Source organism: Hippocampus zosterae, chromosome 5, assembly GCF_025434085.1.
Source record: "Hippocampus zosterae strain Florida chromosome 5, ASM2543408v3, whole genome shotgun sequence".
Classification (NCBI taxonomy): domain Eukaryota; kingdom Metazoa; phylum Chordata; class Actinopteri; order Syngnathiformes; family Syngnathidae; genus Hippocampus; species Hippocampus zosterae.
Window position 1 is genome coordinate 17,174,642 of NC_067455.1, and position 144,179 is coordinate 17,318,820.

At 43.8% G+C, this 144,179-nt stretch overlaps 4 protein-coding genes and 1 long non-coding RNA gene across 6 annotated transcripts in view; 4 read left to right on the forward strand and 1 right to left on the reverse strand.

Annotated features, from left to right (window-relative positions):
- Positions 1-60,966: 60,966 nt before the first annotated feature.
- Positions 60,967-63,970, reverse strand: LOC127601298 (uncharacterized). Its single transcript, XM_052066443.1, has 2 exons — positions 63,808-63,970; positions 60,967-63,246 (listed from the first exon to the last, which is right to left on the reverse strand). Exons 1-2 carry the CDS (start codon positions 63,827-63,829, stop codon positions 61,781-61,783), a joined length of 1,488 nt encoding a protein of 495 aa, XP_051922403.1. The 5' UTR covers positions 63,830-63,970; the 3' UTR covers positions 60,967-61,780.
- A 1,132-nt stretch (positions 63,971-65,102) lies between these two features.
- Positions 65,103-68,932, forward strand: rrp15 (ribosomal RNA processing 15 homolog). Its single transcript, XM_052066454.1, has 5 exons — positions 65,103-65,240; positions 65,620-65,918; positions 66,703-66,800; positions 66,877-67,069; positions 68,378-68,932. The coding sequence occupies exons 1-5, from the start codon at positions 65,195-65,197 to the stop codon at positions 68,504-68,506; spliced, it is 765 nt and encodes a 254-aa protein (XP_051922414.1). The 5' UTR covers positions 65,103-65,194; the 3' UTR covers positions 68,507-68,932.
- A 2,717-nt stretch (positions 68,933-71,649) lies between these two features.
- tgfb2 (transforming growth factor, beta 2) lies at positions 71,650-113,169 on the forward strand. Its single transcript, XM_052066446.1, has 8 exons — positions 71,650-72,713; positions 102,577-102,740; positions 105,512-105,644; positions 105,727-105,837; positions 105,966-106,140; positions 107,635-107,788; positions 107,916-108,983; positions 109,588-113,169. Exons 1-7 carry the CDS (start codon positions 72,368-72,370, stop codon positions 108,072-108,074), a joined length of 1,242 nt encoding a protein of 413 aa, XP_051922406.1. The 5' UTR covers positions 71,650-72,367; the 3' UTR covers positions 108,075-108,983; positions 109,588-113,169.
- Positions 113,170-133,485: 20,316 nt separating this feature from the next.
- LOC127601516 (uncharacterized) lies at positions 133,486-138,338 on the forward strand. Its single transcript, XR_007962581.1, has 2 exons — positions 133,486-133,578; positions 137,693-138,338. It is a non-coding gene; the product is annotated as an uncharacterized LOC127601516 (long non-coding RNA).
- Positions 138,339-139,858: 1,520 nt separating this feature from the next.
- Positions 139,859-144,179, forward strand: part of lyplal1 (lysophospholipase like 1) — a 15,638-nt gene continuing 11,317 nt past the window's right edge. The window contains exons 1-3 of one of the 2 annotated variants that reach the window (XM_052066601.1): positions 139,859-139,989; positions 140,396-140,495; positions 141,332-141,501. In XM_052066601.1, the coding sequence (XP_051922561.1) occupies positions 139,905-139,989; positions 140,396-140,495; positions 141,332-141,501 (355 nt within the window). In that variant the 5' untranslated portion in view covers positions 139,859-139,904. The remainder of the gene's footprint in view (positions 139,990-140,395; positions 140,496-141,331; positions 141,502-144,179) is intronic. The other variant, XR_007962546.1, reaches the window with a different exon arrangement.

The following is a 144,179-nucleotide window of genomic DNA, read 5'->3' on the forward strand; positions in this document are numbered from 1 at the left end:
GCGTTTGAGGGTAGTGTTGGTGAGGCGAGTGTGTTGTTTTGGTCTGTTTGTGCTCTGCTGCCTGTTGGTGTCCTACGAGGTGTTGTTGTTCGTGGTGGTGTTTTGGGATGTAGTCTGCATTTCCATGTTATGTTGTATTGTCTAGTGTTTATGTTTGTGCAATGTTTGTGTACCCAGTGTGGTGTGTGGTGGTTGCATCTGAAGGATGTCTGTCTTCTTGTAATCTGTTGTGTGCAAATGTCGCATGTCCAGGTAGTTTGTTGTGTGTGTGTTTGTTGCGTGCGTGAGAGTGTCTGTGTGGGCCCCGGATTTGTCTCTATGTCCCAGGCCTGGAGCAAAAGGTCCGCCCGCCACCCTGCCAGGTTCAGGGGGCGGTTAGCCGAAAAAAAAAAAACGGCCGTAAGGGCACCCCGTTCGGGGTGCAGGGATTGGTTCCTTGATTTGTCCCCCCGTTCGGGGGGAACCCTCCAACTGCGAGTAAGCCAAGGAGTTTGGAGGTACAGCAGGTTGACAGCAGTGTGATCGAGCAGATTAGATAGAGTAGAATTTGAATGGGGCTTCACTGATTTATTTCATACAATTCATATCTAAAACACAGTTGAAAAATATTTGATTGTTAAAATATTTAAATACAAGAACTATATCAAGAAATTAACAAAACATAGTTTTTTTAGTTAGGAGAAAAGTCTAAAAACATATCACAAATGACAAACGTTGTGCCTCTCCTCCTCCTGTTCTTCAATGAAGCTGATCACCCTCCAGCTCCCGTTAGAAACATTGTGCTGCTGAAGGTGTGCCGGCAGAATGGTTGTGATACAGGAGGTGCTGTGGACTCTCCCAGAAACGAGGACCTAGTTTAGTTGTAGATCCAGTAAAACATAGTGCAAATGTGACATTATTTATAATGCACAGTTACAGTCTTGTGAATATTAAAAAATGTACTTCATGTAATGCAGGAAGCGAATATTTCAAACGAACTAAGGCAGCAAACAGTAAGAGCAAAATCGTGTTCCAAACATTAACTCTTTTTTTAAATGTCAATTAGCTTGTGAGTAATAAGACAAAATGTGACTGTCAGACAGAGAACTGTCAGAGCAAACGGCAGATTTTAGAAAGTCCTGCCGAAATAAATCTGCACCCGACTGCGACTGTCAGCGTTGAACTGCCGCCATTGCTGTCAAAGTCAGACACATCTCCAAAATTGTTGGAGCAAATTTTTAAGCAGGCTTCATCTTGATAAATTGACCACGTATTTGACATTTACACCATAACGTTACCGCCTAAAATAATCGTAAAACAAAATTTTGTGTAACAACAAGAGTAATATGTACCCCAAAAGCTTTCAAAGCGTCTGAAAGTTTTCTCCTCCGTTTTTGTTGGGGCTTGGCTCGAAATGCATCATGATTGGCCGCCCAAAGTCCACGTGTCTGTCGGACGTGCTCTCATTGGTCTACAATACCATCACGGATGAATAAATACTCAAAGGGCTTGCCAGGCAAGCCCTTTGAACCCTTTAAATACTCAATGGGCTTGCCTGGCAAGCCCTTTGAGTATTTATTCCATATTGCCCACTAGTTCACTAGTAAGGTCATTTTGACGCTTACTAGTGAACATGTAAGGCCATAAATGTGCCCACTAGTTCACTAGTAAGATCATTTTGAGGCTTACTAGTTGACATGTAAGCCACAAAACGCCCGCTAGTTCACTAGTAAGATAATTTTGAGGCTTCTAGTGAACATGTAAGCCACAGAACGCCCACTAGTTCACTAGTAAGATCATTTTGACGCTTACTAGTGAACATGTAAGCCACAAAACGCTCACTAGTTCACTAGTAAGGTCATTTTGACGCTTACTAGTGAACATGTAAGCCACAAAACGCTCACTGGTTCACTAGTAAGGTAATTTTGACGCTTACTAGTGAACATGTAAGCCACAAAACGCCCACTAGTTCCCTAGTAAGATCATTTTGACGCTTATTTATGAACATGTCAGCCACAAAACGCTCACTCGTTCACTAGTAAGATCATTTTGACGCTTACTAGTGAACATGTAAGCCACAAAACGCCCACTAGTTCACTAGTAAGGTCATTTTGACGCTTACTAGTGAACATGTAAGCCACAAAACGCCCAGTAGTTCACTAGTAAGATGATTTTGACGCTTACTAGTGAACATGTAAGGCCATAAATGTGCCCACTTGTAGTGCTAGTGACATTACACTGTACTTGCATTAAATGCAAATAAGGATGATTACGAAAACATGTAACGGTATCCTATTGGCTGTACGTTTCAAAATAGTGTCATCCCACCAGTCAGGGCTCATGATTTTGGAAATTCTGTGCCCACTTAGTTTTTTAAAACAACAATGGCGGACAGTGTCCTGAGACGTATTCGGCGAAGGTGCAGGGCAATAGAGAGTGCCTGTCATCAAGGGTCTGCCGGTGAAAGTGAAGCACGCGCGATAAACATTTCAATTGCTAATTTAAGAAGAGTTAGTGACCAGTTTAGCGCTGATACTATTCAAAGTTTGATTCAAAGTCCAATAGATCTCCGATCTGTCATCATTGCGGGACCCACTCCTAATGGTGGACGTGTTTGTTCCCATGTGGCACATCGTTTGCACACAGGTAAAATGGCTACCATTTTTTGTCATTGGTTTTTCGTGTGTATTTTTATTCGAACTACACACGGGTTTTACTGACGACTTGCTGTGACTTACCTTCTATCACCCTGTCAAACGTCGTTTTATACCAGTGGTTTTCCTGCAAATCAGTAGACTATTAAGTAACGCGATGGGTGTACACTTTTAAGCAATAACTAGTGATCTTTTAGTTATTCAATTATAAGTTTGAATTATTTTTTTCTTGAGTAAAATGGTTAGAGAAAATAGCTGCTCGTGGTTTTGAAGCTGCATATACTTTTATGTACATCTGCGTCTATATGCCTGTACTGTATACAGTATATAAAAAACACGTAGTGATTCGTTTGCTTGAATTCCTTAATCCTTTTATTTCCATACTTTAGGTAGACGAGGAAGACCAGCACTTGACATTACAAGTGATCAAATTGAACTGCTCCCCACTCAGGGCTTTACAGTGAGAGCCATCACTGAGATGTTGTGTTGTTCCTCTTCATACCTGCATAAAAAAATGAAGTTTTTTCAGATTTCAGCCAGAAATAGATTTACTCCCATTCATGATGTTGACCTGGAAGAGCATGTCAGAAGATTGCACAGCCAATTTCCCAGATCAGGCTCGGAAGCAAGTGTTCTGCTACATACTCTTGTCCCTTCATGTATATATCATTATATTCATTGTGAAAGTGTACTTTCTTTATTGTGTTGTTTTATGAACCTGTTGCAGATGATGAGGGCATACCTGCGTGCTGATGGTATTGTAGTACAAAGAAAAAGAGTTCGAGAAATCCTCAACCGTATTGAGCCAGCTGCTGCAGCCCAGAGATGGAGCCAGACTGTGGCTAGAAGAACATACTATGTGCCATTCCCCAATAGTTTATGGCACATAGATGGGCATATGCGTCTCATTCGGTAATAAGGGATCATCTTATATTTGTACTCGTGGGAGCATTAGAAAGCCATATTGTATGGACAGCACAGATTAAATTGAATTTTATCATTTGTATATCCAAGTTACACAAACTCCAAATTGCCTCCATGTAGTCTTAAGTGCACAGCAATACCTTCTCTACCGAGATGATATTTCAAACAAGATATGAAACTTGATTGTTTTCTTGTATTTAATCATTATTCTTTTCATGTTTGTTTTACAGGTGGGTGTTTGTGACACATGCCGGCATTGATGGGAATTCCAGGCTAATAACGTACCTTCAACTGGAGCACAGACAACACAGCTTTGACAGTGTTGAAATATTTTGTCCAAGCCACCTGCCTGTATGGGTTACCCTCCAGAGTAAGATCCGACCATGGTGGTGAAAACACTGGTTGCTCTTTTAATGAACCTACTGCAGGGACAAGACACCAAAATTATTTCTAGCTCCAGCCAACACCCCCTCACAATTTACTCACACCTCCCATGGCCTGATTATCCACCAACAGGGGCCCTTTTTGGATTATCATTTTGGCATAGGAACTTTCCTTTCCTATCCTAACCGAGTGAGATGAGCCGGTAGCACCTGGAGCAAAGATCGTCTAAATTTTAATAATGCTTAGGAAAGGTTCTGACCATCCTTTACGAAAGGAAAGGAGATATATTATGCAGCAGGAATATTTAAAGGGGAAGTCTTTTTTTATGTTGTTGTTGTTGTTGTTGTCGACCCCACCCGTGCCCCGACATTGGGGGACCGGGCCCTCACTCCGTCTCCCGGATCCCCAGACCCCCCTCCGCCGCCCAGCGGGCGAGCAGGGCCGCCACTCCGCTTGGGTTTCGCCAGAGGTCCTCCGGAGTCAGTGTGGTGGGTATGTTTGTGCAGGTGAACAGGTGTTGTGTGTCGTGCACTTGCGTGCCGCATAGCGCACAGAGTGGTGTTGGGTGTGTGTCCGGTGTAATGTTGTGTAGGGAGGAGTGGAGGGCTGGTGATTTGTTGGTTCGGAGTTGTGCTAGGAGTTGTCTGGTTCTGTGTGGTAGGTCTTGCTCTGATGGGTCTATTTCTGGTGCTGGTGCATGTATTACTTTGTTGTGTTGTCTGGTGTCCAAGTGTGTTTGTACAAAGTGGGTGTGTATGTCTTTCATGTTCTGTTTTATGGTGTCGTTGTTGGTGTCCTGTGGTGCTGTGTCTTTGTTGTGTGTGTAGTTGTTGTTGTGGAAGATTGTTTGTTTCTTTTGTCTGGGTGGTGGTGGTTGTTGAGTGAGTGGGTGTAGTGGGTGGGTTGGGTGTTGGGCTTTTTGTCTGATTTGCGATGCGTGTAGTTATAGATGGGTGTTCAGTGGGAGAGTTTTTGTTTCCTCATGCAAGTGTTGTATGTTTGTGTCTTGTGTGCATCCTGTTGCTATTCTGAGTGCTGTGTTCTGTGTGGTCTGGAGTTTTGTCTTGTTTGTGTCCGATAGTGTTGGTGACCATATAGTGTTTGCGTATTCGAGGCCTGTGAGTGTGGTTGCTTTGTATGTGGTGAGTATAGTTTCTTTGGATTTTCCCCAGTGAGTGGTTGTTAAGGCTTTAAGTATTTTGTTTGATTGCTTGGCGCGGGTTAGAGTGTGTTGTGTGTGTTTTGAGAAGGTGAGTTTGGGGTCCCATGTTAATCCCAGTATTTTGGGTTCGCGGACTGTGGGTAGGGTGGTGTTATCTATTTGTAAAGTGAGCCTGTTGCTGTATTCTGCCGGATCCGGTGTGAACAGAGTGGTGGTGGTTTTGTCTGCGTTGAGTGTGAGTTGGTTCTGTTTTGTCCAGTTGTATATGTCGTGGAGATATTTTTGTACTTGTTGTTGTGCCTGTTGTGGTTTGACATGTGTGGATAGAATGGTGATGTCGTCTGCATATGTAACTGTGTGTACATTTGGAGGTGGTTGTGGTAAGTCTGCCATGTATATGTTGAATAGTGTTGGTGAAAGTACTCCCCCCTGTGGTACCCCCGTTTTCGTGTTTCTATGTTCTGATGTTTCCCCCCGGTATTGAGTGTATTGTCTGCGTCCCCTTATGTAGTTGAAGATGTATTTGATGATGATGTTTGGGGTGTTAGTGTTGTTGAGTTTGTTTGTGAGTGTGTGTAGGTTTACCGTGTCAAAGGCTTTGGACATGTCTAGGGCTATGGCAACTGTTCGTTGTGGTGGTTTTTGTTGATTGAAACCTGTGGCTATGATGTTGTGTATGTGGTGTAGTGCTGTGGTTGTGGAGTGTTGTTTTCGGAAGCCGTGTTGGTGAGAGGGTAGTTGAGTGTTGTTGGTAATGAAGGGTAGTATTACCTTTTCCATTGTTTTGGCTATTGGGCTGAGTAGTGCTATTGGTCTGTAAGATGGGCCGAGTGCGTGGTTTTTGTTGGGTTTTGGTATTGGGATTATTTTTGCAGTCTTCCATATTGCGGGGATGGTGTTGGTGTTGAGTGATGTGTTGTAAGTGTGTGTGAGTAGTGTTATTGCTTTGGGGCCTAGGTGTTTCAGATGTCTGATGTTTATGTTGTCTGGGCCTGTGGAGTTGTTGCTTTTGGAGCGTTGTAGTGCTTGTTTGACTTGTTGTTCTGTGATGGTTATGGGCGTGGTGTTGAGTTTTCGTATTTTGCGTTGTAGTTGTCTGTATGTTCTGTTGGTTTTGTGTTGTATTATGTTGGTGAATTGTTTGTTGAATGCTCGTGCTTTCTGTTTGTTGGATATTGCCGTGTGTTGTCCGAACTGTATTGTGGTGTTTTCTGGTGCTTTTTGTTCTTTGTTTGATAGTCTTGTTACTGTGTTCCAGAGTATGTGTTGTTTGTGTCTGTGGTTCCATGCATCCGTTAAGTGTTCTTTCCATAGCTCTTGTTTGTGTTTTTGGATTTGTGTGTCTATTTCTTTGTTTAGGTCTGTGATGCGTGGGTCTTGGTGGTTTTGTTGTCTGATGTCGTTTCTTTGGCTGATGAGTGTTCTGATGTGTTGTGGTAGGAGAAGTGATTTGCTTTTTATTTTTCCGTGGGGTATGTGGTGTTTGTCTGCTGTAAGTATGAGGTTTGTGAGCATGGTGTTGGCTGTGTGGATGTTGTCAGGTATGGTTATGTTCTCCAGTGCTGATTCTATTTCAGAGGTGTATCCTTCCCAGTCTGCTTTCCTGTAATTTGTGTAAGTTTGAAGGTGTTGTTGTAGGCGGAAAGGAGCACGCGTGTTGTGTGTGATTTTGATAGGAAGGTGGTCTGAACTGAGTGCGTGTATTGTGGTCCATGTTGTTCTGTTTGTGATGCTGTTGCTGGCTGTTGTGATGTCCGGTGATGTTGGTTGTTGGTTGATGTTTGTAGGTTTTCTGGTGGGTGTGTTTGCGTTTAGAGTGATTTGTTGGGAGTTTTGTAGTATGTCTGCAATGTGGGTGCCTCTGTGGTCGTCGTAGGGAGAGTGCCATTGTGTTGAGTGAGCGTTGATGTCTGCGGTTAGAATGGTGTTGTTCAGCGAGTTTATGTATTGGAAGGTGTTGGTGATGTCTGTGTCTTCTGTGGCGTGGTCTGGTCGGGTGGTATCTCTGGGGGGTATATACATGTTGCATATGTGTAGTCTTTTGTGGTTGGTTATGTGAATCTTTACGGTTTGAATTTCTGTAGTGTTGGTGTTAATGTTGTTGGGGATGTTCATGGGAGTGAATGTGTATCTACTGTATATCTATAAAAAAAATCCTCGTCTCACCCCTCAGGTGGTGTCCATCCCTCATTCAGCTGGGGTCCTCTACCAGAGGCCAAGAAGCTTGAGGGTTCTGCGCAGTATCCTTGCCGTTCCCAGCACTGCACATTTCTGGACTGAGATGTCCGATGTTGTTCTCGGGATCTGTTGCAACCACTCATCATCTAGTTTGGGGGTCACTGCCCCGAGTGCTCCGACCACCACAGGCACGACTGTCCCCTTTACCTTCCAGGCTCTCTCCAGCTCCTCTCTGAGCCCTTGGGATTTCTCGAGTTTCTCGTGTTCCTTCTTTCTGATGTTTCCAGCACTTGGGACCGCTACATCCACTACAGCGGCTTTCCTCTGCCCTTTATCTATCATCAGGATATCTGGTTGGTTCGCCATTACCATCTTGTCAGTCTGGATCTGGAAGTCCCATAGGATCTTCGCTCTGTCATTCTCCACCACCTTCGGAGGTGTTTCCCATTTTGACCTTGGGGTTTCCAGTCCGTACTCCGCACAGATGTTTCGGTAGACTATGCCAGCCACCTGGTTATGGCGTTCCATATAGGCTTTCCCTGCCAGCACCTTACACCCTGCAGTTATGTGTTAGATCGTCTCAGGTGCCTCTTTGCACAACCTACACCTTGGGTCTTGTCTGGTGTGGTATATCTGGGCCTCAATGGCTCTAGTGCTCAGGGCCTGCTCCTGAGCAGCCAGGATGAGTGCCTCTGTACTGTCCTTCAGGCCAGCCCTCTCTAGCCACTGATGGGAATTCTTGAGATCGGCCACTTCAGTTATGGTCCGGTGGTACATCCCGTGTAGGGGCTTGTCCTCCGATGATGGTCCCTCTTCCAGCGCCTCATCCTCTGTTGCCCATTGTCTGAGACATTCTCTGAGTACGTCATCCGTTGGAGCCTTCTCCTTGATGTATTCATGGAGCTTGGATGTTTCATCCTGGACAGTGACTCTCACACTCACTAGTCCCCAGCCGCTTTCCTTGTTGCCAGTTCAAGGTTGCCATTGGCTTGTGGTACACCGAGGTACTTGTAGCTGTCCTCAATGTCTGCTATTGTTCCTTCGGGGAGTGAGACCCCTTCAGTCCGGACTACCGTTCCTCTCTTAGTCACCATCCGACTATCACATCCCGATGTCGCTGCTGTAGATCCTGGTTGTGTGGATCAGGGAGTCTATGTCCCTTTCACTCTTAGCATACAGCTTTATGTCATCCATGTAGAGGAGGTGACTGATCGTAGCTTCATTTCTGAGGCTGTATCCATAGCCTGTCTTGGTGATTACTTGGCTTAGGGAGTTCAGTCCTATGCAGAACAGCAATGGGGAGAGTGCATCACCTTGGTATATGCCACATTTGATGGACACTTGGGTAAGTGGCTTGCCATTGGCTTCAAGTGTGGTTTTCCACATCCTCATCAAGTTCGCAACGAAGGCTCTTAGGGTCCTGTTCACCTTATACACATCCAAGCATTCAGTGATCCATGTATGTGGCATCGAGTCATAGGCTTTCTTTTAATCAATCCAGGCTGTGCACAGGTTGGTACATCGGGACCTGCAGTCTTGTGCGACTGTTCTGTCAACCAGGAGCTGATGTTTGGCTCCCCTGGTATCTCTACCAATGCCCTTCCGTGCTTCGCTCATGTATTGATCCATGTGTGCACTTATCTTAGCCGCAACATGAGCTTCCAAAATTGTGGAGGGACAGGTTATTGGCCGATAGTTGTTTGCGACTGCACCCTTTGAGGGATCTTTCATGATAAGGATCGTTCGCCCTTCGGTTAGCCATCCTGGGTGAGTCCCATCCCTAGGCAGCTGGTTCATTTGTGCTGCTGGGCGCTCATGGAGTGCTGTGAGTCTCTTTAGCCAGTAAGTGTGGACCATGTCCGGGCCTGGTGCTGTCCAGTTCTTCATATTTGAGACTATTTCCTTTATGTCTGCCACTGTTATGGTAATTGGGTTCTGTTCAGGGAGGTGTCTGTGCTCCTCTCTTTGGGTGACCAGCCATTGTGCACTGCTGTTATGTGCAACCTCCTTCTCCCATCTGCCTCTCCAGTACCTTTCAGTTTCCAGTCTTGGTGGATCAGCTCTGTTGTTAGGACCCTGCCACTGAGCGTACACTTTCGCAGGTTGTGTTGCAAACAGCCTGTTTATTCGTCTGGCCTCATTCTCTTTCGTGTACCGCTTTAGGCGGCTGGACAAGGCTTGGAGCCTTTGTTTCGAGTGCTTCATATATGGTCATCTGGATGTACCTCTCAGGATCGGCCTTTTCATCACACCTCTCTGGACCTCAGTCAATTGACTCACATCTTTCCGAGCCGCCTTGATCTTAGCCTCCAACCGTCTTTTCCATGGTCGGTAATGTATCTCATGGCTTCCATGGTTGCTCTTATAGCCAAGCATCTCAAGGATCACTGATGCTGAAGCGTATATCAGTTCATTTCCGTGATCGTTACGGTAAGGATCGCCCTCAGTGCTGAATTCACACTTTCCAAGAGACTTTCAGGTGGTACTTCACATAGCCGTTGTAATCGGATTCTAGGTTTCCCAGCTTTCATTCTTGCCATGATCTTAGCTTTCAGGTCAGTTGCTGCCTCGCTCAGCATTTCATTCATTGGGGCTGGCCTCCCAATCTCATCATCTGCATTCACTCTGGTATGAACTCCTCCTCTGATCTGGCAGCCTGGGGCCCCTCACCATGGAACCTGCGTTGTACCTCATCAATCTCAAGTTGTGACAGCAGTTGCCGTTTGTGGATGTTGGAACACTGAGTTACGAGTTGTTTCGTGGCCACCCGTGACTGTGGGTTTCGAAGTAACCATTTAGCCCACATTCTCTCCATGTAACCTCTCTGACTAGGCTTGCTTGAGTAGTAGCATTCCAACAGAGCCATGTTATTGCATCTTGCCCATCTCTGCTCCATTTTTCATCAAGGTGCTCTGGTTCCCCAGCACCTGACGCAGACCTTGTTTGGCCGGGCGACGTCTGAGCTGGCATGTCATTCATTTTATTGTCTCTCATCATTGTATGAGGTACGCATTAGCGTGAAGGCTCTTGCCCAAGGACCCACACTGGATGGTGTTATGTGCTCATTTTTTGCCCCAAGTGGGGAGCGGAGGGACGGGCGCTGGGGGGGGGACCATCGTGGTGGGGCGGGCCCCTACGCGGGATGTGCCACCGGACCGTGGCTGAGGTGGCTGATCTCAAGAAGTCCTATCGGTGGCTGGAGGGGACTGGCCTGGGGGACAGCGCAGGGGCGCTCATCCTGGCTGCTCAGGAGCGGGCCTTGGGCGCCGGAGCCGTCGAGGCCCGGATGTGCCGCGCCGGGCAGGACCCGGGGTGTGGGTTGTGCGGGGAGGCGCCTGGGACGATCCGGCACGTGGCTGCGGGGTGTGGGATGCTGGCAGGGGGGGCCTGCGTGGAGCGCCATGGCCAGGTGGCTGGCGTGGTCTGCCGAGGCATCTGTGCGGAGTGTGGACTGGGGGGCCCCGGGGTCGGAGTGGGGGGCACCTCCGAGGGTGGTGGAGGGTGGCGGAGCGGGGATCCTGTGGGACTTCCGGATCCAGACTGGCGGGATGGTGGTGGCGAGCCAGCCAGATGTCGTGGTCGTGGATGGGGGGCGGAGGAGGGCCGTTGTGGTGGATGTGGCGGTCCCAGGTGGTGGAGGCGTCGGGAGGGGGGAGCATGGGGGGCTCGGGGGGTACCAGGGGCTCGGGGAGGGGCTGGGGAGGGCCTGGGGGGTGGGGGTGGCGGTCGTGCCTGTGGTGGTCGGGGCGCTCGGGGCAGTGACCCCCGGACTGGATGGGTGGTTGCGACAGATCCCGGGACCAGCGTCGGACATCTCGGTCCGGAGGTGTGCGGTGCTGGGAGCGGCGGGGGTACTGCGCGGGGCCCTCGGGCTTCCTGGCCTCTGGTGGAGGACCCGAGCTGAATGAGGGACGGACACCACCCGAGGACACCTCCTATTGGCTCCATGATAAGAGCTCCACCCAGCAAAGAATTAACCCTTTAAAACCTGATTCTGAGCTTTCACAATTATTTACCGCCATTTGCGTAATATCTACAGTATACAGAAGGAATCAAGCAATTTTTACCAATGTATCTGTAGGTGATGTTTATTTATTATGTACACAGAGATAAAGAGTAATGGCACAGCTCTGCAGTATCTTTCCACTTTTATATATGTATGCTATACTAAATAAAATGAATAGGGCACCATATAATGCAACAGTTATGCAACTCCCTAAATAATGATGTGAATTTTCAGTTGTTGCTAAATCAGTTAGGATGTTATAATTTGTGGTGTAGATGCGAATTTAGGAGAGCAGGACAATATATCGCATTGCAATTGGAGCAGCAGCTTGGTTGATGATGTCCCCAAACCGGCTCATCTATTATATTTGTCGTGCAATACAATGAAAATGAGCACAATTGCAAAACATAGGCTTCTTATATTTTAAAATAAAATAATCACATGTTTACCGTTCTGGGGTTTCTACAATCATGAATGGAGGCATTATTTACAGCAGGTTGATGTTGTTGTTGTCGACCCCACCCGTGCCCCGACATTGGGGGACCGGGCCCTCACTCCGTCTCCCGGATCCCCAGACCCCCCTCCTCCGCCCAGCGGGCGAGCAGGGCCGCCACTCCGCTTGGGTTTCGCCAGAGGTCCTCCGGAGTCAGTGTGGTGGGTATGTTTGTGCAGGTGAACAGGTGTTGTGTGTCGTGCACTTGCGTGCCGCATAGCGCACAGAGTGGTGTTGGGTGTGTGTCCGGTGTAATGTTGTGTAGGTAGGAGTGGAGGGCTGGTGATTTGTTGGTTCGGAGTTGTGCTAGGAGTTGTCTGGTTCTGTGTGGTAGGTCTTGCTCTGATGGGTCTATTTCTGGTGCTGGTGCATGTATTACTTTGTTGTGTTGTCTGGTGTCCAAGTGTGTTTGTACAAAGTGGGTGTGTATGTCTTTCATGTTCTGTTTTATGGTGTCGTTGTTGGTGTCCTGTGGTGCTGTGTCTTTGTTGTGTGTGTAGTTGTTGTTGTGGAAGATTGTTTGTTTCTTTTGTCTGGGTGGTGGTGGTTGTTGAGTGAGTGGGTGTAGTGGGTGGGTTGGGTGTTGGGCTTTTTGTCTGATTTGCGATGCGTGTAGTTTTAGATGGGTGTTCAGTGGGAGAGTTTTTGTTTCCTCATGCAAGTGTTGTATGTTTGTGTCTTGTGTGCATCCTGTTGCTATTCTGAGTGCTGTGTTCTGTGTGGTCTGGAGTTTTGTCTTGTTTGTGTCCGATAGTGTTGGTGACCATATAGTGTTTGCGTATTCGAGGCGTGTGAGTGTGGTTGCTTTGTATGTGGTGAGTATAGTTTCTTTGGATTTTCCCCAGTGAGTGGTTGTTAAGGCTTTAAGTATTTTGTTTGATTGCTTGGCGCGGGTTAGAGTGTGTTGTGTGTGTTTTGAGAAGGTGAGTTTGGGGTCCCATGTTAATCCCAGTATTTTGGGTTCGCGGACTGTGGGTAGGGTGGTGTTATCTATTTGTGAAGTGAGCCTGTTGCTGTATTCTGCCGGATCCGGTGTGAACAGAGTGGTGGTGGTTTTGTCTGCGTTGAGTGTGAGTTGGTTCTGTTTTGTCCAGTTGTATATGTCGTGGAGATATTTTTGTACTTGTTGTTGTGCCTGTTGTGGTTTGACATGTGTGGATAGAATGGTGATGTCGTCTGCATATGTAACTGTGTGTACATTTGGAGGTTTTCCATTGTTTTGGCTATTGGGCTGAGTAGTGCTATTGGTCTGTAAGATGGGCCGAGTGCGTGGTTTTTGTTGGGTTTTGGTATTGGGATTATTTTTGCAGTCTTCCATATTGCGGGGATGGTGTTGGTGTTGAGTGATGTGTTGTAAGTGTGTGTGAGTAGTGTTATTGCTTTGGGGCCTAGGTGTTTCAGATGTCTGATGTTTATGTTGTCTGGGCCTGTGGAGTTGTTGCTTTTGGAGCGTTGTAGTGCTTGTTTGACTTGTTGTTCTGTGATGGTTATGGGCGTGGTGTTGAGTTTTCGTATTTTGCGTTGTAGTTGTCTGTATGTTCTGTTGGTTTTGTGTTGTATTATGTTGGTGAATTGTTTGTTGAATGCTCGTGCTTTCTGTTTGTTGGATATTGCCGTGTGTTGTCCGAACTGTATTGTGGTGTTTTCTGGTGCTTTTTGTTCTTTGTTTGATAGTCTTGTTACTGTGTTCCAGAGTATGTGTTGTTTGTGTCTGTGGTTCCATGCATCCGTTAAGTGTTCTTTCCATAGCTCTTGTTTGTGTTTTTGGATTTGTGTGTCTATTTCTTTGTTTAGGTCTGTGATGCGTGGGTCTTGGTGGTTTTGTTGTCTGATGTCGTTTCTTTGGCTGATGAGTGTTCTGATGTGTTGTGGTAGGAGAAGTGATTTGCTTTTTATTTTTCCGTGGGGTATGTGGTGTTTGTCTGCTGTAAGTATGAGGTTTGTGAGCATGGTGTTGGCTGTGTGGATGTTGTCAGGTATGGTTATGTTCTCCAGTGCTGATTCTATTTCAGAGGTGTATCCTTCCCAGTCTGCTTTCCTGTAATTTGTGTAAGTTTGAAGGTGTTGTTGTAGGCGGAAAGGAGCACGCGTGTTGTGTGTGATTTTGATAGGAAGGTGGTCTGAACTGAGTGCGTGTATTGTGGTCCATGTTGTTCTGTTTGTGATGCTGTTGCTGGCTGTTGTGATGTCCGGTGATGTTGGTTGTTGGTTGATGTTTGTAGGTTTTCTGGTGGGTGTGTTTGCGTTTAGAGTGATTTGTTGGGAGTTTTGTAGTATGTCTGCAATGTGGGTGCCTCTGTGGTCGTCGTAGGGAGAGTGCCATTGTGTTGAGTGAGCGTTGATGTCTGCGGTTAGAATGGTGTTGTTCAGCGAGTTTATGTATTGGAAGGTGTTGGTGATGTCTGTGTCTTCTGTGGCGTGGTCTGGTCGGGTGGTATCTCTGGGGGGTATATACATGTTGCATATGTGTAGTCTTTTGTGGTTGGTTATGTGAATCTTTACGGTTTGAATTTCTGTAGTGTTGGTGTTAATGTTGTTGGGGATGTTCATGGGAGTGAATGTGTATCTACTGTATATCTATAAAAAAAATCCTCGTCTCACCCCTCAGGTGGTGTCCATCCCTCATTCAGCTGGGGTCCTCTACCAGAGGCCAAGAAGCTTGAGGGTTCTGCGCAGTATCCTTGCCGTTCCCAGCACTGCACATTTCTGGACTGAGATGTCCGATGTTGTTCTCGGGATCTGTTGCAACCACTCATCATCTAGTTTGGGGGTCACTGCCCCGAGTGCTCCGACCACCACAGGCACGACTGTCCCCTTTACCTTCCAGGCTCTCTCCAGCTCCTCTCTGAGCCCTTGGGATTTCTCGAGTTTCTCGTGTTCCTTCTTTCTGATGTTTCCAGCACTTGGGACCGCTACATCCACTACAGCGGCTTTCCTCTGCCCTTTATCTATCATCAGGATATCTGGTTGGTTCGCCATTACCATCTTGTCAGTCTGGATCTGGAAGTCCCATAGGATCTTCGCTCTGTCATTCTCCACCACCTTCGGAGGTGTTTCCCATTTTGACCTTGGGGTTTCCAGTCCGTACTCCGCACAGATGTTTCGGTAGACTATGCCAGCCACCTGGTTATGGCGTTCCATATAGGCTTTCCCTGCCAGCACCTTACACCCTGCAGTTATGTGTTAGATCGTCTCAGGTGCCTCTTTGCACAACCTACACCTTGGGTCTTGTCTGGTGTGGTATATCTGGGCCTCAATGGCTCTAGTGCTCAGGGCCTGCTCCTGAGCAGCCAGGATGAGTGCCTCTGTACTGTCCTTCAGGCCAGCCCTCTCTAGCCACTGATGGGAATTCTTGAGATCGGCCACTTCAGTTATGGTCCGGTGGTACATCCCGTGTAGGGGCTTGTCCTCCGATGATGGTCCCTCTTCCAGCGCCTCATCCTCTGTTGCCCATTGTCTGAGACATTCTCTGAGTACGTCATCCGTTGGAGCCTTCTCCTTGATGTATTCATGGAGCTTGGATGTTTCATCCTGGACAGTGACTCTCACACTCACTAGTCCCCAGCCGCTTTCCTTGTTGCCAGTTCAAGGTTGCCATTGGCTTGTGGTACACCGAGGTACTTGTAGCTGTCCTCAATGTCTGCTATTGTTCCTTCGGGGAGTGAGACCCCTTCAGTCCGGACTACCGTTCCTCTCTTAGTCACCATCCGACTATCACATCCCGATGTCGCTGCTGTAGATCCTGGTTGTGTGGATCAGGGAGTCTATGTCCCTTTCACTCTTAGCATACAGCTTTATGTCATCCATGTAGAGGAGGTGACTGATCGTAGCTTCATTTCTGAGGCTGTATCCATAGCCTGTCTTGGTGATTACTTGGCTTAGGGAGTTCAGTCCTATGCAGAACAGCAATGGGGAGAGTGCATCACCTTGGTATATGCCACATTTGATGGACACTTGGGTAAGTGGCTTGCCATTGGCTTCAAGTGTGGTTTTCCACATCCTCATCAAGTTCGCAACGAAGGCTCTTAGGGTCCTGTTCACCTTATACACATCCAAGCATTCAGTGATCCATGTATGTGGCATCGAGTCATAGGCTTTCTTTTAATCAATCCAGGCTGTGCACAGGTTGGTACATCGGGACCTGCAGTCTTGTGCGACTGTTCTGTCAACCAGGAGCTGATGTTTGGCTCCCCTGGTATCTCTACCAATGCCCTTCCGTGCTTCGCTCATGTATTGATCCATGTGTGCACTTATCTTAGCCGCAACATGAGCTTCCAAAATTGTGGAGGGACAGGTTATTGGCCGATAGTTGGATGCGACTGCACCCTTTGAGGGATCTTTCATGATAAGGATCGTTCGCCCTTCGGTTAGCCATCCTGGGTGAGTCCCATCAATAGGCAGCTGGTTCATTTGTGCTGCTGGGCGCTCATGGAGTGCTGTGAGTCTCTTTAGCCAGTAAGTGTGGACCATGTCCGGGCCTGGTGCTGTCCAGTTCTTCATATTTGAGACTATTTCCTTTATGTCTGCCACTGTTATGGTAATTGGGTTCTGTTCAGGGAGGTGTCTGTGCTCCTCTCTTTGGGTGACCAGCCATTGTGCACTGCTGTTATGTGCAACCTCCTTCTCCCATCTGCCTCTCCAGTACCTTTCAGTTTCCAGTCTTGGTGGATCAGCTCTGTTGTTAGGACCCTGCCACTGAGCGTACACTTTCGCAGGTTGTGTTGCAAACAGCCTGTTTATTCGTCTGGCCTCATTCTCTTTCGTGTACCGCTTTAGGCGGCTGGACAAGGCTTGGAGCCTTTGTTTCGAGTGCTTCATATATGGTCATCTGGATGTACCTCTCAGGATCGGCCTTTTCATCACACCTCTCTGGACCTCAGTCAATTGACTCACATCTTTCCGAGCCGCCTTGATCTTAGCCTCCAACCGTCTTTTCCATGGTCGGTAATGTATCTCATGGCTTCCATGGTTGCTCTTATAGCCAAGCATCTCAAGGATCACTGATGCTGAAGCGTATATCAGTTCATTTCCGTGATCGTTACGGTAAGGATCGCCCTCAGTGCTGAATTCACACTTTCCAAGAGACTTTCAGGTGGTACTTCACATAGCCGTTGTAATCGGATTCTAGGTTTCCCAGCTTTCATTCTTGCCATGATCTTAGCTTTCAGGTCAGTTGCTGCCTCGCTCAGCATTTCATTCATTGGGGCTGGCCTCCCAATCTCATCATCTGCATTCACTCTGGTATGAACTCCTCCTCTGATCTGGCAGCCTGGGGCCCCTCACCATGGAACCTGCGTTGTACCTCATCAATCTCAAGTTGTGACAGCAGTTGCCGTTTGTGGATGTTGGAACACTGAGTTACGAGTTGTTTCGTGGCCACCCGTGACTGTGGGTTTCGAAGTAACCATTTAGCCCACATTCTCTCCATGTAACCTCTCTGACTAGGCTTGCTTGAGTAGTAGCATTCCAACAGAGCCATGTTATTGCATCTTGCCCATCTCTGCTCCATTTTTCATCAAGGTGCTCTGGTTCCCCAGCACCTGACGCAGACCTTGTTTGGCCGGGCGACGTCTGAGCTGGCATGTCATTCATTTTATTGTCTCTCATCATTGTATGAGGTACGCATTAGCGTGAAGGCTCTTGCCCAAGGACCCACACTGGATGGTGTTATGTGCTCATTTTTTGCCCCAAGTGGGGAGCGGAGGGACGGGCGCTGGGGGGGGGACCATCGTGGTGGGGCGGGCCCCTACGCGGGATGTGCCACCGGACCGTGGCTGAGGTGGCTGATCTCAAGAAGTCCTATCGGTGGCTGGAGGGGACTGGCCTGGGGGACAGCGCAGGGGCGCTCATCCTGGCTGCTCAGGAGCGGGCCTTGGGCGCCGGAGCCGTCGAGGCCCGGATGTGCCGCGCCGGACAGGACCCGGGGTGTGGGTTGTGCGGGGAGGCGCCTGGGACGATCCGGCACGTGGCTGCGGGGTGTGGGATGCTGGCAGGGGGGGCCTGCGTGGAGCGCCATGGCCAGGTGGCTGGCGTGGTCTGCCGAGGCATCTGTGCGGAGTGTGGACTGGGGGGCCCCGGGGTCGGAGTGGGGGGCACCTCCGAGGGTGGTGGAGGGTGGCGGAGCGGGGATCCTGTGGGACTTCCGGATCCAGACTGGCGGGATGGTGGTGGCGAGCCAGCCAGATGTCGTGGTCGTGGATGGGGGGCGGAGGAGGGCCGTTGTGGTGGATGTGGCGGTCCCAGGTGGTGGAGGCATCGGGAGGGGGGAGCATGGGGGGCTCGGGGGGTACCAGGGGCTCGGGGAGGGGCTGGGGAGGGCCTGGGGGGTGGGGGTGGCGGTCGTGCCTGTGGTGGTCGGGGCGCTCGGGGCAGTGACCCCCGGACTGGATGGGTGGTTGCGACAGATCCCGGGACCAGCGTCGGACATCTCGGTCCGGAGGTGTGCGGTGCTGGGAGCGGCGGGGGTACTGCGCGGGGCCCTCGGGCTTCCTGGCCTCTGGTGGAGGACCCGAGCTGAATGAGGGACGGACACCACCCGAGGACACCTCCTATTGGCTCCATGATAAGAGCTCCACCCAGCAAAGAATTAACCCTTTAAAACCTGATTCTGAGCTTTCACAATTATTTACCGCCATTTGCGTAATATCTACAGTATACAGAAGGAATCAAGCAATTTTTACCAATGTATCTGTAGGTGATGTTTATTTATTATGTACACAGAGATAAAGAGTAATGGCACAGCTCTGCAGTATCTTTCCACTTTTATATATGTATGCTATACTAAATAAAATGAATAGGGCACCATATAATGCAACAGTTATGCAACTCCCTAAATAATGATGTGAATTTTCAGTTGTTGCTAAATCAGTTAGGATGTTATAATTTGTGGTGTAGATGCGAATTTAGGAGAGCAGGACAATATATCGCATTGCAATTGGAGCAGCAGCTTGGTTGATGATGTCCCCAAACCGGCTCATCTATTATATTTGTCGTGCAATACAATGAAAATGAGCACAATTGCAAAACATAGGCTTCTTATATTTTAAAATAAAATAATCACATGTTTACCGTTCTGGGGTTTCTACAATCATGAATGGAGGCATTATTTACAGCAGGTTGATGTTGTTGTCGACCCCACCCGTGCCCCGACATTGGGGGACCGGGCCCTCACTCCGTCTCCCGGATCCCCAGACCCCCCTCCTCCGCCCAGCGGGCGAGCAGGGCCGCCACTCCGCTTGGGTTTCGCCAGAGGTCCTCCGGAGTCAGTGTGGTGGGTATGTTTGTGCAGGTGAACAGGTGTTGTGTGTCGTGCACTTGCGTGCCGCATAGCGCACAGAGTGGTGTTGGGTGTGTGTCCGGTGTAATGTTGTGTAGGTAGGAGTGGAGGGCTGGTGATTTGTTGGTTCGGAGTTGTGCTAGGAGTTGTCTGGTTCTGTGTGGTAGGTCTTGCTCTGATGGGTCTATTTCTGGTGCTGGTGCATGTATTACTTTGTTGTGTTGTCTGGTGTCCAAGTGTGTTTGTACAAAGTGGGTGTGTATGTCTTTCATGTTCTGTTTTATGGTGTCGTTGTTGGTGTCCTGTGGTGCTGTGTCTTTGTTGTGTGTGTAGTTGTTGTTGTGGAAGATTGTTTGTTTCTTTTGTCTGGGTGGTGGTGGTTGTTGAGTGAGTGGGTGTAGTGGGTGGGTTGGGTGTTGGGCTTTTTGTCTGATTTGCGATGCGTGTAGTTTTAGATGGGTGTTCAGTGGGAGAGTTTTTGTTTCCTCATGCAAGTGTTGTATGTTTGTGTCTTGTGTGCATCCTGTTGCTATTCTGAGTGCGGTGTTCTGTGTGGTCTGGAGTTTTGTCTTGTTTGTGTCCGATAGTGTTGGTGACCATATAGTGTTTGCGTATTCGAGGCGTGTGAGTGTGGTTGCTTTGTATGTGGTGAGTATAGTTTCTTTGGATTTTCCCCAGTGAGTGGTTGTTAAGGCTTTAAGTATTTTGTTTGATTGCTTGGCGCGGGTTAGAGTGTGTTGTGTGTGTTTTGAGAAGGTGAGTTTGGGGTCCCATGTTAATCCCAGTATTTTGCGTTCGCGGACTGTGGGTAGGGTGGTGTTATCTATTTGTAAAGTGAGTCTGTTGCTGTATTCTGCCGGATCCGGTGTGAACAGAGTGGTGGTGGTTTTGTCTGCGTTGAGTGTGAGTTGGTTCTGTTTTGTCCAGTTGTATATGTCGTGGAGATATTTTTGTACTTGTTGTTGTGCCTGTTGTGGTTTGACATGTGTGGATAGAATGGTGATGTCGTCTGCATATGTAACTGTGTGTACATTTGGAGGTGGTTGTGGTAAGTCTGCCATGTATATGTTGAATAGTGTTGGTGAAAGTACTCCCCCCTGTGGTACCCCCGTTTTCGTGTTTCTATGTTCTGATGTTTCCCCCCGGTATTGAGTGTATTGTCTGCGTCCCCTTATGTAGTTGAAGATGTATTTGATGATGATGTTTGGGGTGTTAGTGTTGTTGAGTTTGTTTGTGAGTGTGTGTAGGTTTACCGTGTCAAAGGCTTTGGACATGTCTAGGGCTATGGCAACTGTTCGTTGTGGTGGTTTTTGTTGATTGAAACCTGTGGCTATGATGTTGTGTATGTGGTGTAGTGCTGTGGTTGTGGAGTGTTGTTTTCGGAAGCCGTGTTGGTGAGAGGGTAGTTGAGTGTTGTTGGTAATGAAGGGTAGTATTACCTTTTCCATTGTTTTGGCTATTGGGCTGAGTAGTGCTATTGGTCTGTAAGATGGGCCGAGTGCGTGGTTTTTGTTGGGTTTTGGTATTGGGATTATTTTTGCAGTCTTCCATATTGCGGGGATGGTGTTGGTGTTGAGTGATGTGTTGTAAGTGTGTGTGAGTAGTGTTATTGCTTTGGGGCCTAGGTGTTTCAGATGTCTGATGTTTATGTTGTCTGGGCCTGTGGAGTTGTTGCTTTTGGAGCGTTGTAGTGCTTGTTTGACTTGTTGTTCTGTGATGGTTATGGGCGTGGTGTTGAGTTTTCGTATTTTGCGTTGTAGTTGTCTGTATGTTCTGTTGGTTTTGTGTTGTATTATGTTGGTGAATTGTTTGTTGAATGCTCGTGCTTTCTGTTTGTTGGATATTGCCGTGTGTTGTCCGAACTGTATTGTGGTGTTTTCTGGTGCTTTTTGTTCTTTGTTTGATAGTCTTGTTACTGTGTTCCAGAGTATGTGTTGTTTGTGTCTGTGGTTCCATGCATCCGTTAAGTGTTCTTTCCATAGCTCTTGTTTGTGTTTTTGGATTTGTGTGTCTATTTCTTTGTTTAGGTCTGTGATGCGTGGGTCTTGGTGGTTTTGTTGTCTGATGTCGTTTCTTTGGCTGATGAGTGTTCTGATGTGTTGTGGTAGGAGAAGTGATTTGCTTTTTATTTTTCCGTGGGGTATGTGGTGTTTGTCTGCTGTAAGTATGAGGTTTGTGAGCATGGTGTTGGCTGTGTGGATGTTGTCAGGTATGGTTATGTTCTCCAGTGCTGATTCTATTTCAGAGGTGTATCCTTCCCAGTCTGCTTTCCTGTAATTTGTGTAAGTTTGAAGGTGTTGTTGTAGGCGGAAAGGAGCACGCGTGTTGTGTGTGATTTTGATAGGAAGGTGGTCTGAACTGAGTGCGTGTATTGTGGTCCATGTTGTTCTGTTTGTGATGCTGTTGCTGGCTGTTGTGATGTCCGGTGATGTTGGTTGTTGGTTGATGTTTGTAGGTTTTCTGGTGGGTGTGTTTGCGTTTAGAGTGATTTGTTGGGAGTTTTGTAGTATGTCTGCAATGTGGGTGCCTCTGTGGTCGTCGTAGGGAGAGTGCCATTGTGTTGAGTGAGCGTTGATGTCTGCGGTTAGAATGGTGTTGTTCAGCGAGTTTATGTATTGGAAGGTGTTGGTGATGTCTGTGTCTTCTGTGGCGTGGTCTGGTCGGGTGGTATCTCTGGGGGGTATATACATGTTGCATATGTGTAGTCTTTTGTGGTTGGTTATGTGAATCTTTACGGTTTGAATTTCTGTAGTGTTGGTGTTAATGTTGTTGGGGATGTTCATGGGAGTGAATGTGTATCTACTGTATATCTATAAAAAAAATCCTCGTCTCACCCCTCAGGTGGTGTCCATCCCTCATTCAGCTGGGGTCCTCTACCAGAGGCCAAGAAGCTTGAGGGTTCTGCGCAGTATCCTTGCCGTTCCCAGCACTGCACATTTCTGGACTGAGATGTCCGATGTTGTTCTCGGGATCTGTTGCAACCACTCATCATCTAGTTTGGGGGTCACTGCCCCGAGTGCTCCGACCACCACAGGCACGACTGTCCCCTTTACCTTCCAGGCTCTCTCCAGCTCCTCTCTGAGCCCTTGGGATTTCTCGAGTTTCTCGTGTTCCTTCTTTCTGATGTTTCCAGCACTTGGGACCGCTACATCCACTACAGCGGCTTTCCTCTGCCCTTTATCTATCATCAGGATATCTGGTTGGTTCGCCATTACCATCTTGTCAGTCTGGATCTGGAAGTCCCATAGGATCTTCGCTCTGTCATTCTCCACCACCTTCGGAGGTGTTTCCCATTTTGACCTTGGGGTTTCCAGTCCGTACTCCGCACAGATGTTTCGGTAGACTATGCCAGCCACCTGGTTATGGCGTTCCATATAGGCTTTCCCTGCCAGCACCTTACACCCTGCAGTTATGTGTTAGATCGTCTCAGGTGCCTCTTTGCACAACCTACACCTTGGGTCTTGTCTGGTGTGGTATATCTGGGCCTCAATGGCTCTAGTGCTCAGGGCCTGCTCCTGAGCAGCCAGGATGAGTGCCTCTGTACTGTCCTTCAGGCCAGCCCTCTCTAGCCACTGATGGGAATTCTTGAGATCGGCCACTTCAGTTATGGTCCGGTGGTACATCCCGTGTAGGGGCTTGTCCTCCGATGATGGTCCCTCTTCCAGCGCCTCATCCTCTGTTGCCCATTGTCTGAGACATTCTCTGAGTACGTCATCCGTTGGAGCCTTCTCCTTGATGTATTCATGGAGCTTGGATGTTTCATCCTGGACAGTGACTCTCACACTCACTAGTCCCCAGCCGCTTTCCTTGTTGCCAGTTCAAGGTTGCCATTGGCTTGTGGTACACCGAGGTACTTGTAGCTGTCCTCAATGTCTGCTATTGTTCCTTCGGGGAGTGAGACCCCTTCAGTCCGGACTACCGTTCCTCTCTTAGTCACCATCCGACTATCACATCCCGATGTCGCTGCTGTAGATCCTGGTTGTGTGGATCAGGGAGTCTATGTCCCTTTCACTCTTAGCATACAGCTTTATGTCATCCATGTAGAGGAGGTGACTGATCGTAGCTTCATTTCTGAGGCTGTATCCATAGCCTGTCTTGGTGATTACTTGGCTTAGGGAGTTCAGTCCTATGCAGAACAGCAATGGGGAGAGTGCATCACCTTGGTATATGCCACATTTGATGGACACTTGGGTAAGTGGCTTGCCATTGGCTTCAAGTGTGGTTTTCCACATCCTCATCAAGTTCGCAACGAAGGCTCTTAGGGTCCTGTTCACCTTATACACATCCAAGCATTCAGTGATCCATGTATGTGGCATCGAGTCATAGGCTTTCTTTTAATCAATCCAGGCTGTGCACAGGTTGGTACATCGGGACCTGCAGTCTTGTGCGACTGTTCTGTCAACCAGGAGCTGATGTTTGGCTCCCCTGGTATCTCTACCAATGCCCTTCCGTGCTTCGCTCATGTATTGATCCATGTGTGCACTTATCTTAGCCGCAACATGAGCTTCCAAAATTGTGGAGGGACAGGTTATTGGCCGATAGTTGGATGCGACTGCACCCTTTGAGGGATCTTTCATGATAAGGATCGTTCGCCCTTCGGTTAGCCATCCTGGGTGAGTCCCATCCCTAGGCAGCTGGTTCATTTGTGCTGCTGGGCGCTCATGGAGTGCTGTGAGTCTCTTTAGCCAGTAAGTGTGGACCATGTCCGGGCCTGGTGCTGTCCAGTTCTTCATATTTGAGACTATTTCCTTTATGTCTGCCACTGTTATGGTAATTGGGTTCTGTTCAGGGAGGTGTCTGTGCTCCTCTCTTTGGGTGACCAGCCATTGTGCACTGCTGTTATGTGCAACCTCCTTCTCCCATCTGCCTCTCCAGTACCTTTCAGTTTCCAGTCTTGGTGGATCAGCTCTGTTGTTAGGACCCTGCCACTGAGCGTACACTTTCGCAGGTTGTGTTGCAAACAGCCTGTTTATTCGTCTGGCCTCATTCTCTTTCGTGTACCGCTTTAGGCGGCTGGACAAGGCTTGGAGCCTTTGTTTCGAGTGCTTCATATATGGTCATCTGGATGTACCTCTCAGGATCGGCCTTTTCATCACACCTCTCTGGACCTCAGTCAATTGACTCACATCTTTCCGAGCCGCCTTGATCTTAGCCTCCAACCGTCTTTTCCATGGTCGGTAATGTATCTCATGGCTTCCATGGTTGCTCTTATAGCCAAGCATCTCAAGGATCACTGATGCTGAAGCGTATATCAGTTCATTTCCGTGATCGTTACGGTAAGGATCGCCCTCAGTGCTGAATTCACACTTTCCAAGAGACTTTCAGGTGGTACTTCACATAGCCGTTGTAATCGGATTCTAGGTTTCCCAGCTTTCATTCTTGCCATGATCTTAGCTTTCAGGTCAGTTGCTGCCTCGCTCAGCATTTCATTCATTGGGGCTGGCCTCCCAATCTCATCATCTGCATTCACTCTGGTATGAACTCCTCCTCTGATCTGGCAGCCTGGGGCCCCTCACCATGGAACCTGCGTTGTACCTCATCAATCTCAAGTTGTGACAGCAGTTGCCGTTTGTGGATGTTGGAACACTGAGTTACGAGTTGTTTCGTGGCCACCCGTGACTGTGGGTTTCGAAGTAACCATTTAGCCCACATTCTCTCCATGTAACCTCTCTGACTAGGCTTGCTTGAGTAGTAGCATTCCAACAGAGCCATGTTATTGCATCTTGCCCATCTCTGCTCCATTTTTCATCAAGGTGCTCTGGTTCCCCAGCACCTGACGCAGACCTTGTTTGGCCGGGCGACGTCTGAGCTGGCATGTCATTCATTTTATTGTCTCTCATCATTGTATGAGGTACGCATTAGCGTGAAGGCTCTTGCCCAAGGACCCACACTGGATGGTGTTATGTGCTCATTTTTTGCCCCAAGTGGGGAGCGGAGGGACGGGCGCTGGGGGGGGGACCATCGTGGTGGGGCGGGCCCCTACGCGGGATGTGCCACCGGACCGTGGCTGAGGTGGCTGATCTCAAGAAGTCCTATCGGTGGCTGGAGGTGACTGGCCTGGGGGACAGCGCAGGGGCGCTCATCCTGGCTGCTCAGGAGCGGGCCTTGGGCGCCGGAGCCGTCGAGGCCCGGATGTGCCGCGCCGGACAGGACCCGGGGTGTGGGTTGTGCGGGGAGGCGCCTGGGACGATCCGGCACGTGGCTGCGGGGTGTGGGATGCTGGCAGGGGGGGCCTGCGTGGAGCGCCATGGCCAGGTGGCTGGCGTGGTCTGCCGAGGCATCTGTGCGGAGTGTGGACTGGGGGGCCCCGGGGTCGGAGTGGGGGGCACCTCCGAGGGTGGTGGAGGGTGGCGGAGCGGGGATCCTGTGGGACTTCCGGATCCAGACTGGCGGGATGGTGGTGGCGAGCCAGCCAGATGTCGTGGTCGTGGATGGGGGGCGGAGGAGGGCCGTTGTGGTGGATGTGGCGGTCCCAGGTGGTGGAGGCATCGGGAGGGGGGAGCATGGGGGGCTCGGGGGGTACCAGGGGCTCGGGGAGGGGCTGGGGAGGGCCTGGGGGGTGGGGGTGGCGGTCGTGCCTGTGGTGGTCGGGGCGCTCGGGGCAGTGACCCCCGGACTGGATGGGTGGTTGCGACAGATCCCGGGACCAGCGTCGGACATCTCGGTCCGGAGGTGTGCGGTGCTGGGAGCGGCGGGGGTACTGCGCGGGGCCCTCGGGCTTCCTGGCCTCTGGTGGAGGACCCGAGCTGAATGAGGGACGGACACCACCCGAGGACACCTCCTATTGGCTCCATGATAAGAGCTCCACCCAGCAAAGAATTAACCCTTTAAAACCTGATTCTGAGCTTTCACAATTATTTACCGCCATTTGCGTAATATCTACAGTATACAGAAGGAATCAAGCAATTTTTACCAATGTATCTGTAGGTGATGTTTATTTATTATGTACACAGAGATAAAGAGTAATGGCACAGCTCTGCAGTATCTTTCCACTTTTATATATGTATGCTATACTAAATAAAATGAATAGGGCACCATATAATGCAACAGTTATGCAACTCCCTAAATAATGATGTGAATTTTCAGTTGTTGCTAAATCAGTTAGGATGTTATAATTTGTGGTGTAGATGCGAATTTAGGAGAGCAGGACAATATATCGCATTGCAATTGGAGCAGCAGCTTGGTTGATGATGTCCCCAAACCGGCTCATCTATTATATTTGTCGTGCAATACAATGAAAATGAGCACAATTGCAAAACATAGGCTTCTTATATTTTAAAATAAAATAATCACATGTTTACCGTTCTGGGGTTTCTACAATCATGAATGGAGGCATTATTTACAGCAGGTTGATGTTGTTGTTGTTGTTGTCGACCCCACCCGTGCCCCGACATTGGGGGACCGGGCCCTCACTCCGTCTCCCGGATCCCCAGACCCCCCTCCTCCGCCCAGCGGGCGAGCAGGGCCGCCACTCCGCTTGGGTTTCGCCAGAGGTCCTCCGGAGTCAGTGTGGTGGGTATGTTTGTGCAGGTGAACAGGTGTTGTGTGTCGTGCACTTGCGTGCCGCATAGCGCACAGAGTGGTGTTGGGTGTGTGTCCGGTGTAATGTTGTGTAGGTAGGAGTGGAGGGCTGGTGATTTGTTGGTTCGGAGTTGTGCTAGGAGTTGTCTGGTTCTGTGTGGTAGGTCTTGCTCTGATGGGTCTATTTCTGGTGCTGGTGCATGTATTACTTTGTTGTGTTGTCTGGTGTCCAAGTGTGTTTGTACAAAGTGGGTGTGTATGTCTTTCATGTTCTGTTTTATGGTGTCGTTGTTGGTGTCCTGTGGTGCTGTGTCTTTGTTGTGTGTGTAGTTGTTGTTGTGGAAGATTGTTTGTTTCTTTTGTCTGGGTGGTGGTGGTTGTTGAGTGAGTGGGTGTAGTGGGTGGGTTGGGTGTTGGGCTTTTTGTCTGATTTGCGATGCGTGTAGTTTTAGATGGGTGTTCAGTGGGAGAGTTTTTGTTTCCTCATGCAAGTGTTGTATGTTTGTGTCTTGTGTGCATCCTGTTGCTATTCTGAGTGCGGTGTTCTGTGTGGTCTGGAGTTTTGTCTTGTTTGTGTCCGATAGTGTTGGTGACCATATAGTGTTTGCGTATTCGAGGCGTGTGAGTGTGGTTGCTTTGTATGTGGTGAGTATAGTTTCTTTGGATTTTCCCCAGTGAGTGGTTGTTAAGGCTTTAAGTATTTTGTTTGATTGCTTGGCGCGGGTTAGAGTGTGTTGTGTGTGTTTTGAGAAGGTGAGTTTGGGGTCCCATGTTAATCCCAGTATTTTGCGTTCGCGGACTGTGGGTAGGGTGGTGTTATCTATTTGTAAAGTGAGTCTGTTGCTGTATTCTGCCGGATCCGGTGTGAACAGAGTGGTGGTGGTTTTGTCTGCGTTGAGTGTGAGTTGGTTCTGTTTTGTCCAGTTGTATATGTCGTGGAGATATTTTTGTACTTGTTGTTGTGCCTGTTGTGGTTTGACATGTGTGGATAGAATGGTGATGTCGTCTGCATATGTAACTGTGTGTACATTTGGAGGTGGTTGTGGTAAGTCTGCCATGTATATGTTGAATAGTGTTGGTGAAAGTACTCCCCCCTGTGGTACCCCCGTTTTCGTGTTTCTGTGTTCTGATGTTTCCCCCCGGTATTGAGTGTATTGTCTGCGTCCCCTTATGTAGTTGAAGATGTATTTGATGATGATGTTTGGGGTGTTAGTGTTGTTGAGTTTGTTTGTGAGTGTGTGTAGGTTTACCGTGTCAAAGGCTTTGGACATGTCTAGGGCTATGGCAACTGTTCGTTGTGGTGGTTTTTGTTGATTGAAACCTGTGGCTATGATGTTGTGTATGTGGTGTAGTGCTGTGGTTGTGGAGTGTTGTTTTCGGAAGCCGTGTTGGTGAGAGGGTAGTTGAGTGTTGTTGGTAATGAAGGTTAGTATTACCTTTTCCATTGTTTTGGCTATTGGGCTGAGTAGTGCTATTGGTCTGTAGGATGGGCCGAGTGCGTGGTTTTTGTTGGGTTTTGGTATTGGGATTATTTTTGCAGTCTTCCATATTGCGGGGATGGTGTTGGTGTTGAGTGATGTGTTGTAAGTGTGTGTGAGTAGTGTTATTGCTTTGGGGCCTAGGTGTTTCAGATGTCTGATGTTTATGTTGTCTGGGCCTGTGGAGTTGTTGCTTTTGGAGCGTTGTAGTGCTTGTTTGACTTGTTGTTCTGTGATGGTTATGGGCGTGGTGTTGAGTTTTCGTATTTTGCGTTGTAGTTGTCTGTATGTTCTGTTGGTTTTGTGTTGTATTATGTTGGTGAATTGTTTGTTGAATGCTCGTGCTTTCTGTTTGTTGGATATTGCCGTGTGTTGTCCGAACTGTATTGTGGTGTTTTCTGGTGCTTTTTGTTCTTTGTTAGATAGTCTTGTTACTGTGTTCCAGAGTATGTATTGTTTGTGTCTGTGGTTCCATGCATCCGTTAAGTGTTCTTTCCATAGCTCTTGTTTGTGTTTTTGGATTTGTGTGTCTATTTCTTTGTTTAGGTCTGTGATGCGTGGGTCTTGGTGGTTTTGTTGTCTGATGTCGTTTCTTTGGCTGATGAGTGTTCTGATGTGTTGTGGTAGGAGAAGTGATTTGCTTTTTATTTTTCCGTGGGGTATGTGGTGTTTGTCTGCTGTAAGTATGAGGTTTGTGAGCATGGTGTTGGCTGTGTGGATGTTGTCAGGTATGGTTAAGTTCTCCAGTGCTGATTCTATTTCAGAGGTGTATCCTTCCCAGTCTGCTTTCCTGTAATTTGTGTAAGTTTGAAGGTGTTGTTGTAGGCGGAAAGGAGCACGCGTGTTGTGTGTGATTTTGATAGGAAGGTGGTCTGAACTGAGTGCGTGTATTGTGGTCCATGTTGTTCTGTTTGTGATGCTGTTGCTGGCTGTTGTGATGTCCGGTGATGTTGGTTGTTGGTTGATGTTTGTAGGTTTTCTGGTAGGTGTGTTTGCGTTTAGAGTGATTTGTTGGGAGTTCTGTAGTATGTCTGCAATGAGGGTGCCTCTGTGGTCGTCGTAGGGAGAGTGCCATTGTGTTGAGTGAGCGTTGATGTCTGCGGTTAGAATGGTGTTGTTCAGCGAGTTTATGTATTGGAAGGTGTTGGTGATGTCTGTGTCTTCTGTGGCGTGGTCTGGTCGGGTGGTATCTCTGGGGGGTATATACATGTTGCATATGTGTAGTCTTTTGTGGTTGGTTATGTGAATCTTTACGGTTTGAATTTCTGTAGTGTTGGTGTTAATGTTGTTGGGGATGTTCATGGGAGTGAATGTGACTGATTTGTGAATGTATGTGAGCAGTCCTCCTCCTCCCTTGTGTTCTCTGTCTTTCCTAATGCTGGTGTAGTTGGTGAGACGAGGTGTGTTGTGTTGTTTTTCTAGTTTGGTTTCTTGTATGGTGATGATGTCTGCGTGCTGTTGTGAGGCGAGTTCTTCTAGTTCTGTTTTCTTGTTTTGGATGCCGTTGATGTTTATTTGTAGTATGGTCAGTGTGTGTTTGTTGTTTTTGTTGGTGGGTGTTGTTCTTTGTGGGTTGTTCGGGGGTTGTGGTGTTGGGGTGTTTGTTGTTTGCGTGTGTGTTCTGCATGTCCACGTGTTTGTGTATTGGCGGGTGGTGATGCCGGAGCAATGTCTGTGTATCCAGTGTGGGTGTGTTGAGTTGCATCTGAGTGAGGTTTGTCTGCGTGTGATGATTCTATTGCAGCTATTGCAGGTCCAGGTTTGGGGGGGTGGTCTTGTGTTTGTTGTATCTCTGTTGGAGTTGTCTGTCCGTGTTGCGTTTGAGGGTAGTGTTGGTGAGGCGAGTGTGTTGTTTTGGTCTGTTTGTGCTCTGCTGCCTGTTGGTGTCCTACGAGGTGTTGTTGTTCGTGGTGGTGTTTTGGGATGTAGTCTGCATTTCCATGTTATGTTGTATTGTCTAGTGTTTATGTTTGTGCAATGTTTGTGTACCCAGTGTGGTGTGTGGTGGTTGCATCTGAAGGATGTCTGTCTTCTTGTAATCTGTTGTGTGCAAATGTCGCATGTCCAGGTAGTTTGTTGTGTGTGTGTTTGTTGCGTGCGTGAGAGTGTCTGTGTGGGCCCCGGATTTGTCTCTATGTCCCCCGCCTGGAGCAAAAGGTCCGCCCGCCACCCTGCCAGGTTTAGGGGGCGGTTAGCCGAAAAAAAAAAAAACGGCCGTAAGGGCACCCCGTTCGGGGTGCAGGGATTGGTTCCTTGATTTGTCCCCCCGTTCTGGGGGAACCCTCCAACTGCGAGTAAGCCAAGGAGTTTGGAGGTACAGCAGGTTGACAGCAGTGTGATCGAGCAGATTAGATAGAGTAGAATTTGAATGGGGCTTCACTGATTTATTTCATACAATTCATATCTAAAACACAGTTGAAAAATATTTGATTGTTAAAATATTTAAATACAAGAACTATATCAAGAAATTAACAAAACATAGTTTTTTTAGTTAGGAGAAAAGTCTAAAAACATATCACAAATGACAAACGTTGTGCCTCTCCTCCTCCTGTTCTTCAATGAAGCTGATCACCCTCCAGCTCCCGTTAGAAACATCGTGCTGCTGAAGGTGTGCCGGCAGAATGGTTGTGATACAGGAGGTGCTGTGGACTCTCCCAGAAACGAGGACCTAGTTTAGTTGTAGATCCAGTAAAACATAGTGCAAATGTGACATTATTTATAATGCACAGTTACAGTCTTGTGAATATTAAAAAATGTACTTCATGTAATGCAGGAAGCGAATATTTCAAACGAACTAAGGCAGCAAACAGTAAGAGCAAAATCGTGTTCCAAACATTAACTCTTTTTTTAAATGTCAATTAGCTTGTGAGTAATAAGACAAAATGTGACTGTCAGACAGAGAACTGTCAGAGCAAACGGCAGATTTTAGAAAGTCCTGCCGAAATAAATCTGCACCCGACTGCGACTGTCAGCGTTGAACTGCCGCCATTGCTGTCAAAGTCAGACACATCTCCAAAATTGTTGGAGCAAATTTTTAAGCAGGCTTCATCTTGATAAATTGACCACGTATTTGACATTTACACCATAACGTTACCGCCTAAAATAATCGTAAAACAAAATTTTGTGTAACAACAAGAGTAATATGTACCCCAAAAGCTTTCAAAGCGTCTGAAAGTTTTCTCCTCCGTTTTTGTTGGGGCTTGGCTCGAAATGCATCATGATTGGCCGCCCAAAGTCCACGTGTCTGTCGGACGTGCTCTCATTGGTCTACAATACCATCACGGATGAATAAATACTCAAAGGGCTTGCCTGGCAAGCCCTTTGAACCCTTTAAATACTCAATGGGCTTGCCTGGCAAGCCCTTTGAGTATTTATTCCATATTGCCCACTAGTTCACGAGTAAGGTCATTTTGACGCTTACTAGTGAACATGTAAGGCCATAAATGTGCCCACTACTTCACTAGTAAGATCATTTTGAGGCTTACTAGTTGACATGTAAGCCACAAAACGCCCGCTAGTTCACTAGTAAGATAATTTTGAGGCTTCTAGTGAACATGTAAGCCACAGAACGCCCACTAGTTCACTAGTAAGATCATTTTGACGCTTACTAGTGAACATGTAAGGCCATAAATGTGCCCACTAGTTCACTAGTAAGTTCATTTTGAGGCTTACTAGTTGACATGTAAGCCACACATCGCCTACTAGTTCACTAGTAAGATCATTTTGAGGCTTACTAGTGAACATGTAAGCCACAAAACGCCCAATAGTTCACTAGTAAGATAATTTTGACGCTTACTAGTGAACATGTAAGCCACAAAACGCTCACTAGTTTACTAGTAAGGTCATTTTGACGCTTACTAGTGAACATGTAAGCCACAAAACGCTCACTAGTTCACTAGTAAGGTCATTTTGACGCTTACTAGTGAACATGTAAGCCACAAAACGCCCAATAGTTCACTAGTAAGATCATTTTGACGCTTACTAGTGAACATGTAAGCCACAAAACGCCCACTAGTTCACTAATAAGATTATTTTGACGCTTACTAGTGAACATGTAAGCCACAAAACGCTCACTAGTTCACTAGTAAGGTCATTTTGACGCTTACTAGTGAACATGTAAGCCACAAAACGCCCAATAGTTCACTAGTAAGATCATTTTGACGCTTACTAGTGAACATGTAAGCCACAAAACGCCCACTAGTTCACTAATAAGATTATTTTGACGCTTACTACTGAACATTTAAGGCCATAAATGTGCCCACTAGTTCACTAGTAAGGTCATTTTGACGCTTACTAGTGAACATGTAAGCCACAAAACGCCCAATAGTTCACTAGTAAGATCATTTTGACGCTTACTAGTGAACATGTAAGCCACAAAACGCTCACTAGTTTACTAGTAAGGTCATTTTGACGCTTACTAGTGAACATGTAAGCCACAAAACGCTCACTAGTTCACTAGTAAGGTCATTTTGACGCTTACTAGTGAACATGTAAGCCACAAAACGCCCAATAGTTCACTAGTAAGATCATTTTGACGCTTACTAGTGAACATGTAAGCCACAAAACGCCCACTAGTTCACTAATAAGATTATTTTGACGCTTACTACTGAACATTTAAGGCCATAAATGTGCCCACTAGTTCACTGGTAAGATGATTTTGACGCTTACTAGTGAACATGTAAGGCCATAAATGTGCCCACTTGTAGTGCTAGTGACATTACACTGTACTTGCATTAAATGCAAATAAGGATGATTACGAAAACATGTAACGGTATCCTATTGGCTGTACGTTTCAAAATAGTGTCATCCCACCAGTCAGGGCTCATGATTTTGGAAATTCTGTGCCCACTTAGTTTTTTAAAACAACAATGGCGGACAGTGTCCTGAGACGTATTCGGCGAAGGTGCAGGGCAATAGAGAGTGCCTGTCATCAAGGGTCTGCCGGTGAAAGTGAAGCACGCGCGATAAACATTTCAATTGCTAATTTAAGAAGAGTTAGTGACCAGTTTAGCGCTGATACTATTCAAAGTTTGATTCAAAGTCCAATAGATCTCCGATCTGTCATCATTGCGGGACCCACTCCTAATGGTGGACGTGTTTGTTCCCATGTGGCACATCGTTTGCACACAGGTAAAATGGCTACCATTTTTTGTCATTGGTTTTTCGTATGTATTTTTATTCGAACTACACACGGGTTTTACTGACGACTTGCTGTGACTTACCTTCTATCACCCTGTCAAACGTCGTTTTATACCAGTGGTTTTCCTGCAAATCAGTAGACTATTAAGTAACGCGATGGCTGTACACTTTTAAGCAATAACTAGTGATCTTTTAGTTATTCAATTATAAGTTTGAATTATTTTTTTCTTGAGTAAAATGGTTAGAGAAAATAGCTGCTCGTGGTTTTGAAGCTGCATATACTTTTATGTACATCTGTGTCTATATGCCTGTACTGTATACAGTATATAAAAAACACGTAGTGATTCGTTTGCTTGAATTCCTTAATCCTTTTATTTCCATACTTTAGGTAGACGAGGAAGACCAGCACTTGACATTACAAGTGATCAAATTGAACTGCTCCCCACTCAGGGCTTTACAGTGAGAGCCATCACTGAGATGTTGTGTTGTTCCTCTTCATACCTGCATAAAAAAATGAAGTTTTTTCAGATTTCAGCCAGAAATAGATTTACTCCCATTCATGATGTTGACCTGGAAGAGCATGTCAGAAGATTGCACAGCCAATTTCCCAGATCAGGCTCGGAAGCAAGTGTTCTGCTACATACTCTTGTCCCTTCATGTATATATCATTATATTCATTGTGAAAGTGTACTTTCTTTATTGTGTTGTTTTATGAACCTGTTGCAGATGATGAGGGCATACCTGCGTGCTGATGGTATTGTAGTACAAAGAAAAAGAGTTCGAGAAATCCTCAACCGTATTGAGCCAGCTGCTGCAGCCCAGAGATGGAGCCAGACTGTGGCTAGAAGAACATACTATGTGCCATTCCCCAATAGTTTATGGCACATAGATGGGCATATGCGTCTCATTCGGTAATAAGGGATCATCTTATATTTGTACTCGTGGGAGCATTAGAAAGCCATATTGTATGGACAGCACAGATTAAATTGAATTTTATCATTTGTATATCCAAGTTACACGAACTCCAAATTGCCTCCATGTAGTCTTAAGTGCACAGCAATACCTTCTCTACCGAGATGATATTTCAAACAAGATATGAAACTTGATTGTTTTCTTGTATTTAATCATTATTCTTTTCATGTTTGTTTTACAGGTGGGTGTTTGTGACACATGCCGGCATTGATGGGAATTCCAGGCTAATAACGTACCTTCAACTGGAGCACAGACAACACAGCTTTGACAGTGTTGAAATATTTTGTCCAAGCCACCTGCCTGTATGGGTTACCCTCCAAAGTAAGATCCGACCATGGTGGTGAAAACACTGGTTGCTCTTTTAATGAACCTACTGCAGGGACAAGACACCAAAATTATTTCTAGCTCCAGCCAACACCCCCTCACAATTTACTCACACCTCCCATGGCCTGATTATCCACCAACAGGGGCCCTTTTTGGATTATCATTTTGGCATAGGAACTTTCCTTTCCTATCCTAACCGAGTGAGATGAGCCGGTAGCACCTGGAGCAAAGATCGTCTAAATTTTAATAATGCTTAGGAAAGGTTCTGACCATCCTTTACGAAAGGAAAGGAGATATATTATGCAGCAGGAATATTTAAAGGGGAAGTCTTTTTTTATGTTGTTGTTGTTGTTGTTGTCGACCCCACCCGTGCCCCGACATTGGGGGACCGGGCCCTCACTCCGTCTCCCGGATCCCCAGACCCCCCTCCGCCGCCCAGCGGGCGAGCAGGGCCGCCACTCCGCTTGGGTTTCGCCAGAGGTCCTCCGGAGTCAGTGTGGTGGGTATGTTTGTGCAGGTGAACAGGTGTTGTGTGTCGTGCACTTGCGTGCCGCATAGCGCACAGAGTGGTGTTGGGTGTGTGTCCGGTGTAATGTTGTGTAGGTAGGAGTGGAGGGCTGGTGATTTGTTGGTTCGGAGTTGTGCTAGGAGTTGTCTGGTTCTGTGTGGTAGGTCTTGCTCTGATGGGTCTATTTCTGGTGCTGGTGCATGTATTACTTTGTTGTGTTGTCTGGTGTCCAAGTGTGTTTGTACAAAGTGGGTGTGTATGTCTTTCATGTTCTGTTTTATGGTGTCGTTGTTGGTGTCCTGTGGTGCTGTGTCTTTGTTGTGTGTGTAGTTGTTGTTGTGGAAGATTGTTTGTTTCTTTTGTCTGGGTGGTGGTGGTTGTTGAGTGAGTGGGTGTAGTGGGTGGGTTGGGTGTTGGGCTTTTTGTCTGATTTGCGATGCGTGTAGTTTTAGATGGATGTTCAGTGGGAGAGTTTTTGTTTCCTCATGCAAGTGTTGTATGTTTGTGTCTTGTGTGCATCCTGTTGCTATTCTAAGTGCTGTGTTCTGTGTGGTCTGGAGTTTTGTCTTGTTTGTGTCCGATAGTGTTGGTGACCATATAGTGTTTGCGTATTCGAGGCGTGTGAGTGTGGTTGCTTTGTATGTGGTGAGTATAGTTTCTTTGGATTTTCCCCAGTGAGTGGTTGTTAAGGCTTTAAGTATTTTGTTTGATTGCTTGGCGCGGGTTAGAGTGTGTTGTGTGTGTTTTGAGAAGGTGAGTTTGGGGTCCCATGTTAATCCCAGTATTTTGGGTTCGCGGCCTGTGGGTAGGGTGGTGTTATCTATTTGTAAAGTGAGCCTGTTGCTGTATTCTGCCGGATCCGGTGTGAACAGAGTGGTGGTGGTTTTGTCTGCGTTGAGTGTGAGTTGGTTCTGTTTTGTCCAGTTGTATATGTCGTGGAGATATTTTTGTACTTGTTGTTGTGCCTGTTGTGGTTTGACATGTGTGGATAGAATGGTGATGTCGTCTGCATATGTAACTGTGTGTACATTTGGAGGTGGTTGTGGTAAGTCTGCCATGTATATGTTGAATAGTGTTGGTGAAAGTACTCCCCCCTGTGGTACCCCCGTTTTCGTGTTTCTATGTTCTGATGTTTCCCCCCGGTATTGAGTGTATTGTCTGCGTCCCCTTATGTAGTTGAAGATGTATTTGATGATGATGTTTGGGGTGTTAGTGTTGTTGAGTTTGTTTGTGAGTGTGTGTAGGTTTACCGTGTCAAAGGCTTTGGACATGTCTAGGGCTATGGCAACTGTTCGTTGTGGTGGTTTTTGTTGATTGAAACCTGTGGCTATGATGTTGTGTATGTGGTGTAGTGCTGTGGTTGTGGAGTGTTGTTTTCGGAAGCCGTGTTGGTGAGAAGGTAGTTGAGTGTTGTTGGTAATGAAGGGTAGTATTACCTTTTCCATTGTTTTGGCTATTGGGCTGAGTAGTGCTATTGGTCTGTAAGATGGGCCGAGTGCGTGATTTTTGTTGGGTTTTGGTATTGGGATTATTTTTGCAGTCTTCCATATTGCGGGGATGGTGTTGGTGTTGAGTGATGTGTTGTAAGTGTGTGTGAGTAGTGTTATTGCTTTGGGGCCTAGGTGTTTCAGATGTCTGATGTTTATGTTGTCTGGGCCTGTGGAGTTGTTGCTTTTGGAGCGTTGTAGTGCTTGTTTGACTTGTTGTTCTGTGATGGTTATGGGCGTGGTGTTGAGTTTTCGTATTTTGCGTTGTAGTTGTCTGTATGTTCTGTTGGTTTTGTGTTGTATTATGTTGGTGAATTGTTTGTTGAATGCTCGTGCTTTCTGTTTGTTGGATATTGCCGTGTGTTGTCTGAACTGTATTGTGGTGTTTTCTGGTGCTTTTTGTTCTTTGTTAGATAGTCTTGTTACTGTGTTCCAGAGTATGTATTGTTTGTGTCTGTGGTTCCATGCATCCGTTAAGTGTTCTTTCCATAGCTCTTGTTTGTGTTTTTGGATTTGTGTGTCTATTTCTTTGTTTAGGTCTGTGATGCGTGGGTCTTGGTGGTTTTGTTGTCAGATGTCGTTTCTTTGGCTGATGAGTGTTCTGATGTGTTGTGGTAGGAGAAGTGATTTGCTTTTTATTTTTCCGTGGGGTATGTGGTGTTTGTCTGCTGTAAGTATGAGGTTTGTGAGCATGGTGTTGGCTGTGTGGATGTTGTCAGGTATGGTTATGTTCTCCAGTGCTGATTCTATTTCAGAGGTGTATCCTTCCCAGTCTGCTTTCCTGTAATTTGTGTAAGTTTGAAGGTGTTGTTGTAGGCGGAAAGGAGCACGCGTGTTGTGTGTGATTTTGATAGGAAGGTGGTCTGAACTGAGTGCGTGTATTGTGGTCCATGTTGTTCTGTTTGTGATGCTGTTGCTGGCTGTTGTGATGTCCGGTGATGTTGGTTGTTGGTTGATGTTTGTAGGTTTTCTGGTAGGTGTGTTTGCGTTTAGAGTGATTTGTTGGGAGTTCTGTAGTATGTCTGCAATGAGGGTGCCTCTGTGGTCGTCGTAGGGAGAGTGCCATTGTGTTGAGTGAGCGTTGATGTCTGCGGTTAGAATGGTGTTGTTCAGCGAGTTTATGTATTGGAAGGTGTTGGTGATGTCTGTGTCTTCTGTGGCGTGGTCTGGTCGGGTGGTATCTCTGGGGGGTATATACATGTTGCATATGTGTAGTCTTTTGTGGTTGGTTATGTGAATCTTTACGGTTTGAATTTCTGTAGTGTTGGTGTTAATGTTGTTGGGGATGTTCATGGGAGTGAATGTGACTGATTTGTGAATGTATGTGAGCAGTCCTCCTCCTCCCTTGTGTTCTCTGTCTTTCCTAATGCTGGTGTAGTTGGTGAGACGAGGTGTGTTGTGTTGTTTTTCTAGTTTGGTTTCTTGTATGGTGATGATGTCTGCGTGCTGTTGTGAGGCGAGTTCTTCTAGTTCTGTTTTCTTGTTTTGGATGCCGTTGATGTTTATTTGTAGTATGGTCAGTGTGTGTTTGTTGTTTTTGTTGGTGGGTGTGGTTCTTTGTGGGTTGTTCGGGGGTTGTGGTGTTGGGGTGTTGTTTGCGTGTGTGTTCTGCATGTCCACGTGTTTGTGTATTGGCGGGTGGTGATGCCGGAGCAATGTCTGTGTATCCAGTGTGGGTGTGTTGAGTTGCATCTGAGTGAGGTTTGTCTGCGTGGGATGATTCTATTGCAGCTATTGCAGGTCCAGGTTTGGGGGGGTGGTCTTGTGTTTGTTGTATCTCTGTTGGAGTTGTCTGTCCGTGTTGCGTTTGAGGGTAGTGTTGGTGAGGCGAGTGTGTTGTTTTGGTCTGTTTGTGCTCTGCTGCCTGTTGGTGTCCTACGAGGTGTTGTTGTTCGTGGTGGTGTTTTGGGATGTAGTCTGCATTTCCATGTTATGTTGTATTGTCTAGTGTTTATGTTTGTGCAATGTTTGTGTACCCAGTGTGGTGTGTGGTGGTTGCATCTGAAGGATGTCTGTCTTCTTGTAATCTGTTGTGTGCAAATGTCGCATGTCCAGGTAGTTTGTTGTGTGTGTGTTTGTTGCGTGCGTGAGAGTGTCTGTGTGGGCCCCGGATTTGTCTCTATGTCCCAGGCCTGGAGCAAAAGGTCCGCCCGCCACCCTGCCAGGTTCAGGGGGCGGTTAGCCGAAAAAAAAAAAAAAAACGGCCGTAAGGGCACCCCGTTCGGGGTGGAGGGATTGGTTCCTTGATTTGTCCCCCCGTTCGGGGGGAACCCTCCAACTGCGAGTAAGCCAAGGAGTTTGGAGGTACAGCAGGTTGACAGCAGTGTGATCGAGCAGATTAGATAGAGTAGAATTTGAATGGGGCTTCACTGATTTATTTCATACAATTCATATCTAAAACACAGTTGAAAAATATTTGATTGTTAAAATATTTAAATACAAGAACTATATCAAGAAATTAACAAAACATAGTTTTTTTAGTTAGGAGAAAAGTCTAAAAACATATCACAAATGACAAACGTTGTGCCTCTCCTCCTCCTGTTCTTCAATGAAGCTGATCACCCTCCAGCTCCCGTTAGAAACATTGTGCTGCTGAAGGTGTGCCGGCAGAATGGTTGTGATACAGGAGGTGCTGTGGACTCTCCCAGAAACGAGGACCTAGTTTAGTTGTAGATCCAGTAAAACATAGTGCAAATGTGACATTATTTATAATGCACAGTTACAGTCTTGTGAATATTAAAAAATGTACTTCATGTAATGCAGGAAGCGAATATTTCAAACGAACTAAGGCAGCAAACAGTAAGAGCAAAATCGTGTTCCAAACATTAACTCTTTTTTTAAATGTCAATTAGCTTGTGAGTAATAAGACAAAATGTGACTGTCAGACAGAGAACTGTCAGAGCAAACGGCAGATTTTAGAAAGTCCTGCCGAAATAAATCTGCACCCGACTGCGACTGTCAGCGTTGAACTGCCGCCATTGCTGTCAAAGTCAGACACATCTCCAAAATTGTTGGAGCAAATTTTTAAGCAGGCTTCATCTTGATAAATTGACCACGTATTTGACATTTACACCATAACGTTACCGCCTAAAATAATCGTAAAACAAAATTTTGTGTAACAACAAGAGTAATATGTACCCCAAAAGCTTTCAAAGCGTCTGAAAGTTTTCTCCTCCGTTTTTGTTGGGGCTTGGCTCGAAATGCATCATGATTGGCCGCCCGAAGTCCACGTGTCTGTCGGACGTGCTCTCATTGGTCTACAATACCATCACGGATGAATAAATACTCAAAGGGCTTGCCAGGCAAGCCCTTTGAACCCTTTAAATACTCAATGGGCTTGCCTGGCAAGCCCTTTGAGTATTTATTCCATATTGCCCACTAGTTCACTAGTAAGGTCATTTTGACGCTTACTAGTGAACATGTAAGGCCATAAATGTGCCCACTAGTTCACTAGTAAGATCATTTTGAGGCTTACTAGTTGACATGTAAGCCACAAAACGCCCGCTAGTTCACTAGTAAGATAATTTTGAGGCTTCTAGTGAACATGTAAGCCACAGAACGCCCACTAGTTCACTAGTAAGATCATTTTGACGCTTACTAGTGAACATGTAAGCCACAAAACGCTCACTAGTTCACTAGTAAGGTCATTTTGACACTTACTAGTGAACATGTAAGCCACAAAACGCTCACTGGTTCACTAGTAAGGTAATTTTGACGCTTACTAGTGAACATGTAAGCCACAAAACGCCCACTAGTTCCCTAGTAAGATCATTTTGACGCTTATTTATGAACATGTCAGCCACAAAACGCTCACTCGTTCACTAGTAAGATCATTTTGACGCTTACTAGTGAACATGTAAGCCACAAAACGCCCACTAGTTCACTAGTAAGGTCATTTTGACGCTTACTAGTGAACATGTAAGCCACAAAACGCCCACTAGTTCACTAGTAAGATCATTTTGACGCTTACTAGTGAACATGTAAGGCCATAAATGTGCCCACTAGTTCACTAGTAAGTTCATTTTGAGGCTTACTAGTTGACATGTAAGCCACACATCGCCTACTAGTTCACTAGTAAGATCATTTTGAGGCTTACTAGTGAACATGTAAGCCACAAAACGCCCAATAGTTCACTAGTAAGATCATTTTGACGCTTACTAGTGAACATGTAAGCCACAAAACGCTCACTAGTTTACTAGTAAGGTCATTTTGACGCTTACTAGTGAACATGTAAGCCACAAAACGCTCACTAGTTCACTAGTAAGGTCATTTTGACGCTTACTAGTGAACATGTAAGCCGCAAAACGCCCACTAGTTCACTAATAAGATTATTTTGACGCTTACTACTGAACATTTAAGGCCATAAATGTGCCCACTAGTTCACTGGTAAGATGATTTTGACGCTTACTAGTGAACATGTAAGGCCATAAATGTGCCCACTTGTAGTGCTAGTGACATTACACTGTACTTGCATTAAATGCAAATAAGGATGATTACGAAAACATGTAACGGTATCCTATTGGCTGTACGTTTCAAAATAGTGTCATCCCACCAGTCAGGGCTCATGATTTTGGAAATTCTGTGCCCACTTAGTTTTTTAAAACAACAATGGCGGACAGTGTCCTGAGACGTATTCGGCGAAGGTGCAGGGCAATAGAGAGTGCCTGTCATCAAGGGTCTGCCGGTGAAAGTGAAGCACGCGCGATAAACATTTCAATTGCTAATTTAAGAAGAGTTAGTGACCAGTTTAGCGCTGATACTATTCAAAGTTTGATTCAAAGTCCAATAGATCTCCGATCTGTCATCATTGCGGGACCCACTCCTAATGGTGGACGTGTTTGTTCCCATGTGGCACATCGTTTGCACACAGGTAAAATGGCTACCATTTTTTGTCATTGGTTTTTCGTATGTATTTTTATTCGAACTACACACGGGTTTTACTGACGACTTGCTGTGACTTACCTTCTATCACCCTGTCAAACGTCGTTTTATACCAGTGGTTTTCCTGCAAATCAGTAGACTATTAAGTAACGCGATGGCTGTACACTTTTAAGCAATAACTAGTGATCTTTTAGTTATTCAATTATAAGTTTGAATTATTTTTTTCTTGAGTAAAATGGTTAGAGAAAATAGCTGCTCGTGGTTTTGAAGCTGAATATACTTTTATGTACATCTGTGTCTATATGCCTGTACTGTATACAGTATATAAAAAACACGTAGTGATTCGTTTGCTTGAATTCCTTAATCCTTTTATTTCCATACTTTAGGTAGACGAGGAAGACCAGCACTTGACATTACAAGTGATCAAATTGAACTGCTCCCCACTCAGGGCTTTACAGTGAGAGCCATCACTGAGATGTTGTGTTGTTCCTCTTCATACCTGCATAAAAAAAATGAAGTTTTTTCAGATTTCAGCCAGAAATAGATTTACTCCCATTCATGATGTTGACCTGGAAGAGCATGTCAGAAGATTGCACAGCCAATTTCCCAGATCAGGCTCGGAAGCAAGTGTTCTGCTACATACTCTTGTCCCTTCATGTATATATCATTATATTCATTGTGAAAGTGTACTTTCTTTATTGTGTTGTTTTATGAACCTGTTGCAGATGATGAGGGCATACCTGCGTGCTGATGGTATTGTAGTACAAAGAAAAAGAGTTCGAGAAATCCTCAACCGTATTGAGCCAGCTGCTGCAGCCCAGAGATGGAGCCAGACTGTGGCTAGAAGAACATACTATGTGCCATTCCCCAATAGTTTATGGCACATAGATGGGCATATGCGTCTCATTCGGTAATAAGGGATCATCTTATATTTGTACTCGTGGGAGCATTAGAAAGCCATATTGTATGGACAGCACAGATTAAATTGAATTTTATCATTTGTATATCCAAGTTACACAAACTCCAAATTGCCTCCATGTAGTCTTAAGTGCACAGCAATACCTTCTCTACCGAGATGATATTTCAAACAAGATATGAAACTTGATTGTTTTCTTGTATTTAATCATTATTCTTTTCATGTTTGTTTTACAGGTGGGTGTTTGTGACACATGCCGGCATTGATGGGAATTCCAGGCTAATAACGTACCTTCAACTGGAGCACAGACAACACAGCTTTGACAGTGTTGAAATATTTTGTCCAAGCCACCTGCCTGTATGGGTTACCCTCCAGAGTAAGATCCGACCATGGTGGTGAAAACACTGGTTGCTCTTTTAATGAACCTACTGCAGGGACAAGACACCAAAATTATTTCTAGCTCCAGCCAACACCCCCTCACAATTTACTCACACCTCCCATGGCCTGATTATCCACCAACAGGGGCCCTTTTTGGATTATCATTTTGGCATAGGAACTTTCCTTTCCTATCCTAACCGAGTGAGATGAGCCGGTAGCACCTGGAGCAAAGATCGTCTAAATTTTAATAATGCTTAGGAAAGGTTCTGACCATCCTTTACGAAAGGAAAGGAGATATATTATGCAGCAGGAATATTTAAAGGGGAAGTCTTTTTTTATGGTGTTGTTGTTGTTGTTGTTGTCGACCCCACCCGTGCCCCGACATTGGGGGACCGGGCCCTCACTCCGTCTCCCGGATCCCCAGACCCCCCTCCTCCGCCCAGCGGGCGAGCAGGGCCGCCACTCCGCTTGGGTTTCGCCAGAGGTCCTCCGGAGTCAGTGTGGTGGGTATGTTTGTGCAGGTGAACAGGTGTTGTGTGTCGTGCACTTGCGTGCCGCATAGCGCACAGAGTGGTGTTGGGTGTGTGTCCGGTGTAATGTTGTGTAGGTAGGAGTGGAGGGCTGGTGATTTGTTGGTTCGGAGTTGTGCTAGGAGTTGTCTGGTTCTGTGTGGTAGGTCTTGCTCTGATGGGTCTATTTCTGGTGCTGGTGCATGTATTACTTTGTTGTGTTGTCTGGTGTCCAAGTGTGTTTGTACAAAGTGGGTGTGTGTGTCTTTCATGTTCTGTTTTATGGTGTCGTTGTTGGTGTCCTGTGGTGCTGTGTCTTTGTTGTGTGTGTAGTTGTTGTTGTGGAAGATTGTTTGTTTCTTTTGTCTGGGTGGTGGTGGTTGTTGAGTGAGTGGGTGTAGTGGGTGGGTTGGGTGTTGGGCTTTTTGTCTGATTTGCGATGCGTGTAGTTTTAGATGGGTGTTCAGTGGGAGAGTTTTTGTTTCCTCATGCAAGTGTTGTATGTTTGTGTCTTGTGTGCATCCTGTTGCTATTCTGAGTGCTGTGTTCTGTGTGGTCTGGAGTTTTGTCTTGTTTGTGTCCGATAGTGTTGGTGACCATATAGTGTTTGCGTATTCGAGGCGTGTGAGTGTGGTTGCTTTGTATGTGGTGAGTATAGTTTCTTTGGATTTTCCCCAGTGAGTGGTTGTTAAGGCTTTAAGTATTTTGTTTGATTGCTTGGCGCGGGTTAGAGTGTGTTGTGTGTGTTTTGAGAAGGTGAGTTTGGGGTCCCATGTTAATCCCAGTATTTTGGGTTCGCGGCCTGTGGGTAGGGTGGTGTTATCTATTTGTAAAGTGAGCCTGTTGCTGTATTCTGCCGGATCCGGTGTGAACAGAGTGGTGGTGGTTTTGTCTGCGTTGAGTGTGAGTTGGTTCTGTTTTGTCCAGTTGTATATGTCGTGGAGATATTTTTGTACTTGTTGTTGTGCCTGTTGTGGTTTGACATGTGTGGATAGAATGGTGATGTCGTCTGCATATGTAACTGTGTGTACATTTGGAGGTGGTTGTGGTAAGTCTGCCATGTATATGTTGAATAGTGTTGGTGAAAGTACTCCCCCCTGTGGTACCCCCGTTTTCGTGTTTCTATGTTCTGATGTTTCCCCCCGGTATTGAGTGTATTGTCTGCGTCCCCTTATGTAGTTGAAGATGTATTTGATGATGATGTTTGGGGTGTTAGTGTTGTTGAGTTTGTTTGTGAGTGTGTGTAGGTTTACCGTGTCAAAGGCTTTGGACATGTCTAGGGCTATGGCAACTGTTCGTTGTGGTGGTTTTTGTTGATTGAAACCTGTGGCTATGATGTTGTGTATGTGGTGTAGTGCTGTGGTTGTGGAGTGTTGTTTTCGGAAGCCGTGTTGGTGAGAGGGTAGTTGAGTGTTGTTGGTAATGAAGGGTAGTATTACCTTTTCCATTGTTTTGGCTATTGGGCTGAGTAGTGCTATTGGTCTGTAAGATGGGCCGAGTGCGTGGTTTTTGTTGGGTTTTGGTATTGGGATTATTTTTGCAGTCTTCCATATTGCGGGGATGGTGTTGGTGTTGAGTGATGTGTTGTAAGTGTGTGTGAGTAGTGTTATTGCTTTGGGGCCTAGGTGTTTCAGATGTCTGATGTTTATGTTGTCTGGGCCTGTGGAGTTGTTGCTTTTGGAGTGTTGTAGTGCTTGTTTGACTTGTTGTTCTGTGATGGTTATGGGTGTGGTGTTGAGTTTTCGTATTTTGCGTTGTAGTTGTCTGTATGTTCTGTTGGTTTTGTGTTGTATTATGTTGGTGAATTGTTTGTTGAATGCTCGTGCTTTCTGTTTGTTGGATATTGCCGTGTGTTGTCCGAACTGTATTGTGGTGTTTTCTGGTGCTTTTTGTTCTTTGTTTGATAGTCTTGTTACTGTGTTCCAGAGTATGTGTTGTTTGTGTCTGTGGTTCCATGCATCCGTTAAGTGTTCTTTCCATAGCTCTTGTTTGTGTTTTTGGATTTGTGTGTCTATTTCTTTGTTTAGGTCTGTGATGCGTGGGTCTTGGTGGTTTTGTTGTCTGATGTCGTTTCTTTGGCTGATGAGTGTTCTGATGTGTTGTGGTAGGAGAAGTGATTTGCTTTTTATTTTTCCGTGGGGTATGTGGTGTTTGTCTGCTGTAAGTATGAGGTTTGTGAGCATGGTGTTGGCTGTGTGGATGTTGTCAGGTATGGTTATGTTCTCCAGTGCTGATTCTATTTCAGAGGTGTATCCTTCCCAGTCTGCTTTCCTGTAATTTGTGTAAGTTTGAAGGTGTTGTTGTAGGCGGAAAGGAGCACGCGTGTTGTGTGTGATTTTGATAGGAAGGTGGTCTGAACTGAGTGCGTGTATTGTGGTCCATGTTGTTCTGTTTGTGATGCTGTTGCTGGCTGTTGTGATGTCCGGTGATGTTGGTTGTTGGTTGATGTTTGTAGGTTTTCTGGTGGGTGTGTTTGCGTTTAGAGTGATTTGTTGGGAGTTTTGTAGTATGTCTGCAATGTGGGTGCCTCTGTGGTCGTCGTAGGGAGAGTGCCATTGTGTTGAGTGAGCGTTGATGTCTGCGGTTAGAATGGTGTTGTTCAGCGAGTTTATGTATTGGAAGGTGTTGGTGATGTCTGTGTCTTCTGTGGCGTGGTCTGGTCGGGTGGTATCTCTGGGGGGTATATACATGTTGCATATGTGTAGTCTTTTGTGGTTGGTTATGTGAATCTTTACGGTTTGAATTTCTGTAGTGTTGGTGTTAATGTTGTTGGGGATGTTCATGGGAGTGAATGTGTATCTACTGTATATCTATAAAAAAAATCCTCGTCTCACCCCTCAGGTGGTGTCCATCCCTCATTCAGCTGGGGTCCTCTACCAGAGGCCAGGAAGCTTGAGGGTTCTGCGCAGTATCCTTGCCGTTCCCAGCACTGCACATTTCTGGACTGAGATGTCCGATGTTGTTCTCGGGATCTGTTGCAACCACTCATCATCTAGTTTGGGGGTCACTGCCCCGAGTGCTCCGACCACCACAGGCACGACTGTCCCCTTTACCTTCCAGGCTCTCTCCAGCTCCTCTCTGAGCCCTTGGGATTTCTCGAGTTTCTCGTGTTCCTTCTTTCTGATGTTTCCAGCACTTGGGACCGCTACATCCACTACAACGGCTTTCCTCTGCCCTTTATCTATCATCAGGATATCTGGTTGGTTCGCCATTACCATCTTGTCAGTCTGGATCTGGAAGTCCCATAGGATCTTCGCTCTGTCATTCTCCACCACCTTCGGAGGTGTTTCCCATTTTGACCTTGGGGTTTCCAGTCCGTACTCCGCACAGATGTTTCGGTAGACTATGCCAGCCACCTGGTTATGGCGTTCCATATAGGCTTTCCCTGCCAGCACCTTACACCCTGCAGTTATGTGTTAGATCGTCTCAGGTGCCTCTTTGCACAACCTACACCTTGGGTCTTGTCTGGTGTGGTATATCTGGGCCTCAATGGCTCTAGTGCTCAGGGCCTGCTCCTGAGCAGCCAGGATGAGTGCCTCTGTACTGTCCTTCAGGCCAGCCCTCTCTAGCCACTGATGGGAATTCTTGAGATCGGCCACTTCAGTTATGGTCCGGTGGTACATCCCGTGTAGGGGCTTGTCCTCCGATGATGGTCCCTCTTCCAGCGCCTCATCCTCTCTTGCCCATTGTCTGAGACATTCTCTGAGTACGTCATCCGTTGGAGCCTTCTCCTTGATGTATTCATGGAGCTTGGATGTTTCATCCTGGACAGTGACTCTCACACTCACTAGTCCCCAGCCGCTTTCCTTGTTGCCAGTTCAAGGTTGCCATTGGCTTGTGGTACACCGAGGTACTTGTAGCTGTCCTCAATGTCTGCTATTGTTCCTTCGGGGAGTGAGACCCCTTCAGTCCGGACTACCGTTCCTCTCTTAGTCACCATCCGACTATCACATCCCGATGTCGCTGCTGTAGATCCTGGTTGTGTGGATCAGGGAGTCTATGTCCCTTTCACTCTTAGCATACAGCTTTATGTCATCCATGTAGAGGAGGTGACTGATCGTAGCTTCATTTCTGAGGCTGTATCCATAGCCTGTCTTGGTGATTACTTGGCTTAGGGAGTTCAGTCCTATGCAGAACAGCAATGGGGAGAGTGCATCACCTTGGTATATGCCACATTTGATGGACACTTGGGTAAGTGGCTTGCCATTGGCTTCAAGTGTGGTTTTCCACATCCTCATCAAGTTCGCAACGAAGGCTCTTAGGGTCCTGTTCACCTTATACACATCCAAGCATTCAGTGATCCATGTATGTGGCATCGAGTCATAGGCTTTCTTTTAATCAATCCAGGCTGTGCACAGGTTGGTACATCGGGACCTGCAGTCTTGTGCGACTGTTCTGTCAACCAGGAGCTGATGTTTGGCTCCCCTGGTATCTCTACCAATGCCCTTCCGTGCTTCGCTCATGTATTGATCCATGTGTGCACTTATCTTAGCCGCAACATGAGCTTCCAAAATTGTGGAGGGACAGGTTATTGGCCGATAGTTGGATGCGACTGCACCCTTTGAGGGATCTTTCATGATAAGGATCGTTCGCCCTTCGGTTAGCCATCCTGGGTGAGTCCCATCCCTAGGCAGCTGGTTCATTTGTGCTGCTGGGCGCTCATGGAGTGCTGTGAGTCTCTTTAGCCAGTAAGTGTGGACCATGTCCGGGCCTGGTGCTGTCCAGTTCTTCATATTTGAGACTATTTCCTTTATGTCTGCCACTGTTATGGTAATTGGGTTCTGTTCAGGGAGGTGTCTGTGCTCCTCTCTTTGGGTGACCAGCCATTGTGCACTGCTGTTATGTGCAACCTCCTTCTCCCATCTGCCTCTCCAGTACCTTTCAGTTTCCAGTCTTGGTGGATCAGCTCTGTTGTTAGGACCCTGCCACTGAGCGTACACTTTCGCAGGTTGTGTTGCAAACAGCCTGTTTATTCGTCTGGCCTCATTCTCTTTCGTGTACCGCTTTAGGCGGCTGGACAAGGCTTGGAGCCTTTGTTTCGAGTGCTTCATATATGGTCATCTGGATGTACCTCTCAGGATCGGCCTTTTCATCACACCTCTCTGGACCTCAGTCAATTGACTCACATCTTTCCGAGCCGCCTTGATCTTAGCCTCCAACCGTCTTTTCCATGGTCGGTAATGTATCTCATGGCTTCCATGGTTGCTCTTATAGCCAAGCATCTCAAGGATCACTGATGCTGAAGCGTATATCAGTTCATTTCCGTGATCGTTACGGTAAGGATCGCCCTCAGTGCTGAATTCACACTTTCCAAGAGACTTTCAGGTGGTACTTCACATAGCCGTTGTAATCGGATTCTAGGTTTCCCAGCTTTCATTCTTGCCATGATCTTAGCTTTCAGGTCAGTTGCTGCCTCGCTCAGCATTTCATTCATTGGGGCTGGCCTCCCAATCTCATCATCTGCATTCACTCTGGTATGAACTCCTCCTCTGATCTGGCAGCCTGGGGCCCCTCACCATGGAACCTGCGTTGTACCTCATCAATCTCAAGTTGTGACAGCAGTTGCCGTTTGTGGATGTTGGAACACTGAGTTACGAGTTGTTTCGTGGCCACCCGTGACTGTGGGTTTCGAAGTAACCATTTAGCCCACATTCTCTCCATGTAACCTCTCTGACTAGGCTTGCTTGAGTAGTAGCATTCCAACAGAGCCATGTTATTGCATCTTGCCCATCTCTGCTCCATTTTTCATCAAGGTGCTCTGGTTCCCCAGCACCTGACGCAGACCTTGTTTGGCCGGGCGACGTCTGAGCTGGCATGTCATTCATTTTATTGTCTCTCATCATTGTATGAGGTACGCATTAGCGTGAAGGCTCTTGCCCAAGGACCCACACTGGATGGTGTTATGTGCTCATTTTTTGCCCCAAGTGGGGAGCGGAGGGACGGGCGCTGGGGGGGGGACCATCGTGGTGGGGCGGGCCCCTACGCGGGATGTGCCACCGGACCGTGGCTGAGGTGGCTGATCTCAAGAAGTCCTATCGGTGGCTGGAGGGGACTGGCCTGGGGGACAGCGCAGGGGCGCTCATCCTGGCTGCTCACGAGCGGGCCTTGGGCGCCGGAGCCGTCGAGGCCCGGATGTGCCGCGCCGGACAGGACCCGGGGTGTGGGTTGTGCGGGGAGGCGCCTGGGACGATCCGGCACGTGGCTGCGGGGTGTGGGATGCTGGCAGGGGGGGCCTGCGTGGAGCGCCATGGCCAGGTGGCTGGCGTGGTCTGCCGAGGCATCTGTGCGGAGTGTGGACTGGGGGGCCCCGGGGTCGGAGTGGGGGGCACCTCCGAGGGTGGTGGAGGGTGGCGGAGCGGGGATCCTGTGGGACTTCCGGATCCAGACTGGCGGGATGGTGGTGGCGAGCCAGCCAGATGTCGTGGTCGTGGATGGGGGGCGGAGGAGGGCCGTTGTGGTGGATGTGGCGGTCCCAGGTGGTGGAGGCATCGGGAGGGGGGAGCATGGGGGGCTCGGGGGGTACCAGGGGCTCGGGGAGGGGCTGGGGAGGGCCTGGGGGGTGGGGGTGGCGGTCGTGCCTGTGGTGGTCGGGGCGCTCGGGGCAGTGACCCCCGGACTGGATGGGTGGTTGCGACAGATCCCGGGACCAGCGTCGGACATCTCGGTCCGGAGGTGTGCGGTGCTGGGAGCGGCGGGGGTACTGCGCGGGGCCCTCGGGCTTCCTGGCCTCTGGTGGAGGACCCGAGCTGAATGAGGGACGGACACCACCCGAGGACACCTCCTATTGGCTCCATGATAAGAGCTCCACCCAGCAAAGAATTAACCCTTTAAAACCTGATTCTGAGCTTTCACAATTATTTACCGCCATTTGCGTAATATCTACAGTATACAGAAGGAATCAAGCAATTTTTACCAATGTATCTGTAGGTGATGTTTATTTATTATGTACACAGAGATAAAGAGTAATGGCACAGCTCTGCAGTATCTTTCCACTTTTATATATGTATGCTATACTAAATAAAATGAATAGGGCACCATATAATGCAACAGTTATGCAACTCCCTAAATAATGATGTGAATTTTCAGTTGTTGCTAAATCAGTTAGGATGTTATAATTTGTGGTGTAGATGCGAATTTAGGAGAGCAGGACAATATATCGCATTGCAATTGGAGCAGCAGCTTGGTTGATGATGTCCCCAAACCGGCTCATCTATTATATTTGTCGTGCAATACAATGAAAATGAGCACAATTGCAAAACATAGGCTTCTTATATTTTAAAATAAAATAATCACATGTTTACCGTTCTGGGGTTTCTACAATCATGAATGGAGGCATTATTTACAGCAGGTTGATGTTGTTGTTGTTGTTGTCGACCCCACCCGTGCCCCGACATTGGGGGACCGGGCCCTCACTCCGTCTCCCGGATCCCCAGACCCCCCTCCTCCGCCCAGCGGGCGAGCAGGGCCGCCACTCCGCTTGGGTTTCGCCAGAGGTCCTCCGGAGTCAGTGTGGTGGGTATGTTTGTGCAGGTGAACAGGTGTTGTGTGTCGTGCACTTGCGTGCCGCATAGCGCACAGAGTGGTGTTGGGTGTGTGTCCGGTGTAATGTTGTGTAGGTAGGAGTGGAGGGCTGGTGATTTGTTGGTTCGGAGTTGTGCTAGGAGTTGTCTGGTTCTGTGTGGTAGGTCTTGCTCTGATGGGTCTATTTCTGGTGCTGGTGCATGTATTACTTTGTTGTGTTGTCTGGTGTCCAAGTGTGTTTGTACAAAGTGGGTGTGTATGTCTTTCATGTTCTGTTTTATGGTGTCGTTGTTGGTGTCCTGTGGTGCTGTGTCTTTGTTGTGTGTGTAGTTGTTGTTGTGGAAGATTGTTTCTTTTGTCTGGGTGGTGGTGGTTGTTGAGTGAGTGGGTGTAGTGGGTGGGTTGGGTGTTGGGCTTTTTGTCTGATTTGCGATGCGTGTAGTTTTAGATGGGTGTTCAGTGGGAGAGTTTTTGTTTCCTCATGCAAGTGTTGTATGTTTGTGTCTTGTGTGCATCCTGTTGCTATTCTGAGTGCGGTGTTCTGTGTGGCCTGGAGTTTTGTCTTGTTTGTGTCCGATAGTGTTGGTGACCATATAGTGTTTGCGTATTCGAGGCGTGTGAGTGTGGTTGCTTTGTATGTGGTGAGTATAGTTTCTTTGGATTTTCCCCAGTGAGTGGTTGTTAAGGCTTTAAGTATTTTGTTTGATTGCTTGGCGCGGGTTAGAGTGTGTTGTGTGTGTTTTGAGAAGGTGAGTTTGGGGTCCCATGTTAATCCCAGTATTTTGCGTTCGCGGACTGTGGGTAGGGTGGTGTTATCTATTTGTAAAGTGAGTCTGTTGCTGTATTCTGCCGGATCCGGTGTGAACAGAGTGGTGGTGGTTTTGTCTGCGTTGAGTGTGAGTTGGTTCTGTTTTGTCCAGTTGTATATGTCGTGGAGATATTTTTGTACTTGTTGTTGTGCCTGTTGTGGTTTGACATGTGTGGATAGAATGGTGATGTCGTCTGCATATGTAACTGTGTGTACATTTGGAGGTGGTTGTGGTAAGTCTGCCATGTATATGTTGAATAGTGTTGGTGAAAGTACTCCCCCCTGTGGTACCCCCGTTTTCGTGTTTCTGTGTTCTGATGTTTCCCCCCGGTATTGAGTGTATTGTCTGCGTCCCCTTATGTAGTTGAAGATGTATTTGATGATGATGTTTGGGGTGTTAGTGTTGTTGAGTTTGTTTGTGAGTGTGTGTAGGTTTACCGTGTCAAAGGCTTTGGACATGTCTAGGGCTATGGCAACTGTTCGTTGTGGTGGTTTTTGTTGATTGAAACCTGTGGCTATGATGTTGTGTATGTGGTGTAGTGCTGTGGTTGTGGAGTGTTGTTTTCGGAAGCCGTGTTGGTGAGAGGGTAGTTGAGTGTTGTTGGTAATGAAGGGTAGTATTACCTTTTCCATTGTTTTGGCTATTGGGCTGAGTAGTGCTATTGGTCTGTAGGATGGGCCGAGTGCGTGGTTTTTGTTGGGTTTTGGTATTGGGATTATTTTTGCAGTCTTCCATATTGCGGGGATGGTGTTGGTGTTGAGTGATGTGTTGTAAGTGTGTGTGAGTAGTGTTATTGCTTTGGGGCCTAGGTGTTTCAGATGTCTGATGTTTATGTTGTCTGGGCCTGTGGAGTTGTTGCTTTTGGAGCGTTGTAGTGCTTGTTTGACTTGTTGTTCTGTGATGGTTATGGGCGTGGTGTTGAGTTTTCGTATTTTGCGTTGTAGTTGTCTGTATGTTCTGTTGGTTTTGTGTTGTATTATGTTGGTGAATTGTTTGTTGAATGCTCGTGCTTTCTGTTTGTTGGATATTGCCGTGTGTTGTCCGAACTGTATTGTGGTGTTTTCTGGTGCTTTTTGTTCTTTGTTAGATAGTCTTGTTACTGTGTTCCAGAGTATGTATTGTTTGTGTCTGTGGTTCCATGCATCCGTTAAGTGTTCTTTCCATAGCTCTTGTTTGTGTTTTTGGATTTGTTTGTCTATTTCTTTGTTTAGGTCTGTGATGCGTGGGTCTTGGTGGTTTTGTTGTCTGATGTCGTTTCTTTGGCTGATGAGTGTTCTGATGTGTTGTGGTAGGAGAAGTGATTTGCTTTTTATTTTTCCGTGGGGTATGTGGTGTTTGTCTGCTGTAAGTATGAGGTTTGTGAGCATGGTGTTGGCTGTGTGGATGTTGTCAGGTATGGTTAAGTTCTCCAGTGCTGATTCTATTTCAGAGGTGTATCCTTCCCAGTCTGCTTTCCTGTAATTTGTGTAAGTTTGAAGGTGTTGTTGTAGGCGGAAAGGAGCACGCGTGTTGTGTGTGATTTTGATAGGAAGGTGGTCTGAACTGAGTGCGTGTATTGTGGTCCATGTTGTTCTGTTTGTGATGCTGTTGCTGGCTGTTGTGATGTCCGGTGATGTTGGTTGTTGGTTGATGTTTGTAGGTTTTCTGGTAGGTGTGTTTGCGTTTAGAGTGATTTGTTGGGAGTTCTGTAGTATGTCTGCAATGAGGGTGCCTCTGTGGTCGTCGTAGGGAGAGTGCCATTGTGTTGAGTGAGCGTTGATGTCTGCGGTTAGAATGGTGGTGTTCAGCGAGTTTATGTATTGGAAGGTGTTGGTGATGTCTGTGTCTTCTGTGGCGTGGTCTGGTCGGGTGGTATCTCTGGGGGGTATATACATGTTGCATATGTGTAGTCTTTTGTGGTTGGTTATGTGAATCTTTACGGTTTGAATTTCTGTAGTGTTGGTGTTAATGTTGTTGGGGATGTTCATGGGAGTGAATGTGACTGATTTGTGAATGTATGTGAGCAGTCCTCCTCCTCCCTTGTGTTCTCTGTCTTTCCTAATGCTGGTGTAGTTGGTGAGACGAGGTGTGTTGTGTTGTTTTTCTAGTTTGGTTTCTTGTATGGTGATGATGTCTGCGTGCTGTTGTGAGACGAGTTCTTCTAGTTCTGTTTTCTTGTTTTGGATGCCGTTGATGTTTATTTGTAGTATGGTCAGTGTGTGTTTGTTGTTTTTGTTGGTGGGTGTTGTTCTTTGTGGGTTGTTCGGGGGTTGTGGTGTTGGGGTGTTTGTTGTTTGCGTGTGTGTTCTGCATGTCCACGTGTTTGTGTATTGGCGGGTGGTGATGCCGGAGCAATGTCTGTGTATCCAGTGTGGGTGTGTTGAGTTGCATCTGAGTGAGGTTTGTCTGCGTGTGATGATTCTATTGCAGCTATTGCAGGTCCAGGTTTGGGGGGGTGGTCTTGTGTTTGTTGTATCTCTGTTGGAGTTGTCTGTCCGTGTTGCGTTTGAGGGTAGTGTTGGTGAGGCGAGTGTGTTGTTTTGGTCTGTTTGTGCTCTGCTGCCTGTTGGTGTCCTACGAGGTGTTGTTGTTCGTGGTGGTGTTTTGGGATGTCGTCTGCATTTCCATGTTATGTTGTATTGTCTAGTGTTTATGTTTGTGCAATGTTTGTGTACCCAGTGTGGTGTGTGGTGGTTGCATCTGAAGGATGTCTGTCTTCTTGTAATCTGTTGTGTGCAAATGTCGCATGTCCAGGTAGTTTGTTGTGTGTGTGTTTGTTGCGTGCGTGAGAGTGTCTGTGTGGGCCCCGGATTTGTCTCTATGTCCCCCGCCTGGAGCAAAAGGTCCGCCCGCCACCCTGCCAGGTTCAGGGGGCGGTTAGCCGAAAAAAAAAAAAAACGGCCGTAAGGGCACCCCGTTCGGGGTGCAGGGATTGGTTCCTTGATTTGTCCGCCCGTTCGGGGGGAACCCTCCAACTGCGAGTAAGCCAAGGAGTTTGGAGGTACAGCAGGTTGACAGCAGTGTGATCGAGCAGATTAGATAGAGTAGAATTTGAATGGGGCTTCACTGATTTATTTCATACAATTCATATCTAAAACACAGTTGAAAAATATTTGATTGTTAAAATATTTAAATACAAGAACTATATCAAGAAATTAACAAAACATAGTTTTTTTAGTTAGGAGAAAAGTCTAAAAACATATCACAAATGACAAACGTTGTGCCTCTCCTCCTCCTGTTCTTCAATGAAGCTGATCACCCTCCAGCTCCCGTTAGAAACATCGTGCTGCTGAAGGTGTGCCGGCAGAATGGTTGTGATACAGGAGGTGCTGTGGACTCTCCCAGAAACGAGGACCTAGTTTAGTTGTAGATCCAGTAAAACATAGTGCAAATGTGACATTATTTATAATGCACAGTTACAGTCTTGTGAATATTAAAAAATGTACTTCATGTAATGCAGGAAGCGAATATTTCAAACGAACTAAGGCAGCAAACAGTAAGAGCAAAATCGTGTTCCAAACATTAACTCTTTTTTTAAATGTCAATTAGCTTGTGAGTAATAAGACAAAATGTGACTGTCAGACAGAGAACTGTCAGAGCAAACGGCAGATTTTAGAAAGTCCTGCCGAAATAAATCTGCACCCGACTGCGACTGTCAGCGTTGAACTGCCGCCATTGCTGTCAAAGTCAGACACATCTCCAAAATTGTTGGAGCAAATTTTTAAGCAGGCTTCATCTTGATAAATTGACCACGTATTTGACATTTACACCATAACGTTACCGCCTAAAATAATCGTAAAACAAAATTTTGTGTAACAACAAGAGTAATATGTACCCCAAAAGCTTTCAAAGCGTCTGAAAGTTTTCTCCTCCGTTTTTGTTGGGGCTTGGCTCGAAATGCATCATGATTGGCCGCCCGAAGTCCACGTGTCTGTCGGACGTGCTCTCATTGGTCTACAATACCATCACGGATGAATAAATACTCAAAGGGCTTGCCAGGCAAGCCCTTTGAACCCTTTAAATACTCAATGGGCTTGCCTGGCAAGCCCTTTGAGTATTTATTCCATATTGCCCACTAGTTCACTAGTAAGGTCATTTTGACGCTTACTAGTAAACATGTAAGGCCATAAATGTGCCCACTAGTTCACTAGTAAGTTCATTTTGAGGCTTACTAGTTGACATGTAAGCCACACATCGCCTACTAGTTCACTAGTAAGATCATTTTGAGGCTTACTAGTGAACATGTAAGCCACAAAACGCCCAATAGTTCACTAGTAAGATCATTTTGACGCTTACTAGTGAACATGTAAGCCACAAAACGCTCACTAGTTTACTAGTAAGGTCATTTTGACGCTTACTAGTGAACATGTAAGCCACAAAACGCTCACTAGTTCACTAGTAAGGTCATTTTGACGCTTACTAGTGAACATGTAAGCCGCAAAACGCCCACTAGTTCACTAATAAGATTATTTTGACGCTTACTACTGAACATTTAAGGCCATAAATGTGCCCACTAGTTCACTGGTAAGATGATTTTGACGCTTACTAGTGAACATGTAAGGCCATAAATGTGCCCACTTGTAGTGCTAGTGACATTACACTGTACTTGCATTAAATGCAAATAAGGATGATTACGAAAACATGTAACGGTATCCTATTGGCTGTACGTTTCAAAATAGTGTCATCCCACCAGTCAGGGCTCATGATTTTGGAAATTCTGTGCCCACTTAGTTTTTTAAAACAACAATGGCGGACAGTGTCCTGAGACGTATTCGGCGAAGGTGCAGGGCAATAGAGAGTGCCTGTCATCAAGGGTCTGTCGGTGAAAGTGAAGCACGCGCGATAAACATTTCAATTGCTAATTTAAGAAGAGTTAGTGACCAGTTTAGCGCTGATACTATTCAAAGTTTGATTCAAAGTCCAATAGATCTCCGATCTGTCATCATTGCGGGACCCACTCCTAATGGTGGACGTGTTTGTTCCCATGTGGCACATCGTTTGCACACAGGTAAAATGGCTACCATTTTTTGTCATTGGTTTTTCGTATGTATTTTTATTCGAACTACACACGGGTTTTACTGACGACTTGCTGTGACTTACCTTCTATCACCCTGTCAAACGTCGTTTTATACCAGTGGTTTTCCTGCAAATCAGTAGACTATTAAGTAACGCGATGGCTGTACACTTTTAAGCAATAACTAGTGATCTTTTAGTTATTCAATTATAAGTTTGAATTATTTTTTTCTTGAGTAAAATGGTTAGAGAAAATAGCTGCTCGTGGTTTTGAAGCTGCATATACTTTTATGTACATCTGTGTCTATATGCCTGTACTGTATACAGTATATAAAAAACACGTAGTGATTCGTTTGCTTGAATTCCTTAATCCTTTTATTTCCATACTTTAGGTAGACGAGGAAGACCAGCACTTGACATTACAAGTGATCAAATTGAACTGCTCCCCACTCAGGGCTTTACAGTGAGAGCCATCACTGAGATGTTGTGTTGTTCCTCTTCATACCTGCATAAAAAAATGAAGTTTTTTCAGATTTCAGCCAGAAATAGATTTACTCCCATTCATGATGTTGACCTGGAAGAGCATGTCAGAAGATTGCACAGCCAATTTCCCAGATCAGGCTCGGAAGCAAGTGTTCTGCTACATACTCTTGTCCCTTCATGTATATATCATTATATTCATTGTGAAAGTGTACTTTCTTTATTGTGTTGTTTTATGAACCTGTTGCAGATGATGAGGGCATACCTGCGTGCTGATGGTATTGTAGTACAAAGAAAAAGAGTTCGAGAAATCCTCAACCGTATTGAGCCAGCTGCTGCAGCCCAGAGATGGAGCCAGACTGTGGCTAGAAGAACATACTATGTGCCATTCCCCAATAGTTTATGGCACATAGATGGGCATATGCGTCTCATTCGGTAATAAGGGATCATCTTATATTTGTACTCGTGGGAGCATTAGAAAGCCATATTGTATGGACAGCACAGATTAAATTGAATTTTATCATTTGTATATCCAAGTTACACAAACTCCAAATTGCCTCCATGTAGTCTTAAGTGCACAGCAATACCTTCTCTACCGAGATGATATTTCAAACAAGATATGAAACTTGATTGTTTTCTTGTATTTAATCATTATTCTTTTCATGTTTGTTTTACAGGTGGGTGTTTGTGACACATGCCGGCATTGATGGGAATTCCAGGCTAATAACGTACCTTCAACTGGAGCACAGACAACACAGCTTTGACAGTGTTGAAATATTTTGTCCAAGCCACCTGCCTGTATGGGTTACCCTCCAGAGTAAGATCCGACCATGGTGGTGAAAACACTGGTTGCTCTTTTAATGAACCTACTGCAGGGACAAGACACCAAAATTATTTCTAGCTCCAGCCAACACCCCCTCACAATTTACTCACACCTCCCATGGCCTGATTATCCACCAACAGGGGCCCTTTTTGGATTATCATTTTGGCATAGGAACTTTCCTTTCCTATCCTAACCGAGTGAGATGAGCCGGTAGCACCTGGAGCAAAGATCGTCTAAATTTTAATAATGCTTAGGAAAGGTTCTGACCATCCTTTACGAAAGGAAAGGAGATATATTATGCAGCAGGAATATTTAAAGGGGAAGTCTTTTTTATGTTGTTGTTGTTGTTGTTGTCGACCCCACCCGTGCCCCGACATTGGGGGACCGGGCCCTCACTCCGTCTCCCGGATCCCCAGACCCCCCTCCGCCGCCCAGCGGGCGAGCAGGGCCGCCACTCCGCTTGGGTTTCGCCAGAGGTCCTCCGGAGTCAGTGTGGTGGGTATGTTTGTGCAGGTGAACAGGTGTTGTGTGTCGTGCACTTGCGTGCCGCATAGCGCACAGAGTGGTGTTGGGTGTGTGTCCGGTGTAATGTTGTGTAGGTAGGAGTGGAGGACTGGTGATTTGTTGGTTCGGATTGTTGGCTCGGCGGCGGAGAGGCATCTTGGTCCTGCCCAGCCGCACTCGGCCGCCGAGCCGGCCCGCTCTCCGCCGCCGGGCCAGCCCGCTCTCACCGCCGAGCCGGCCTGCTCCCCGCCATTGAGACTGAACGGGGGCTATTTTTTTAAATCTCTCAATCTGTCCAAGAGGCCTCCTGCCCGGCCACACTCGGCCGCCGAGCCGGCCCGCTCTCCGCCGCCAGGCCGGCCCGCTCTCCGGCGCCGAGCCGCCCCGCTCCCCGCCATTGAGACTGAACGGGGGCTATTTTTTGTCTCTCAATCTGTCTAAGAGGCCTCCTGCCCAGCCGCACTCCGCCGCCTGGCCGGCCCGCTCTCCGCCGCCGGGCTGGCCCGCTCTCCGCCGCCGAGCCGGCCCGCTCCCCGCCATTGATACTGAACGGGGGCTATTTTTTATCTCTCAATCTGCCCAAGAGGCCTCCTGCCCGGCCGCCGAGCCGGCCTGCTCTCCGCCGCCGAGACAGCCCGCTCTCTGCCGCCGAGCCGGCCCGCTCTCCGCCATTGAGACTGAAGAGGGGCTTTTTTTTCTCTCTCAATCTGTCCAAGAGGCCACCTGCCCGGCCGCACTCGGCTGCCTAGCCGGCCCGCTCTCCGCCGCCGGGCCGGCCCGCTCTCCGCCGCCGAGCCGGCCCGCTCCCCGCCATTGAGACTGAACAGGGGCTTTTTTTTTTCTCTCTCAATCTGTCCAAGAGGCCTCCTGCCCGGCCACACTCGGCCGCCGAGCCGGCCCGCTCTCCGCCGCCGAGCCGGCCCGCTCCCCGCCATTGAGACTGAACGGGGGCTATTTTTTTTTTATTTCTCAATCTGTCCAAGAGGCCTTCTGCCCGGCCGCCGAGCCGGCCCGCTCTCCGCCGCCGGGCTGGCCCGCTCTCCGGCGCCGAGCCGGCCCGCTCTCCGCCATTGAGACTAAACGGGGGCTTTTTTTATATCTCAATCTGTCCAAGAGGCCTCCTACCCGGCCGCAATCGGCCGCCGAGCCAGCCCGCTCTCCGCCGCCGAGCCGGCCCGCTCTCCGCCATTGAGTCTGAACGGGGGCTTTTTTTATATCTCAATCTGTCCTAGAGACCTCCTGCCCGGCCGCACTCGGCCGCCTAGCCGGCCCGCTCTCCGCCATTGAGACTGAACGGGGGCTTTTTAAAAATCTCTCAATCTGTCCAAGCGGCCTCCTGCCCAGCCGCACTCGGCCGCCGAGCCGGCCCGCTCTCCGCCGCCGGGCCGGCCCGCTCTCTGCCGCCGAGCCGGCCTGCTCCCTGCCATTGAGACTGAACGGGGGCTATTTTTTAATCTCTCAATCTGTCCAAGAGGCCTCCTGCCCGGCCGCCGAGCCGGCCCGCTCTCCGCCGCCGGGCCGGCCCGTTCTCCGCCGCCGAGCCGGCCCGCTCCCCGCCATTGAGACTGAACGGGGGCTATTTTTTGTCTCTCAATCTGTCCAAGATGCCTCCTGCCCGGCCGCAATCGGCCGTCGTGCCGGCCCGCTCTCCTCCGCCTAGCCGGCCCGCTCCCCGCCATTGCGACTGAACCGGGGCTTTTTTAAAATCTCTCACTCCTTCCAAGAGGCCTCCCCCTCGGCCGCACTTGGCAACCAAGCCGGTCCGCTCTCCGCCGCTGAGCCGTCCCGCTCTCCGCCGCCGGCCCGCTCTCTGCCACCTAGCCGGCCCGCTGTCCGCCATTGAGACTGAACGGGGGCTTTTTTTTATTTATTTATTTTTATTTTTTTCAGTTGAAAGAGAACAGAGTCTCCGCTCTCTCTCGCTAACACATGCACACAAGCTCGCTCTCACGCACACGCACGCACACACACACACACACGGACCGGTTTATGTGTTTTGTGGGGACCACTTTTTTGTTCCTCACTTTCGGGGACCACCCTTTCCAAATGACATACAGCTCTGCAAAAAATCAGGGATACACAAGGTGGCGGTGTTAGCTCATAAACACCTTTAAATATCAGAATTTATGTAGTCACAGTTGGACCGTGTCATATGGGGACTTCAGAAAAGTCCAGTTTACATGTGTTTTGGGGACTTAATTTAAATATATTTAAATATTTTTACATCATTCACACAGGATCCATACCAAGTACATGTGATTATTGGGGACCTCACACAAAGTGCATTACTCATCAAAAATGGCAAGCATCTGAACCTAACTGTCAAATTAAAGTCAATTCATGTGAAAAATAATCATTGAAATAATCTATTTTGATATGTTTTGTTTGTTAAATGTCGTGTGACTCAAATATTTCTGCTTCAGAGAACGGAAGACATCTCCGGCTTGTTCTTCAAAGAACTGGTCAATATCAGACCAATGTGATGAGTTTTTACACACACACACACACACACACAAACACACAGAAAACCTCAGAGATGCACTTTGAAAAAGCTTTGAAACAACTGTTGCACACCAACACTTATGTCTTCATTGTGGCCTGCACACATTATTTTCAGTAAAGTTGTGATAGGCGGTTGCGGATCAATTAAAAATAAGAAAAATCACTCTTTTTTTTTTCTTGATATTTTATTCCAGTGATGAAAAAAATCAACATGAATATTCCACAACATAAAAATACGTTTCTATGATAAAAATGGTCAAAAGGTTTGTTTTTTTTAATTTTAGAGATCCGTGCTTCAGGAGGGGGATACAAGCTTCTTGGTGGATGGGCATGGCCCCCTGTGGCCTGCCTGTGGGGACGAGTGTGCTGTCCTGTCGCCTCAGCCACAGACTGAATGATGTGAAAATTTGCAAGACATTTATATTCACTTCACAGGGACTTTAAGGAGGTGGCTACTTGCGTCATTGAACGGATACTCTAGTTCAGGGGTAGGGAACTCCAGTTCCTCAAGAGCCATATCCTGCGTGTTTTCGGTCCCTCTTTACTCCAACACACCTGATTCAAATGATCAGCTCATCAGCAAGCTCTGTCGAGGCCTGAACAATTGAATCATGTGTGTTTGTTTTAGTGAGGGACCTAAAACAGGCAAGATATGTCTTTCGAGGAACTGGAATTCCCTACCCATGCTCTAGTTCAACTAATTGTAGTAAAATCTGTGCTTGGACTGCATTAAATTATAATTGTTACAATTTATTAGTCTAACGCAAATGTCCAAATCATCAGAACAAGACCTGGGAAGTGGAATGAAGCTTCTCATCATTTCTATTAAAAAGAAAATAAAATAAAAATTCTTTATACAACAAGTGTATTTGTATTCTTTGTGGCAGAGTGAATTCAAATGGATTATACCATTGAAGAATGCAAATTTACGTGTCCATATTGTATTTGACTCCGCTGCAATTTACTGTACATCCCATGTTTCAGAAAGCATTAGTCATAGCAAAGGTATAAGCAACAAATAGTTGTACTCCAAGCATGACAAAATGAAAGTTACCCATGACCAATGCGCCAATAATCACGCCCGCTACAGCTCCCGAAGTACGTGGCCATGAAGAACTCTGCCCTGCCATGGCTGCCACTGCACCCACAGACACCCCAGATGTACCTACCACCCCCAGCAGTGCCCCAGCTTTGCCTCCCTTCCCCAGAACTGGGGATAAAATCTCCACACCACCCAGTAAAACGACGGAAATGACGGCAGCCCCGACGATGACCTTGCTCCCTCCAGCTGCATGCCTTACAAGGGGGCCCCCAACTGTGGCTCCCAGACTCAGTTGGCAAAGTTTTGCTGCAATAATTGCTGTTTTCAGAGCTTCTCGAGAGGAACGGTCACTCATGCGATCGCTGATGCTGTCACCATTTACATCTTGCGGTTGCCCTTTCTGATTCCTGATCTCGTCCCCAGCTTGTACGGTGAGCATGGCAATCACGAATGTTGAAAGCATTCCCATGCATCCGACCAACATCCAGAACTTAAAATCAGATGACTTCAGAATCAAATAGCCAATGATTGCTACTAAAGCTACAAGTACAATGAACACAGAATGGTGGCCCCCATATCCAAATAAACCAAAAAGTGAAGTTACGACAGCAACCACCGTCATTGGAATTCCTGAAAAAGCCAAGAAGTCCACATATTTAATCATCACAGTTTTGATCCAGTCTTGGAGGGTCCTTTGTTTGACTTGTGCCTCTTCAGCCTCCGTCTTCTTCCTCTCTAGTCCTTCTCGCAGCTTCCGCTCAGTGGCCCATGTTGACATGTCATTTGTGTCAGGAGAGTTCATCCCATTATTTATTGTCAGGATCCTCTCTTCTATTTGCACAGCCACCCTTTCTCTCTGCTCTAAATCTGAAATCTCGATCTGTGTCCTTTCTGTGTTCCAAATCATAGACCCTTGAGTGCAACATGCCTCTCCTTGTTCCCAGAGGATGTTAAATACAAAGCGCAGGGGTGGTTTGAGGACACTGAAAATGGTCAGTGCACACAGAAGACCAATCATGCCAAAATTATTCACAATCATTTCAATGAGAAAACCAAGCGTGGCACCGCTGAGTGTGGTCCCAAAGGCACCGGCGAGTCCTGCATTTGCCCACAAGTTTGCATAGTTGGTCGAAGTTGTCCCACAATTCCTTGTGGTGACGAACACTGAAGCTACCACTGCTGCCATGACAACGCCAGCTACAACCGAGGTCATGGCGATGGTCAGAGCAGAAGCTCCCATGAGAGTCCCCAGACCGAGAGCACCCACTGTCCTGATGTCTTCGATCAGTGGTTTCAGTTGACTCGCCGAGGTCATTGCAGCCAGCGTCCTGTCAACGGGGTCTTCTGTGGCTCCCATAATGGAGCCTCCCACTGCTCCGAGTGCAAAACCTATAGCTGCTTCCTCTAAAAGGAAAAGAACACAGATTTTTTTTTCACTGACAAAGTACTAAAAAAAAATATGAAAAGTTCACATTATACTTAAGGAGTGTGAGCAGAGATATGCTCTACACTTTTACTATGGAGTCCCGGTAAAAATAACAAACAACTGATCAAGATTGTTGACTCATACTATCTTTCTCATGTATGATGATTTTCCAGTGCAAATCCAGATGAATCAATATTTTCTTAAACCATGCTAACACCAGAGAAAAAAGCTGAGACTTATTTTGATTTTGCCAACAGTCATACAGGACTGGTTGATCAGGTTTAACCAGCAAACAACCCGCTTTGTTTTAAGTCACATCCTCCGCCACACTAAGTTAATAATGGTGGACATGATGTCGGATTTTCAAAGGTATTCTGTGACAACTTCATTTGGGCTTTTAAGACATTAACAAGCTTCAAAGCAGAATCAGCCAGCAGCCAATTTTACACAGCTTATTTGATAACACAGAGAAGAAAAACACCCATATATTTATCAAAGTTTGATAGCCTATACATTTCGTCAATGAAAGATGTACTTACTCATTTTTTTCTTTATCATCATGTTTGTTGTGCAGAAGTCGAAAGAGAGAATCCTCCACCTTTATTTCTGGACCGGTCCCTGACTAGTCACTAGAGACAGCTTGTCTCCTGTTAATAAAGCAACTATAGGACACACCCATGCACAGTCCCACATGTGCTAATCACCAGAATCGCTATGCAATACCGGTTTAGTTTCTTTTGTGCACATGTAGTAGCATCTTGCTATGTGGATGTTTGTCACATTTTGACTGTCACTTTCTTAAAAAATAATTTCTGACAAATATAACACAACTGACCATGACAAAGCGCAAACCCTCCAATCTGAAAAATGTAGTGTTATTTTTTTGTGTGAGAAAACTCAAACAAATTGGCTGTTTCCTTGCAGAATGCGGTCTGTCAAGGTGATATCTGCCAATCTGAAAATCCTGCAGATAGGAGGATTTGCGTTCCGGCCATTGATAAGTAATTTCTCCCTTGTCATGGTCCTGAGGTATTTGAATTTATTTCAGGAATGTTTGTGTGCATGTGATTTAATTGTCTTATGTATAGAGTAGATAACTCGTAGAAATGATATGGCTGTGCCCACGGGGACATTAAAGCTCGGAATGGCAAAATGTTGTTTTGTTTTTGTTGTGTTGTTTTGTGTTGAGAGGGAAGAAATTTCATCTGTGCTGTATGTCACACATACAGTCACACGTACAGCACATTTGACAATAAAGTTGTATTCAATTCAATGTTGCTGATGCTGTTACTGTTGAGCAACCTCCAACAGGGTCCGATAGTTGCTTTGAAAGCCGCTGCGTCCCGGGTACCTGCGACCCAATAGTCGGTTGTTGATTGGGAACTGTTCGTGGCCCAAAGGCACACCCAGCACCGATTGGAAGTTGTTCCCGTACTGGGCAAGTGTTGCTGCTTGCTATGTTCCTGAATGTCACAAAACAAATAATAAATTAAACAATGTAACAAACAAAAACAACAACAACAAATCCAGGACGTATTTTCTGTATTGATAGCACAGACTAAAAGTAAGTTTTATGAAAATTGTTTGTGAAATGAGTTTGAACAGTACTTGAAATGTTTTTGTCTATATAATGATGTCCATTTTTTAGACTGGCTGATCGACAGTCCATTCACGGCCAGTAATCTGATTGCTCGTTGCCAACCATTCAACTCAAACGAGGTGAAAACGAAGAGGAACCGTTGACAATTGACTCGTGTACAGACTGTGAAATTCGGGACATGAGTGATACACACTCTTGTACAGTAGGTGGCGATATGCACATGTAAATTGCTTGCAATCCGCCAGTGAATGAAAGAAGATGAAGAAGTGTAGGAACCAATCCGCTGTTGCTACTTGTACTCGGAATCCTTTCGTTGTTACTCTCCAATGGCCGCTTTAGTTGGTACTCGTGTGCGGATCTTGGAAGATAGCGGTAACGATTTGAATCTACTGTGTACTTTTTATTTTATGAGTTTTAGCGTCACACCGCGTTCGAGTACACGTGAAATGTTGCCCTCATCAACTTTTTAACGGCGTAATGTTAGAACGTTAGACATAATGCTATTTTCACGTGTTGCTGTAATTTACCAATTAACGTGCTTTTCCGAGTATTATGACATCACCTTTATGTTTGGGCAAATTTGATGCATTGATGATATTGGCAATCTTGATATTGGGTTTTTTTTTTGGTATTGCCTCTCATTTTAATTTTACTGTAGTCACGTGTCAAACGTTAACTATTGATACGCTATATGAGCATTAAACTGGCTATTTTTGGACAAATGAGTTAAAATTAATTTCTTATTCACCAGATGACGCCGAGTCTCCTGTGGAGGACACAAATGATCTGAATAGCTCAGGTGAGGAGAGTCATGATCATATGTCATCTGATGGAGAATCTGACCAAAATGTGGACGGTGAGAATAATGGAAACAATGAAGATGGAGGTCAGGAGGAGGAGGATGGCAATCCCAATGCTGGCTGGGCACAGGCAATGGCCAAGGTTTTGGGGAAGCAAACCGTCAAGAACAAAACCATCTTGGTGAAAAACAAAGAACTGGACAAGGTGAAGGCAAAAGAAAAACAGGAGCAGTTGGAGAGGAAGGAACAGGTAATTATCTAATGTTTTTTTGTTTGTTTTTTAAAGCAGTAAGCCTGATCATCCCCTCGCAATATTGAGTTACCTATTACCTAAAACCAACTGCCTATTGTTAAATGTCAACTCTCAGCACTTTGCTGAATTGTTTTCTGAACGACACTCACTCCCATCACATTCAATCATCAAAAGAAAATCACTCCCCGAAAACTGTAAATACACTTAATTTATCCAATGTATCAATTTTTTTGCTCAGCTTGTTTTGGACAATTAATCATTACATAAACACCAAAACAGAGGTGGAACTGGAACAACCCTCTTGTTGTCATTTATTATTATTATTACTGTACAATGTTATATTGGTACATATTTACATAGCACATTAAGTTAAGGCGTATGGGAGTTCACAGATCCAAGACTAAAAACTGAGCTGGCATAAGAGAAAATGTGTAACTTGTTTTGCTTTCTTTGTATATTTTGTATAATTAATGTTATCTATCCATCATAATGTAGCTGAGAAGAGCTACATTACAGTGAAATTGTGTCAATTGTTACAGGAAAAAGAAAATAAGAGCAACTGACCACTCCATACTGATGGAACCTTATATATATATATTTTTTTTAAGTACATGCAAGTCAATGTTTGATAAACAGTTGAACATGTTGATCTGTAAATATAAAATTTAACTTTAAAACCGTACTTATTGCCTTTCCTGATCCCTGGAACTGGTGTAATGGCACAGGTTTTGGACAGACATTGCAAATCTTATTTTTGTGCTTGCTTTTTTTTGTCCATCAGACTGATAAGAAACAAGCATGGGAGATGATGTGCAGAGTGAAACCTGACTTGGTAAAGGACCGAGAGGTTGAAAAAGCTCTGCAAAGAACTGCAACTAGGTGTGTTATCGTGTATTTTTGTATCGTGATAAGGAAGTGAGCATAAAGGCTGATTGTGTTTATTTTTTCCACCAAGAGGAGTTGTGCAGCTGTTCAATGCGGTGAGGAAGCACCAGAAGAACATTGATAACAAGATGATGGAGGCTGGTGGCTCAGAGAGGAAAAAGGCAAAAATACTTTCCTCCGTTTCCAAAAGAGACTTTATTGATGTACTAAGGAAAACTGAAGGTGGCGCCAGAGTCACAGTCAAGACAGAAAAAGACACAGGCGTAAGTGATTCTTTTTTTTATCTTCCGTAACTCCTCCAAAAACAAAATTTAAGTTTCTCATATTGTTTTCAAACAAAAGAAAAAGATCATCTTGAATCACTGTATGATGTCTGTGTGACTACTTACCCCTCTAAAGACAGTTTTTGTGAAGATTTGTACAGCCATGATTTAAATTAATTACGGATATGTTATCTTTTACGAAAGGCAAAGGTGAGAGTCAGGCGGTTTCTGTGCATTCAAATTACTGGCAAAAAACAACCTCCCATCAATTCATCCATGCGCTCAGTGATTTAACGTCACTGTCTTCCGTATTGCTGGAGAAACATCCATTTGGAGATATGGCATATTTTCTAGTTGAGGTGGTTTGGCATTCATTATTTATTCATTGTGCTCGTGAGCAGAGGAGAAGCTGCTCGCATCACTGTGTCTGTGTACCCAGACATGAGCGAGTGATTTATAATAAGAATAAGATATCCATTATTTGTCCCACACTGGGGAAATTTACAGCCTCCAGCAGCAAGAATGTGGGTAGAAAGAAGAAAAAACAAACAAACGCCGTTCAATTAAGTGCAATATAAATACAAAATGGATAAATCGCAGTGCTATTTACAATTGTTTTTCACATCATTTATTATTATTATTATTATTGTTGTTATTTTTATTCAGCAGCCTGACAGCAGTCGGTAGGAGCGAGCGTCGGTATCTCTCCTTCTTACAGCGCGGGTGTAACAGTCTATGGCTGAAGGAGCTACCTAGTGCTGTCAGGACGGGCTGGAGAGGGTGCGAGGGACTGTCCATCATAGCTTTTAGCTTAGTTAGCATCATTCTGTTGCTGTTATCTATCCATTCATCCTATTTATGTGATGTGGGTAATTGATAAATGGCAAACTGCTACTCGGTGGGGATACACTTTGTGCTAGTATTCATGGTGAAATAATTTTTCGTGTTTGTGTGTGTGTGTGTGCGCTCAACGTGTACCTCTATTCGATTTAGGAATACATCACTGATTGTGCTTGCTGAACCTCATTACTGCAAAATGTGGTTGTCGACCACACTGCACATATTACACAAACAAATGAGTGTGCTTCAGCCACGCCCCCTCTGATGTACACACCTTTGGCCCATCGTACACCTTGCGCCGTCACGAAACGCCAGAGAATTGTTGGGCAGCCTGCAGGGTTCTGCCACGAGTATTTCTGCAATTTTAAAATTTGAATCGCGGGTACAGATGTAACAGCTAATCAAAAATTCAATCTTGTGTCACATCAACTTTCACAGCAAATATCTGTTGTACTTGTGTAAATATAGGTGGAGAAACCAGCGTGGAGTGTCCTCACTGACGACTTTATGATGGGAGCGTCTATGAAAGACTGGGATAAAGAAGAGGAGGCCAAGGAACACACAGGAAGCGGTACAGATGGATGTGATTCCAATTGACCCCATTTTAAGCAAGAGACTTTGGAGTTCATCGTGAATGGTTTGAGCCTGTTCACTCAGCCAAGCGAGTGAAATCAACAGGGAGCAGCGTTGTATTCACCGAGTTACAGGACCGTGCTTGGTTCTGTGAATGAAAAATAATGGGAAATTCTTCATCGGATTGGCGCCTGCTCAGAAAGGGTTGAGAAATGTCAGTTGTTGATATGAGGCAGCGCATATACATGAAAAAAATTAACATGCAACAGAGGAAAAATACACTTTTTTATGATGGATGATGGACCAGTTAACCACTGAACTGCTTTGCTCAGCACCACCATCCAGATTGTTTATGCCATGTTGTGTGCTGAAGATTTTTATGTTGTGTAACCTGTGTCAAAACCACGCTTTTGTACAGGGCCACCAAAATAAAGAGCTGTTTTGCAGACACAGAGTGCAATGTAGCGATGTGGCTTATTTTCCGTACTAGGCTCATGATTTATTCCCTGAGAAGCAGCAAGTCAGCATTTCTTCTGGCTCACTGCGTCCTTTGTGTTTACTGTCCTTTGTTTCAGGAAGAACTTTTGTTCATTGAATGTCAAATCCACTCGTGTTAAAAGAAAGTGACAAATCTATGAACAGAATAACAAAAACGGTAAGAACGTTACTGAACTTTGAATATCTTTTCATTTAAACTGTGTAAAATGTACTTCATTTTGAAATTTGATTTAGTCCCCCACAAAAAAAATACATGAAAAAGGTCTTAACTGAGTGTTTTAGTCCATCCCTAAATTGTGATTTTGTTTTTTATGGCTTTGGATTTTTGTTGAACACCTGCAGGTTTTAGGGGATTAGGATCCTACATACAGTAAATTCTGGTGGTTTTCTCATTTCTAATGGAAAAGAAAACAGTGCTGATGGAAGTTGAGAAATGTAAAATGAAGGCCGCAGACGTATTTTTGAATGCAGTACTTTATTAAATTCATAAGCTTTGCACATTTGTAATGGCAACTGGTCATTTGTGAATTTGTTTCTGAGGATCAATATTGGTAGACTAGGTGAAGTACAATGACAGAACAACTGTGTGTGGCAGCAATCAATTCAACAACAAAAGGACTCAATGTATCATCATGCGAGTAATTAGTTAACTAATGGAACAAGCCACGGTAAAATACAGCTTTTTGTTGTAGTCATGAGTTGAATTATCATTTCTTAAGTGCCTCGGGTAGCATTTATGGTGAATTGTATTTCGTTAACATGCAATGTGGAAATAGATGACAAACGGATACGCCCATCGCACGATGAACTACAGCAGGCTGCCATTAGTGACCTGATGTGGTGATGTGGCACCAGCACTTTTGCTGTCTCCTGTTTTACTCTCCAGGTTCCTGTGTGTCTGGCCTATGCTGTTGTCACATCCTGGGGAAATATTTGCACTTGGGGTTATCAACAGAGGAGGAAAGCGGCGAGTCGGGCTGTCTACACTGTGCTGGATTGGCATCTGTCATGGCAACACCGTGGCCTGTCGCTCTGGTATGCCACCTTATATCCTGACACGTTGACACAATCTGGGATGCAGGACCTTATGACACGTCAGTTACCATGCCCATATGTCCCAATCTGCGTTCTCTGTGACTTAATGGCAAAGCTAGAGATTCTCAGGAACAGTCTAAATGAAGTTCGTTCAGCAAATATCCTGGAATTTAGACTTTTTTTGGAGGAATATGAACCACTGTCCACCCTGCCCATTCTTTCAATTAATGTGCGAATCCATGCATGTGGTGCATGCAGCAGACACATGGCCAAATTCAAATTCCTCTTTCTTGCGCACCGTTATGATTCTGTACTGGTTTTCAGAAGCTAATGCTGATAACGCTGTTAGCTAGGATGATAGTCTGTGCTTGCTTATAGCTGCAGCTTTGCTTACCTATTCACTTTGACATCAAGCAACTTTGTGTGGAGCTTTCATTTTACCTCAATTTAGTCATTACACTGTTGCATCACAATCTGGAACGTGAAAGTCATAACAACTTGTTTTTATTTTATTGTTTACCTAAATTTAGAAATCAGCAGATCACAAATGAGTTACGCAGTTGCTTAATTTCACACTTGGTGACACTGCTGAAGCCCAGCTGGTAGTTTACAAGCAATTTAAAAAAGCACATTTTCCAGAATATGTTTCTCTTTTGTTCTATGCAGGATTTGCATACAAATGTGGATGGAGCCAATTATGTGTATTGTGCATTGTTTTTGTGCACATTTTGTCCCTTGTGAAAGTTTACGACCACCAATCAGATGCAGCAACAACACCAGAAACGGTGGCAGCAAAATTGAGGTTCAAAATGAATCCTTTCCAGAAATTTAAGATACCAAGGGAAATAAATCAAAACCAAGATGCCCTGATGTGTTGTCTTGGGCTAGTGCTTTTAGGGCGAATCACCCTTTTCCCTCCAATGCCGTAATCCAACACACACACAGAACCCAGCTGCTCTTTCCTCTGGGAATTTAGCTGTATTTTAGCAGTTCATACTGATGGTACTACCCACAAGTACTACCCCTGGCACCGCACAGTGCAGGACACCCTTATAAATTACGCCTGCTATCGATTTAACAATGCGTAAACTTAAGGTTCGTCCAAAAACGTAAATCATCAGATTTTGATGAATTGAGATTCAGGGCGGCGCCCTCTGGCGGTTGTAATTGAGACGTGATTGCACCACGCAGTGGGACGCAAAATTAACTTCAAGATGGCACTACTTTATTGCTTAAGTAAATACAATACATGCTGATTTATATAGTGCTTTCACAAGCATAAGTGAGTTACAAAGCATCTTCACAAACAAGGGCAACCCGTAAAAAAGAATTTAAAAACTTTTACTGCAAGAAGACCATGGCCCCTTTTGTGATTCCAGTAGCTGAAATCGCTGATTTAAAGCTTTTCGGGCCAACGAAGCATTCGAACCTTGCAGAAACGTCACCGTTGGTGCACGGAACACTCTTATTCAAAATAAATTGCCTCTGCTCCCCCTCTCATGACCACAACGTTGGACAGGAGCGCGTGTGCGCGGGGAGGTGGTGGTGATGGGGTGGGGTGAGGGGCGCAGGGGGGCACGTGGTATTATGGGTCCCTTATAAATATCATTGAAGTGGCCACAGAGGTCCGCTGCCTGGCACGCGTTAGAGACGAGCTGTCGTCGGGGTGAAGAGACACAGAAGGAAGATTATCAGCTGCTTTCTGGAAGGTGTAACGGTTTCGTCGTCAACGAGTGTCGGTGTGGATTTTATTGAGGAGATCACCAGAACGCACGACTGAACTGTGATACACGGCGACTTCATTTTCAGCAAAACAATTTGGGATTACACATGAAGGAATTGGTCATTTATTTTGACGTTGAAACAGATAGACGTCTCTGGCTCGTGGCTCCAGAATTGCGTCCGGTGCCGTTTTTGGAAGCTGTGATGAACCGAGCCCTCTGATGCGGTGAGAGTGTGCGTGAGTCCTGCGGGTAAACAACTCAGTCCACCAACTATAACTGTTGCTTTTTTTTTCGGTTCCAGACTTTTGCCCCGTTTCATGGCTCCTAACACTGATACAGGCAACACTTGGCTGTACTTTTACGCACAATAGATGCGACAGCCCCGTTAAATGAGCGTGGACCTGTTGCTTCCGAACCTTTGAATGAATTCTCGGCTAAAGCAGACAACCAGCCCACTTTTATTCATGAAACCTTTTTAAAATATTTGAGAAGCTGATTGACTCCTGCGCGCAAACGCGATCAGAAACTTTAGATTTTTGTCCTTAAAATGTGTATTCTTGATGTCTTTTAAGTCACTATTGTGAATGCTCTTTTCTTATTAGTGTAACTTTCAGCCCTAGAGGACAAGATGAACCTGTGCTTTGTCAGCCTTCTCCTCATTTTGGATTTAGTTTCCGTGGCGTTCAGTTTGTCGACATGCAGCATATTGGACATGGAGCAGTTCAAGAAGAAGCGCATCGAGGCTGTCCGAGGGCAGATCTTAAGCAAACTTAAACTCGCCAATCCTCCAGAGGACTTCCCCGAGCCCGAGGACGTGTCCAGGGACATCGTGGCCATTTATAACAGTACACGGGACCTACTGCAAGAGAAGGCCAATGAACGGGCGGCGACATGCGAGCGGCAGCGGAGTGAGGAGGAGTATTACGCCAAGGAGGTGCACAAGATAGAAATGCAGCCCATCTATCCTTCTGAGAGTAAGTGTCTTTTATATGAACTTTTTAAACACGGGCGTTGAAAGACACAATGCAATTTGGAGAAATGAATCAATCAGGTTTGAGTTACACCCCAAAATGCCTTCTAAATGGAGAAACAATTTGAGGAAACGGGCGTGTGGGTGGACGTCTGGTGTGCACAAACTTGGTTTGCTCACACAGTCCTGACCTCAATCCCATCAAGCAGCTTTGATGGTGGAAAATACAAGAGTAGGGATTTTTAAAGCACCCCCCCCCCCCACACACACACACACACTCCCACGGTCCTTGATGAAAGCCCGGATGTTTCATTTTACTTTTGTCTGCATAATGAACATTGGGCATGAAGTTAAAAACACCAAAATGTGTGCTCACATTTATTATCTTAATTTGTTTTAATTTCATCCGCTGGGCCAGCCACAAATGATAGTATAAATTGAACAGCTGACAACATGACTGCAATATGTTGTGCAGTCATCAACAATGTCAGAAACCTTTTTTTAATGGTTATGGAGCTGTCCACAATTACGTCAAGAATTCAATCTCTCCTCTCAATGTGGAGCCAGGCTATAATGTTGGTATTAATGTCAGGACCATGTCTGTAAATTGTCAGGAAACCTTGAAAGAAAAAAAGCATGTGGCTGTGCTTCAGCAACCCCCCCGCCCCCCACACACACACACTAACACTTCAGCATGGGTCCTTGGGGTGACTACTTCAAACTTTAGTTGCCTGTTAAAAGATGCAAATCAAAAAAGTATTTTGCCCCCGCCCCTTTGTTTTAGTGCTAACATAAAGTATTTCCAACATATACAGGTATATATATTTTATCCATACAGTACATTTAGAGCCATTTCAGATTGTTTTTGTTTGCTTCAGCACTTTTTCTTTGTACTTTGACATCGGTGGGCAAATGTAGTCAGTGTTGGTCTACATACTGATCTATGATTTCATTGGATCTTCAAAACATCTTTTCATTCAGAAAGTAGAAATAATCTGTCAACCTGTGATGATCATGATGCAATAATTAACTAAGCTGGCAATATACAGTATATTTAAGCATCTTACCTGCTGAACTGAAGTTGTCTTGAGTGTCTGAGGTACGCTGAGGTCACAGGTGGTTTACTGATGTGTTACTTCATGGCTCACCTGATTAGTGTTCAAAAATCTTTGTGTGATATTATATATTGTACATATGTTGTATAAATAGAATGCTGTAGAAATAGAATTGCATGACTATGCTCAGCTGCAGGTTTTCCCCATGAAGAATATATTTATACTAGTTAGACATGTAACCAACATGAAAACCAGTGAGCTCTCTATGGGTGAATAACAAGCAACCGTGACATGCAGAAATATTGGAAAATCAGTTAGATCATTAACCTTAGCTAGCACAGAGAACCCCTTCATCGCAATTGTGAAAACCCATGATATAGTCCATATTAAAAAAATAATCATAAACGGTTTCACCCTCACACACTTAAAACACATTTAAACAGATTTAAAACAGATTAGCAGCTGTTCTCAGTCTGAAAAGGCTGTTATCGAAGAAGAAAATCGAATTCATTGTCTCTGACACGTCTTCAAGTCAAGTCAAGTCAACCGTATTTATAGAGCACTTTCAAACAGCCATCGCTGCATACAAAGTGCTGTACATTGAGCAATTTAACATGCACAATAAACAGTAAGACAAATCGGCAATAAAGGCGGTAGAAAGCACCAAACAGTAAAATCAAGAACAAATCTAAGTCATGCTGAGTCAAACGCCAAAGAATACAAGTGAGTTTTGAGGAGGGCTTTAAAGATGGGCAGCGAGGAGGCTTGCCGAATGTTCAGTGGGAGGTCATTCCAGAGAGAGGGACCAGCAACAGAAAAGGCTCGATCCCCTCTGAGCCTCAGTTTAGTTCTTGGTACTTCTAATAATGTCTGGTCCACAGACCTGAGGTGCCGGGTAGGTGTGTAGGGGCGGATGAGCTCAGAGAGGTAAGGTGGCGCGAGGCTGTGACAAAGGCATGAATTACTGTCTCAAAGTGTTCATGTAAGAGGAGAGGTTTTATTTTGGCCAGCTGTCTAAGGTGAAAGAAGCTGGATTTAACAACGGCACCATTTTGCCGATCGAGTTTGAAATCACTGTCCAGTTTAAGGCCCAAGTTTGAGACCGTTGATTTCAGATAAGGAAACAGGGGGCCCAAGTCTGCAGGATGGAATGTACAAGGGCCACTGGGACCAAACAATATCACCTTTGTTTTTCTTTCGTTGAATTTCAAGACATTTTGTGCCATCCAGGTTTTTATTTCTTCCAGACAGGATAGGAGTGGCCTTAATGAGAAGGCGTCTTTCTTGCTCAGTGGGACATAGATCTGGCAGTCATCTGCATAGCAGTGGAAGGGAATACCACTTTTCCTTAAGATGGAACACAATGTACTTCAGAAAGTAAATGTGCCTGCGTGTCACTCCCAGTTGTATGTAATCAACTGCATCTTAAACAAATACAAAAAACTATTTTGCCCCTTCCTCAACTCTTGAATTCAGATTCAGATTCAGAAAAGTTTATTTATCCCCATGGGGCAATTAGAGTAAGACCACCAATAACAATTTTCCGGTTCTCCGAACCCCAAAAATATCAATTGAAAAATATTTAGAAAATATTGGGAGGAATATGTGGGCTTCCACTGCACATACAGTACAGAACCTATTCAAAGGCTATATTTGAACACCGCCTGTACATTTTCTTTACTGTTCTGCACTCATGTAAAAGACGGTTGTGACGTATACGAGGGGTGTTGCAAGGAATGACGGTCGGCTGGGCCACTGCCCCCCCCCCCACCCCCTACTACAGTGGTCTCCCAACCACTGGCCTACAGACCAGTAATGGTTTATGGGCCATACAAATATATTTTAACACCATAAATAGAATATTATATAGTGGAACATAAAAGCCTCAAATGGACGTTATCACCATGGCAGGAATGTAATGCACAGTTGCCATTCAACAAAATATTAGTCTCATTTTGAACCAGACCGTGGCGGGAAGAAGGTTGGCGATCACTGTCCATCCCCCTCGACCCGCTTAACCTCACATATACACTGCCTCAACTCCACTGCTGCACCCGGGCAAAAACTAGCACTTGACATGTTCATGAAGGTAACATATTCGTCATTATGCAATTATTTGAAATTTGAACACTACACCGAAGGCATACCAGACCTGAAAGTGCATCACACGCTCAGTGTTCTGCACCCCACAGAAAGCTGTGCATGGATGACGCCACGTATGTGTACAAACATAAGAAAGCCCGACGTTGATTTGAAGAGAGTTTCTGTTGTCCCCAAAACAATAGCACCTTGAAGAAGAGTGTAACATCTCAGTGACTTGACTTAGATGAATGGATTACATTTTATTACAAAGTTATGTAGCAACCCAGGTATTTCCAAAGGTTTTATATACTTTTTCTTGTAACTACAGAGAGTAAATAAATAAAGATGCAATAGTTCACTAACCGCAATGGAAATGGGAGCACAAAACCTGAAGCAAAAATAAACTAGCATGACATTCGGAATGCCTTTTTGCTTTTAATGTTCTGCTTAGCTCGTTCTGCTGTGTAAATACCTTGAATATGAGGCAATTGGGCCTGCATCCAAGTGCGGTCAGGAAAGCATTAACAGGTATAAATAATACCAAAGGGAGGGAAAGAGCCCAAATTGATTGCCATTCATGTGAACTGGTGACACTGGCCAGGTCTTCACATCCAGAGACAGATGTTTTCTGCAGAAAGATCATGTAGCTGCTCTTTCAATTCTGTTTATTTGGTCTCCTTTATTTGATGTGTGTTTTTAGTGTTGCGAAAGTGCTTATAATCACATGCTTATAAGGGGCATCAGCCTTATTTGGTTGGTAAGTTGGTTGGTTGCCAGATAAGTCTTTGGAGGCCATAACGTTTGGCTCAGCAACAGCTTTTTCAGAACTATTGAACAAAGAGGCTGTGCCGGCTGTGCTCAGGGCAGTTTGAAGTGCTGGCTACAGTGTCTCTAGTATTCAAACCCAGCAGGCTGTGTGTATAAGTCCTGTCCCCCAGTGTGCTGCAACTCACTTAATGGAAAATCAACCCCACACATTCATATAGATTTATAGCCTACAGTGTATATGTACACAATTTCTGACTCTCTCTCTCTCTTTGTCCATTCAAAGGGCCCAGTGTCTTGCTGGCAACCAATATTGCTCAAGGTCTGTGATGCTGAAATCACAACCAAAAGGGGAATTTTACATGCAAATGTTAACTTGTCAGTGGGAATTGTTCCAGTTACACAAGGTCTTAGTGGCTCTGCAGCTGCTTTGTTAACCGTGACAAAATAAACACTATGATGTCACAGTGATGTCACTACTTTGTTTTTCTTTAAAAAAACAGGAATCATATTTGTGAAGGGTTGGGGAGACAGTTTCCCATTGTTTTTCAAGTCTTAACTCTTGGCTTCTTTATAGAAAATGTTGATTCTGGCCTATTTGCAACATTTATAACAATGTAGAAAACCATTAGACCCGCTAAATTTATGGATGAAAAATACTTCACTCTTTCAATGCCGGGGAATTGTTCCCATCAACGGCAATGGATCAACACTGAAAATAAGTCACAACTTGCTCATTTCTAAAATAAATTTCATGAGGTTTAATCATTCATTCATTCTCTTCCACATTTCCGAGGTCGGGTCACAAAAACAACAGCTTAAGTAGCGAAGCTCAAACTTCCCTCTCCCTAGCTACTTTGTCCTCTTGGGGAATCGAGAGATGTTCCTACTCCACCCCAGACCAATAGTATCTCCTGCTTGCCCTGTGTTGGCTTGGACTTACTCCCAGTGTGACATGACCTGAGCGCCTCACCACGGCGGCATCCAGGTGGCATCCTGACAAGATGGCTGAGCCACCTCATCTGGCTCCTGTCAATACGAGGAGCATTGGCTCAACTCTGAGCACCTCCCGGATAGCCGATATTCTTACCTTATCTCTCAGGGAGAGTCTGGAGAGTTTGTCACAGAGATTTTATTTTTTCGTTTACAACCCGCAGTTCATGACCATACGTGAGGGTAGGAATGTAGATTAACTGGTGAATCGAGAGCTTTGCCTTCCGGCTCAGCTTATTCTTCATCACGATGGACTGCTACAGAGTCTGCATCAATGCAGATGCTGCACCAATCCACCTGTCGATCTCCCGCTCCAACCTGCCATCACTCGTGAACAAGAACCCGAGATACTTGAAGTCCACCACTTGAGGCAGGGCTCAACCCCAACCTGGAAGGGGACACCACCCTTTTCCGACTGAAGACCACGGTCTCAGATTTGGAGGTGCTGATTTTCATCCCAGCCGCTTCACACTTGGCTGCCAACCGCTGCAGTGAAAGTTGAAGATGTGCTTGAAGAAGCCAACAGTACCACATCATCTGCAAAAAGCAGAGATGTAATACTGAGACCATTAAATTGGACAACCTCAACACTTTGGTTGCGCCGAGAAATTCTGTCCAGAAAGGTTCTGAACAGAATTGGTGTCAAAGAGGAGCATTGGCGGAGTCCAACCCTCACTGGAAATGAATCCGACTTACTGCCGGTAATGCGAACCCAACTCAGATATTGCAATATTCAACAGCCATATCTCATGTTTTTACAATATTGTACACCCCTACTTGAAACGCAATATAAGGGTTGAATGATATTGTTCCCTTGTGAAATACACAAACACTTTTGTCCCTCAAATGCTCCATAACAGTAAGTGGCCGAGCAAGTGTGTCTCATGATCAGGATTTTTTTTTACCAGTGTGCAAATAAACAAGTAAAATAAGACATCAGGCAACAAAAAGGTTTTCTGTAATAAATTTTCCTGGCATTTGGCGTACTTAAGTTGTTGTTGCCACACTTTTTGTTCATATAAAACACAACATATAATTATTTATTACAGCTTAAACCAAGTTCTTGTCCAGCAGTAAATATGTTCACTCTTTTGTAACAATCTTGGCTGGTTGACACAGTGTCTTTCTATAAGTGTGAACGTACGCAGAAAGGCCGTTTGTTATGGCCTGTGTGTTCCCAAGTGTGCTAAATGTCCCTTGGGTGTTATCTAGTTGCATGAACACTAAAGTCTGTTATAAAAAAGGTTTTGTTGCCCCAACGCCCCAAAACAAAAAAAACAGACAGCTGGTAGGCTCGAGCCTTCAGGACCCAAGCACTGATGCGATCAGGTTCTGAACACTTGATTTGATTAATTTTCCTCCAGTTGTTCTCACCTTGTCAACTATCTCTCTCAAGTGAGGAGTTGGGACTATTCATCGGTGGATGGTTTGAAGCGTTGTGGTTGTTGTGGGACTGAAGCGGGGTGGGGAGGGAGGGGTGATGGTCATCTCAGTTTAACTGAAATTTATTTCTAGAGCATTGGTTCTCAAACCACCAAGTACCCCCTAAAAAAAATTATTGGCTCTCCGAGTACTAACATAATCACCACCGTTAAAACGGTCAAAAAACAAGATGGAAAATTTGAAAAATAAATAATTACTGAAAACAAGTATTCAATTCAAATATATTACACATAAAAGTTGAAATAAATAATGTACCTAAATGCATTTGATCATGGATTAAATGCAAATGTATTGTCCCGAGAAGGTATAATATTGCATACTATTGTGTCAGACAATCCATTAGTCAGCCTGACTCTTGACCCCACAGATCTCAACGAAGTGGAAAACATACCGTTCTTGATAACTGCAAGTGGACGTAAAAGTAAAGCATAAATGTGCTTGTTATTCAACAAGTGTAGAGATAAAAAGTTGGCAGCATACTATCGCACCTTTTTACCTTGGGGGTAAAAAAAGAAAGCTTTCACACCTCTATTCTTTTATGCAGCCTTGCAAAGTCACAGACTTATGACGAATCAGGAGCAACAGGGGCTTCAGTATTTTGCCCCAAACTAGACAGTACTAAAGAGGGAAACTCGGAATCACACCAGAAAGCTTTTTATTCATTTATTGTTGGACAGCACCACAGAAATGAGGAGTATATCTCTGTGGGACACTGCGATAAAACTTGATCGGTCCTTACAGGCCAACAGACTTCTCTTCATGGCTGAACTAACTGTCTCCTTTCAAAACCACATTTTCCGCAGTTAGTAACGCTACGAGTCGTCTGATTTATTCTTTTGTGTGCTTTGGAAGTGGCGTGGAAATAACACTACACCCTTCATCAGTGCTTCAGTCACTGAAACAGTTTGCCCGCAACTACAAATCTTCTTTCAAAACTCTGGAAAAAAAAAAGAAGAAATCTGGGCCAACATGTCAAACAGTCAACAGAAATCCTGTTTGTAAGACACAGTGACCGTAGTGAGCCAAAGCTGTATGCTTATTTACAAAGCAAATGCGGACCACATGTTGCTGTCTGCTATTATTTAGTGAGCTGGATTGAAAAGCAGTAATTAGCTCCCCATTAGCTCTTCATTCACGGCATTGGAAAACGTTTATATAGCTTTAATAGGCATTATTTGCGATGGCTAAATAATTCATAAACATCATTGCGGTTCTGTCTGCAGCATGAACCATTGCATAAAACTTGAGCAATTGTGTGGTGATGAAATACATCTGCTAACCTTTCAACACCGCAGAGCTTTTCTAATCATCGAGCATCATTCAGTTATCATAATAGTGCTTTGGGGTTTATTGTTTTCCATAAGGCGACCCGGTAGTCCAGTGGTTAGCACGTCGGCTTCACAGTGCAGAGGTACCGCGTTCGATTCCAGCTCCGGCCTCCCTGTGTGGAGTTTGCATGTTCTCCCCGTGCCTGCGTGGGTTTTCTCCGGGTGCTCCGGTTTCCTCCCACATTCCAAAAACATGCGTGGCAGGCTGAGTGAACACTCCAAATTGTCCCTAGGTGTGAGTGTGAGTGGTTGTTCGTTTCTGTGTGCCCTGCGATTGGCTGGCAACCGATTCAGGGTGTCCCCCGCCTACTGCCCGGAGACAGCTGGGATAGGCTCCAGCACCCCCCGCGACCCTAGTGAGGATCAAGCGGCTCGGAAGATGAATGAATGAATGAATGTTTTCCATAAGGTTGCTTTAACCGGCGTCAACATTTTTGAAAAGGTCAAACTTGATATTTAGAGCCAGCGGAGCTCTGTGTTGGAAAAAATATAGAATATACATCTACTTAACAAATGTATCTGTATCCAGATGATTTTACTTTGTCCAACTACTTGACGAAATAGAAAAGAAATTCCCCAAAAACTTTTTTTAGTGTGCAATGGAAAATGTGCAGTACATCCTAATCTTCATCTTGGGTTGGATTCCCTTTCGACTCAATCATGCAGACTCTCTAAACTCACCAGGAAGGTGTCTTGGAGACATCCATAGACGCTCAGAAGTTGAGCCCAGACACCAATCGCGGTCTACCTCGTCAAAAAGATACGCTCTGCCAGAAACTTCGAAAACCAGGTGTGCAGTACACTCTGAAAAGAAGGGAAGCACTTTGATTTTTTGTAGTGTTGTATTTGATGTGGCAGACTCGCCTAATTTTTCACATGCACAACTTTAAATCAGAAATATTATTAACTATTTAGAAGAGATATAAATCTTAAATAAATAAATGAATTAAAGCAGTGGTGCTCTGCGGTTGTCTTGTTGGAACCCACATTTTCATATTGTTATTGAGCCATGACCAATTTTTGTCGAAGTTGAGATCAGTATATAAAAAAAAGAAAGGATCGTTCAAAAAATACATATTTTATTTGAAAGCATAACTGCATGTACTTGCGTGGTCAAAGCACATATCAGAGCTCCCTGTTAAGAATCTGAGAATGAACGCCCAAACTGCATGTAAACAAGTAAATGTAATCAAATTATATATCACAATTGCTCAAAATACGGCCACCCAATTTCACAGGCCCGGATCTCCTCTTTTTGCTTTTAGAATGCAGCATCAATCATCTTCTTTTTGGGAAATGAACGTTGCAAACATGTACAATCAAAATAGTCTGTGATAGGCTATGAAAGGATGATTGCCAGTTAATACGTGTGAGACTGTTTAAACGCAGCTGGAAGTTGCATGTGCCTGATATTGAAATCAGTTTGACGTAGCGCCATAAGCATGTCGCAAGCCAAGGCATCCAGAGCCTGAGCTGCACTATTTGTTTACAGAGTAGCTGTGTGACTAGAGCACGTAGCACAAACACTTCCTGTCCCTTCCTATTACTCTGTGGGAATTCGGTATGGTACAGAGAGGTACCAAATACAAACACAACGTATCGTTTCACCTCAAGAAATCACATTTGTGTCACATGTTCTTTAAAACAATGTCATTTTATAAATGAAAGGAAAGGCCGTCCTGGGATGCTTGTTAAATATATCACTGTACAATTTACTAGGGAGCTCCGCAATCACTCTTTTAAAGCATAGCGTGGATCTGCAAAAAACATCAATGTAGTGCATAGTGTAATACACACCATAATGGTGCCTCGAAGTTGCAATGCTGCAAAGTTGTCAACCTGAGCCTTTTTTATCTGGTTTGCTTTTCTTGCTTCGTTTGTGTGTGGGTTATCATCACAGTCCCAAAACATGTACAGTGGCTGTCAAACACACTGGGGTTCAAATGCCAGGTCTTTGTGGTCTGAAAAAAATGTGACCAAGATAAATCGTTTCAAAAAATTTTCCACAACGACTGTGAACTATAACATACATTCATTCATTCATTCATCTTTCGATCCGCTTTATCCTCGCGAGGGTCACGGAGGATGCTGGAGCCTATCCCAGCCGTCTTCGGGCAGTAGGCGGGGGACACCCTGAACTGGTTGCCAGCCAATCGCAGGGCAACAGAGACGAACAACCACCCGCGTTCACACTCACACCTTGGGACAATTTAAGTGTTCAATCAGCATGCCATGCATGTTTTTTTTTGAATGTGGGAGGAAACCGGAGTACCCGGAAAAAACCCAGGCAGGCCCGGGGAGAACATGTACACTCCACACAGGGAGGCCGGAGCTAGGATTGAACCAGTGTATAATATATACATCCCAACCGGAAAAAAAAAATTGAAAGTGAAAATAAAAATAAACAATTGATATCATGTGGTTGCAGAAATGCGCACACCTTAAAATATTTTTGTTCCCCAAATCTTGTTCGAAGCTACTTGTTATATCTTGACCGTACTTTGAAATGTCTTAAATTCTTTGGTTTGTTAACAACTCAGCCACCATTGTCATGCTTTATAACCGATCTTCAAGATGTGTCCAAGCATATTTTTACGACATGTTTGATTAACCGAAGACTCTAAATTGCCCGTCAGAATGTAATGTGTGTGTCAGCCCTTTGACTGACTACTGAACTCAAGTCAGTTGTGATTGACTCCAAAAATGGTTGGAAAATAGATCGCTGGATTTCGGATAGATATTTTCCTAACATGCAAAATTTCAACCGAAGTAGAATAAATTGCAGAGGGAATGCCAGAACGTTTATTGAACCAATCAATTATGGCTTGTTGGCGGCTCGCTGAATTCATATGCCTTTTTTTTGGACACATAATTGGAACTTTGTTTTATATATACACCATTCACGCTTTGGCCATCAATCAAATTTTATCCCTGAAATGTTGATATGTTGTAGACCAATGACGTTAGGCTAACATTAGGCTTTTCCAGTTACTTGTATGGTCCGCGCAGTCTTGACACAATGACAACATTGAATGGCAAAATGATGTTGTGTAAAGTGTGCTGAGGGTGCGCATGATGGATCGTGTTTAGTTAGTTGGAGTTAAAACTCTGGTTTGTCTCACCTGCACTCTAAATAAACCCGATCGTGTGGCAGCTGTTGATTTGTAAAGGGAGGCTTGTAAAAACAACCACACACATGAAAGAACACAAACAGTCTCAGGTAGGTTTCAGGGCTGGAGGGATAGCCATCGCCGAAATGTGTTTTCTACACCGAATGGTGCAAATGGAGCAGCGTATAAGACAAAACGTTCACAAGATATTTGAAGATTGAAAATGTCACTTGCGTGATCTGACTGATCATTCTGCATTTCTTTATTTGCACTGAATCTATTAAGAGTACTTGTTATAGTGCAGAAATTCAATGAGCCTAAACAGCTGCATTTTGCAATTTCTGGAGAATTTTTGTTATGTCTCCCATGTTGTTATTGTGATGATAAATAATAAATTAATCCATTGTTCAGGATTTGCAGGAATGCTAAATGAATTCTTCCTTGAAAACAAGACCACAAATGTGTAAACCAAGGGTCCTATTCTAACTGTGCACATGGGTGGATTTTTTTTGTTTTGCTATTTTCCTTGACTTTAAATAGGTAGAGTTGGGCGTAACGGTGCATTTGCATCTTTGTGTGCCATTGTGGGATGGATGAGCCGACTCTTGGCCAATCGAAGTGTGCTCCCCTCATTCCCATTAAAAACGGGGCTGTGAAAGTGCACCGAACATTGCGGAAGCAGAAATTGCTGTGGTCCAAAAGATGAAATTGGTGTGTGCAAAGTGCATTTACACAGTAAAAGGTGCAAGGTTTCCCTTGCGGATGATGCAGTTGGCCACGTGCACATATACTATGTGGGCCTTGCACCACCAATTGTGCACATATTTGTGGCAGCCCATGCACCCCAGTGAAAATAGTTTGAAGATGAGAATGCTTATAATGAATGAATTGATTTCTACAGTGATTCATCAGGAGTTCATGAGTGAAATCTAATGATATCCACCACACATGTGGGTGGAGTGCCGAACCTGTCGGCCTGCGCCTCATTCAAAAACACCCAAATCGCCGAGTGAGGCTTCGCGCATCTACCAAATTCACACACTTCATGGATCGGCTTGCGAACTTGAACCATGATTGCTTGTTACCCGAGCTCCAAGCACGTGATGTCATTTTCAGTCAACAAAAGGGCCAAAATGCATTTTTAAATGTATTAATAGTACATGAAAAATAGCAAAGCAGTCAAATTGAATACTGTATAGACAAAATATTAACTTTTTACTTCTGAAAATAGCAAAATTAGAAAAGTATCGCTTCAATCTATTATTGTGTACCATTATTTGTTGAGGTAGCAAATGATGCCGACTGAAGATTCTGTTTGTTCTCTAATAGAGCAGTCAAATTTCTATATGGTAATGCCATGCATTTTTTTGTTTGTTTTGTTAGCCAACATGTTTGAGCTCCCATAAATCTGTTTCATGAAACCACAAACATGAATCAGCCACAATTTTGGATTTAGCTTTTGTTGTCCTGGAAATAATGACGATGATGTTTTAAACTGGAAGTGGTCGCGACGTAAGTCATAGTCATAGCACTCACTCACTTTCTCGTTAAATTAATTTGCACGTCTGCAAGTATAAAATGAATAATAGTAGAACGTTTTTTTTTGTTGTCAAAGATTCTGTACTGCACATTCACTCTTTATTTAGAGTGTTCCAACTGAGAAACCAGCTGTAAGAAAAGTTCTACATTTTTAAGACCTTGCCTGAGTGAGGGATTTCACTAAAGGTTTGTAGTGGAGAGCTTTCTTTCTTTCCCCTTATGCAAGACCTGGACACTGCTGCCATTTGAACTACTTCACTACTGTGTCCAAGGATCATTGCATAATAGAGCATTAGAAAGTGAGCGATTGAATGAGTAAAATGAAAACCACGTTTTCCCTCCTTCCTTTCGTTCATTATTTACAGCAGTGGCAAAGTCTGGTGTAAGATGAGAATCTTAACAGGAGTGAAGGTGCAAGCGGAGCAGGGTGCATGTTGCACATGCTCAGCTGTGTGGTGGCTCACATGCACGGACAGAAACACTTGTGCGTTTCTGACTGTGCCAGCACTCCACTCATCCTCGGATTATGCAACAGTCTGTTTGAGAAGAGCCGGCTGATTCTGCGATCACAATGGTGTGTGCCACTCACAATTTAATGATTTAACAGTGAGTGAGTGAGTGAGTGAGTGAGTGAGTGAGTGAGTGAGTGAGTGAGTGAGTGAGTGAGTGAGTGAGTGAGTGAGTGAGTGAGTGAGTGCACAATGAAGTGAAAGTGGAGCTGTACCATTTCATTGTTTAAGTGTTATGTTCCCATTCAGCCAGTCATGCCTATTTGACTGTTTTGTATGGAAGTTTTGACCTTCCAATGTGGAATAAACATCATTTGACAAGAAAATACATTCAAACATATTTGCGACTACCTTTGACTGTAACCAATACCTTCAAGTTAAAGTAAACGTTTCTTAACTTTCAAACATCTTGGTATAGTGTAGGTCAAATGCTAAAACAACAATACCATTTTACTTGAACATGTGCAAGTCAATGCCTCGTGGCATTATGGGAAAATGCCAGGTGAAAATCATGCATTGCAGAGACAAATACAACCTTAAAATGACAAATAGTTAATTTTTGAAAATATTAGTATTATGAAGACCAAATGCCCCCCCAAAAATATTTTTTTCAAGTTAGAACTGGTTCTTGCGGGTTGTCCAGTAACTGAAGATTTGGCTGTTCAAATCCCGCTTGGTCCAAGTCATGTGGCCATGTGGTAAAACGCTTCAGCTACCTTGCCTTCAGTGTTGCTCCCACTGTTTTACAAATGGGTGTGAATGTTTGATGATGGTCAAAGAGGCTGTAGGCACATACTGACAGACACATTTCTGTCAGCCCGCCCGGAGGCAGCTCTGGCAAACAAAACCGGTAAGTTTACCACCACCAATGTGCAGATGTGCGAGTGTCCATTGTGAAACGTCTTTGAGTGAAAAAGGGCTATATAAAACTGATGTAGTATTATTTTGGAGTCAATACCCCGTGGCATTGCAGACATAGTGATAATGACCATAAAAAGTACGAATAAACAAATTGTTTCGGATGCTTTGACATTCAAACATATTTTCCAGTGAAAAAGTGTGTTTTTGAGTGTATCAAAAGAATATATTTCCTGATTTTAAAAAATAAATACATACACAGTACACAGCAGTATTTTCAGGCAATTGCAAAGGTTTCCGTTTAATTCGCTTACTGTTTCACTGAATTGTTCTGATTGTCCAGTTTGAACAATGAGTTATGCTTGCTTTTCTGGGAACTGTCAAGGCGAATAAAAAAAACTCAGCAAAACTAGCAAACAGAAACACAGAAAAAAGACCTCAAGCAACTGAGATGTTTTGGAGGTGATGTGGGATTAGCAAAATTACTGGTGGGCAGGTACATTTAGCATGCTATCGATGTAGCAGCCATGGGTAACATTGGCTTGTTTGCAGTGCTAATGCTAGCTTTGTACAGTCTTGCTACGCTAATATTTTACTGAAGCTAGATGGTGATCTCTGTGACTTTTTATCATTACCATGCACTTTCTGTGATTTCTTGCGATTACGAATGGCCATGTTTGGGAATCGTGCAGCTTAAGTCATACTTGGTGGGGCGGGAGTTGGAGGAGGATTAGTCATGAGAGGCTATATTGAGCTCTCACGAGCAGTTTTAAGACCGCAAACTCCAATTTTAACGTTTCATTTCAACAATACGCTTTAGTGAATTCTACACTTTTAAATCCAAGGGAACAATTTTTGTGTCTCCAAGCGCACAAAGCTATGTCTATAAATACATGGCTGGAGGAGTTAGGTGAAGAACAACTCAACTGGCCCACAGTCCTCACATCACATCTGCCAAACACCTTTTGGGATCATGAGTGCCTCGTATCTAAAATGTTCTCCTGACTTGAATTTCTCACTGCAACACCCCAAAATCTTGCAGAAAGCCTTTAAAGAAGACAACGGAATTGAATTTGTGAATCAAATTAATCGCTATACTTCAAATCGGAGCTGATCAAAATGTTTATACTTGCAAGGTTCCCCAATACTTTTATTCAAACAGCGCGTCAGCTGAAATGCATCCACTTTACCTAAACAGCATCCATCTAATTTTGTGAGGAGATTTATTTTGGAGTACATGTCCATATGTTATATTTCAGTAAAAGGATATATTGTTGGGTTACTTTCGATTCACTTATATTATTCATGTTTTGGGGACCATTAAAATATGTTTAGCTTTCATACTTTTTGATGCTACACTTTGACATATGAGAGTCTTGTATTATGGTTTTATGCTTGCAAGGAGAAAATACCAAGAAAAATCAAGGAATCTGGTTGGAACATATATGCAAGCTAATGATTTCCATGGAAATAATGTACATTACCAGTGGGTGGATCTTGACATCACAGAGAAGAGAGCTAACCTAAATATGATATGACTTTTTTTTCTATTTTAGAACCAACCATTTGTTTTCCTTGCTCCTCGTTCAGCATGCCAGGTGTTCCTCTCATGTGGTGGAGATGGCCTAATAGGATTCCATGGCTTGCTTCCAGTCACGGAAGCTTTTGTGGTGAAGCCTGACTTGAAATGGCTCCCCTGACCCAAATGAAACATTCAGCTGTTAAAACTGTAGCAAGGATAGCAGAGTAAAAATGATATTCGGTCACAAAGGATGTTGCCCAGTCCTTCAACTTGCACCAAACAGAAGAAGAATCTTACACTGCCAGTTGCCCCCATAGCCTAAAATGATTTGGTAGCAATTACTATTTGATTCACAATATTCAATACTTTCCATTTAATCGTATAGAAAACCAATACATGATTTCACTCTGACCACGCTTGCACTGATACTTGCCTCTGTCTGGGTAGCAAAGAGTGCTGAGTCTGCACACCAAAAGGAGAATGAGGAAAATAATTTGCAAGAAGGATTGTAATTAATTACTTATGTAATGATTATTTGGGCGGTATATTTTTAACTTATGTATCCACTTTCTGTCAATTGTTTTGCTAAGTCGTGTTCCGTGAATTTTTCTCCAATGTGAAATATGTGCCTTGGCTGAATAAAGGTTGGGAAACACCGCTCGAAAGTAAGGGAGAGCCGTTGTCATGGCTTGTTATCCGGTTCCAATCCATTCCACTTCAACGTCCTTCTGACTCCGATTCCATTTCATATATTCCATACAACCACCATTGCTCCTGAACCTGAGGCGATTAGCATTTATTGTACATTTGATGCATGTCTTGCAAGCAGATGGGAAAAAAAATCTATTTGTGATGCAGACTAGAACTCATATATGGAATTAATATTATGAATATGAAACACGTCTGTCAAGGGTGCCATCGTTTAACACTTATTTAACTAAAAAAACTGAGAGTAATGAACAGGAAGTGGAGATATTTAAGACTACTTCAAAGCAGCTTTATTCCATGTTTCGTACACAAGATAAGGCAATGTACTTTGTAAAACTAAAAGTGCAATATTTAAAAGCAAAAAAAAAACCCTCTCGTGACACCCCTGGCCCTTGTTACTGAATCATGTTGTGTGGTGTACATGTACTAATTGTAAGTGCCTTAAACACTACCTTGTTCGACCATAATTTACATCTTACCAGACAAGTAATTGCTATTATAATGCATGCGGCATGCTGGATTTGTATTTACTTATGTGTGTGTAGATGTTTTGGCGATCATGGTAGCATCTGGTTCACACAAGAGCATATCAAGAAGTGAAGTGAAATGAGTCGACTAAAATATAGCAGGCAAATGACAGACTGAAAGAAAAAAAAGGCCACACGCAGAAAATGGCTGTCAAGTGACCTCAGTCTGCTGCTGCGCTAATAATTGACATCATGTAGCTACCGTGGATCGTTATGTGGTATGTTTACAATTCTATTCAAATCAAAACGGCTTCACATAATGTGGCCACAACTTGAACTTGAACACGGCATCATTTCGAGATAGACTGAGTTCGGGTTTCAATAGAGATTTGCTCATGTCTGTCTAGCGTGTACTTATTGTACGTATTGCTGAGTGACAGTTAAGCAACACGTACACAAAGAACCTGGGATGAAGTGTGGGGTTGTTTTCAATTTGTTATTCACAGGTGAATGGAGCTATCTGAAAAACTCCAGCCCAGTGTGACCCCTCCCCCCCCCCCCGCCCCCACCCCTCGACTCCTTGTATCCTTATTCTCAGACTTCACCTGTGCTAAGGACCTCGACTCCGCCCGTTCCCTACATCGCTCAAGTCCTGCTATCCCATCGTCGGTCGATCCGCCTTCATTTCCTCTTGGCTTCTACGCATTTCAAGCTGTCTGCTCCTGTCATTTCCACTCTCATTCTTTCATTCCTTGCCCCGTTGCTTATCAGAATCACTTTTGTTTTTTGGTCTTCTGAGTTCTTTGAGACCTTTGATAACTCCTTTCTGGTTTTAGTTTTTTTTTTTCTCACTGGAACGGGTTTCAGTTTATCTGATCAGCAATACAATTCGGATTTCCCATATTTTTCTTACTCTGCTTGTTCTTAGCAGCTTATTTATACCTCATTCACACATATCATTGTGTGAGTATATTGTACTATGCCCTATGGAAGCCGTCACCTTAGGAGCTAAATTGTCTGGGGCTTTAGCCCCTCGTAGGGTCACCCATGGCTGTTCTAGGTGAGGAACCAGACAAAGCACGGATCGTATGTCCCCTTATGGTGAATGAAAGTTTTCCATTTTAAAAATATCTTTTAAAAAAAAGGACCCAAAAAAAGTGTCCAACACTAAACTGAAACATTAGGCATGTTGCCAATTCACATTGGAGCATGACGATTATTGGAGCTAATTGGAACAAACAGCTTTAAAATAAATTGAATCGGAATTAAAATAGGTTTGAATCCTTTGCTTGCAATTACTGACCTCACTTAAGTGACATCTCAAACCCTTTGCATTCCTGTTTTGTGAGGCTTTTCTAGGCTTTGACCGCAGCTTCCATTAATCGTTGTTTGTTTTGGAATGTGACTCATCGGCCTTCTATTCAGAAGGTAAAATGCATGTTCTGTAGGTTTAAGTTTGCATTAGTACTTACCTAGCTGCCTTTTGTTTGTTTCAAATAGTTGTATTAACTATGGATGTGTTTGTACTACGCTTGACTTCAAGATGGCGCCACGAGAGTGGCTCCCTTTAGAGCAGCTCCTATACTTTTTGTTCTTCTACTTTCTTCCTCTCATAACTTTGCTGCTGTCAATTGGGAATTTCTCCATTGTGAGACGAATAAGGGTTTTTTTAATTCTTATTCTGATTGAGTTTCCGTCTCAGTCTCACATTTTCTCAAGAGAGTGCTGCTTTTCACTCACAGCTTCTTGTTTTTCATGTTGGCAGCGCATCTAACCAGTACAAGTGGAGTCTTCATCCAAATTCCCCAAAGTTAAGTTTGAAGCTGTGCATAGACATTTAATGCTCTTTATTGTTGGTTGCTATATGAGACATCTTTGCGACAAAACACGTTTGTCATAACTGATGGGTTAAACAGAAGATGCTATCATCTGAAATATGAATCCCTCCCAGTTGTAAATAACTAGAATTTCAAAAAGCTGAAATGTTGATCTCTTGTAATTTTTTATCTTTTGTTGTGAAACCTAAACATTCAGCAAAAACAAAGTACCGTGACTGGTCTCTCTGTTCCAATACTTTTGGAGGGGAAGGCACACTGTATTTATTGCATCCTATCTTATTTACGTACAGATTGACAGTGCACTTAAAATGATTAACATTTCACTCTGAATAAACCCACCGTCTTCACTCATTCGCCATTAGCCTCCTTAGCTCTGCTAGCTCTCTCTCCATGTCTTACTGCAGTGAGAAATATTGAAAAGTAGGTCAAATAGTTTTGCTCAAGTCATTCCCAGAACTTCGGTCTTGCAGACAAGTAGGCAGTCTGTTTCCATTCTAAAATTCTGAGGTTGTAGACAGTTGCATCCGGTAGTAAATCACAAAATCCATGCATACCGTCCAGCCTGAGGGAGAAAAAAAAAACAACAGATAATCTTCCCAAAAAGTTAAGTTATGCGTATTTCAATACTGTATGTTCTACTTCAGGGCTCTTCACACAAACTGCATTGATCAACTGATAAGAAAATGCACCCAACAAAATGACCATATGTAAGAAAAGAAAGATGATAACGATCGGGACGTCGAGGCCAGAAGCCACTAACAGCACCGAGGAGTCAAAGAGCACATGTGGATTTCTTCAAGCCAGTCCTTCTGAAGCATCTGCAAAAGCAGTCACAGCTCAGTTCCTAACAGCTCGGGATGACAGCGCAATTATTTCACTGCAAATGTTTTCATTTATGTATTCCCACACTTTCAATCTGTTTTTGTTAAGCTCGGGGTTTGGGCGGAATCGTATGGTTGTCACCTGTTCAGGTCATTGAGGCGAGCTGAGGTTTGGAAAATGAAACTGGAAATGGGACAAAAATGCTTCCGTGGCCTCGTGTCAGCAAGAAAAACGCCGAAGGGGGCAGCATAGTGGCTGCCTAAATCCTCATATCAAGATTCCAAATGAAAGAGCTTACCGCAAATTGTACTTCCTGTCTTCGAGATCAGATGTTTGCCCACTGCAGGTGTCCTATATCCAAGGTTATAATGACGCTTTCATGTCATAAACTCCAGCTCCCTGACAATACTTAAAATGTCCCGTTAAGTCGGGGCCAGATGGTCCATAACACTGTTCCGCAGACACCAAAGAAGTTAGAAAAGATCAGAGATTGGTCAGATGCAAAATGTAACACTTCAACAACTCTGGAAGTGTGACCAGTACGTAGTAGGTTCGAGGGCTACTGCGTTACCAAGCTTGCATACCTTGTGTCACTGTAGATATGATGTGGTATTGATCAATCGATCAGTCTTTTAATATCAATATAACGTTATACTTAAAACTGTTGGGTTTTAAAAAAACGGTTGATTTGGGAATCAATCCAGCCAGTCGTGATTTTGAATCAAGTAAGTTGCCTCAAGGGCGTTACCAGGCGTGTCGGATTGAGATTGTTTATCCCAAAATGGGCTGAATGTGACTTCACTGCTCGGTCAAATTTGGCTTTGCTGTTGGGTCGACTCTGACTTTGCTGCTGAGTCAAAAACGACTTTGCTCTACGGTTAATCTAATGTGAGCCAAAAAGTGGTTTGAAATATTAATTCCAATTATTAAAATAATAATGAATTCCACTTTTCTGTGGCCTCCGTGGTCTAAATGGCATATATAACAAGCCCACAGTGTCATTTCTGTAGAAATCATTTGGAGTTTGTATTTATACTTGTAATAGACATCAAATACTGTATGTGGGATGTCCCAATCACGCTTTTTGGCACCTGAGTCTGAATCTTTGTTTTATGGTATCTGCCGATACCAACTCAATACCTCGGCAACGCATTAAGAAAAAAAAAGATCTTTCAACCGATTTTTCTCAAATTAATATTGAACTATACATACATCAATGTGTAAATATCGTATACATTTATATTATATAGACCATTCCACCAAATGTTTATTTGTAATAGTGTCAAAATAAACTCAAAGTTCAATATTTTTTTCCTCTGAGACGCTTATTGAACATTTCAATGTGTTTTGGTTCATCTCTGAAATTTGTTTTATCATCTCAATTTTATGTACAAAACTCTTGGTGAATTTTTTTTTGCATAATTAAAGCAAATATGGGGACTTTCGCCATGATATTTATTTTTGAAAGTTAACTTCAAACACAATACATAGCAATGTGCAGGAGGCTTTATAATAATGTATTTTCATGTAATTGCCCGGGGACGCAAATTGCAACAATTTGATTGAATGTCCCATATAAGCATGACCATAGGACACGGGTTTCAAATTCAAGGCCTGGGAACCAGATCTGGCCCGCCACATCATTTTTATGTGGCCCGCGAAAGCAATTCAAACATGGCAACTTCTATGATGTTTTCTAAAATTTGGACCAACATTTCACATTCTCAAATGAAATAAGTCCATCCATCCATCCATCCATCCATCATCTACCGCTTATCCGGGGCCGGGTCGCGGGGGCAACAGCTTTAGCAGGGAAGACCAGACTTCCCTCTCCCTAGCTACTTCTTCCAGCTCTCCCAGGGGGATCCCGAGTCGTTCCCAGGCAAGCTGGGTGACATAGTCTCTCCAGCGTGTCCTGGGTCTTCCTCTGGGTCTCCTCCCGGTGGTACATGACCGGAACACCTCACCGGGGAGGCGCTCAGGAGGCATCCGAATCAGATGCCCAAGCCACCTCATCTGGCTCCTCTCGATGTGGAGGAGAAGCGGCTCGACTCTAAGCCCCTCCCGGATGACTGAGCTTCTCACCTTATCTCTAAGGGAGAGCCCGGACACCCTGCGGAGAAAACTCATTTCAGCCGCTTGTATCCGGGATCTCGTTCTTTCGGTCACGACCCATAGCTCGTGACCATAGGTGAGGGTTGGGACGTAGATCGACTGGTAAATTGAGAGCTTCGCCCTTTGGCTCAGCTCCTTCTTCACCACGACAGACCGATAGAACGTCCGCATCACAGCAGACGCTGCACCGATCCGCCTGTCGATCTACCGCTCCCTCCTACCCCCACTCGTGAACAAGACCCCAAGATCGTGGCAAGCGCTTGGTGGCCGGGCCTACACCCATGGGGCCCGGCCGGGCACAGCCCGAAGAGGCAACGTGGGTCCCCCTTCCCATGGGCTCACCACCCATGAGAGGGGCCAAAGGGGTCGGGTGCAATATGAGCTGGGCGGCAGCCAAAGGCGGGGACCCTGGCGGTCCGATCCTCGGCTGCAGAAGCTAGCTCTTGGGACATGGAATGAAATAAGTAAGAGAGACATTGTAAGCATTTTCTTGTTGCCAAACAACTCATTAGAGTAACTTAAACTATAGTTGAATAAACTGTTATTCCTGACTTCTTCATATGATTTCAGTCATAATGGCCCTCCACGGGAAATGGTAACTAAAACGTGGGCTGCGGCGAAAATGAATTTGATGCCCCTGCCATAGGATGAGGGATTACTCTGTGTCATATATTTGATTTATCAAATGCTAAACAATACATTTACATCGTTATTTATAGGCTTGTGCGGGCTAAAATGAAGAGCAGCTCCGTAGTCGTTGGTTATGTGCGTGATTTGATTTCCCTCATCTAAAAATGAGACGTTGATTCATTGTCTTGTTAAATGTAACCAGTGGGAAACGAGCTTTCTTGTCACGAAATAATTTACACTCATTAAACTTCGATTTGAAGTTATGTCTTTTGGACGTGGTAAGGCAGACTTATTTAGGAGTATATTTCAGCTTGCTTCTCCAACCAAACAAGCTATGAAGACAAACCCACCGCTTTGTCTCTACCTGCGTGCAACAAAGGAGGTGTGTCTGTGGGTGTGTGCGTGTCAACCTCAACTCAAGTGTATTTATAGAGCACCGCTGTTTACAAAGTGCTGTAAATGGAGCAAAAACAGTACAAAAACAACCAAACAAAACATTTATAACAAAGACAGAGTAAAAATGAGTTTTAAGACAGGTTTAAAAGATGGGCAGCGAGCGGCGTCATTCCAAAGAGAGGGACCAACAACGGAAAAGCCTCGATCCCCTCTGAGGCTCCGCCTAGTCTTCAGTACCTCTAATAGTGTCTGAGTCGCAAACCTGAGGCACTGGGCAGGTGCGTAGGGGCGGAAGAGCTCAGAGAGGTAACATGGCATGCATCATGCTCTCTCCGAAGAACAGTAACTAATTGAGGTAGCCAAAATGTTAGACACAACATTGCACGGGGTGTGTTCAAGTTTACATTCCTTCATTCAAGGTGCTTTATGAGCTCACATATGTCAGGTTTTAAATGACAACAGATACCGTCAAACAAAACCATAATGTTGAAATGCAAATTTGCTCATCGTTCTCTACAGTTGTGTATTTGTTCTTGATTGTACTGTATTTGCTGCTGACTTCCTGGCAGTGATTTGTAACTCTGCTTTATTTGACGTTCTCGGTCAGTGAGGTTTCCCTGGCTCTCGTGAGGGCTGTTTCTTTCCCTCATCTTTGAAGACATGTTCAAGTGCTGTAATCATACCGATTCGTACCAATTTCTGTCCAAAAGTAACAGTGAAATTATATTTGGCTGGTAAATATGACTTAACTTAAAACAAATTCTTAATTAGCACAGTTTCCTCCATGTGGGCTCACCCAAGAATAATATTATTTAATCGAATACACCAAATACCCTTTGATCGTGGAGTTGTATATTTGTGTTGTAGAATCCCTTCAAAAGCGTCAAACTAAAGCTGCTGCTCCTGTCACAAGAACCAGTGTGGCGTGGAAAGAATTTCTTTGCTGCTGCTCCTGTCACACGAACCAGTGTGGCGTGGAAAGAATTTCTTTTCAAAAAGAAAAAGGCAATAAAAATACAAAATTAACAAAAACAAGTTCAAAAGTAGCAAAGAAACACAGGGAATAAATTGACAACCAAAAGACCTGACACGACAGCAACAGCAACAATTAAACGGCAAAGCGTGAAATAGGGCCAGCCAGGTTTACATCCCAGACAACAGACATTGAGTGCTCGACTGGGTCGGTCGGACCAGACACATGGTGTTCATGGTTGTTCAGGCGGATGCGGTGACATCATAGTAGGAGCCACTCATGATGCGTCACTGGTGGCTCCGGGACGTGCACCTCTCAAGCTGGGTCAGGTGGCGGCTAAAGAACGTGTGCAACCCTCAAAACAGGTGACTGGACCGACCGCCCGGTCGTGACAGCACAAGGTCTGATTAGGGCCGCAGAGCAGGAACAGGAGCCTGGAGCTGCTGCAGCGCAGGTATAGTAGAGTAGGTGTTATTGTCAGACAGGCGACAAAACAAAGTTGACTGTTAATGTGCAGAGTGACGCCATGTGCCGTCGGTTCATTCTGTCTGAAGCATTGGGTTTGTGTGATGGTTTGTGGAGGCAAGAGGTGGTGATCCTCTTAAAATTATAATAAATCGGATCCGATTGGCTTAATTTGAGGATGTCGGTGATTAGCCGATCTCTTCAAATAAAATGGATCTTGTCCACCGATCACATCTCAGAATTCTTCAAACTTAAATAAATGTCCATCACATACTTAAACACTTTCACAATTTTTACAAAATTAGAATTTCTGTTTGTCACCCATGAAGAGATGAATAACTCTTGATGTTGTGCTAAACTACTCGATCGTATTGTGTCACACCAAAAAGCTATTTATTGCCAACGCCATTACACAAATAGATGAACTTTCTATGCTCCTTTAGTGTTTAGCCGCATAACAGATGCTTTAGTACTTTACCATTGGTATGTGAGGTAATGGGAGTGATGAGTAATGAAGTGAAGGATTACAGGAGTCAAGGGGCCTTGTGTTGGCAGTGTGACAGCTCCGAAGTGACATCAGTCCAAAGGGAGGAACTAACGGAGGCGTAGCAATGCCGTCAGTCATGTGATGTCACCTGCCTGAATTCTTGCTTTGACCTGTAAACATGATGTAGCAATTCACACATGCAGTCAGACCAAATGTTAACATTTGCTGTAGATTATATTCAGCAAGTTTTTATGTCACTGGTAAAAATATTCTACTGGAGCACTGCCTGAAGACGGTGATGCAATGACCTGCTTAAAGCCCACCACTTCTACAAATGCTCACCGTTTGTCTGTGAATATCATTGGTGTACTTTTTGTTTCTCATGTATCCCAACTGATATTCTTCCCAGCTTTAAAATTTGTAATATACGCAATATGTGAAGAAATCCAAAACAATAGAACAATATTCTTTCATGACAATGAGCAAAGGTGAAGGCGTACATGGTTAGGTGCGGAAAATAATATGGCTTTGCGGACACTGCAATAACATGATTATTCCTGCATGCATTTGTTTACGCAGCCACAATGGAGCGTAGCGATATAACTAACGCCTATACGGCAACATTCCATCCGAGTGAATTTCCATCGCATTTTGATGGAAAGGACATCATGGGATACATGCGCAAGCTACACAGGATATTGGATATTACTTGTCAATCAAGCACCAAGAGTGGGGTTTTTTTTCCAACTATGGCGATGGCTGAAAATGCCCCAGCCGGATCGGCAGTCCGCAGATACCTACAATTTTCTTCTTAATGCGTGCTTGCTGGGTTTTATGGTCCTTCACACACATCTCACTTCGTGTTCCTAAAGTGTCGGTGTGCTGCTGGAGGGGGGTAGTAGTGCTGAGACTGAGCCTGCTCTGTCACTTTTAAAGCGGACAAAGAAGCGGTTTAGCTCCCCTGTCAATGACGCATCTGCATTCACAAACACTCCATTATTGTCATTGTAGATGGTGAAGTGCTGTTGACATTACCACATCCTCCGCGGGTAATTAGTCATGAAATGCTCCTCAATCTTCCATTTGTAGGCCTGTTTGCCTTTCTTTGCTGCCACGCTTCGGGTCAGCTCTGACAGTGCAGTACAGGGACGGTTCACCGGTTCTGAAGGCAGCATTACTGGATTTGAGGCGCATCCGGGTTTCACTGTCCCAATGAGTGCGGGAAAACAAGTTCCTAGGATCATATGGTCATGCAAAGCGCTCCACTACAATATCGTGACAGCTTGAGGAGGGAAACTTGCAAACAGAAATGTATGATTTGCTGCATGGAATTATTTTTATTTTTTTAGAGAGGGCAGAAACAAACAAAAAAATGCTGACCCAACTTCATGTATGTTAGATAAATCCAATATGTGCCCAGGCTCGTCTAAACATGGCATTTTGAGTAATATCACATTTGTGAAATCTACAATTCAGCGGATTAATCTACCCTTTTTCATCCATCTCAGGGGCTGACATTTTATCCTGCATCGCCCCTTCTGTGAACTGAAATTGACATCAAAGTGCCCTCGGGCTTGCATTTTGAGTGTCACGGCTCACCGGGTTTCTGGGTTTGCTCACGTGAGGTTGGCAATACGAGCCTGAGGGCACTTTGTTGAATTGGACAATCTCCCCCATAAAATGCAGGTTACCGTGACATTACTTCACTGGCCACCATTCAATGTCGTTTTTATTTACTATTCTGCATTTCGTGTGCGCTACATTATTTGCACATACATAAAGTACCACGTGTCTATGATCCTCATATTCAAGTGACGCCAGGCTCGTAGTGACAAAGCACTGTACTATATACAGTGCACTCCGCTTAATAGAACACCGGTTAATAGAGTAATCCGCTTAATAGAGCAAAAGGCTCTGGAACGGATTTGCCTAATGCAATTTCCTATAAAGATACTCCGCTTAGTAGAACAGATCTCCGCTTAATAGAACAGGCCGTTAGCAATGAAAATTGTAAACTAGTGGTTTTCGAAGTGTAGCTATCGCGATACTGTACCACTATCGCGAGAAAACGCGGTAGTTCTAGCCGTATACAGTAACAGGTAGCACGCGTCACTCCACACATAGACACACGCACGTCACAATGGCTTCAACTTCACTCAAGAGACGAGGGCTATCATCTGCGGATAAGAAGGACATACTCAGACGATACGATGCATTGCCGGATTCTCAGAAGGTACGCCCGCGGTTTCCAGGACTTCCCTCTTATCCAGCGCATTGAGAGGGAAGTCAACCGCAAAATTACGGACTCCTGTTTCCAGACAAAAGTAACGACATTTTTCTCGTGATTTGAGATGTTTGACTGAAGTTGATTAAAGTTGTTGTTTGATTAAAGATATGGACGCCCACAGTCGAAATATCTCTTCTAACTCGTCAGCAGGGGTTTTTCTGCGTGCATAACTTGGTCGTCGACGTGTCTGAAGGTGTACCTAATAAAGTGTCTCCGGTTAATAGAAACTCCGCTTAGTAGAACAGAAGCGCTTCGGCCCAATGGTGTTCTATTAAGCGGAGTGCACTGTACTGTATATTTGACCCGTCCACTTACTTTGCATTCACTATGGCAGTTTCATATCGAGATTTTTCTCCATATTTGGAAGAGACATGATTCCAATCTGAGGACATTTGACTTTGCAACCAAGATTTATTCACACATGCTCTGACCTATCAAGAAATTGGGTTACTTGCGTCACTTTAACCATTTATGAATCCATCTTAACTATCATAGGCCTCAGCTTCCTCATGACCCTGCACACAATAAGCAGCTCGTCAAAAAACAAAACAAAACAATAGAACAATAAAATAAGAGAAAAAAAAATAACAAAGATACTTATGGACCTGCATGAAGGCAGCAAGGTGTGCATGCAGCAGAAGTACAAATGCAAGAGCCTTGAACAGTACATGATATTGACAAGGTCTTTGTACTTCGAAAAAGAAGAGCGCGTTCAATTTAAGACACATTTTTTGAGGAATGGGGGGAGGTGATATTGGGGTTACAGAGCACTCACTCCGCTATAATGAGTGAGTTTGTACTGAATGTAAACATTTTTCTGCTACCACATTGTGGATCAGTGTGAGTGAAACCTTGTTGTGAACCTCTGCTCAATGCAGCCAGTGTTGTGTCAAAGCACAGCACATTCATTCACAAGAGTCTGAAGCAGTTTGTGTAAACGCTTTTCATTCACGTCCCTTCGGAGCTGGAAGTTTAACTTTCTCTGTTGACAGATTGGAAGGAAACGAACAAGAGCATCATTAGTCTTGGCTACTGCTGCACACTCGATAATAGTGAAGGATGTCAACTGATCAGCACCAGAGGGTTTATGGTATTGAGGGTGTGAATAGAAATGCTTTACACATTTTCACGTTGGTAGTTGAGGTTGTGTACAGGGTGAGTGAAGGTCAAGATCCCGATTTTCAATGTTCTGCTCTGTGTAATACATTGCGCTGTTGTCATGTTGTCGGTTCTTGTTCATTGCAATTATACTGCTCAGATATGGACATTATTTTAAGTTGGAGTGAACAACTTAGCTTTCTCTCCAGTTGAAATTAAAAATCATTTAATTTTCACGTGATTTTTAAAGTTTTATTTATAAGCTCTCTCTCTCTCTCTCTCTCTCTCTCTCTCTCTCTCTCTCTCTCTCTCTCTCTCTCTCTCTCTCTCTCTCTCTCTCTCTCTCTCTCTCTCTCTCTCTCTCTCTCTCTCTCTCTATATATATATATATATATATATATATATATATTATATATTATCGTGCAGATAAAGGTGCTCACCCGACCTTCCGACATAGAGTGCAGTCATCGCTGCACCAGCAGCTCTCACCGGGAATGAAACTCAGTGCAGAGTGAAAAACTCGTTTTGACAAGTGGTGCGCTGGATAGATGTGACAATACATGAAGTTATTTTCACTTTTTGGGTCACTACCTACCAGAATCATAGTAGCACCACCCACAGCAGGAAGAGAGGTCTGATGGACAAACAAACCATTGCTGTTGTCACTGATTAAACAGCAAAGCTCCGCCCTAAAACTACAACTGTAACATACAACTGTAGACCAAAATTTTGGGCATGAGTCTGTGTATGTGTGTGTGTGCGTGTGTGTGTGTGTGTGTGTGCGTGCGTGCATGCGGCTTTCTAAGTAGTCCTGGTCAGTGGAAATATTGAACAACGGTTCAAAAATGTTATCATTGAGTGACTGCCGGATTTGTGCGTTGCGGTAGAAACTGTAAGGATAGAGAGATGGACGCTGTGGCAGCAGAGATATTTCACAGGTGGCTGTAAGAAACCCAAGACTTGGCTGGACAAACACTGCAGAGCTGAAACAGTAAATCTGACACAGTAAATCCTTCTTTTGCCCTGTTTTTGTCTTCCAGTCTTCCACATGGAAACCTCAATTCCAGTTGATGAGTAATGATTCTTATTGGGTCGTTGGGATCCAAGACAAATGTATGACAAATTCAGATGATGAAATATATAAATATTATATTGGTTTTGCAGCAAGCCCCAACTGTGCAATTTGGCCGTTCCGTTTAGTGTATTGTACACAGAATAAAATGAGAGTTCGGGTACACTCACACTGGGCCAGTACAATCGTACATGAATCACCTCCTCTGTCACTCGTTGGTCCGCTCCCACACTGCGCTTTCCTGATCCGTGCTTCACATATACATGTAAAAACACGACATGTCAGACGGTATTACAACTTTACTGGTGTTGCAATTTTCCTGACATTGTGTCTGGGTTGCAATCGTTATGTTTGTTTATAAGTTGCATATTGATATTACCCTTAATGATTGGTAAATTATCTTTCCAGAATGGAAATGCAAATGAGACATTTCAGGCGGCCAGAGTGACAAAACACCTCACTGAGAGATAGCGATGATTGTGTACACTCGCATGGCTGTTCACCACCTCTGTAACTGAGAAGTCATTGTTTTTCAAAACATCCACAGTCAGGGTTTCATGACATAAAATGCATATCCAGAACTTGGCCTGACACACGCATAATCAAGCATGAACAAGTCTAAATAAAGAGTGATTATTTGCTGGGCTTCAAGGGGAAATCAACTCCAAAATGTTTGTTACAATAATACTGGATCTTTGATGCAGAACCACTCATCAAAATAATGGTATTCTGATTAATGTTGTGTTTTTGAAATATCCGCCTGCTTTTATTCATCTCAGGGGGCAGGCATTTTGCCACTTTCTGTCGATCGAAAATGACATCACAGTTGTTCATAGGTTCAGTTAACGATCGATCATGGCTCAGCTTGTGAATGTCATATGACCAAACGGTTTTACATGCTGCATGCCTGTCAGTGCCACCCAATGTGAAATTCGTGCCACGGCTTCCTTGATGGTCTTTTATGACAGATAAAATAAATAGAAGCTTACATTTGTGAAGCATTGTACCTACAAATTTGCTGTGGATATACGATAGCTTAAAGTCTACCACTGTGATCATGGCTATATAGCCTACTGTACTCGTGGATGTCAAGTTTTTATTTTAAACCAGGTAACCAATGAGACAGTGAAAGAAATTGGAGAAATTTTACTCGTAAAAATATCAATGCGTGATTGATTGGATTGCGTCTAGTACAAGCGATAACAGCACATGGGAATTGAAAATACTTAAGTTATAAATAAAAGTTGTGTGATCAAATTCCTTCTATTCATTATTTTCATCACCAAAAATCCGTTTGTGTTTCAGATGTGATTTCTCCCACTCTCTTCAACCCTTACTTCAGACGGCTAATGTTTGACGTGTCCTCCAAGGAGAAGAACGCCTCCAACCTGGTGAGAGCCGAGCTGAGAATCTTTCGTCTTCAAAATCCTACGGCAAGAGTAGCTGAGCAGCGCATTGAGCTCTACCAGGTAAGACGGTCACAATCAATCATTATTCTGCTTCTGATTGATGGAGTTATAGTGAACAAAATGGCTTAAAGCTTCTCAAAGTAGAAGTTCCAAACTGCGTATTACAACGAGCACTCATCTGTTCGTTTGATGTGATGGCTTGAGATCTAAACCATCAGGGGAAGCAGAAGTGAATTACTTATTTGCAATTGTTGATCAATGTGCTATCAAAGTAATGCATTGAGATCTCATGCACAAATCGAGAGCATACGCTCTTGAGCCTTCTTTTCAACAAGTAGTTCAGTTGGGTTCAGTTGGCCGTTTATTCTTTGAATAAACAGCCACACGGAATTTGACAGAAGCAAAAGCCTGAAGGTTCTTTATTGCTTTTTCTTTCCTGGCTTGTGTTGCTCATGTTGCTGTTCACTCAAAACATGCCCGCATGAGAGTAGATGGGCTCTTTGTATGTAACCCATCTAACATGCATTCAATGTTGTATTTATTCTAATGAATTAATATGATGTGAAAAGGCAGTTCACATGAAAAAAAAGGAAGTGACTGCATCACCAAAGAAAAAGGCTTGGAACCAGAATAAAACAGAATAAATTGCTATTATATACAACATATAAATTGTTTAAACGTCTGCATTCTTTTTATACAAAGCTAAAGGGTGGGCCTACTTCATTAAAGAATTTAGATAAGTGATTTGGTTCTGCAGTCACCCAGAACTGGCTGTCGGTCAGCCTGTCGGCACCAGCCGGTTTCCATGCTATGTTTACATCCAGACAAGGGAATGACAGCTGGGCTAAACACAGCTCCAAACTGGAAGAGTCTCACGAAAACACAGCGCCTGTGAGGGAGGAAGGGACAGGCCGGTACAACGAGGGAAACCTGATAACATCCACCTTATGCACATTTATCACACACAAACACACACTCGCACACGCGATCACTTACTCAGATCCGTGGAGACACAGCTATACACAACACTTAATTTAGACGCGTTTGAAAATATATGAGCCCCTGAAATGCTTTTAAAGACTTTGCCTGTATGTCGAGGGTGTTTTTAAGATAGAGAGATAGAGCAGACAAAAAGGCACGTGCCTAGCACAAGTTTAAGACAAGGTATGGTCTGTGCACATGGGTGGAGTTTTCTTTTATTTTCATCGACGCACGTGGTTAGAAATGGGCATTTGCGCCATTGAGGGTATGAACACAACCAATTTGTAAGCGGATCCTCTCATTCCCTGTGAACTCACCACAGGAGAGGTGTACAGTCTACATGGCGGAAACATAAAGTGAACTACTGGACTTCATGAAGGAAATTGACACACGCACACTGTGTTTATAAGCGACTGCAAGAAGATCTCCACTTATGGTTGATAGGAAGTTGGCAGGGGATTTTGCAGATCAGATGACAGCCTTCGACCCTGATCGTTCGTGTGCATGTGTGACACCTCTGTGTACATGTAAACTCGATTGCAACCTTGAGATCCACCCTGGTTGTAAATAAACAGACACAAAAACCGGCACACCTGATATTTGGTCTATCAGGTAGACATTCCGCCTACTGGAACCTGGTCTAAGTTGTGGTGCAGGTGGTGTAACGTGATTTTGGTGGATTTGATCGAGGTGCAGGCAGACAGATTCTGAGCGATAAGTGTGACGGTTGTCATCGTATTTCGTTCAACTAAATATGACAACAGTGCATATTGAACCTTTATTGAATGCATAAGAGTTGACCCTTGCATAATGGCGATTTGGCACAGGCAGATTCACATAACTTCACACAACGATTCTAACTTCCTTTTTGTTAGTAATATAAATCTCTAATACTTTTTTGATTGATAAAAAGAAAAAGAAATGGGATAAAAATGTATTACAACTAACCTAGCAGTACCGGCAAATAAGAAATCTGAGTTGGAGCTACAGGAGTTGTGTTTTACCCATTAGTTTGCGATGAGCCAAAATAAACATTCAGTTCTGAAGGACAGGACAGCAGAGTAATAATCGAGGCTCATCTGCCATCTGGTTCCGTTCTCGCTCCTGGGCAATCAATCAAAGAAGAGAGATCAAGTTAGGTAGAGCTGAATTAATTCTTTGGCAATTATGCATTATGCAGTTTAGTTTGTGTGTGTTCCTGGACTGGGTATCGGATGTTGACCAATGAGAGATATTTGATTGTGTATTGATACATTATGTTGCACAAAGAAACAAGTCACATACCACATGCATTCTATTACAGCATCTCTCAAGTTGCAACGAGGTGCACTTCCCCTTTTTGGGGAGAGGCTGCAGAGAGATTCAAATCCGCAACCTTCTAGTCCGATGTTCTGAACAAAATCGCCTACTTACATTCTTTACTATGCAATATGTGGCACAGCCATAACTGATGTGGTGTTCAAGCCAAATAACAGAGGGCTGGCCATAAATAAGTCAACTCATTCACTGCCATAGATAGCTATGTATGTTAAAAAAAAGGAATTTTAACTGGCCTGGCATTTTAATTTAATTCACTGCATCTTTTCAACAAAATAATTTTGCATTTAGTCAAGAGACCGCAAAGGAACTAGCAGCCAAAATAATCACAACCGGTTTGTTGTATCTTTGAGACTTTTCAGAAGACATTTGAATTTCTGGCTTTTGCTGTAGTAGCTCACAGCTCCACAGCAAGAGTCCCCGAAAAAGTTTGGAAATTAGATCGAATGTAAAATTTTCCAGAGATTGTACTCGTTTGTATTTTCTGTCTTCGATTTGAAGTCTCATGCCTCATGCCTCTCTACTGTGCTCAGATTTTAGCACACAAAGACCTGACGTCGCCAACTCAACGATACATTGACAGCCGAGTGGTACGAACGCAAACAGAGGGCGAGTGGCTGACCTTTGATGTGACAGAGGCAGTGAGCGAATGGATGAATCACAGAGGTGAGTGCAGTCCAACACTCCTTCCCTACTGGATGTAGAACATGGATGACATTAGCCTGATGTGATATTTTTCTTTCCTCAGACAGAAACAGTGGATTCAAGCTCAGCCTACATTGTCCATGCTGTACTTTTGTTCCATCAAATAACTACATTATTCCCAACAAGAGTGAGGAGCTGGAAGCACGGTTTGCAGGTTATTTGATCTGAAAGTTTCATCAGCAATGTTCGGGTCAAATTTGTGGACTATTCATGATAAATGCTTTTACATTCTAATCTGTTGAGTCCGCTGAAATCGATTATTATTATGTATGTCTTCTCTAGGTATTGATGACAGCTTCGTCAGCAGTGGTGATCTAAAAGTACTCAAGAGGCTGCGCCACAATACTCGGACACCACACCTTCTCATCATGCTGCTGCCCTCATACCGATTGGAGTCTCCGTTCCACCACAAAGCACATCGAACAAAGAGAGCCCTGGATGCAGCTTACTGCTCCAGGTACTTAGCTACTGTAGCTCATCCATCACCAATATGAATGAATTTGCTATTCTGACAAATTACCAGATTAGGAAAGCGTTATAGCCAAGCGCAATATGTATTGTTTGAATATTGTTTCATTTACCATTTAAGTTTTGTGTCGAGGTTTTGCCTGCATCATCATAGTCTACTTCTAAATTTGATTATTTCTGCTCTGCCACTTGTAAATATTGGTTTGACCAATTGACATTCTAAACTGATCTTCAATTTTTAAGGGCCACATATTATGGAAATTGGATATTGGGTGTTTGGTGTTGTGTCTTCTGCATGCAGGGATGGAGTTCCGTGGTTTTTAGAATTGATGAATTTGCTGTCATTATAAGGACTCACCTGTACATTGGAATTTGAACTTGCTTTTTGGGGCTTTTCGAGACTTAAGTAAATACCCCCCTAGCTAATCTCCTAGTCGTTTGTATGTCAATTTCCTCTATCTCAGTACCCTGCTAATTCTTGGAGGAATATCAGTCTATGTCCGACAATACTTAATTTACAGGTAAGTCAAAGATTTTTAACCACATCTTCACCAAGCTGTACATTTAATTTGATCTTGCCTTGGTACATTAAATGTGTTTGATGGGAAAGGAGGTTTAACGTTGCATACGAGCAGGACTATGGTCTGTTTGGTCCCTATACCACCAATGTCAGAGTTCGGTTCGCATTGCAGGAAGTCGGGTTTGTTTCCACTGAGGTTTAGACTCCGCCAAGGCTGCCCTTTGTCACCGATTCTGTTCTTAACCTTTATGGACATAATTTCTAGGTGCGGCCGAGGTGTTGAGGGGGCCCGGTTTGGTGGCCTCAGTATTACATCTGATGTGGTGCTGGTGGCATCTCCAACTCTCACTGGAGCAGTTCGCATCTCAGTGTGAAACAGTTGGGATGAAAATCAGCACCTCCAGATATGAAACAATGGTCCTCAGTGGGAAAAAGGTGGAATGCCCTTTCCAGGTCGTGATGAGTTTAAGTATCTTGGGATCTTGTACATGAGTGTGAGTAGGACGGAACGGGAGATCTGCTGTGATGCGGACTGTCGTGGTGAAGAAGGAGCTGAGCCAAAAGGCGAAGCTCTCGATTTACTGATCGATCTAGTTCCTACCCTCACCTGTTGTCACGAGCTGTAGGTCGTGACTGAAAGAACGATATCCCGGATACAAGTGGCCAAAATGAATTTCCTCTGCAGGGAGTCTGTACTCTCCCTTAGAGACAAGGTGCCACGCTTGGTCATCTGATTAGGATGCCTCCCTGGTGAGGTCCCAGGACACGCTGGCCTGGGAACGTGTTGGGATCCCACGGGGAAGTGCTGAAAGAAGTGGCTCGGGTGAGGGAAATCTGGGTTTCCTGCGAAAGCTTTTGTCCCCGTGACCTGACCCTGGATAAGTGGTAGAGGATGGATGGATGGACGAACAGAACTCTGTGAAAAACTTCACCTCTCATCTTCTTCTCCCTTGTGAATTATAGAAATGTTCAAGACAACTGCTGCTTGAGAACACTCTACATTGACTTCAAGAAAGACCTTGGCTGGAGTTGGATTCATGAGCCAAAGGGCTACGATGCCAACTTTTGCGCTGGAGCCTGTCCTTATCTCTGGAGTGCTGACACGCAACATGCCAAGGTACTATCAGGTTTACAGAGGCTTATAGTTCAAATAATCTATGAATTGTAAGTTTAGGAATGTTAGCAATAAAGTCACATAAAAAACTATAATCACGATCAATTGACTGTTATTTTTGTGTTTCCAGGTGTTAGGCCTTTATAACAGCATTAACCCTGATGCATCAGCGTCACCCTGCTGTGTATCTCAGGACCTGGAACCCCTCACCATCCTCTACTATATCGGCAAGACGCCGATAATAGAACACCTCTCCAATATGAAGGTCAAGTCTTGCAAGTGCAGCTAGAAAACTAAGCCAGCACAAGCCACACCCAACTTCCTTTCCACAAGAACGCACACACACCAATTGCAACCATGCTATCGCTTCTATTTTCACTCACACGGTCCAGTGTCATGTGTTCAAGATTAGCGGTACTGAACAAATAAACTTCATTCCAAAATGGCACTGCTTACACTCTTACAAATACACTACACAGACCTTGATTCCACAAAGACTTTGACACCATGTGCCTTGTATTTGTTTTTTGTTTTTTCCATGGTCTTTAGCAGACATCAAATCTGGCTGGTGAGCAAATATTTTGATGCTGAACATTAGTCCAAGTTGAAGTGCGCCTTCAGTGTGCGGTGCCCTGCTCGGCTTTCCAAGCATCGGCCCCACTCAGCTATCCAATTTCAAGATTCAACCTGTCATATCCAATCATGCCTCTTTCTCCTGTATGGGTAACAGTGCAGTTATTTTGGTGCTAACAGAATTAGACTGGGGTATTGTTCTCATGTAGCTAAACAAGCAAAACAAAAGGCTCGAAGAGTAAGAAATCCTGAGTATTTTATAATGACAAATGAACACCATGAAGTCATATTTACACAAGATATCGGCAATTACCTGAAATGTTTTGTACGGTGTTTGCCATACATTAAGATGATAGATTACCACTGTCTTTCAGAGAAACACAGTGCAATTAATCGTGATCCAGTTTTAGTGAGATCAACTAACACTCAGGGCTCTATTTTTATTGGCAGGCACATGCGCATGGGTGTATAACTGGCACATCTTGATTTTCATGGCGATGTAAGCCTCGTTTCGAATTTGACAGATCATGCCGTGCCATGCCGTGCATTCAGGCAGACCCAGAGTATTTTCTTTTACGTGGCCCCGGCACACCTGATGACTTGGTGGCTGAAAGTAGGCTAAAATGTACACCTGCTTGAAACACGTCAAAGTTGTGGTGCAGGTGATGTAATGTGATTTGGGTGAATTTGAGTTGGCAGATTCTGTGCGCCAGGCACATGTGTATTTGGTGACAGCATTTCTCATTCATAAATATGACAAAAGTGTACATCATAGTTTCTCAATCATTGTAAAAATCTATTCAATGAATGCATTCTTCTTCTTATGTTTTTTTATTATTATTGTTTTGATCATTATTGCATTTTTAAATGGCCCCTTAGCTGCAGAACAGCTATGGGTGAGTGTCACCAACGGGCACTAACGATTGGGTTGGAAACCGGTCTCCAAGTGCCCACTCAACAGTGGTGATCTGCGATTGTCTTGGCCGACTCTACATGAGCTGCAAGTAGAGAGCTTGCAGTTGCGTAGCAACGTATTTACATGTGTCAATCTACTGTATGCGATTCAGGCATGTAGACTGTGCGCCGAATATAGAGGGCGTGAGAGTAGCAGTGCAAACTGCTACTTTCAAACTACATGCCTCTGCAAAAATCCCAAAAGAAAGAAAACTTCACCCATACGCACAGTGAGGCTGAATTTTGACCTTGACTTGTGCTGGGCATGAAAATAGGGCCCTGAGTCTTGACTTCCCTCGTTTTAACTCAAAATAAAAAGTACCAAACAGTTCTGTCCCTTATTAGTTAATTCAGTTGAGGAGAATTGCTGTATTCTACAGCTTTGTTCATTGAAATGGTTACCTTTTCCTGATTGACAGAAGAAAACTGAAAATTACAATTGCTGTTGGCTTGTCTCGACATGATCTATCACATATCAATAGACGACACCTTAGAGCAGTGTTTCCCAACCTTCAGTGGGCAGAGGAACCCATTTCACATTTGAACAATTTCATGAACACTGAAATAATGGTGATCTGGTCTCAATTTACCCACAAACTAACTTACCCCATGTGAAATGTCGAACTTTTTAATTGAAAACATAGGCGTTTACCTCGTAGACCTTACCATGAAGTTATTTTGTTGGATGAATGGCAACCGGGAGATACACAGGTTCATTTTACCACCTGACATCAATTGGAAGAGCATTTATTTGTTCTGCCCGTCACTATACATCACTGGCATTGATAGATGAAGATACTGTATATACATACATGTATATATACAGGTATTCATCATTTATTTATTTTTTTTTAATTGGGGCAGACTCAGTGTGATTGGATAATTTCCAGCGGCACCCCTGAAGCGCTCTCAAGGCACACTTGTGTGACATGACACTCTAACCGGCTGGGAACCATTGCCCTCCACAAAACCTTGTCACATGTTGATGGCAGCCTCCGTACAACAGTGACACTGCCAATAGGTTATTGAATAAATGAATCAGTAAAACCCTGGTTGAAAAAAAAAAACTTTGTTTTTAACATGAAGGATGAAATAATAGCGTTAGTAATGTAATGACAAAATGTTGATTGCCATCGCAACGATGCGCAAGTGGATGTGCCCTTTTTTTTCAATGGGCTTCTATAGAAGGCCCAGTCAACATGAATCACCTCACGTGCTTGTCACACGAGACAGATTAAGGCAAACACTGGAAGTTTATGTGATAAGTGTCTACATGTGAAATGAGTTCTGAAAATTACACAGATCCACCCTCAATCCCCATCCACCTTTGCGCTCGCGCTTATTCAATCATACCACCTCCTCATTTGTATCTGTCTTTGTTTTGTATCCTTTGTCATTTTTTATGTGTTCTTTGTATTGCTATTTAAGATGTTCGTGCTTTGATGCGCTACACTCAAGAAACTTTGAATATATCGAGAAGTGGAAATGCAACCTCGCCGACCCTTTGTATCTGTCAGGTGCTCCATTAAAGATTTTTTTGTTGTAAAATGTTAATAGTTTTGGAAATAACTGCTGTCCGCTTATATAGTGAAAGGGTGAGCAACTTGTGCAAGTGTTCCAGATGTGCAGCTTGATTTCCAAACGGTTTTCAAAACAGTTCACTCGATAAAATATTTGTGTCTATCATGATAAAAAACCCAACATTGTTTGGGAGTGAAACTCAGTTTGCACATGTTGCAGAAATTAGATGGCTATTCTGTAGAACAAAGCAATAAGCAGCTGGAAGATTGTTCATTTTCTGACAGGCCTGAGACCATTGTAGGTGGAGCGCATCTTAATGACATCGAGTTGCTGTAGCTTCCTCGTTATATATTTCAGACCACATACTGTAGTGAGCATGTTGATAACATGGGCATTAAACAATTATTATGATGCATGTCAAACATTTGACATTGGCAGTGCTGCAGCATTTGTTCAATGCGAAAGATGGAAGAAGCTACTGAAATGGCAACCATTCAGTTTGAGATAATGCAAGCAGCAATTACTTTTTCTTAAGATTCTAGTTGGTTCCAAGAAATGTACTTTTATTTTTAAAACTTGGCTATTCTCACGTGCTCTGGAAAACACAACATTGCTTAATCGTGTAATCTTACATCTCAATTTGAAGTAGGCCAACTTGAAGCAAATACAGCTATTCAAAACTGCCGCAATGAAGAAATAGGCTTGCAAATTCCAGCATCAAAACTTTCCTTGGGAATTAATGGGAATATATAAACATTAACAGAAAGTAATTCATTGGAATACATTTGAAATTTACAGTTTAGTTATCAATGGGAAATGTTATTATATTAATGTAGGGAACAATGTTTTGCAGTACTGTAGTATATTTCTTCACAGACTGGTTTGTTTGTTTTTTTTCTACTTTGATTTTGGAGCTATTGCTGGAAATGTTTTCATTCTATTTTAAAAAATAATCAATTTGTAAGTCCTCATTTCTGTTCGAGTTGGTTAAGCGTCGAGATCTCACAGAATTTGGAAGTGTCTGCATTAAGCACAAAAATCTTGTCATCAAATACATTTGTTAAGCACTGCATCCAGTCTGTATTGTACAGGATATATATTTGTTGGAGTCAAGAATAATGCCCGGTTCAATAGCACGGACTGAATATTTATTCTCGAGGAAAAAAAAACTCTCGTGAATATGTTAATACAGTTTAGCTGAGGTTGTCCATCCCTTTGCAAGCCAACTAATCATCAAATATGATCTGTCTGTGACTGCCACATGAAAAAGTGCAACACAATATATTATTTTGCAACCAACAACTGAAATGGGACACTATTGAAAAGTCTCTTTTTTTCCTTCTTTCCTTAGGAAATAAAACTCCCAAATTCCTTGGATTTATTATGATTTTTTTTGAAGGAAGCAAATCCGAATCCGTGTCCAGTCTATCCCTAACATGACAAAAATTGCTTCTGCCATCCGTGTCCCTTTCACTGTACGGTTGAATCAAAAACTTTCCATCCATGGAGAAACTAAAAGCGATGACACTTTATAGACATTGGGCGAATATTGGTATCAGTGGTTGTAAGGTGTCCTTGAGTTTCTAGAAAGGCGCCCACAAATAAAATGTATTATTATTATTATTATTATTATTATTATTATTATTATTATTATTATTATTATTATTATTATTATTATTATTATTATTATGTCATGCTCTCACCATAGTCATGGGCATAGCTTACAGTGTTTCTAACCACTTTGTCTTCTGGTGAGGTCTTTTACAAGTGATGACAGTGCACATGCAGAAACGCTGCGTACTATTAGTGTCATTTGACCAATTTAGGAAGGTTGCTGACTGGAATAAGGAGCATTTCAAATGTTTTCAAGATGGAAGAACATTACAAAACACATTAGTCAGTCAATGGCCAATTGATCCACTTTGTTCGAGGTTAGGAAAATGTCATCACTGAGCCATACTGTATTTCTGCCAACATGACACTTTTGTTACACCCTCGTCTCTCTGTCATTAGCTTTCAAAACAAATTGCACTGATGTTGTTTTCGTTTTGTTTTTAGTGTATTAAAAAGAGAAGGTATTCCCTTTATATTTTAGTTAGTCAACACCCGCCCCCTTCCACCTTCATCAAACAAGGAGTGTGGATAACCAGCCCAAATGGGCAATGCCAGTGGACATCCTGACTAGCAGGGAAAAAAAGATTTCTACACGCCTTTTTTGTTGTTGTTGTTTTTTATTGTGTTTTTGGTTTTTAATGATGTGATTGTGACCCACCATGTTGTACTGTAATAAGGTATATTGTGGTGCTCTAGTGGAAAATAAATTATTTATAATTCAAGGCGTTCACTGTGAGTGATTATTTACAGTGCATTGTGTGTGCAAAATGCATTCGGAGATAAGATAAGAAAAACCTTTATTTGTCTCACAATGGAGAAATTCCTAATTTACAGCAACAAAATTATGAAAGGGAGAAGTAGAAGAACAAAAGTATATATTTATAAAGTATATGGATGAAGCAACAGCAGTCTTCTATGACGATTATTTTAGCACCTACAGAACCAATACCACTGCACATACTAACTGCTGTATTTTTCTCTCTTCACATTTTGCATCGAAATAAGCAGAAAATGTGAAAACAAAGTTTGTGGTTCAGTTAATTCTTTTTGTTGGCCTCCATCTTTCCAACCTCAATTTGAACAGTCATGTATTTTCTTCCTGCCAATCCCTGATTGAAACTGCCATTAAATTTAGACCAATTTGATGACTCTTTACCTCACAAATCAAAGTTGCATGTCAATGCTGAAAGTTGGAATCAGTTGCTTCACCATATAAGTATGCCGATTATCGTGGCGTGGTTTAAAGAAGAGTCAATGATAGTACAATCAGCACTTAAAGGCTCAGACAATTTATGTCGCATGCGTATTTCCCATGTTTCTCTTCTGTGCTAACCTTAAATCACCTATCACCAATTTCAGAGTAGTTATGCACGAGTGAACAACTTAACATGAACTGACAGATAGGAGCCCCTGTATTAGCATCTTGGGTGAGTACAATGTTTATTTATTTAAAGCTTTTATTTTGATTTTTTTTAAGTACTCTATTTACTGTAGATGTTTGGGGTTGTTGGGGTAACGTATTGGAAGTTAAAGGTATGTGTTTTTTTTCTTTTGATAATATCCTGAAATACGTGAAATGCTCTTCTTTAATGTCGCACCTCTTTCATACTGATGCGTTGGGGTGACAGTGCTTGGAAGGGAGCCTAAACAGTCGATTGTCTGTGAATCTGCGAAGGTGTTTTAGGAACACTTGAGTAACAAGTTCTGCAGTGTAAACGCAGCCATAATTACATAATGTTTTGGGTTGGGGTTTTTTAGCAGCGCTATGGTGTTATTAAATTGTGGATTAAATCACTAAATACCCACTGAAGGCCCGGGTCCTAAATTCACCTCCTGCCATTGTTAATATACCGTAGTTTAATATTTCAGGATTAAACTCTATAGTGCATACGCAATGAGGCTGTTATAATTCTTGCCAAGCTTTGAAGAAATCATAACGGATCAACTCCAGATACAGCTTTCACTTAAGCAGGGAAATCATCAATCAACATTTCCACAGGTATATTTCTAGTTATTGACAAAGTTGCGACTAACAGTGTTGTGCTTTAACCACCAAACATATACAACGTTCCACCATTAATTCACTATTGTTCTTTTTAATCTCCCCGTCCGTCTCTATCGCTCCTATAGCCTGCTTTCCTCCAGCACTTCCGCTCTTTCTTTATCCTGCTTTCACTGATAAACAGGCAAAACAGCGGAAAGCTTACAGGTCAGAAAACCATTGTGGTTCATTCAGTGAGGGGCTCTTTTCTACTTGAAACAGGAAATTCTTGCTCATATAAGTGTCTTTATGAGAGTTTTCAGTCTATAACACAAAATATACTGTGGTCTTGTTTTGACCCCTGACAACTATTAAAGCGAGACTTCGAAAAATAAAATGTTTGTCGAGCATGTCTGGTGGGGCCTTGTTGGTCTGTTTTCACATATTTTGTGTGAATACCAAAACACTATACTTTGGAGCAGTTCACAGTTGACTTAATGCCAGGACAAAAATGTGAAAAATAAAATACAACATACCAGAGATGCTGATTATTTATAGATTAAAAAACACACCTTTCATTGCTCCTGCTTGTGAGATAAGCACCTGTCTGCTCTGCAAGTGCCGAATAAATCCTTTTACAGGTTAAAAGAAACCATGTAGCAATGGTGTTGGGTGACTTATCCTCACAATGTCCAATTTTTCTTGAAAAGTCTGCTTTGAAACAGAATTTATGATTATGTCCGACAGTCGTCCTCCTCAGTCACTCGCATGTAACTAAGAATCCCACATTTATGGCAGAACATGCCTCACACCAATATAATTGGCTGCATGACGTCAGGCTAGCTCGCGCTGATCAATTATTCGGAGCACGGAAAAAGGCTGCGAGTTGTGAATCTAAAATCTGTTTGGTAAAACAAATGTGTTATGGGTCAGCACAAAGGTCATTGAAAGCATTGGACAGATTGCATTGACATGACAACACGTATAATCTGAAATTTGATCAGCCCAAAAAAACAAAACAAAAAAACTCAAAACATACTCACGACTGGATGCTGAACAGCCAAGACACATGCTATCAAAATGATCATGATGATATAAACTGTTGGAAATAAGTTAAAACAATTACATGGGAGTTGGAAATATAGGTTAGGGTTTCTGGAAGTAGTCGCTGAAGGTGTACTGTACAAGCCTGACTTGTGTGCACACAGCTTGGGATCGGTTCCCAATACGTGATTGTGTGAATGTGGGTGTGTATATGGTTGTTCGTCTCTCTATGTGCTCTGTGGCTGACCGGCGACCAGTTCAGGGGATATTCCGCCTTTCGCCCAAAGTCAGCTGGGATAGGCTCCAGCAATTCCAGTGACCCTCTTCAGCATATTCGGGCGGTGTTGAAAATGGATGGATGGATGGTTTCTGGAAGTGATTGGGCTGGCGGAGAAGGACTGCAGTAAGAGCAGGTTTACCAACCCTGTTTTGCAGAGAGTTCGCCTCTTTGCTTAAGGTAGACAATGTTTCGACAGAAAATGGTAGGTTTGCAAGTAGCCAGCTCAAGCATTCTAATCGGGCACTTGGTTGTTTTTCGTACAGATCATAGTTGTAAAACGTTTAAGGCTAAGGCAGAGTATTTCTACACGTCTGCATGCCCAAAGCTTGTCTGAAGCCCCTTTCGGGACAGATGAAGCAGCATGCCCCTAATGATTTCTTTACTGCAGCAGTATTACATGGATAATGTTCTTGCCTGGCCTGCTGCCATCATGGTAAGGGACATCCAGGAAGAAATCTGCAATGAAGCCATTGTTGTCTTAAGTTGATTGAGCTTTTCCTGTTTACACTTTAACAGCTCCTTCAGGTGTTTATATAGGACATTTGAAATGAATTTGGAATTTCTGCCTCTCAAGTGGACAATGACAGAACTTCTGTGACTGCAGTCTGTACATACAACAACCTTTTCAGCCATCTTCGTTCTGTCAAACTGGAAGATACACTGGCTTGATGTAAGAGTAAATGTCTGGACCCAGCGGTTGAAAGTACCTTTGGCCCTGGCATAGTGCTTCTCACCTCTTGAAAGTTGTTTTCGTCTTCTGGAAGAAGCAGATACCGACCAGAGGTGAAACAAAGTGTCGCCTGCTATTGTGGCAATGAGACTGCCTGATAGAAATTGAAGGCTTAAAAAAAAGGAGTGTTCAAGACCACGCTGAGACCAAGTCTTGCTTGAGACCAGAACTCACCGAGAACAAGACAAGACCAAGAAATGTGAAAGTTGAGACTGAGTCAAGACCAAGCCCAAGACAAGTCCAGACAGCATCACGACCATCAATCCATCATCTACCGCTTATTCGGGGCCGGGTCGCGGGGGCAACAGCTTTAGCAGGGAAGCCCAGACTTCCCTCTCCCTAGCTACTTCTTCCAGCTCTCCCCGGGGGATCCCGAGACGTTCCCAGGCCAGCTGGGTGACATAGTCTCTCCAGCGTGTCCTGGGTCTTCCTCGGGGTCTTCTCCCGGTGGGACATGCCCGGAACACCTCACCAGGGAGGCGCTCAGGGGGCATCCGAATCAGATGCCCAAGCCACCTCATCTGGCTCCTCTCAATGTGGAGGAGAAGCGGCTCGACTCTGAGCCCCTCCCGGATGACCGAGCTTCTCACCTTATCTCTAAGGGAGAGCCCGGACACCCTGCGGAGAAATCTCATTTCGGCCGCTTGTATCCGGGATCTCGTTCTTTCGGTCACGACCCATAGCTCGCGACCATAGATGAGGGTTGGGACGTAGATCGACCGGTAAATTGAGAGCTTCGCCCTTTGGCTCAGCTCCTTCTTCACCACGACAGACCGATACAATGTCCACATCACAGCAGACGCTGCACCGATCCGCCTGTCGATCTACTGCTGCCCCCACTCGTGAAGAAGACCCCAAGATACTTGAACTCCTCCACTTGGGGCAAGATCTCCTCCCCGACCCGGAGGGGCACTCCACCCTTTTCCGACTGAGGACCATGGTTTCAGATTTGGAGATGCTGATTTTCATCCCAACCGCTTCACACTCGGCTGCGAAACGCTCCAGTGAGAGTTGGAGAGCCCCGTTTGAAGGAGCCAACAGCACCACATCATCTGCAAAAAGCAGGGATGCAATACTGAGGCCCCCAAAACGGACCCCCTCAACGCTTCGGCTGCGCCTAGAAATTCTGTCCATAAAGATTATGAACAGAATCGGCGACAAAGGGCAGCCTTGGCGGAGTCCTACCCCCACTGGAAACAATTCCGACTTACTGCCGGCAATGCGAACCAAACTCTGACATCGGTGGTATAGTGACCGAACAGCCCGTATCAGGGGGTTCGGTACCCCATACCCACGAAGCACCCCGCACAGAACTCCCCGAGGGACACGGTCAAACACCTTCTCCAAGTCCACAAAACACATGTAGACTGGTTGGGCGAATTCCCACATAACCTCAAGGACCCTGCTAAGGGTGTAGAGCTGGTCCACTGTTCCACGGCCGGGACGAAAACCACACTGCTCCTCCTCAATCTGAGGCTCGACTTCCTGACGGACCCTCCTCTCCAGCACCCCTGAATAGACCTTACCAGGGAGGCTGAGGAGTGTGATCCCTCTGTAGTTAGAACACACCCTCCAGTCCCCCTTTTTAAAAAGAGGGACTACCACCCCGGTCTGCCAATCCAGAGGCACTCTCCCTGTTGACCACGCGATGTTGCAGAGGCGTGTCAACCAGGACAGCCCCACAACATCCAGAGCCTTGAGGAACTCCGGGCGGATCTCATCCACCCCTGGGGCCTTGCCACCGAGGAGCTTTTTAACCACAGAGATAGGAGAGCCGACCTCAGAGTCCCCAGGCTCTGCTTCCTCCAAGGAAGGCGTGTTGGTGGAGTTGAGGAGGTCTTCGAAGTACTCTGCCCACCGGTTCACAACGTCCCGAGTCGAAGTCAGCAGCGCCCCATCCCCACTGTACACAGTGTTAGTGGTGCACTGCTTCCCCCTCCTGAGACGTCGGATGGTGGACCAGAATTTCCTCGAAGCCGTCCGGAAGTCGGCTTCCATGGCCTCACCGAACTCTTCCCACGCTCGGGTTTTTGCCTCGGCGACCACCGAAGCTGCGTTCCGTTTAGCCAGTCGATACCCGTCAGCTGCCTCTGGGGTCCCACAGGCCATAGAGGGTCGATAGGACTCCTTCTTCAGCTTGACGGCATCCATTACTCCTGGTGTCCACCAGCGAGTACGGGGGTTGCCGCCATGACAGGCACCAACCACCTTACGGCCACAACTCAGATTGGCCGCCTCAACAATAGAGGCACGGAACATGGTCCACTCGGGCTCAATGTCCCGCGCCTCCCCCGGAACATGGGAAAAGCTCTGTCAAAGGTGGGAGTTGAAACTCCTTCTGACAGGGGATTCCGCCAGACGCTCCCAACAAACCCTCACAATACGTTTGGGTCTGCCAGGACGGACTGGCATCTTCCCCCACCATCGGAGCCTACTCACCACCAGGTGGTGATCAGTTGACAGAGAGGAGCATCACGACCGTAAAAATTAATTTCAAAATCTATGACAGTATTGAGCAGTTAAAGAGCATTCTATCTTTAATTTGAAATCTCTACTAAATACATTTGACAGCTCAAAACACAGTGTCTGCAATTCTTCGTGTGTTTGTAGGAGGGGGACCCATAGAGACTCGTTTTCATCAGATCCCGATTTTCACTATCAAGGGCAAATGGCAGACATGGGTGATGGCAGATGGCTTCACGTGGGTGAGCAGTTTGCTGATGTCAGCATTGTGGATTAATAAACTTGTGATGGATGTGGAGTCTGGGTAGCACAGACGTATTTTATTGATGTACTTTTGAATTTAAATGGATACTGTGACAAGACCCTGCGGGCACATGTAATGTCATTCATTCTCGACCATCACCTCAGGATGTTTGGACTTATGTTGCAAGAATGTGTTCAGAATCCTTTGAAGGGTGGTGCATGGCTTCAATAGTCACCATACATGACATTCATTGAACATTTTCCGAAGGTTTTGGATCGACATATATGACGCTGTGTTCTAGTTCCTGCCACTTTCCAGCAACTTTGCACAGCCATTAAAGGTCCATCTATCCATTTTCCAATCCACTTATCCTCACAAGGGTCGTGTGTGTATGTGTGTGTGGGGGGGGGGGGGGCTGGAGCCTTTCCCAACCTTCTTCGGGCAGTAGGGGACACCCTGAACTAGTTGCCAGCCAATCTCAGAGTCACTGAAGAGTGGACCATCATTCCACAGGCCACAATCAACAACCCGATGAACCCGATGCTAAGATGTGTTGCACTGTGTAAGGCAAATAGTGGTCACAGGTACTGACAGGTTTTCTGCTCGCCCTCCGAGCTAATCCTCTCACCTGCACCAATTCAGTAAAATTGCACTTTTTACAGCCCCCTTTTTATTGTGGCCAATCTATCACCTGTACAATAATCACTGTTGTGTTTTGAAATGCCCACCTCTGTGAGACGGATCCATTATTTTGGTTCATGAACACAGATCTAGACAGATCTGTGTAGAATGGGTGAAAAAATAGGCCTTTTGTGTAAAACTTTCTTCTCTAATTTTAAGACTCACTCCTTCTGGAACACGTCTAAATCCTTCAGCTTGTGAAAAATAGAAAAAAGGCAAAAGTGTTGCTTTTATATTTATTTTCAGTGTAAATAAATACCTTCAAGCTGAACTCCATCAAACGAACATTATATCAGCTTTCTGCAGACCCCACTTGTAAACCTATATTCACGTGCCCTCCTGTGCCGAGTCACAGGCTTCAGCTACAGCTGAGCTTATCAGACTGATGGACAAAGGTTTCCTGGCTGGAAATCAAGGCCAACTTGAGGGACAATGCTCCATTCAGTTAGGGGTTCAGGCCACAGGGGATAGTTGAACCTTATTCACGTTTACTCTTGCGACTCTTACGTAGCCTTGCCGAAACAACACTGAAATCATTTCAAGCCAACAGTCTATAATACCGTATCACAAAATTATTGTCATGTGACTAATCGTCTGCTGATTTAGATCAGTATGATGATTCTTGAAGAATAAACAGTAAATTAAAACAGGAAGTCATGCATTTTCTCAGTTCCATAAATCACCCCATTCACTCAGGCGCCAGGTATTTCTTCTGACCGTGTGATTTTTTGCTTTCATGCATCCACAATTGTATGGCAGTGAGGAGTCAACTATGCCGGACTCCCAAAAGGTTTCGCACAGCGATTGCCATAGAATTGGTTTGATTGTGGGTTTTTTTGTTTGTTTGTTGAATGCATTAGTCTGTGTGCAAAAAATAAATAAATAAAACAATAGCTGAAAATTAACAAAACATGCATTTTCTGATACTTTCTTAAATGTATGGGGTATAAAAAGCATTTTAGGACTGTTCCATTTACTGCCACCCAAGTTTTCAGCCTGTTCAACAGCATATTCATCTGTATCAAACTCCACACTAAGATCGATTCGATCTTCCATCATTTAATACTTTAATAAGAGCCAGAAAGACTGGTTGGTCACCAGCTATGACTATCTCTCACTAGGCCCCAGCAATGTTATGGTCTTGTTGGGCGACCGTGGCTCAGTTCATTGGGGGCGTTGCCCTGTAACCGAAGCTTGGCTTGTTTGAATATTGTGGGTTTTTTTGTTTTGTTGTTGTTTGGATTACACCAGCACGAAATCAAAATAAAATAAAACCAGGATGGTCTCTGCCACTGGTGTCAAAGTCAAGATTCGTGGGCCAGATCTGACTCGCCACATCATTTTATGTGGCCTGCGAAGGCAAATCAAGCATGTCAAGTTCAATGATGCTTGTTAAAGTCTGAACCAAAATTTAAAATTGCCGTATGTAACCGCAATAACAGTCATTATTCTTGACTTCTGATTTTAAAACTAGTTGTCCATCAATTTGTTGTACTCTGTGTATGTAATATGTGGAGGTGATTAACCATTTATATGGTTTCCGAAAATTCATAACGGCCCTCCAACGGAAACCGTAACTACAATGTGGCCCGCGACAAAAATGAGTTTGACACCCCTGGTCTATGCTGTTTTGTTTTCAGCAGGGCTCATTGGCTGTGTTTATATCTTCTGTATACCTGGGTGGCTCCATCAATGCTATTTTTGCACGACCCACGTCAGGATTCCACTCCGCTACCTTGCAATCCATACAGCAATGGAAAACACCAAAATGGATCAGCAAGGTAAGCAGCAAAGCGTGTCTACTGGCAGAATACACCCGCCAGCCAGTGGCAGAAAAACAAACAATAGCAACGCTCTGAGTGGCTGAATCAGTACATTCAGGTATTTTTTTGTAATGTGCGTGATTTACACTCAACACAGCTCCTCATAATCCCGGCAAACGTTAAACATACAAATTAATAACACTTCCAACAAAAATTCCACGAAATATCCTGAACCCCAAAAGCACGATGGAGGGGGTTTCACTGTGTACCATTTTCCATCACAAAATATTTGCCACATGATCTGAATAAAATAGAGACAGTTTCCTACCACAAAACGTCAATAAGGTATGACGAGAGGAGTTAGTTGTGTGTGTTCAAAACATTCTGGTGGAAAGTTGAAGTATTGTGGTCAGAGTGGTGGATAGATTTACTGCTAAATGTAGAGGCCCATCTTCAATTCCAACTCAAATAAGATTTTAGTACACCTACATCAGCTAAACTGTCTTAAGTGTCATCTGACACTCTTAGTTACAACCATAAGTGGCATACAAGTTCCTGCCTGTGGCAAATAGCTAAACAAAAATAAATACACATTAACAGAACCAAAAAATGCACAAATATTTTGTCATTGATGAAAAAAAAAGCAAGTCCTCTCTCATACTCTGCTTCTGTTGTCATGGCAACCAATCGAAGGTCATATGAGGAGCAGTGCATCTGCAAAGTTGTGAAGCATAAAAGTGTTAATATTTTACTTTAATCCCGCTTGAAGCATAAAGCATAAAATGGACATTTGTGGTGATGGTAATAATTCTGACATCTTTTGTGACACCCGTCAATGACGTGATGTCATCCATAGCAGAGGTCTCCATCAAATGGCAACATCAAAGAGTCATCGTCTCATTATTCCAAAGCTTTTTCTACCTCCTTCCCCCTTAATGAAATTTGTTTTCTGAAGCTGAACACTGAGCAACCGTGATGTCATTTTCAGTCGACAGCAAGGGGCAAAATGGCATGTGTTGTGACTGAGCAACATTTTTATGACCTGACTTACCACTTGACTTGTTTAATATTTGGGGGCGATACGACTTGATTTCCTTGATTTTTCTCCCCGGTGACCTGGGACTCACTTGAGACTTGAAGGTTCAGACTATAGACTTCCATACACGACTTGCTACTACCTCTGCCCGCATCCCACAAGAAAAGATCCGCACCTCCACTGAGCAGCAGCTGAGTGCAATCTTCATATTCAGAAACAAACCAATTTAATTGAATTTATTCTGGCAGAATAAATCGAGAGCAATCTGTATTAAGATGACCACATGTGAGGAACATTCATGTGATATGTGCACAAATCGGACCTTGACACTAAGCAGAATGTGGAGAAAAACATTTTTGATCCTGAAACTGTATCATCTTGATTAGCCAGAGAAATTTTGTTACTATTTTAGCTAGAAATTTCTTTATGTCCTTTCTTATCTAGGAGGCCTTAGTAATAGTAGTCGTAGTAATAGTCGTAGTAGTAGTTCCCATCACTCATGTCCCCCCACTTTTTCAACAGCTAAGCTTGTATAACACTGGCTCCAACCTTTTGTAAATAGCATCACAGGCCATGTCAAATGTTACTTAAGTATTTTGGCAGGATGCTAAAAAAAGTTGGTCAGGCCACAGATGGCCCACGGGCTATAGTTTGGACACCACTGCTGTAGAGGAATAAGATGTGTACATATCAATAGTTCTATTAGATTTGCCTTTCTTATAATACTATAGTACCATATTGTAAAAATGATAGACAGTTATCAGGAAGGGGCAGGAGTAAATACATTCTTCCTACACCTTTTAGAATGTCAATGCATGCTTATCTGAGCCAGATATGGACAATCTAATATAAAATTTTACTTTTACATTAGTTACATTTTTGTCTGTCTTTTTGAAATAAATAATTTAGTCATTCATAGTTATAGTATCACTATCCGATGCAAATTGGTGATTTGTTCATTATTTGTTGATCATATGTTCATTTAATTTCGCTATCACATAAATATTCACAAGTTGAAGAAAAATTCAAGGTTATTCACTCATCGTGCATTCAAACGGTTGCTTGTAGTTTCTAGAACCATGAATGTGCAATCGAGGAATGCACATTGTTCTGCCTGCTCAGTTCAAAATCCGCTTTAAAAAGCATGCTGAGGTTCGCAATAGATGTGTGGGCCAGTATCCCATGATGTCAATACCAGATCTTTGTCAAATGTCATGAGCCCCCAGTGCAGAGTCTAATCCTCCTTGACATTATTCCAATCTCTCCACACACCTCAAGGCACCAACGAGCATTTCCAGCTCTCCTTTAGCCCCGATTTCCTCCTAATTACAATCCGTTGTTATCTTTTGTGAGATTTTACACACTCAGATCTAAGGTTGCGCAGGGTCAGTGACCCTGCATAGAATAGTGGTTACTTAATCGCTATGTTCTCATCCCTGAACTCATGCACGTGTACAATGTAGTTTTTCGCCTCGGGTAAAAGCACCGTCCCATGGCCCACATGCACCACTTCCACACGGTACTCCTCTTTACAAATTGGCTCAGTAGGAAAATAGAAATACAAACTGTAAAGCACAAGCTACTTTACACCGTACTTCCCATGCTTCGAAAAATAAAATACAGCTGTCAAGACTCAAGGGCAGACTTGGCAACTGGCAACTGTAGTTTTAAGTTGTACTATCAACAATCGCCAGTAGATTACAGACATTTCTCAGGTGCGATTACACTGGGACTTATTTGCAGGACAACCAGTACCTCGATAATTATTAGAGACGGGTATTCAATATAAGGTATGAAATTGCCTGAAGGTGAAGATTTGGACCCCCCTTCCATTCAAAGGCGTGATTGTGTCTTTGTTCTTGCCCTCACAAACAGACATTAGGTCCAGCTGTAGTACAAACATGAAAATAGAAATTGCATGGAACAGAATGCTTACTTGTGTTTCAATAGAACGAGAAAAAAAAAACTTGCTGCGGGAGCTGAAAGGGCTCATTATAGCCAGTAGCCAGCTGCAAAATGACTGGTTGTAAATCTCATCACTTACCGTATTTTTCAAGATAAAACACCTGTTAAGACTAAAAATTAATGAATAGTATGAAAATATGTAATAGGAATTTATCATATTGGACAACTTTAATTTTTGGAGTCTATTGAATGAGTTTGGTGGTGAGGGGCTTGTAGACCAAACTGCTGTATTACAGTGTCATGGTGGTAGGCACGATCAATAGTTTGTGCCTCTCTGTCACAGGTCAGAGTAGAGGACTGCAGGAGTTGCTTGATATGGACCAGGCTTGTAAATCATCCTTCTATAAGTTTTGAGTATGTTTTAAATTACTCAGTCTACTCACAGTGATTATTAAAGCAGCCTGTACTGTCACGATACCTGCGTAGTACTGAGGAGCATGATATGAACATACTTTTGGTTACTACGCTGTATCAGAATAAATGAAAGTCTTCGTTCTATGGTCATCACCACACTTGGAACACAGAGCAGGAGCATAATGGTGACACAAACGCTGAAATTTTGTGTGACATTAGTGCCACGGTTTACCAGAAAACTATGGTTGAATTGCAATGCTAAAGCAGCATTTTCCCATTGATTTATTCATTTACTTTTACAGAGCGCAAATGGTGTCCTTCACTCCCCCAAATCCTCCCAGATATTATTAAAGTCCCAGCTGTTTCACTCTAATCTTGTTTTACATGACAGGCCCCTAGTTCACTAAAGCTGAGGTCAATGTAATGAGAGAGTGGAAAAAGTGAGTTGTATCTCTTTCTCTGATTCTTTCGCTCATTTTGACTGTGATGAACATAACATGTTGAAAACCATGAAATCCAACCAAACATGGAAAGCCTGCCCACTGCTCACCATAGTTTCCAGGTTTTTTTTTAAAACGCAGTTCAGTAATTTTCCCATAGTGTTTGATAGGCAACCAGGGGTGATAAGTCCTGTTTCATTTTGTTATGCAATCTGATAACCGTGGCCAGTTCACTATGTTTCTGAAATTTCAATCTCAAAATCAGTCTTGTTTCCCACCAAGAATAAAAGCATATTCCTCAGTCTGGATGTGTAAAGCATTTGTCCATACTGTGGTGATTATAACCATTCATTTGCCATCATAGTAAATCAAGACACCACAACACGTGAACTTGTCGGTTGTGTGTGGCGTGACGGAGGGTCGATCCACTTCAGAGCACTTTGTTTCCAACGAAGAAAGTGACTATGGTTGTTTGACAGCTCATCCATCAAGTAACTACGGGTCCCCCCAGTGTAATACTGGAATAAAAGGTCATGTGCACCCAAATATTGGCATTTTAAAACATTTCTTTCTACTGTATATCCTTTGGCTTTGGGCTCTGCATTCATGAGTGCTGATTTTCATACTGAATATTTAGCATATGAATCGGTGAACCTCAATCTTTTCTGCTGCTATGTTCATACAGCAGTTCAATTCCAATTTTTATGTACACATAAGACACGTATCACATTTTTTCATGCAGTGTAAACACTAAAATTCAGATTTTTCTTTTTCAAATCGAACCTGGTTAACTTTGAATTAATTCCACTTGAAACATGAAGCATAAAGTTGACCTAGTGATGATAATAATTTAGCCAAGCAGACTTGTTCATTTATTATGCGTGACAATGACGTGACGTCATCTTTAGTAGAGGTCTCCATGAAACGTCATTGAGAAGCATCACTTCATTTTCCCAAAATATTTCAACCCCCTCTACCCTTGCTAGTCTGGCGATATAATTTAGCAAAATCAAAAAAAATGAATTGGGCATTTTGCCCTCATTTGTGAACATAACCCAAGACTCTTATGTTTCAAGCCACTGATTGCTTATATAGCCATTGACAGTTGCTGAGGAGGCAAATCCTCCACTCCAGCCGGTGCTGAAAACAAACAGAGACAGAGCTAAAACATGACAATACCGATTTGGGATGTCAAATTAACAAAGCCCAACAAAATGAGAATTAACGTATGCAACCAAACGTAGCAATAAACTCACCATATAAGGAAACAATACAGCCACCTCAATGGAAACAATGAACCCACAAGCTGATTGGTAGACAGAAGGGGCCAGGCTGATGAGAACAGGTGCTCCAGCACGGACATCAAGAACGGTCAAATATGCAAACCATGCTGCAGCAGTCTCATGTAGTCCTGCCACCACTTTCAACGATTCTCGCACACCGGATGTAGCAAACACAGCAGAATCTCTGAAGCCTGTTGATGGATCGTTTGGGCCAAAAAATTGTAGTTTTTAGTTTGTAGTTGAAATGTCCTCCTGTATCTTTTGTGACACCAGTTCCGAAACTCTTCTGACACGATTTGTATATATTGTGGGTTGTCGTCCAAATTTTTTGGCCTCCGGAGTTTGACTTAATCCATCTTGCATCACTTATGTTGTCACTGACTGGGCAATATGAGCCTTAAACCTCTGACCTAACATACTGCTTATTGAGTGTCCCAAAAGAAAATGTAGCCTACTCGGGCGCCCTCGAATAGGCCTCGGGCCCACAGATCCCCCTCCCAAGCCCCTCCAAGGATCGTGTTCAAGCTTATATGATTCTGGAATTGAATCAGTGTCTGTTTATTCACTTACCACACACATTTTCCACAGAGCTGGAATGTCTTCAAAACATTTTCAGATGGAAAATAGTAAAGGAGGGTTTGAGATTCATCTGACTGCCTTGTTCACACCAGATTATTCATTACCTTGTTTTTCTTTTTGTGCCAAATCTGATTCTCTCCTGGGAGAGTTATGAGAGGGGGAGGTGCGGCTGTCAGCGTTATTGTGTACATTAATCACCAGGTCTACCAATGCCAACGCTATCTTTCCTGCGTCTTTTCCCTTGATAAGATAGTCAACTCCGACACATTCCCAACTTTTTTCTCTGTGCTCATCACCTGAACCAGGGACACAAACAGTAGTACAGTAATAATAATCAACCCTGAAATGCATACAAACTACATCTACACACCACATGGTTCCACACACTGTAGTCTCATATAAGTACAGCTTTTTTGTCCAGAACAATAGACTTCTGAATGAGGGCAAGGGTCACAACAGATTGTTGGACAGTGTAATTGAAATATTGACTGGAGTCGCTTAACTTCTGTTTGTTGTTGTTTTTTTCTTTCCTTCTTGTGTGGTTTTCTTTCTTTATACATATGCTGTATATATAGATTTATATATATATATACATATATATATATATATATATATATATATATATATATTTGAGCTGTCAGTTTAGCGTGTTTTAATTGGCATTAATATAAATAAATTTTAACGGGATTAAATTTTTTCTCGCAAGATTAACCCGGCACACGTCACAACGAATGTTACGTTGCTCTATATTCATTCATTCATCTTCCGAGCCGCTTGATCCTCACTAGGGTCGCGGGGGGTGCTGGAGCCTATCCCAGCTGTCTTCGGGCAGCAGGCAGGGGACACCCCGAATTGGTTGCCAGCCAATCACAGGGCACACAGAGACGAACAACCATCCACGCTCACACTCCCACCTAGGGACAATTTAGAGTGTTCAATCAGCCTGCCATGCATGTTTTTGGAATGTGGGAGGAAACCGGAGCACCCGGAGAAAACCCACGCAGGCCCGGGGAGAACATGCAAACTCCACACAGGGAGGCCGGAGCTGGAATCGAACCCGGTACCTCTGCACTGTGAAGCCGACGTACGTTGCTCTATAAATAAACCAAAACCAAGACAACAAGTAAGCAGCACAGGTCCACGCACGTTTGTTTTGCCAGCCACGGCAGCGCGAGACACCGAAAACGGATACTTAAAGAGTTTATGAATGGAAAGTTTAATTTTATAAATTTGCCAGATTGTTCCACTGACAAGACCAAAGATACCTGGATATTTTGCAGTCGTAAACTGAGCTATCATCATAGCACATCGAATCTGAAATACCATTTAATGGCCAAGCACACAGCTGAAGTGAGTACTCCGCCCCCTCGTCTCAGACAGACAGCTATGGATCATTTCAAAGCGAACAAAGTGGATGACACGACGAAGAACAAATTTGCTGAAGCCATAGCTAAATGTATGGCTACTGCATGCAAGCCTGTCAACATTGTCCACAGCTCGACTCAAGCTGAAATCATTGCATCTAACGACTCCACTACGCATTGCCAGCAAGAGCCTCCATGAGAAGCTGTGTACAGAGATTGTACGTAGCGGAGAAGGCAAACGTAGACCAAGCGGGAGAAGACACTGTTTCGGGGCAAAATAAGAATAAAGAGCAGGTAGCCTGTCGAATACGATGTATGTCACTGACGCGATTGTTACTTGTTTGGAACTATTTTGCGTGGAAGGTTACAGTGTTCCGTGTCCATATATTTGTTCTTCTCTGTGTTCGTCTGACTGACGGTGTGCTTAGGCACCTGTCGTGGATGTAGCGGTCCCAACAGATCCCGGGAACAACATCGGACATCTCAGTCCAGAAATGTGCAGTGCTGGGAACAGCAAGGATACTGCGCAGAACCCTCAAGCTTCCTGGCCTCTAACAGAGGACCCGAGCTGAATGAGGGACGAACACCACCCGAGAGGGGGGTGAGATGAGGAATTTTTATATGTATGCATGTGTGTATATGTGCGTGTGTGTGTGTGTGTGTGTGCGTGTGTCTGTGTGTGTGTGTATCCAATCCAAGCATCTTGAACATCACTTCCTGTCTTTAAATATTCATCGTCTGCTTCTTCTTGTCCTTCTCTTCCTCCTTCTTTGTCTCCTTTTTCGTTTTCTTAGTTCATAGTGATTAAGACAACATCACATCGTTTTTTCGGAATTCATTCATTCATACCAGTATAATCAGCAACATATATGAATGTTTTTTTAGAATTAGAAATGTTCAGACTCCATACATTACTGACTGAACACATCAAAAATGACTATTTTGTATTTTTTAAAATGCTCATTGGGGTGACTTTGGAAAAGAACTCATCTGTCATTAATCATGCATTATCATAAAAATACACTCCATCATGCCTTCCCTCTATTTTTCTCAGTCTCATGTTTCTCCATCACACAACCAATGGTTCTCTTTGAAATGTATCCCTTTTCTTCAAAGTCTCATTCCTAATCCAGTCCTATTGGAACAAGGCATGGGGACTTGTCTGCTTCCTTTAATAATACCCATTGCTGCCCAGAGAAAGATTCTACCCAATTTAGTAAACCCAACTCAGCTTCATCTATGGAGCATTTTGACAACAAACTCAGCTGAAACAAAGTGTTGTACATTACATCAAATATAAAACATCAACCAAAATAAAATAAAATGCTAATATTTATTATTAAATATTATATTTTTTTGTTCAAAGATTATTATTAAAAATAGTTATTAGTCATACTTTGTCATAGTACAAGTGATATTAGTAGTAGTAGTAGTAATAGTAGTGTCAAGGTAAAATTAAAAAAAAGATAAACAGTTACATATATATGAAATATGAAACATCTGAATCATCTTTATTGGTCAAGTATGTAGAAAACACAAAGAATTTGTCTCCGGTAGTACAGGCTACACTAGTATTGCACTAACAAGCAACTATGATAAACAAAGACCTGACATATAAGTATTGAAAGAACTGTCTCAGCAGCTCCTCTGGCAGGCCGTGCTTCCTCAACTATATACCCTCGCTGGGCCTTTTTCAGTGAATGTTAGCCTCCCACTTCATGTCCTGAGACACTGTGATTCCCAAGAACTTGAAAGTCTCGATGGTTAACATAAGGTGGTTGGATAGTGTGAGGTGCAGCTGTGGCAAAGGATGGTTTCTGAAGTCCACGATCATCTCTACAGTCTTGAGCGTGTTCAACAACAGGTTGTATTGGCTGCACCAGAGCGCTAGCTGCTACACTTCTTCTCGGTACGCAGCCATCGTCGCCGTCTTTGATGAGGCTAGTGACTTGACTGTGGTGTCGTTTGAAGGCCAGGTGTGTTGAGGTGCAGTCGTTCATGTAGAAGGAGAAGAGAAGCGGAGAGAGGACGCATTCTTGGGGTCCCCAGTGCTGCTGGTGCACGTTAATGATGTTGTCCTTCCCAGCCTCACCTGTTGTGCCCTTCCCATCAGGAAGCTGGGGATCCATTGGCAGATCACAGGGGACACACTGAGCTGGAGAAGCTTGGAGGTGAGGAAGTTGGTCATGTTTTGAGGGGCAGTCTTATTTACCTGAAAGCAGATATAGGACCAAGCCAACCCCTTCATCTAATCTCGACCCCACTACTACATGGAAAACCACATCACTGACTATGCGCTACTAAAAATGAAGGAAAACCTGGTACATGATAACTGCAACAGTATTATATGCAGAGTAAGATTAAAATACCAATTCATTGACCAATGTATTGAGTCTGTGCTGAGATTATTGGCTTATTCAATTTATATTGTGCAAGAACAGCCCGCATGTACTGTATGTTACATATTAACTGTTAAGACAAATGTAAAACAATATGTTGCTACAATTTATGCTACAGTGTTGGTACTCCATACACGTGAACGTATACCTTATGTTCTTGTCTGACTGTCTTCAATCTTCATGGGGCACTCGACGAATCTTCTCTGGTGGATTTTTTTGTACCACAAGCAGAAAGTTCAATACACATGTTGCTCCGTGGGCTTTTTGTCCACAAATTGAAAAAAGTGTGTGTGTTTCAGTGGTCTTTTCAAATTAGGATTTTCAGACTAATCCCCTTGTGTTCCTCATCTGTGGGTAGGCCCTGGAAATTGTACTGATTGTCACAGCAACATTCTCTCCATGTCTGCGGTGCATGTTCAAAATATTGCTCTTGTAGCCAAAGGTTCAACTTCTTTCTAATTTTGGGGGTTTGTGATTTTTTTTTTTTTTAAAGGAAACAAAAATGTTCCAGAAAATGTTGCAATCTAACCACTGTAACAAATGGCTCATTGCTACTATACAAAGTCGCACCCATAATTGTTTCTACATCAGCGCTCTCAAAAATAAGGAGCATTTCATCATCTTCCTCACTTCGTTTCATCACCATCTCCTGTCCTTTTCCAGCTAGCTTACGGGATGTATACCTAGCGTAGTGGACACCGGCCCACTCCACGTTGGAGCAAATCTCACAGTTGAAGTTTCATAGACAAATAGGATATTCTCTGCAAAAAATAAATAAATAAAACAAACTTATGAACGCTAAAACATTGAATTAGTCAAAGCAGTTTTGCACATCATAAAAAGTATAAGGCTTGTAAAGTGGACTGGGTAACCAGTCAGTCAGAATGCACATACACTGTATAGCGCAACAGCTCTGATCGCAAGATGCAATTGCAGACTTCTGACCACTAACAACTTCCGGTGATGTAAGTCACGCGCCACCGTAGGTTAAAGGTGAAGTGCTTTTTTATTTTATTTTGAAAATACTTTTTGTGAGAGTGAGATTGATGGGATGTTAAAGGTGCAGTGAGCACTAACACACGAATCTATCCTATTCATAATACACACACAGACATAGAAATGTTTTGTTTTCTTTTGTTTTTCCCCTCTACACCCCTCGCAATCGACTTGGGACCAATCCGCGAGCTACCGGTCGATCGTGATTGACGAATTGGGCACCCCTGCTCTAATACATTCCATGCAGCATAATAAACTGTAGCGTCGTCTGCATAGAAAGTTGTACTGTACCTCTTCAGGATGTAAGGCATGTCATTAATGAAAAGTGAAAAATCAATGGTCCCAGGTAAATTGCCTTGGGGCACGCCACATTTCAAATGTTTCGGGGGGAATAACTCCATTAAAAATACTGGTTGTGACAGTTTAAATAACTTCTTAATCACCTTAGTGGTGTTATACCAAATCTGCATGCAGACAGTTACTCAAGCAGCAAATCATGACCTACAAAATCAAAAGTGCCACTAACATCTAAAAATACCTCACCTTCATTCTGTTGTCAAGTTTGGGACAAGGAAATTTTCCTCAGATATAGAAATCCGCAATGGTAATCTAATAAAATAATAAAAAGAATTGAAAACCTACTTGACAGGCCAAGAACTTGTAAAGTGCTGAGGATGAAAGCACTTTATCGCTAATTTGGGTCTTGAACCGAACTATTTTAGAAACCCTGCTCTCAAGTCTAAATCAACATCTGATCGTGAGTGCTGAGTCCAACCAGCAAAGTAGCAGCATTGTAATCATGTTTTTGCTGACACCCAGTGGTCCCCATTTCACCCAAAGGCATACTTTGGCATCCCATTGCTCTCTGACTCATTTATGTCAATTTTTTGCATATTACATGAATGTCATTGTTCAAAAATGTACATTATGAATGATTACTTCACCCCCATCGTGTTGGGGGGGGGGGGGGGTTCTTTTTTTTTTCTTTTGCTTTGAGATGATGGGATTGGTCTGTTTTTTTCATTCATTCAATCATTTTCCGAGCCGCTTGATCCTCACTAGGGTCGCGGGGTGTGCTGGAGCCTATCCCACCTGTCTTCGGGCAGTAGGCGGGGGACACCCTGAATCGGTTGCCAGCCAATCGCAGGGCACACAGAAACGAACAACTATTCGCACTCACACTCACACCTAGGGACGATTTAGAGTGTTCGATCAGCCTGCCATGCATGTATTTGGAATCTGGGAGGAAACCGGAGCACCCGTAGAAAACCCACGCAGGCCCGGGGAGAACATGCAAACTCCACACAGGGAGGCCGGAGCTGGAATCGAACCGGGTACCTCTGCACTGTGAAGCCGACGTGCTAACCACTGGGCCACCGGGCCACCTTGGTCTGTTTTGAAGTTATTATTTATAACACATAATTAAAGAGAGGATATACCAAGTTTCCAACACAACACAACCCAAGCAGAACAGAGAACCAAGACTACTGGATCATTCATCTTTAGTTTCTAAAAATACTTTTAGCCAGGTGAGTATCACTGTTCTGAAAAGTTCTTGAAACATTTATTCCTTTTCTGCCGGATAAGGAAAGTTCATTTCATTCCACCTGGCTCAATATGAATGAGATACACTGTTCCCATTTTCAGTGCTGTGCATACAGTATCTGGCCAGAACTACTTTCGTCAATCAGCCAAGCCTCATCTGAGGAATGGATACTGCACAATAATAATAATAATAATAATAATAATAATAATAATAATACATCACATTTGTAAGCGCCTTTCACAACACTCAAGGACACTGTACAGCCAACAAGAGAAAGAACTGTACATTGTGTGAGAAGTGTGAAAACTGCAGGCGGAAAAAAACATTTTTGAAAGTGAGTCAATCAAGTCTTAAAGCCAGTCATAGTCAAGTTAATTTAATTCTCATTTGGGCATTTGGGATAGATTTGGGACAGTTTGATGGAGCCAACCAAATTGGGCTGAATCGTGTTATTTCTGTTGACCTTTTGGACTGAACATGTACAGTATACTTTGAATTTTCTAGAAAGAGAATACCTCCATCACCATCAAAGTAAGGCCTGAAAATAAAGAGATATTGCCAGAAAATTATTTGGCCTCCAGTAAGCATTCCTCTACTTCCAAAACCTCTGCTCCTGTGGCGGTTAAAATATATATACTGTATATATATTACGAATGCTGAGACTAATGCTGAGTTCAAACAAAACGAGTGGTACTGTGAGAGAAATTAAAGGTTGTTGAAGACACAATGAAAAGCCGACTTGAAGCTGACTGCGCTGATTCAAATTGTGAGAGACATTCTAGTACGTATTGTCACTGCACCACCCATTGACCAACCACCCAGTTATTTACTACATTAAAGGTTCTGCATGTTTACTTTTTTCCTCGCGATAAAAAAATTTACACTCAGGAATATTTTCATGTCGGTTGAGTTATGTGGCGCTCTCCAGCAAGGGTGCAGGAGGGGGTCTTTGATGTGGAGCCATAAAGCTTAGAGAAAGTTGCCAAGGCTGCGTACTACATTTGAACTGAAGCAGGATACTTAGGTGAATAGCGCATACATTGTGTTGTGGGGTTAGAAAAGGTATCACTGTGCCAAATTCTACATTGCAGGAATGAGAGGAACATTGATTACAAATAAAAATTGATCACAACTAAGCCCTACCAACCAAAACACACATTTGTCGAACTGAATAACTGGGTGATACTGTTCCACTCCAGTCCTGTAGGTACCGATAAAACACTTTTCAGTCAGGGAGAAAACTGCCACAAACAGGTAGCCTTTTTTACCGATCAATGCCCCAATGCAAGCAAACTGTACTAACGAACGACAAAATAAATTCTACAGCATGCATTTTTATCCAGATGTGAATCACAATGTAATAGGTTCTTTCTTGGCACTTTTCCTGACAGCTAACTGAAATCAAACAATTTATCTCAATACCAAAGCAGTGTACAATGGTACAAATACAGTAAAATGTGGATTTGTTTTGTTTTCAAACATGGTAATTCTGTGACTTGTTTGATTCTGAGCTGAATTCTATCAATGTGAATGGTTGTCTATCTCAATGCCTCAGTCCTGACTTTGACTGTTGATCTGTCCAGTGTGTCATAAAGAATATTAAGAAGGAAAAGCTTCAGCTCTGTCCCAACTTACTGGCTACATCTCTGCCAAACTTGAACTTTTCCCATGGACTTCCTCAGCAGTAGCCAGAATTAAGAATGTCAGTTATAAGGAATTTGTCAGTTTAACAATGACCTCTTCCTCTGGATGATGTGTGACTCACGCATAATTACTCATTGCGAACCCTCTCTGTTTTGGTCCATTTCTGGTCAAATGAACGATCAGTGAAGCTTGGAATTGCTGGAGTTGAATTAGTACACAAGGTTCATCAGTACTCTGATAGTGTAGTTGTACAAGCTGCTGCCTTTCATCCATCTGGCCTTGGCCTCATTAGCCTCATTATTTCTACGCTGGATCAAAAATGGGTGGGTTGTGTTTAAAAAAAAAAAAAAAAAGAGCATCCCGCATTAATTTTTTTTTTTTTTTAAGGGACTCGCTGTGGTGGTTTGTGATGGGACGAGCCAAAAGAAACACTATACAATTCCTCAATGGAAAAGGGCTCTCATCTACACTTAATATTGGCACACACATGCTAACTTTGTGGATAAACATAAGGCATTTGTTTTATTTATTTATAAGTTAAGTCTTAGTTTTGTAATTCGCTTTTCTTGAGAGATTCTGTCTATCAATAAGGTCATCACAAGCATTGTGACACCGTCAAATCTCAATACAATGAGTACAAGCAGTAACTCTATTTGCTTTAGGCCCTTTAAAGCAACACTTTCCCCTGCTCATTGTGTTATAAGAGAAGGGTTCAGCGCAGGGACACAATTTGTGTGGTCCAGTGAGTGCATGGCTTAGGAAAATGACCAAAATTCAAGCTAACTAGGCCATGGTTTATACAAGATAAGATGCTCAAATGTGTTTAAACTGATATGCAGATCCAGACATTCCATTAGGTCACCACACAGTATGACAGAGTGCTGGAAAACATGTTTTTATCAAGATAACAGTGGCAGTGCGGAATTCATGACTGTGCATACCTAAACCATGGCAGACCATTCTATTTAATCTAGATATTATTTCATAATATTCAGTTTCATTGCAAATTGTCTGTTTATGATTATGCAAATTATATCACCAATCTTCTCCAAGAAGTGGCATTACCAAATGTTGGCTTCCCTAACCCACATGTGAAAAGCAAGTAATTAGGAGAAAATGCATACTATCATTCTAACGACATTGGCAAATCCACGAAAAGAGGAATCATATAATTCGCAGTGAATTATACTTACTTTTGTATGCCACACTTTACTAGAACATTAACACAAGAACAAAATGTGAGAGTAGCTCAAGCCTTCCCACAGGTGGCTTGGAATTCTACTGCCGCAGATGAAATATGGAAATTGGAAGTGCATCAACAGACACACCCCTCATTGATAGTAAGTTTGTCTCTTTCCCCAAAGCCCTAAGACTTATGAAAACGAGAAATCCATCCTTTCAGTCTCCATACTGCTCATCTAGTCTAGAATGGAAAATATGTACTGTATATTTTTTGTCTGGATTAAAAAAAAAAAGTCTTTTTTTTTCCAGTTCCGCCTGTTTTTTCTTATCCATGAAGTGTCAAAATATTCAGAATCTGGCAGGTACCAAGCTAAAATAATGTCTGAAAAGCCTTATTTTTAACCATTTACTTTACCCAACCTAAAACCACAACGTCTATATAAGACATGGAAAATTCCGTATCTTTTGAGTCCCTTACGGAGACAAATGAACACATTTCCCTTTTATACTGGGAATTCACTGAAATATTTGTTTTTTTTATATTTGACCACATCTTGCCTGTGTTTTTTTTCTCGCAATTATTTTCACATTTCAGTGGGTACCTGCAGAAGGCCATTTCCACTGCCCTGTCAAGTTCAAATACTATTTGAAACAATCAGTATGATATATTTTTCTCTTTATACCTACAATTTATTCTGAAACCGTTTTTATTATCAATAGATGCTTTTAGAAACCAATCTTTATTCTTCCCTATTTAGCACTGTTGGGCATGTCGGGAAATGTTGCCGGTCCCTCATTCGTCATTCACCGGCCCGCCAGTGCATCAGTCATGAGTCTGTCACTCCGTTATTGTTATTTTTACAACACTTCCATCATTGCCAAATTACAGTTTGTCACCGATATTTTAGAAAAAAGGGTAATAGCACACAATTGTGTTCGATTCCAAATAGTTTGAACCACTTTACAGAAAAAAATACATTATTGTTATACAAGAAGAAATGTATTTAGTGTGGACGTCACTTGGTTAACGCGTGCCAGAAAACATTATTTGCCGAAGGTCATCTTTGTTGTTCGGGTTAGTGACGGACCCTTTAAACGGGAGTCCGTCAGTGATGCACTGACTGCCCCGCACTGCTTTTTAGCTCTGAAAACCAAGACATTTTGAACTTTTGCATCACTGCAGTTGCTCTTTTTTTCAGAGCTCCTGGCAACACTAAGTGAAGTAGGAGTATATTTAGTATCATGTTTTGTTCTTTTTTTATTTCCTGCAGGCGCTCACCTTGTCTGAGGTCTTTCTCACAAACATTGGGGAGTGGTTAATTCTGGTCAACAACAAGCACACAGCCATCATTGTTGCATCATCTGTGCCCTTGCCGCTCTCGCAGGAGTCAGCAAGACGATGCATTAGACGTTGATAAAGTTTGTACCGGTAGATAAAAACATTATCACCTCTCTGTAAATACAACAAGATGTTGGTTGTGATGGATATAATTCAGAATGATCCCTTTTTACATTGCAGGTGGCCTACTCGTTCTCGTCAGCAAATGCGGCCCATGCCGGATGGAAGTGGTGCTGCACAACCTCTGCCCATGCTCAGCTCTATGAGGTTACTCTTGAGATGTGTGGCATGATTGACAACGCTGAGATGGCATGCAACCATTATGAGCTGTAGCCGACCCATATCAAAAAGTCTCAAGAGGCAGTGCAGTGTCATCGCTGCCATCAAAGGCTTCACAAACCCCTGGAGAATCCCTGTCAAATGCTGCCTGCACTTGCCAGAATCTGGGGCTCCAATCGATCCAGAACTTGAAGTTGACGTGCTGCAGGCTGAGGCTGCCAAAGAGCAGTTCATCCAAGACTGCTTCGTTTCCAAGAGGAAGGGGTTCATAGGCCGCCCCCCGCCCACCAAAAAAGAAAGATCAAGACAATGGATCACTGCAGCAAAAGGCTCAAACTAACATATGCAGCGCACGTGGAAGTTGGATATTGATTAAAGTTAAGCTAATTGGCACATTGCATAACACAAAAAAGACTCTTCAAAGGTATGTTTTATCCATGCCTTCCTAATTTGGTTATTCTCGTTTACAGTTCTCTGTGCAATACAGCAGAATAACCTCTCTTTCAGCTATTCATAAGGTCACAGATTGAAGAATTGAGGAAGTTATGTGGTTCATCCTCTCACCTATTTCACACGCCCTCAGCTCTCCCGTTGGCTAGTTTGCTCAACCAAACAAGGCCAGTGTCCTTCAGAATCTGCCGAAGGACAGCAAAGAAGAAATAGCCTACCCCAAAGGATCCCTTTTACTTACATGCCCTTTTCCAAATGATCTTCAAACTCCCACCAACTTGTGGCGAGATTTACATGGAACTCTTAGAACTAATGTTTGCCAAGCCTCATTACGGGCTCTCCACAGATTAGTAACAGACAGATTTCAAAGCCAAGGACAGACTCAGGCATGGTTTTGCTGAGAAGTGCATCACGGATGGTCCAAACACACAAACACACCCTATGACTTGAAGTCATTCCTTGGTAATAAACTGAACAAAAAGCAGCTATGAGACCTGCTTGTCAAGGTCTGGGAGAGCTATGAGGCAAACAACTCGGATTGAAAATAGTATGAAAGCAGTGGTGTTTTATGATAGAAAATCTATTATCTAAAATCAATAAGTTGACATCAGACTTAAGCAGACACCCAACATACAATAGTTTGAGCACAAATATTATATATAGGCTCTACAGTGATGAGCAGATAATATGGTTTTGAAATTGTGTTTTTGTCCTATGCATGAATTGCTATTTTATATTAGTAGTAGATAGTTTCTGTGTTTGTTACAGATCCAGACGCTGGAGATGTACTGCGGTTCTACCAGAAGGAGACAAACAACCATATTGTCTTGTACTTCCACCAGCCTGTTACTTGGGGGTATAAATCCTGTGTGTTGAGAACACAATTGCACAGACATATTTATGATCCTTTACCATACCAGCAAGCTCGCCCTCTCATTCATTTTTACCACAGTTCTGGTAGGAAAAAAAATCACGTCCTTTAAAGTACTGTATGACAGAACCATGAGACTCACCGAGCCTTGACGATTGTAGCACCCTGCTGAGATTTTATGTCTCAACTGGGAAGGACTGTCGCAATGCTTTTAAAGACAAAGGCAAGGTGAATCCTAAACTCCACACTGCTTTCAGACACTTTGGTGCAGACTGGCTGGTCACAGCTCAAATTCAACAGGAGATGGAGAGCTTCACACACATCAAGCATGACCAAGATTGATGTGTTTGCATTTGACAGAGACAAATAGTCATCGTGTTTTGTTTTGTTTTTTTTTGGTGCAATTGTTCAATAAGAATTAAAAAAAGATTCCATCCCGTGCTACGGAGCCCCTAAGGGGACATGGAAGGAATGTCCCCTTAGGGGCTCCGTAGCATTGCGCGCACTCTCGCGAGATTAAGTTACCGGTACAGTATTTACCGTCATGGCTGCTATACAGAAGCTTCGCAAGTGTGTTGTGTCTCCCACAGGGAAGCACTCCGCTTCGGTGATCTTTCTGCATGGTTCAGGTGCGTTGTTTCTGAAACTCTCAAGTATGCAAGAAGTTTTACCTTGATTATTTTTTAATAGTCAGTCGGATAGTTCAAGGTTGTCAAGACTGACTTCTTCACGGATTTTGCTATTTAAAAATACTACTTTTAGCACAAAGATTAAGAACGTCTGTGGTGTTGTGGTCCACATAGATAATCTAGCATCTGTTATGGAATAAAGTAGCCCTTGAAACAGCTGTGCAGCATTTTCATGTAGTGCATTGCAGCGCATTTACTCGGAGGATTCCTTCTACAGTGAATCATACTATGTAAAAGGATAATATTGTGTTGAAGAGATCAGTACATTACGCAGGACACAATATCAACATATAATTTCCATGATTCCCATAGTCGGTACGCTGATGGTCTTAATTTCCACAACTAGGTGACACAGGGCAAGGATTAAGAGCTTGGGTTCGAGATGTGATGATGCCTGGTCTGACCTTTGCCCACATCAGAGTCATTTACCCCACAGCCCCAGCAAGGTATGTTTAGTGTGTGTTTGTTTGTCAATGTACTAAATATGTCTCAAAGGCGACTCAAAATTCTTTGAAATACTCTTCTTGGAGGCGTTTGGAAGAGTGCATATGTCTGAATCAGTCAGACAGGTTTAAAGTTGATATTAAGCAGCCATGCCAGCCTCCTTGTACAAAGTCTGTGTAAGATCCGATTGAGTCCATGTGTGAACTGAATAGGTCATCGTGGAGAGAATTCACAGCGAGTGAGTGGGTGTGGTGTTGTTTTGATCATGTGCCTGGAGCAAAACCAGGAACACTGGCGGTGCTGATATGAAAATCCTTTTCAATTTACATGGCTGTTTATGAAAATATGACCTTGCCGTGTGATAGTGCGTACAGTATTTAAAATACATTCAGAGTAGAATTTACCAATCCTTAATCTAATACTGTCTATTCAGAACCTTGTTTATTTAGCTACGATAACTACAGTGACGATTTTTAACAAATTTTAAAAAAATTATTTGAATGTTGACACCGAGTCAGTCTTGAAGTGATCTTTGATCATCGATTTCTGTCTTTGATACCAAACAATTTCCTTTTCAAGCACAAGACAGTCGAACCTCAAAAAGTGAATGACATGTAATTTGGAAACTGACCTCAAAAGTGTGACAGGAGAGGTAGAAAGTTAAATTTGAAGGTGAGGAAAATGTGAACAAATCCAAGGACAGCTAGCATTCCAAAAGCAATTTTTGTCTCCCTTTAAAGTTCTGCAATTAGAAAATTGTGTGTGAACATTTTAAATAATTAATAATTACCATGTTACTGTCATTTGAGCTGACCTTTGACCCCTTAATTCCAATCAGACCATACACACCAATGCATGGAGTTCTGTCCACCGTTTGGTTTGACCGATACAAGATCTCATACGACAGCCCAGAGCACCTACAATCCATAGATGCCATGTGCAGCACCTTGGGGTCCATCATTCAGGACGAAGTCCTTGCTGGGATCCCCAAACATCGAATAATCATCGGTATGAATCTGTGATACTATTAGTTCAATACATGATCCGTGTTTTGTGCTTATCGTATTATATTGCTTGGAACTGCAGTAATTGGCTTTTTTTATGCATGATGCAGAAAGGGTAAGTCTGAACGATTCTGGAAAAAATAATAATCACAACTGTTTTGATTGAGAATGAAACCAAAACTTGGTCTTTATTCAGTTACTAAAACTCAACTACTCCATAGCCTCATGCCCATTCATCCCTGCATGTTGAATACTTTATTCGCTCGTGTTTTTGTCAAGTATTCAATTCAATTAAATTGTATTTATAGAGCACTTTCGAACAGCCATCACTGCATACAAAGTGCTGTACATGGAGCAATTTAACATATACAATAAACAGTAAAACAAATCGGTAACAAAGACGGTAGAAAGCACTGAACAGTAAAACCAAGAACAAATCTAAGTCATGCTGAGCCAAATGCCAAAGAATACAAGTGAGTTTTGGGGAGGGATTTGATCATGTGAAATTCATGCCTATAACATTTTTCTGCGACATCCACATCTTTGATGCCTTTCATCTTTGCCCACCTAGAAGCCTCTAATAAGCATCGGCCTTCTTTTTTAATCTTATCTTATTTTCACAACACATTACCTGTGTAAATGTGTGGTCGTATGACAAAAAAGTCCTTGGATCCTCAAATATTTGGAAAGGAGAATTCCTTGAATTCTTGAAAACTCAACTGAAAATAGAATTTGAAAGAACAATTGAATTGAATTGAATACGACTTTATTGTCAAATGTGCTGTACGGTACAGATGAAATTTCTTCCCTCTCAACATAAAACAAGAGGAGCAATAAAACAATGAAAAAAATAAGAAACGTAAAATAAGAATGTACAAAAATTATAGCAATTGGAGAAAAAAAACCCCAATAAAAACAAATGCAGTCTGTTTAGGCGCGTCTTGGTTTCTTATGGGCACTGTCACAAGAATGACATAAGAAGTAGGTTGCAATAGAACTCGTTATATTTTCACAGATTGGTGAAGTGTCATCTTCCCTGTGTGTATTGTTTCCACAGCATTTGCACGTGAATATACGGTTATTTGAAGGGATATCACTCCTGAAGTCGAAGATAATTCCCCGTTAGCATCTCAGTGGAATATTACATTGACTTTAGCATTCGCGGCTACTTTTGTTTGAAAAGTGAAGCATGTTTTGTACAGCCCAATTAGAGTAAATTTGGGACGTTGTGTTAAAAATTAATCATTACTTATACCACATGAAGGTAGTTTGAGCAAATTAATCAGTAGCCTCTGAATTAATCAGTAGCCAAGAAGGAGCTCTGATTTTCCAAAAGGTTGGTGATCCCTGCTATTAATTGTCCTGTGGTACGATTGTGAGCACGGATGGTTGTTTGTCTATGTGTACCCTGCGATTGGCTGGCAACCAGTTCGGGGTGCACTCCGCCGACTGCCCTGAGGTAGGCTCCAGCACGCCCGTGACCCTTGTGAGGATAGGCACATTCGAAAATGGATGGGTGGGGAAAAAAAGAGGAGTTATTTTTGTCAACAAGGGGTCTAGTATATTGTTCTGCACAGCATCATGAATGAAAGTGAGAGTGATTTAAAATGGTTAAAACATATCAGTAACTGACTTCAACATCCTCTCCTATGTCAGATCTTTTTACTTTGGCTGGATGGTGGCGATGCAATCTGTCAACTCCCAACACAACCACTCTATCCCTTTCAGGCATTCACTCACTCACAGCCCTCCCTTTCTCACAGTATCTCTTTTCCTCTAATGCCGTTCCCCTTCACATACACAAACTCGTAGAGTCACAAAACCTTACTCCCTGCCTCCCGTGGTCATGATATAAAATAAAGAATGCGACTCATCAAGTTCCTGAGGCCTTTTATATTCTGCCAACAGTGAATAAAGCGTTTGTCAAGGCATTTCTCTGCCCTAAAAAGCTTTTTGCTTCAAATATTACTCTTATCAAGCCCATTTAAATCACTGTGAAATACAATGAGTCAGATGATGTACTATAAATATTATGACTGGAGTAAGGTAAGAGTTCCCACAGGAAACATATGGTAGGCCATCAACTGTTTTAATTTCACGGTTGCTGGTCACCCCTGAAAGAGGAAACTACTGAGAGCGGTGGGGAAAGGTTTAACCTTCAAGTCGTGAAACCATGAAGGTAGTGCTGCAGGGGAGGTTGGGGGTTTGAGAGAACTGTGTGAAAGGCATAGTGTTAAGGGCCAGAAAAGCTCCCCGACTTGATTCCTAAGAACTGCAAGTGAAAAAACATGTGCTCATGGGAAAGTGCTGAAATACGTTCTTACGAAATCATAACATTTTGTCATTAACTATAAATACTCAGTGGATTCACTTGGCTGTTCTGTAGAAATGCGTCCCGGTGTTCCCAAAGTGCACTTCCCTGGCTGATCGACAAGCACTTGAAGTTTCTATGGAAATCATTTTTGAGGGGGCAAGCTGCTGTTCCGGTATAAAGAGAGGGAATTTCAAATTGAATACACATTCCATTCATTGTCAGTATCGTGGAATGCCATATTCTTTTCTCAGTACCCTTTATCAATTTTCTTGTGTTCATTTGTTAACGGTTAACAAAAGAAAACAAGAAAATGGATCAATGCTTTAGTCGTTTTTAGTGGACGACGTGACGTTTTTTTTTTAATGTCA

Bases quoted from the DNA above. Each gene is read 5' to 3' on its own strand.
- rrp15 (XM_052066454.1), top strand. From the start codon at position 65,195: ATGGCCGCTTTAGTTGGTACTCGTGTGCGGATCTTGGAAGATAGCG. The intron at 66,801-66,876 runs GTGTGTTATCGT...TTTTCCACCAAG, and splicing joins CTGCAAAGAACTGCAACTAG to AGGAGTTGTGCAGCTGTTCA. The intron at 67,070-68,377 runs GTAAGTGATTCT...GTGTAAATATAG, and splicing joins AGACAGAAAAAGACACAGGC to GTGGAGAAACCAGCGTGGAG.
- LOC127601298 (XM_052066443.1), bottom strand. From the start codon at position 63,829: ATGATGATAAAGAAAAAAATGA. The intron at 63,247-63,807 runs GTAAGTACATCT...TTTTCCTTTTAG, and splicing joins GATGATAAAGAAAAAAATGA to AGGAAGCAGCTATAGGTTTT.
- tgfb2 (XM_052066446.1), top strand. From the start codon at position 72,368: ATGAACCTGTGCTTTGTCAGCCTTCTCCTCATTTTGGATTTAGTTTCC. The intron at 72,714-102,576 runs GTAAGTGTCTTT...TTTGTGTTTCAG, and splicing joins GCCCATCTATCCTTCTGAGA to ATGTGATTTCTCCCACTCTC. The intron at 106,141-107,634 runs GTACTTAGCTAC...TGTGAATTATAG, and splicing joins GATGCAGCTTACTGCTCCAG to AAATGTTCAAGACAACTGCT.